General features: G+C 47.7%; 3 protein-coding genes and 1 long non-coding RNA gene across 5 annotated transcripts; 2 read left to right on the top strand and 2 right to left on the bottom strand.

The window, feature by feature from the left end:
* Positions 1 to 9182: 9182 nt before the first annotated feature.
* Positions 9183 to 22079, bottom strand: PLA2G2F (phospholipase A2 group IIF). Its single transcript, XM_086325946.1, has 5 exons — positions 21834 to 22079; positions 21124 to 21176; positions 17704 to 17848; positions 16229 to 16338; positions 9183 to 13137 (listed from the first exon to the last, which is right to left on the bottom strand). The coding sequence occupies exons 1-5, from the start codon at positions 21941 to 21943 to the stop codon at positions 12965 to 12967; spliced, it is 591 nt and encodes a 196-aa protein (XP_086182072.1). The 5' UTR covers positions 21944 to 22079; the 3' UTR covers positions 9183 to 12964.
* Positions 22080 to 22316: 237 nt separating this feature from the next.
* On the bottom strand, positions 22317 to 23607 carry LOC147377298 (uncharacterized). The gene is made up of 2 exons (XR_015136564.1): positions 23530 to 23607; positions 22317 to 22647 (listed from the first exon to the last, which is right to left on the bottom strand). It is a non-coding gene; the product is annotated as an uncharacterized LOC147377298 (long non-coding RNA).
* Positions 22643 to 73934, top strand: LOC147377297 (group IID secretory phospholipase A2-like). Of its 2 annotated transcripts, XM_086325959.1 has the most exons (4): positions 47256 to 47376; positions 50727 to 50871; positions 52627 to 52733; positions 54478 to 73934. In XM_086325959.1, the coding sequence occupies exons 1-4, from the start codon at positions 47337 to 47339 to the stop codon at positions 54627 to 54629; spliced, it is 444 nt and encodes a 147-aa protein (XP_086182085.1). In that variant the 5' UTR covers positions 47256 to 47336; the 3' UTR covers positions 54630 to 73934. The 2 variants fall into 2 exon arrangements, with proteins under 2 accessions (XP_086182093.1, XP_086182085.1); XM_086325967.1 differs by lacking the exons at positions 47256 to 47376; positions 50727 to 50871 and adding an exon at positions 22643 to 24885.
* A 1971-nt stretch (positions 73935 to 75905) lies between these two features.
* Positions 75906 to 86200, top strand: PLA2G2D (phospholipase A2 group IID). The gene is made up of 4 exons (XM_086372325.1): positions 75906 to 76013; positions 77570 to 77751; positions 79506 to 79612; positions 85859 to 86200. Exons 1-4 carry the CDS (start codon positions 75906 to 75908, stop codon positions 86008 to 86010), a joined length of 549 nt encoding a protein of 182 aa, XP_086228451.1. The 3' UTR covers positions 86011 to 86200.
* Positions 86201 to 101960: the final 15760 nt, after the last annotated feature.

Raw genomic sequence — 101960 nt, 5'->3', positions numbered from 1 at the left:
TCCGCCCAGCTGTCTGGGCTGAGACCTCAGACCTGTGAGAGTGCTCATCAAGGATCTGCAAAGCCAGCTCACAGATGACCACAGACAGAGAACCTCAGTGAGGCCAAAACAACCACCCAGCTGAGCCCTGGCGAAGCCACCACCTTGTGGAAGTGCAAGCTAAATAAGGCCCTGTTTACATTAAGTTTTGGTGTGGTTTGTCGTGCGGTCTAACTCACTGATGCACTTGGTCCTCACTCCCCGAGGCTCAGCACTGTGACACGCCTGGAGGCACCAGGAACAGCGTGGCGTGCCCTTGCCTTACCTTAGGGCTTGGGAGGAGAAGGGCAGGTGCTGACTGATGGGGAAACAGTGACAGACTTTATCTTCAGGGGCTCCAAAGTCACTGCAGATGGTGACTGCAGCCATGAAATTAAAAGACACTTGCTCCTTGGAAGAAAAGTTATGACCAACCTAGATAGCATATTAGAAAGCGGAGACATTACTTTGCCAACAAAGGTCCGTCTCGTCAAGGCTATGGTTGTTCCTGTGGTCATGTATGGATGTGAGAGTTGGACTGTGAAGAAAGCTGTGCACCGAAGAATTGATGCTTTTGAACTGTGGTGTTGGAGAAGACTCTTGAGAGTCCCTTGGACTGCAAGGAGATCCAACCAGTCCATTCTGAAGATCAGCCCTAGGATTTCTTTGGAAGGACTGATGCTAAAGCTGAAGCTCCAATACTTTGGCCACCTAATGCGAAGAGTTGTCTCATTGGAAAAGACTCTGATGCTGGGAGGGATTGGGGGCAGGAGGAGAAGGGGACGACAGAGGATAAGATGGCTGGATGGCATCACTGACTCGATGGACCTGAGTTTGAATGAACTCCGGGAGTTGGTGATGGGCAGGGAGGCCTGGCGTGCTGTGATTCATGGGGTCACAGAAAGTCGGACAGAACTGAGCGACTGAACTGATGAACTGACCCTTTCTGAAGCCCCTTTTCACCTGTCCTCATGTTGTTGGTCAGCAGCAGGATCTCAGGACATATTCATTCCCATTTCACAGATGGAGGCAGAGGGTCTGAGCCAGCACGTGGGGCTGAAATGGGAACCCGTGTCTTCTTTCTTGTTTCCCATCCCCTTTCTCACAATGAGGGGGTTGTCAATGGGTTACTCTCTGAGGCTAAGGTTCTGGAGTTGGAATTCAAACCCTGCTTCTGTTGCATGACCTTGAGTAACTAACTTGGCTTCTCTGGGCCTGTTTCCTCCTAGAAACAGCTACAAATGGCCCCCACCTCATAGGGTTGCGAGGAGGGTTAGCTGAGTTGGCACACACAGAGCTCTGAGCCCAGTGCCGGCTGCAGTAAGTGCTTAATACACTTTGCTCTGCTCCCTGGGCCCCAACATCCTGAGACCCCAAACTGCCAGCAGGGTTCCAGGCTCGTGCACACACCCCTGCCTCCCCATGCGCAGCTTTGCTGGTTGTCACAGCTGGCGGCATCAGCTGCTCTTTAGAAGCCGTAGCCAGGGAAGCTGACAGCAGTGTTGCTGTGCCAGCCTCCGGGGAGGACAGGGCCACCTCCCTGCGTTCACGGCCGGCCCTGAGTGTGGAGAGCTGGGCAGACTGGGTCAGGTCAGAGACGGGCAGGCGTCGGGCGCCTGGCCATGGATCTAGGGCACCAAGCTGCCTCCTTCTTTTTCCTGCTGCCTCTCCCTCATCCTTCCCCTGCCTGGTCCCCCAGCCTCTCCCTCATCATTCCCCTCCCTGACCCCCAGCAGCCTTGTGCAGAGAGCCAGATTTTCTGGCTAAACCACAGCTTTGCTCTGCCAGGTTTCCATTTGCCAGAGAAGGTCACAGGCCATCCATCCCCATCAGCATCTTCCTTCCTTCCACCTGCCGCCCTTTGCTGAGCTGGCCATCAGGACCTCTGTCCCAACACGCAGCCCAGGGCCCCAGTCTCCAGCACTGACTTTCCCGTCTCGACACCAGGCCTTGTGCTGGGAGCATTCACCTCCATGGCCTCGTGTGGTTCTCAGACCCCACGATGCTCGTCATTATTGCCCGCATTTTACAGGAAGGGGAGATGGAGACTGGGAGGGGTGGGGTGACTAGCCCACGGCCAAGTGGCCCTTGAACCGCAGAGCCCGTGTTGAGCCCTGTCTGCTCCTTGTGAGATGTGGTGTTGATGGTGGTGATAAGGTGCAGGGACAGTAACGATTTCCTAGTGCTCTCTTGGGAATTGCCAGCCTGGGCAGCGTGTCTCACTTTGGGTTCAGACCCAGAGGGGCAACAGGTGTGGAGCAAAGCCTAGGAGGTAACTGATCGTGATCCGTTGTCTTCCCTGGTGGCTCAGACGGTAAAGAATTCAGCTGCAAGGCAGGAAACCCAGGTTCAGAGCCTGGGTATCAGGAAGATCCCCTGGAGAAGGGAATGGCTACCTACGCCAGTATTCTTGCCTGGAGAATTCCGTGGACAGAGGAACCTGGCGGGTAATATGGGGTTGTAGTCTGACCCAACTGAGCTACTAACAGCATCATCATCTATCATGACCACTAGGTGTCACCCAAGTTCTAGAAAAGGCTTGACAGCCACTCCCGGGAAGGGTCTGAAGAACAGGAGTGAAAATGGAAGCTGACCAAGCTCTGGGCAGAGACGATGTAGAAAATCGGACAAAAGTTAAGGTGGTGAGAGTAGATTTTGTTAACTACTGCAACAGGGGGAAACGGACAGTATAGAACTGGACTCAGGGCTTCTTCTTCTTTTTCCATTTATTTGGCTGCACCAGGCCTTAGGTGTTGCATGCAGGAGCTTTGGTCCCAGTTGTGCACATGGGCGTCTTCAGCTGTGGCGTGTGGGATCTAGTTCTCCATCCAGGGGTCGGACCCTGGCCCCCTGCGTTGGGACTGTGAAGTCTTAGCCCCTGGGCCACCAGTGAAGGTCCCTGGGCTCAGTTATTAACAGAACAGAGAAAAGTGGGGATTTCTAACTAAGGAGAAGGGTGGGGGGAATCAGTGGATAGAAACTTGCTAAGAGAGTAGGGGGTTTTTACTAAACTGACGTAACAGGATTCTTCCTAAAGAGAGGTCATGGTGATCAGATATCACCTGTGAGCTGGGTAGGGGGGCAGGGGAGGTGGGGTGAGAAATTTGATCAGATATTGAGGAAAGGTGGGAATCTTCACTAAACTGATATACCACGATTCTTGCCTGGAGAATCCCTTAGACAGAGGAGCCTGGTGGGCTATGGTCCATAGGGTCGCACAGAGTCGGACACGACTGAAGAGACTTACCTTGCATGCATTGCTAAGACCCAGGAATGATGCAGAGATGAATGCAGAAGCCCACAGGTGGCGGGTGAGTTGATAAAAGGTCTCAGAGGAGCCTGACTGAAGTTTGGTCGAAGAGAGAGTCTTTGCCATTCCCTCCTCTCGTTCAGGGAAGGAGGAGATCGTGTTTCTCCTGAACCCTATGAGTTCTGAGAAATGGAATATTTCCTGCCAGATCAGTAGACAAAGGATGTCACAGTCCTCAGTGATTGCAGCCCCTAAGGATGGTGAGCCGCTGAGCCCTACGGGAACTCCGAAGGAAAGAATGCCTGCCACCTAGCAGCCATCAGACTGCAGCCATCAGACCGCAGCCACTCCCTGCGGTGAGCCCTGGGGAGACTCAGGGTGTGAAAACACAAGATGCTAGACCCAGATAGGTGAGGTGCCCATCGAAGGAATGATTTCAGTGTGCCAGACTCTTGCATCTCTCCATACATAGAAAAGCGCTAAATTCCTTAACTTGGGATACCTGGTTTTAGTTCATTTACAATAAAATTTTGATGTTTCTCACTACCTGCCCTTTGTTGCAAAACTCCGATACAGACCTAGCTCTCTCCTTGCCTTCTCAAAGCAGATTCTCAAAGCTAGATGAAACACTAAGGCTCAGACTGCAGTTCTCATTTTGCCCCAAATAAAACTTAACTTGCAACTCTCACATTGTGCAAACTTTTTTCAGTTCAGTTCAGTTCAGTCGCTCAGTCATGTCCAACACTTTGTGACCCCATGAACCACAGCACGCTAGGCCTCCCTGTCCATCACCAACTCCCAGAGACTACTCAAACTCATGTCCGTTCTCTTGGTGATGCCATCCAACCATCTCATCCTCTGTCGTCCCCTTCTCCTCCTGCCCTCAATCTGTCCCAGCATCACGGTCTTTCCAAATGAGTCAGCTCTTTGCATCCGGTGGCCAAAGTATTGCAGTTTCAGCTTCAACATCAGTCCCTCCAATGAACACCCAGGACTGATCTCCTTTAGGATGGACTGCTTGTATCTCCTTGCAGTCCAAGGGACTCTCAAGAGTCTTCTCCAACAACACAGTTCAAAAGCATCAATCTTTGGTGCTCAGCTTTCTTTATAGTCCAACTCTCACATCCATACATGACCACTGGAAAAATCATAGCCTTGACTAGATAGACCTTTGTTGACAAAGTAATGTCTCTGCTTTTTAATATGCTGTCTAGGTTGGTCATAACTTTCCTTCCAAGGAGTAAGCATCTTTTAATTTCATGGTTGCAATCACCATCCGCAGTGATTTGGAGCCCAGAAAAATAAAGTCAGCCACTGTTTCCACTGTTTTCCCATCTATTTCCCATGAAGTGATGGGACCAGATGCCATGATCTTCATTTTCTGAATGTTGAGCTTTAAGCCAACTTTTTCACTCTCCTCTTTAACTTTCATTAAGAGGCTCTTTAGTTCTTCTTCACTTTCTGCCATAAGGGTGGTGTCATCTACATATCTGAGGTTATTGATATTTCTCCCAGCAATCTTGATTCCAGCTTGTGCTTCTTCCAGCCCAGTGTTTCTCATGATGTACTCTGCATAGACGTTAAATAAGCAGGGTGACAATATACAGCCTTGACGAACTCCTTTTCCTATTTGGAACCAGTCTGTTGTTCCATGTCCAGTTCTAACTGTTGCTTCCTGACCTGCATACAAATTTCTCAAGAGGCAGATCAAGTGGTCTGGTATTCCCATCTCTTTCGGAATTTTCCACAGTTTATTGTGATCTACACAGTCAAAGGCTTTGGCATAGTCAATAAAGCAGAAATAGATGTTTTTCTGGAACTCTTTTGCTTTTTCGATGATCCATTGGATGTTGGCAATTTGATCTCTGGTTCCTCTGCCTTTCTAAAACCAGCTTGAACATCTGGAAGATCAGGGTTCACGTATTGCTGAAGCCTGGCTGGGAGAATTTTGAGCATTACTTTACTAGAGTGTGAGATGAATGCAATTGTGCAGTAGTTTGAGCATTCTTTAGCATTGCTTTTCTTTGGGATTGGAATGAAAACTGACCTTTTCCATTCCTGTGGCCACTGCTGAGTTTTCCAAATTTGCTGGCATATTGAGTGCAACACTTTCACAGCATCATGTTTCAGGATTTGAAATAGCTCAACTGGAATTCCATCACCTCCACTAGCTTTCTTTGTAGTGATGCTTCCTAAGGCCCACTTGACTTCACATTCCAGGATGTGTGGCTCTAGGTGAGTGATCACACCATTGTGATTATCTGGGTCATGAAGATCTTTTTTATACAGTTCTTCTGTGTATTCTTGCCACCTCTTCTTAATATCTTCTGCTTCTGTTAGGTCCCTACCACTTTTGTCATTTATTGAGCCCATCTTTGCATGAAGTGTTCCCTTGGTATCTCTAATTTTCTTGAAGAGATCTCTAGTCTTTCCCATTCTATTGTTTTCCTCTATTTCTTTGCATTTATCACTGAGGAAGACTTTCTCATCTCTCCTTGTTGTTCTTTGGAACCCTGCATTCAAATGGGTATATCTTTCCTTTTCTCCTTTGCTTTGTGCTTCCCTTCTTTTCACAGGTATTTGTAAGGCCTCCTCGGACAGCCATTTTGCTTTTTTACATTTCTTTTTTTGGGGATGGTCTTGATTCCTGTCTTCTGTACAATGTCATGAACCTCTGTCCATAGTTCACCAGGCACTCTGTGTAACAGATCTAGTCCCTTAAATCTATTTGTCACTTCCACTGTATAGTCATAAGGGATTTGATTTAGTGGTTTTCCCCACTTTCTTCAATTTAGGTCTGAATTTGGCAATAAGGAGTTCATGATCTGAGCCACAGTCAGCTCCTGGTCTTGTTTTTGCTGACTGTATAGAGCTTCTCCATCTTTGGCTGCAAAGAATGGAACCAATGTGATTTTGGTGTCGACCATCTAGTGATGTCCATGTGTAGAGTCTTCTCTTGTGTTGTTATTGAAGAGGGTGTTTGCTATGACCAGTGCATTCTCTTGGCACTGCGCAGTGGCTGCAACAGTGCAGAAGTGTGGCCGAGAAGAGCTACCCCATGTCCAAGGTCAGGGGTGGCGACTGCTTTGCTGGAACAGCCGTGAAGAGATACCCCACGTCCAAGTTAAGAGAAACCCAAGTGAGACAGTAGGCGCTGAGAGAGGGCATCAGAGGGCAAACAGACTGAAGCCACAATCACAGACAACAGGCCAATCTGACCACACGGACCACAGCCTTGTCTAACTCATTGAAACTAAGCCAGGCCATGTGGGGCCACCCAAGATGGGTGGGTCATGGTGGAGAGGTCTGACAGAATGTGGTCCACTGGAGAAGGGAATGGCAAACCACTTCAATATTCTTGCTTTGAGAACCCCATGAACAGTATGAAAATGCAAAAAGATAGGACACTGAAAGATGAACTCCCCAGGTCGGTGGAGATTAGTGAAGAAGTAACTCCAGAAAGAATGAAGGGATGGAGGCAAAGCAAAAATAACACCCAGTTGTGGATGGGACTGGTGATAGAATCAAGGTCTGATGCTGTAAAGAGCAATATTGCACAGGAACCTGGAATGTTAGGTCCATGAATCAAGGCAAGTTGGAAGTGGTCAAACAGGTGATGACAAGAGTGAACATTGACATTTTAGGAATCAGTGAACTAAGATGGACTGGAATGGGTGAATTTAACTCAGATGACCATTATATCTACTACTGTGGGCAGGAATCGCTTAGAAGAAATGGAGTAGCCATCATAGTCAACAAAAGAGTCTGAAATGCAGCACTTGGATGCAATCTCAAAAATGACAGAATGATCTCTGTTCGTTTCCAAGGCAAACCATGCAATATCACGGTAATCCAAGTCTATGCCCCGACCAGTAGTGCTGAAGAACCTGAAGTTGAACAGTTCTATGAAGACCTACAAGACCTTCTAGAACTAATACCCACCCAAAATGTCCTTTTCATTATAGGGGACTGGAATGCAAAAGTAGGAAGTCAAGAAAAACCTGGAGTAACAGGCAAATTTGGCCTTGTGGTACAGAATGAAGCAGGGCAAAGGCTCATAAAGTTCTGCCAAGAGAACACATTAGTCATAGCAAACTTTTTTCAGCAGTTCACTTATCAATTGATCATTTTTTGTTCATTAGTGACCAGTGGAACCATCTGTTGAGACTTGGCAGTAAAGGGTATTTTCTGGATGGTGTAAACGAACCATCAAACTTTTAAACAAGGGGGATTTCTAGGAAAAAAAAAAAAGAGAAGAAAAACAGAGATTAATGAGTAGAGCAATTAAACTTAGTTTCTAAGTCCAGAGGGCAGCCAACTGAGATGTTGAACTTGAAGCATCTGTAGATGGTGAAGTGAGGAGAGCAGTGGCAACCTGTTGGTCTTCCTGGTTTGCAGTTTGAAGCATCTTTGTTGATGGCACAGACATCAGGGTCACGGTCACGTTTGTGTCTTGGAGAAGAGCGTGGATGCATCCAGCTTCAGGTCCCAGGGTTTCTTTAGAAAGTTCCGATGAGTTTCTGGACAGTTGGCTTTAGTTCCCAGTGACTGCAAGTCAAGATGAAGAAGGAATTCACAGGGCCTGGACTCCATCTTAGGCCTGTTCATGCTGATCGTGCTTGGCCACCTTTCCAATGGACTCTGAACTCTGTGTTTAGTGCCCATGAAAACAACAACAGAAGGATAAGACCCCCTCCAGACAGGGGAACCTTGAAGATCGTATCTAGGTTACTCATCGCCTAAGAGAAAACATACACTAATCACCCCTTCCTCCAGACAGGCCATAAATTTTTCTGTATCTATCAGAGTGTAACCTCGGGTTTATTGATTATTGGCTAATTGTTTAACTGTTGACCACATGAGCACATAGCACGTGAATGATGGGGTTATTGGGATTGTATTTTCCTTGGTTTATGTAAGTCTCAAGGAATTTGGAGTGGTGGGTTCAGACACGTGCACATGGGGTATAAAAGGTTTTCACAGATGCTGGTTGGGGTCCTTGGCTAAGAGGAGACTCTGCCTTGGGCCCGCCGGTGTAATAGACTGCACTCCACCATCTGCACTGTCCTTCTGAGTGAGTTTGTTTCCTGGAACGTGTGGCTACAACAAAGAGGGAAGGGACAAAAATTGGAAACATTAATTTAAAGAGTTGTAGCCATATTTTTGGAGAAAACTAGAAGAATTAATAAAATGTGCAGGATGGCAGAATCTGTTCGGGTTTAAAGGCAGATAACAAAGCATAAAGGCAAATGGAGTCTAACCAAGAAGTGAAAAATGGCTCAAAGACCATGAATAGGACTATGATGTAATAACCTGGGAGGATGTACCATGCTTTCCCACTGAAAGTGAGAGGTGTCGAATTTTTTAAAAGGCACAGTGTGAGAGATGTGAGTTAAGTTTTATTGGGGGCAAAATGAGAACTATAGTGTCTGAAATAGTGCTGAGGAAATGCTCCAAAGAGTTAAAGAGGGAAGGTGTCAGAATATATGTGACTTTGGTGAAGGGAGTTATGCACCACCAAGCACACATTTTACGAAAGATTCCCGTGAGTCAAGAAGGTTGCTGTTTAGTTATGAGGAGCAGATGTCTCCATAAGTGACTTTCGCGCTTTTCTATATGTGAGAAGATGCTAGAAATTCGGCTCATAAAATCTTCTCCTGAAAATATCTAGCTATCTGAAGACCTGTTCTGCCACTTTTTCCCAGAGCACAGAGAGCCTCATTCCTGAGGCTCATTTCCACCCCGAACTCCTTTTAGGGAGTGTCAAAAGTCAGCGGCTGCAGTGTCTGGTGGCTTCCTTCTTATGGAAGCATGTGGCAAGTGACAGTTTTTAGTTGGCAGAGATCCCAGGGTCCAGTGGTGAGTCTGACTCCTCCATCTGAGTCACAGCTCCTAGAAAACCAGAGATGGATAGTAAAGTTGCCAAAACAGATTTTTATTCAAAAACTCTCACAACAGGGGCCAGTATAGATTTGGGCTCAATTCCAAATACGACTTCAAAGCTTCAGTTTTATATTTTTCCTGGAGTATAGTTGCTTGACAATGTTGTGTTAACCTCTGCTGTACAGCACTGTGAGATCCTGAGTTTTCTTAAGTGGGGATTTACAGCAGGAGTTGGAGGTGGGGATGGAAAATTCCTGAGAGGGTAGGGAATTTCTGCTGAACTGACCAAACAGGATTCTTGGAGAAAGAGCATGGGGGTGATCTGATGTCACTGGTGGGGGGAGGAGTGGAGGATGAGAGATTTGATCAGATACCGTGGGTGGGTGTGGTGCTCAGTGAACCGACGTAGCAAGATTCTTGCTAAAACATGTGGAGCCCTGGTTGAGAAAAGATCTCGCAAGAGCCTGCCCAAGTTGTGGTCAAGGAGAGCGTCTTTGTCGGTGGCCGCCCTCAGACCAGTGGAAGGAAGTCCCTAATCCTCCTCAAGCCTTAGCATCAAAGGCCTCACTAACCTGAGGAGAGAAAGACCACCCAGACTGGGTTAAGCAGAGTCCTTCCTCAAAATCCATGGTCCCATTCTCCCTCGCCACCTCAGAGGCATCTAATACACCGTTCCAGCTCCACCCCACCCACTCCGGGGCCACTTCCGGGACTGGCAGAGACATGCTTGGGCTCCAACCTGACACCACCTGGCCCCATATGTCAAGGATGTCGGTCCACATGTCTGCCTCCCCCCTCCCAGACTGTGGGCTTCCTGTGGGCAGGAGCTGTGTCTGATCAGCAGTGTCTACTGTAAAGCCCGGCCTGGTCCATAGGAGACCACCAGGACAGGTTCACTGAATGAATGAACCAATCAACGGATGACCATGTCCAGGGCTTTTCAACCTTTTGACCAAAGAGTCCCTCTTCTCCTTGCAGTAGCTCTTGTGAAGCGGCAGTAGGTACCGCAGGAAAAGCAGGGTTGCTCATGGAAGGATGAGTAGGAGGCCTCCGACTCCTGTCTGCTCAGCCTCCCCTTCCCCAGAGGTCACCCCTGGGTGTCGCGGGAAAATCCACAGCTTTGGGGAGCCTCTGAAACAGCTGCTCTGGTCTCCGCACTTGGGGAAACCGACACCCCTCACAGGCAAGGGGTCAAGCCAGGACCCAGGACCTGGCACCCTGCTGGGCTCTCAGTCACTTGTCCCACTGGCCCCAGCGGCCCGAGTCCTCGTTAAGAAGGTGCAAAGAGGTGACATGAAAAGTCAGAGGCTGAGGATTCAGAGCCTAGCACCATCACTAATGGCCTGGCTGACTTTGGGCAAGTTACCTGCCCTCCCTGGGCCTCAGTTCTCCAACAGAAAAAAAAAAGATGGGATGGATGGAGAGTGTCGTGGACTGGACGCCGGGCAAGCTCTCAGCCCACTGGTTGCTCGTGTTGTCCGATTGCTGGACCACAGCCCTACTTTCCAACCCTCCCAACACTTGCACTTCTGCTGGAGGGCGGCTGCTTCTGTCAGGCCAGAGGCAGGGAGGGAGCAGGCCATGCCCACCGCTAGGCACCAAGGAACCTGTTTTCCCCAGAGCCGGAGACCCAGGAGGGAACGGCTGTGCTTTCCCCTGACGCCTGGCCAGTGGGTGCCGTGCCAGGGAGGATCCAGCGACGAGGAGTTGAGGAAGGAGGGTTTTAATAGTTTGAGGAGGGGACGTCGAGTCCTGGGAACGGTCTCTTGGGGTCGCAGCACTTGGGAGAGTCTGGGGTGAGGGAGGGGGCAGGCAGAACCCCTTAGCAGCAGAATGCCTCCCAACACCCAGACTTTCAGGAAGGTGAGGGTGTGTTTGTGTGTGGAGGGGTCCAGCTAGGGCTTCCATGGGCAAGGGGCCCAGGCCTCTGTGGTCCCCTCCTCTGGGGGACTCCCCATCCTGACTCCATCCCTGCCTGGGTTGTGGGGGCAGCGGGGGTGGAGATTCAGCTCAGAGAAGTCAGGGGTCAGCCCGGGACGGTGAGGAAAAGGTGGGCTCCCAGGAGGATCTTGGCTACTGGGCAGGTGGGGTCAGGGCATGCGGGGGGCCACAGCCGTCACCCACTGTGGCCAGCAGGACAGCAGGGGGTGAGCGGTGGTCCCACAGTCGGTGAGTGCTGACCCCAGCCCCCAGGGCAGGCATCCTAGAAGCTGCAGCTCTGCGGGGCTCCATCCAGTCCTGTCGTGGTTTTTTGTAGACCTTCTCGCCACTCCCACAGCCCTCCCCTGGGGACTGTAAGTCCTCGGGGCCCCCGGGAGGGCTGAGGTTCCTGGTGGATGTTCTGAGCATCCCTGGGGTCATAGTGCTGCACCACTGGGCCTTAGGGGTTGATGCCAGACAAAGACAGAAGGCAGGACGCGGCGGGGTGCCCTGGGCACCCGGAGGCCGCTGACGCCTGAGGTCAGCAGGGGAGGCGAGGAAGGCGCGCCTGGGAAGACATCAATGCTGGCGCCGTCAGGAGGCGACCTGCCAGGCCTGGCCCTCCGCCCTCCCCAGCCGGCGGCCCCCCAGCCCGCGGGGCCCTGTCCCCAAGGCTACTCTGCCCCCTTCTCCTGCCAAGACCGCTCTGGTCTGGAGTCTGGTCCCCCCGCCGTGTCTCCCTGCTTCCCCCTCCTTTCCCTGTCCTCATCCTGTTCCCCGTCTACCCCTTCTTGAATCTTCCCCACGGCCTCCTGCCTGGCCCTGGTCCCTCCTGCCTCTGTCTCCTCCTCCTCAAGCTGGGTTCCAGCTCTCGGCGCCCTCCGCATGCAGCGGGATTCTGAGTTGACGCTGCAGCCTTGTCCCTCCTCGTCCAGGGAGAGAGGCTTCTGGCCCATTCCACTCCCTGGCCTGGCTGCTGCGTAGGGGGAGGCGCGGGGGAGGGCCTGGCCGTCTAGACCGTGACCCTTTGGCCTGTGTGTTTGTCAGAGACTGGGGACGCTGGGGTTGGGGCTTCCTCAGAGTGCTCAGGGCTGCAGAGTCGTGGCCAGGCTCTTCCTCTGAGCTGAGTGGGTCAGCGGGAGAGGCAGGAAGGCCTGCCTGGGGGTGCACGTTTGTGTGTGCCCCCATCTGGGTCCCTGTGGACCTGGGGCAGGGTGGGGGTGGTGCATGTGGGTTCTCTCAGGGCCCAGGAGCCTGCTTAGAGGCTCTTTGGGTCACTGAGGCTGGACTTCAGGGCTGGGACCCAAGCCCTGTGACTATCCAATCTGGGCCGGGACTCATGTGCCAACGATGAAGGCCAGGATGGGGCCACCTGCTCTTTAACAAAGCCCCTTTAACAATCCTGCTCCCCCTAAAGCATGGATCACCCCGACTCATCCTGCAGGAGCAGCAAGGGGCCCCAAGAACCCAGACCTGTGACCAGCACTCCGTCTGCCTGGGAGCTGCCCCTAGGACGCACCGAGCTCTGGGCCCGTGCGGCTGCTGCAGGTCTTGAAAACCCTGGGATCCACCCTTTCGTGCCTGGCTCAGTCAGCGAGAGGCCCCTCTCAGAGGCCCCCCATCCCTTCCACACTTGGGGGAGACCCCAACAAGGCACGCGCCACCCCCTTGCTGCATCCAGGATGAAGCCACACCCAGGGCTGGGCTTGAGGAGCCTGGTGGCCAGGGCCAGGGCCCAGACCTTTCTGAGTCCTCTGGACCACCGGAAGGCTCCCGGGGGGAGGCGGCCAGATGCACCGGGGGCTCCCGATCCACCCCCACCTCCACCTGCTCCATCCGCCTGGCCCCCAGGGCCAGAGCCTCCTCCCAGCTCCTCCGCCAGCCCCAGGGGACCTAGGGCGGCACGGGGGGCGGCTCGTAGATGCTGCAGTTGGGCGTGGGGCCCTGGCAGTAGATGTTGAGATAGTTGCGGTACTCCTCCCTGTATGTCTGCTTCTGGAGGCACAGAACCACGCTCCTGTCGCACTCGCACGTCTGCTTGTCACACTCGGTCTGGTTGAGCTCGCCTGTGGAGAGTGGAGCGCGTGGACCCTGAGATCACAGGGGCCTCCGAAAGTGGTCCTGGCCAGCCGCACCATCGTCCGGGGGCCCACCCTGGGCCTGCAGGCGCAGGAGGTCAGGGCCGGGGCCCAGCCTCTTGCATTCCCAGCCCTCCAGGTGCCCCTGACGTGTGGGAAACACACAACCATGGGAGCCCAACAGGACAGTGTTGAGTTGGGGAAACTGAGGCTCAGGATGGGGTGTGGCTTGCCTAAGTCACCCAGCAAACCTGGGGCTGAGCTGGGGTAGAAACTCAGGTGTCGGGAACTAACCCCCATCTCCACCCCGCCCCCTCCCCACTTTCTACCATCACAGGTTTCCTCTCTTCAAGCCCAGAATCCCAGCACCCCCACTCTGGAGGGCGCTGTGGTAAGGATGGAGGGAGCAAAACACTCATGAAGAGCTTAGCTCAGTGCCTCCCACGGAGCAGACGTTGTTGTTGTTACTATTGGTCTTCAGAAATCATCTTCCCCTGAGTTCTCGGCCTCGGGTGAGCTTTAGGATCACCTGCTTGTCATTGTTTGTTCTGCCGCTAAGTCGTGTCTGACTCTGTGACCCCACGGACGGCAGCACGCCAGGCTTCCTTGCCTTTCACTGTCTCCAGGAGTTTCCTCAAATTCATGTCTGTTGAGTCGGTGATGCCAGTCAGCCATCTCATCCTCTGTCACCCTCTTCTCCTCTTGCCCTTAATCTTTCCCAGCATCGGGGTTTTTCTAATGAGTCAGCTCTTCACATCAGGTGGCCAAAGTATTGGAACTTCGGTCACAGCATCAGTCCTTCCAGTGAATATTCAGGGTTGATTTCCTCTGGGATTGACTGGTTTGATCCCCTTGCAGTCCAAGGGACTCTCAAGAGCCTTCTCCAGCACCCCAGTTCGAGAGCATCAATTCTTTGGTGCTTGGCCTTCTTTGTGGTCCAACTTTCACATCCATACTGGATGCGACTACTGGAAAAATCAGAGCTTTGACTATATGGACCTTCTGTCAACAAAGTGATGTCTCTGCTTTTTAATATGCTGTCTAGATTTATCATAGCTTTCCTTCCAAAGAACAAGCGTCTTTTACTTTCATGGCTGCAGTCACCATCCGCAGTGATTTTGGAGCCCAAGAAAATGAAATCTGTTTGGAGGGCTCCTAAAACAAAGGCTATCCCACCCCACCCCTAGAGATTCAGATTCAGTGAGTCTGGGGTGGGGGCCTGATATCTGCATTTCTAACAAGTGATGCTGATGCTGAGGTTCAGGGAACCCCTTTCGAGAACCACCCACTAGCCCAGTGGTTTGCAAACTTGCAAACTTTCTATCAGCAGAATCTTTTCTCTGACGTGAAACTCTTTACCAAAGACGAATATCTCAAGCACCTGAAAGAGAAGCCACTTGAGCTACAAAATACATCAAAGAGCCAGCTGGACCACTCAGGGATACCTCCCCATCACTGCTCACAGCAGCTGACCTGCTGGTCCCAGAACTCCCCAGAACCCAGTGTGAGAGCCACAGCTCAGGATGGTCCACAGTCTTAGGGGTTGAGGAGGGAGATTTGATCTGCTTAATGGACTCCTGCTCAAACAGTGCCTCCACTCTACATCTGAACTGCAGCATCTGAGTACCACTCAGCCCTGGGCTGCCAAGGGGCACCAGCAGTGCTTGGGTCCCCACCAGACTCTTTACCAGAGAACAGGAGTCTTGAGTTGTTTTCTTTTTTGCAAAACTGACGTTGCTCGTGAGCTCTTAGTGAGGCATGACGCACAGCCTGGTTAATGTAAGGGGACAAAGGGAGCCTGGGGCTACCCAGGGGACACCTGCTGGCCCAGGCAGGAGGCGCCACAGGCGGGACTTCTGGGCTGACAGCTCGGATGCGGCACCCCTCGGGTGGGGAATGACCGTGGAGAGTCTATGGCAAAGTGAGGGAACCTGCCAGGCCTGGCTCCAGCATCTCAAATCCCTAGAAACACTGGGTGTTGTACCATGGGGCCACCTCATCTACTGGGGTCCCCGAGAGAGAACTAGAAGGGAAGGGGTCTGCTCAGATCCAAACCCCTCAATGTACCCATGGGGAGACTGAAGCGAGGTGGGGAAGGACCCTGCCCAGGGCCACATGGGGAGGAGATGCTGGCCAAACCTGGGTGTCAACACAGGACTCCCGACTCCCTGGCCAGCCTGCTACAAAGTCTCAGAATCACCCAAGGATCTGGTTAAAAACACAGAGAAGTGGGACCCTCCAAACTTGACCCACTGAATCAAGATTGCTCTCTAAGTTCTCCAAAGCTGAAGTGGGGACTGAAGAATCAGGGTGCCCATTCAGGTGGGGGCCTCAGAGCGCTTCAGGGGGATGTGCCAGAGCCTATTAGATTCAGCAAGCAAGCAAACAAAAGTAAGGTGTCCAGTGAAATCTGAATTTCAGACAATAAACGTTTCAGTATAAGTATATTCCAAACATTGCGTGGGATATACTTATGCTACTTCTTTATTTTATACTAATACTAAATAATTTTCTGCTAAGGTTTAGTGTAAGTATGTTCCATGCACTATTTGGGCTTCCCAGGCGAACCCGCCTGCCAATGCAGCAGGCATAAGAGATGCAGGTTCGATCCCTGGCTCGAGAAGACCCCCTGGAGGAGGGCATGGTAACCCACTCCGGTATTCTTGCCTGGAGAGTCCCATGGACAGAGGACTCTGGCAGGCTACAGTCCATCAAGTCAAATAGAGTTGGACACTAAGGAAGCAGCTTAGCACGCACACACACACACACACACACACACACACACACGCAGTATTTAGGATATTTGTTGTTGCTGTTCAGTTGCTCAGTCATGTCTGACTCTTTGCGACCCCATGGACTGCAGCACGCCAGGCGTCCTTCAGTATCTCCTGGAGTTCACTCGAACTCATGTCCACTGAGTCAGTGTAAACTTCCATGAAAACACTTTTCATTGTTTATCTGAAATTCAGAGTTACTGGGACCTCCTGCATTTCATTGGCAGCCCTGCCCCCGGCACAGGCTAGGGGGATGGCTGGCAGTTCGGGCTTTTCCTGGGGAAGGGGTGACGGGGGGCACTCACTGCAGACGATGTCAGTGTCGTTCTCGATGGTGTAGTCGTAGTGGTCCACATAGGTGCGGCAGCCCAGGTCAAAGAGCTTCTGGTAGCAGCAGTCGTGGGCATGGCAGCACCTAGGGGCAGGGAGGGGAGAGCAGGCAGACGTGGCCAGGCTTGGCCCCTCTCCCACTGGCAGTGAGCCCTGCCATGATCAGCTGTTCCCATCCCTCTCATAAGACCTTCAGACGGTGGCCCAGAGAGGGCAGTTACTTGCCGGAAGTCACACAGCCAGAAGGAGTCAGGCCAGTGCCCCGGGATCAAGTCCGTGACCCCCTCTCTCTGTCCTCTCCCCAGAGCTCCGGCTCTCCCCACCCTTGAGCCCTGGCTGCAGCTGTAGGAGGGGCAGGGTGGGAGGGAGGGGCCTGGGTGAAGTCCACAGCGGAGGAGACCGGCCAGATGCAGGGGCTACTCCTGGCTGTGCAGGATGACCAGGGAGGGACCAAAGTCTGGAGGGGTAAGTGGGGCTTGGGGGTGGGGGACATGGAGCCACTGCTGATGTGGCTGTCCCATCCCCTCTGGTGAGAGGCAGGCAATTAGTCAACATGCATTTATGAAGCCCCCAGGGATGCCAGACTCATGCTGGCTGCTTTGGGTTGGGGAAAGGAGGAGAGGACAAGCCACGGCTTCCAGGAACTCCCAGCTGATGGAGGAGGCACAGTCCTGCTCTCCAGGGCCTCCTGTCTGAGCAGGCAGGGGTCTCAGCCCTTGCTTTGTCCAACACAACAGTGTGACTGTAGCTCTCATGTGTGTTTGAAAGAAAGTGAAAGGAAAAGTGAAAGTGGAGTCACTCAGTTGTATCTGACTCTTTGCGACCCCACGGACTGTAGCCCGCCAGGCTCCTCTGTCCATGGAACTTTCCAGGCAAGAGTACTGGAGTGGGTTGCCATTTCCTTCTCCAGGGGATCTTCCCGACCCAGGGATTGAACCCAGGTCTCCCGCATTGCAGGCAGACGCTTTACCATCTGAGCCACCAGGGAAGCCCATGCGTGTCTGGGGACAGGTCAAAGGTTCCGCTGAGAATGGGAATTCTAGACCTTGGTGCTGGGAAAGATTGAGGGCAGGAAGAGAAGGGGGCGACAGAGGATGAGATGGTTGGATGGCATCACCCACTCAATGGACATTGGTTTGGGTGAACTCGGGGAGTTGGTGATGGACAGGGAGGCCTGGCGTGCTGCGGTTCAAGGGGTTGCAAAGAGTCAGACACGACTGAGCAACTGAACTGAATGCCTCCAAGCCCAAGACCTTGGAAACAGACAATAGGAAGTGTCCCAGACGGTTGAGGAGAACGTAGGTCAAATGTCAGGCTTCTGGTTACAAACTCAGCACACAAGCCTCCTCCTTGGGGTAAGGGCCTTCCCCCACCACTGGGAGACTGGGGACGGTCTGACCTGGGCTGTCCCCGCCCAGTTCTGAGCGTGGCCCAGCCTCTCGGGACCTACCAGTCCACCTCGTCCATGGGCAGGCCGCGGCCCCCCAGCCCGCAGTAGCAGCCGTAGCCCACGAAGGACAAGATGGCGTTCCTCCCAGTGACCGTCTCCACCATGGACTTGAGGTTGAGCAGGCTGCTGCGGGCCGCAGGCAGGACTGCGAGAGAGAGCCGAGGGGTGTGGTGAGCTCCCAGCCCCATTCGTGGCCGCTCCTGCCCACCTGGCTGGGGCCAGGGGACGGGAGACAGGGGCAGGGGAGGAGGGCAGAGCAGAAGGAGGCAGCACTCCACAGGGCGCCCCGTGCGGTGCTCTGCCCACGTCCTCACACCGAGCCCCACAGCCCCCAGAAGAAAGTGGGCCCTGCCCGCCACCCTTCCATGCTCGAGTCCATCAAGTGCTCACTGCAACCCTGTAAAAAAAAAAACCCATTTTACAGATGAGGCGATCGAGGCCCAGAGCATTTAGCAACTGGCCCAAGGAGACATTGTTGAAAATCAGTGGAGGCAGAATTTGGACCCAGACAGGGAGAGCTGAGTGCCTGATACACCCTAAGGGGCTTGCTTCCCAGATGCCACGTGCTCTTCTGAACAGGGTTCTGGGCCCTGCTGCTTTGGCCTGGCTCCTGGGCTCCCAGCAGGGCCTGGGGCGGGAGCATCTCAGGGTTAATCCAGAGACAATTGGGTGTTCTGGACACACACGCACGCGCGCGCACACACACACACATGCACACACACACACACGTGCACACACATACACACGAACGCACGCGCACACATACACACACGCACGCGCGCACACACACACACGAGCACGCCCAAGTATACATTTCTTCCCCTTTGTCCTTGTCTCACAGGTGGTGCCACAACCCTTCAGATACCAGCAGACTCCCGGGGTCAGCTTCCTGGCGCCCTTCAGGCTGCTCACCCCGGGGCCATCTGCTGCCCTCCTCTGTCTCCCTGCCTCCCGGGCTCCCAGGCATGCTGGCTCCCAGCTGAGTCAACATTGAGCCTGGTGTTTGGGTTCTTACCTGGGTGAGGCTGCGCACCCGCCCCCCTGCCCCCCATTACCACACAGGCAGGAGGGCCGCTCTTACCCCATTTTATGGATGAGCAGCTGAGGCTCAGAGAGGTGGTTTGCCCCATGCAGCCTGGAAGTGGCAGAGCCCAGACCTGGACCCGGGTCTGTGACCCCCCAGGAGCTGAGATGCCAGCTCACCATCCCTCACCCCTGCTGCCTCCCCCGGGAGGCTCCTCCAGCTGTGCCTGGGGCGAGGCGCCCAGTTCCACACCTTTGCCCCTGCTCTCAAGTCATGCTTCCCACCCCACTCTGTGGCCGGATAGAGGAAATGTAGTGGGAGAGGGAGGAAGCCGAGAATTTCAGAAACAGAGCCCAGATGGAATCCCGAAGGCTGAAACGACTTGCTTCTGGAGACTTGGCTGTCCAACATCCCTAGTGATGATGGGGGAACTCACCACCTCAACCTGCCTTGGTGGGAAAGGCACAGACTTTGGAGTCAGACAGATGCGGGCCCAGAACTAAGGCTCCCTAGGCCTCGGTTTTCCCATCCGTAAAATGGGAATGACAACCCCAGCCTCCAGGGAAGTGCAAGCACCCAGCTCACACCAGACCCTTGCTCTTCCCGTGGCGTCCCCTCTCAGGGCTTACTGGGACCCTGGGCCAGGCCTGCCCTCCTGTCAGAGAACTAATTTAGGGCATCCCTCTCCACCTGCCTCTTCCAGTCTATCTTCGGGACTTTTGTCGTTACAGAGAATAAGTAGCAAATGAAAGAGGAAACAAAGGCGTGGAGAGAAATGGCCAACAACCTTAAGAGGGTGGTTTAGAGCCTGTAAATGGTTGTCTGGGTCTGGGGCAGGGAGGAAGGGGTCCCTGCGACCTGGGGGCCTGTCTCTGATTTGGCCACGATGGAAGAGAGAGGGGGGCTGAGAGGGCTTCCCAGTAACATCAGCTGTCCCCAAGCCCTTTCTGTTCTGCAGGATTCTTGTCACTGTAATCAAACGTGTGCCCAGAAGCCTGGGGGTCAGACGGACCCCCATCTGCAAACAGGCTTCTCCGTTAGTGCTGCGGGGCCAGGGGCAGGGTTCATAAGCAAGACAGACCCTCCCCTCCAGGGCCTGGGACCGACTGCCTGCTGTGAGGTCCTGGCCTCCTGCCCCTAGTCCTGTAGGTGTTACCCCTGATGGGGGGCAGCTTCCATCCCCCGGACCCCTCAACCATCAGTTCTCACCTAAAACTCACCCATCCACATGCAGGACAGACACACGTCATACTCTTACACGCAGGCAGATGTAAACACACACTCACCCGCTGCACACTCTCCTCCATATATAACACAGTTACACACACACTCACCCACAAATGCCTCTCACACGCACATGGTCTCACAAACAGACCCACACTCACCTCCCACACCTTTATACACGCATACACACTCCCACTGTCACACATGTGCAACACCCAGAGTGGCCACGTCCACACTCCGCTTGGAGCAGAAGAAACAAAACCTGTGTTCACTCAGTCTGCAGCCTCTGTGCCCGGCCCCTGGGCTGGGCTGGACACAAGGGGTTATTTTCTAAATAATAGGTCACTTTGCCTGAATTCAACCAACCATTTCTCATGTCTGGCTGCATTCAACTTCATTTTGTCTCTGGTATTTTCTTTCTTTGTCTCAAACCTGGTTGGGTTCAGGGGCTGCTGAACAGGTGGACAGAAGGCCAGTGGAATACCCAGCCTCTCTCCTGCCTACACAGGGCACCTGCCACCAGGATGCCTGCCCATGTGTCAGGAGCCTCGGTGGTCCCGGGGGTGGTCCTTCCAGAAAGAAGAAGGAATGAGGCTCCCGGACCACCTCCATCATCTTCCACTACCTCTCACACCCAGACACTGCTCCACACACGCGTGTGCAGTTGTGTGCTCCCTATATTCACCTACACACTCCAGAGACACACACTGCTGTGAACACGTGCTCACCCATCTTCCAGACGTGTGTTACACACACAGACATCACCATGTGCTCAGACACACCCCCTACACATAGACGTGTGGATACCTGCATGCAAGCTCACGAGTTCCGTCTGCATGTACACATGTATGTACACAAACACGTCTTCCTATGTACACAAGCGCCCCAGTGTCGCCAAGCGCCCTGACGCCCAGCCACCAGCACCACTTTATGATGCTTGCTCAACTGTGCGCCCCGCACCCTGGAGGCTTGTAAACAGTTAATGCTGACCTCCTCGGGCGTGTTTACAGGTGGCTGGAGGAGTAAACAGCTGCAGAGAGGGAAGGAAGCCCGGCAGAGCCGGGGAGCAGAGACCCAGCGGTCGGTCTGAGAGCCTGTGGCCAATGGCTGAGTCACGGGAGAAAGGCTGGAGTCGGGGTCAGAAGGAGGGGTTTCCCAGCACCTTCACTCACCGCTGCTGGCTAGGATGGTGATGGTGATGAAACTCTTCATCCCCAGGTGAGATCTGAGAGGGGAAGAGAGCCCAGTCCTTAGTCTGTCCCTCCCCACCGCGTGCGGTTCCTGGCCTATGGCTCCCTCCTGAGCCTCCTTACATCCGCAGTCAACACCACCCCTCGGTGCCCGGGTTCCTGTTGCCCTTGCCCTGTGATTAGCTCCTGCAGAGAGATCTGAGCACCTCCTGCCTGCCTGCACCTCTGGGAGCAACAGCCCCCAGCAGTGCAGAGCCGGGAGGCACAGGGAGCCTCCTTCCCTTCCACCCCGAGCCAGGCTTCCAAGAGACAGAGGGCTCCCTGTCTCGCAGGATTGGACCTGGTCGCACATCAGAACCAGCCCCTTCCATTTGCACTCCAGTCACATGACCCCACCTGGTGGCTGGCTTTTGTATCTGGAGCCAGGAGACCTGAGTCCCTGGGTTCAAGCTGCAACTCTACTTCCAAAATGCTGTGTGACCATCAATAGATCCCTTACCTTACCCTCTCTGGGCCTCAAGTGCCTATGAGGACTGATGGATCCCAAGGCCCCGGTAGTGCAGAAAAGGCAATATCTCAGCCGTAAGCAGAGGCTCAGACTTTCTGAAGAAACAGGTTCTAGGAGCCAGCTCTTCGCCCACCTCCCTGCTCATCTCCACCGAGGGCTCCATCCCGGGGAGGCAGGCACGTACCTGGAGGTTCTTGAAGAGGTCCTGAGGCTTGGGCCTCTCCTCCCAGGGGGTTGTCTAACCAGCCCCTTCTTCCTGCACCCTTTGGGGTTGGCCGGAGCCCCATCTGGCATCTCCTGGGTTCTGGGGGGCCAGCGACATAGGTCTCGCAAGGTCCGCAATCCGCTCCGATGGCTGCGGGGAACAGGCCCCAGCGTCTCGCTGCCGCTCACTGGCAGGGGAGTGCCGGGGCAATGCCCCTGGGCAGGAAGCGGGTGGCACATGGCCTAGAAAAAGGAGGCCCCGCCTCCTCCCTCCGCCCCCGCCCCGCCCACAGTCGCCGGGTCACATCCCACCCCAGGGTGCTCAGGCCTGCAGGGGCAGGGGCTTGATGTATCAGAAGAGGGCTTGGCCTTTCTCGAAGCATCTGAAGGGAAATGAGCCCACGTTCTCTCCTTTCCCACCCGAAAGGGATGAGGATAAGTTAAAGAAAAACATTCAGTAATATTTGTTAAAGCACAGCCAGGCAGACCATTTATTCAATGGGGTTATTGGACCAGGTCTGGAGGGACCGCTGACTCCCAAGAGCCCTTGTAGAGAGAAGTTGAAGGTTGTGAGCCTGGCTGGGAAGCAGTTGCCATCAAACTTCTTTCCAACAAAGGAACTTATGAGAGTCTTGCATCCTGGGGACTGATAAGCAGGCTTCTGGGTCAATGTGCTGAGGCCTCCCCGGCAATGCCCTGAGTCCACGATAACCAAGAGACAGAAGGCTGGAAACTGCTCTGATGAAGTCTTGCCATGGAGGAGACAGATTGGATTCAACTCCAAATAGAAGAACCTAGAAAGTGGGAATTTGTAGCCAAGGTGCAAGGTGGAGGTCAGTGGATGGGCAATTACTAAGAAGAAACATCAGGAGTAGCGGAGATTCTAGCTTAACCCACCACCAGAAGGATCTGGCTGAAGGCAGGCAGGTTGGCGTCACCTAGCAACGGGAGTGAGGAGCCCCATCAGACATCAAGATGAGGAATCCTGGCTGAACTGACTCAGCAGTACATGCGTGCTCAGTCTCTTCAGTCATGTCCGACTCTGCAACCCCATGGACTGTAGCCCGCCAGGCTCCTCTGTCCATGGGATTCTCCAGACAAGAATACTGCAGTGGGTTGCCATGCCCTTCTCCAGGGCATCTTCCCAACTCAGGGATCGAACCTGCATCTTTTGCGACTCCTGCATCAGATCGAACCTGCATCTCTTGTGACTCCTGCATCGGCAGGCCGATTCTTTACCACTAGAGCCGCCTGGGCTTTCCTGACTGAACAATGCCAAAATGAATACAGAAGCCCAGAAGTTGAGGCCTAAGAGAAGAAAAAGAGTTCAAGGAGCCAGAGCAGAGTTGGGTCAAGGAGCAGCTCTGTCAGGAAGGCCCTCCATGTGGATACGCGTGTGCCTGCAGGGCATCCCTTCACATCTGGAAGTGCTTTAGTCTAGAATCTGCTGAGAACTCTCCACCTGCATCTGCAAGCTGCGGGTGCCCACCTCTGGCTGAGACTGGAGTGGGCCACAGGTGCAGGCAGACAACAGGAAGCCGCCAGCGCAGACGTGGGAGGGCGAGCCTGCGCGTCTGGGACGGGGCTACTCTGCACCCCTCGCCACTGTCGTGTGACCCAACACTCCTCTGCGGGGCCATCCTAGGCATCCTGTGGGCTTGGGCAGCGCCCCTTACCTCCATCACTAGACCCAGTAGCTGCTGCCTTCCTGTGCTCCAGCCTAGCTTCCCAGGTGGCACTATGGTCCATAGGGCTGCAAAGAGTCAGATAAAATGGAAGGGACTTAGCACGCACGCACGCTCCTCCCTGCTCCCCCCACCACACCCCGCCGACTTTTGAGAAGCAGAAATGGCTCCACACATTCCCAAATGTGCCCTTGGGAACCCAGTCACCTCTGACTGAGATCCTGGTGGCCTGGGAGTTGGTGCTGTTCGCCTCTGGTGGGGGATAGCAGCACAAGTTGGGGAAAGACGGAGTAGGGGAAAGATGGAGTGGGGGAAAGATGGAGTGGGGAGGAGCAGAGGGGGCCGGAGCCCTGAGAGACCCCCATTGTGGACGGTTACATGGATAAGGGGCTCTGACCCCAGCGCCCTGACTTCTTGACTCTGCAGTCCTGACAAGCTAGCTCCGGTCCTTGGGCCTCTGTGTCCTCAGCTGCAGGGCGGGTATAACCAGGCGTCACTGAGTAAGGATCCTGCTCCCAGATAATAACAGACAACAGGTGTTGTGCGCTGTGAGGCTTAAGGCAGGTGCTCAAGCTTGTAACCTGTGTGTTACTGAGCTGAGATCTGTTCTTCAGCCTTGAGATGGATTAAGGTGGTGGGAGTGGGAACAGGGAGGGAGGGGAGGAGTTTGACCGGAAATGAAACCTCCAAATCGCGGCCCACGTTCACATCATCTGTCCCTTCTGACGTCCCCAGACTTGCTAGCGAGGAACAGGAGTGAGCCCCTCCCCACTCAGGACTTCCCTCCCCACCCCCGGCTTTTCCGGCTTGTACTTCTGGCTCTACCAAACCAGCAGGCTGGCTGGTCCCATTTCCCGCTTCCCAAGCCCCTCCTCTTCCCCTGCCCAACTTCCTGTCTGTGGGTCCAGACCCTTCTCTTTCCCAGGAAGTTATCCTAGAAAAGTCCCACTGCATCTAATCACCCATCCCTTCATGGATGCCAGTGACTGGTACCTGCTGATACAGTCTTTTGTGGGCACCTGTACATGTTTTGGTCTGTGGGTCTTTGCACTGCACTCAGGCCAGAGATCCTGGGGAACAGAGGGCTGTCATTTCTCCAATAAAGACCAGGGGTTCCCCCAAAGACAGGGGTTGCATCCGCCCTGTCAGACGGGAGCTCCCTGAGATCAGAGTGTAACGATGGGAGGGTGAGGCTGGTCTCTGCCTTCACTTGCCTATGCAGAGCTTGGCTTCAGTTCTCTATTCGAGTTTTGCAGATGCCTCTTAATGATATCACTCAACTCTAAAGGAGGAACAGCCAAGAAGTAAGGCCCAATCCATACTGATGATACAGCTGCCAACATACAGGTAACTGGGAGTCACTTAGATCCATGCCAAGGAGGTCATGGCTGGGGCGGAGGGCAGGCGGGGGTGCCCTGGGAGTCTTTGCATAGTCCTGGGCCATTTTCTCATCCACACTCCCACAGGCTGCCACCCGTTGGGCTGGTCCCCTGAGGGGAGGATGGGCACTTCCCCCCTCTCTCCTCTCCCAGCCATGGGCGCTTAATCAGAAAAGTCAAGAATAAACTTGTCGACCCAGTAATTCCACTTCTGGGACTATAAACCGAGATACAAACCCGAGTAGTTCCTAGAGGCAGATGAAAAAGAATATTGACTGTGGTATTCTTTACAATGTTGCTGCTGCTGCTGCTAAGTCACTTCAGTCATGTCCGACTCTGTGCGACCCCATAGACGGCAGCCCACCAGGCTCCCCCGTCCCTGGGATTCTCCAGGCAAGAACACTGGAGTGGGTTGCCATTTCCTTCTCCAATGCATGAAAGTGAAAACTGAAAGTGAAGTCGCTCAGTTGTGTCCGACTCTTTGTGACCCCATGAATCACAGCACGCCAGGCCTCCCTGTCCATCACCAACTTCCAGAGTTCACTCAGACTCACGTCCATTGAGTCAGTGATGCCATCCAGCCATCTCATCCTCTGTCGTCCCCTTCTCCTCCTGCCCCCAATCCCTCCCAGCATCAGAGTCTTTTCCAATGAGACAACTCTTCGCATGAGGTGGCCAAAGTACTGGAGTTTCAGCTTTAGCATCATTCCTTCCAAAGAAATCCCAGGGCTGATCTCCTTCAGAATGGACTGGTTGGATCTCCTTGCAGTCCAAGGGACTCTCAAGAGTCTTCTCCAACGCCACAGTTCAAAAGCATCAATTCTTCAGCACTCAGCCTTCTTCACAGTCCAACTCTCACATCCATACATGACCACAGGAAAAACCTTAGCCTTGACTAGCCGGACTTTTGTTGGCAAAGTAATCTCTCTGCTTTTTGAATATGCTATCTAGGTTGGACATAACTTTCCTTCCAAGGAGTAAGCATCTTTTAATTTCATGCAGTCACCATCTGCGGTGATTTTGGAACCCCCAAAAATAAAGTCTGACACTGTTTCCACTGTTTCCCCATCTATTTCCCATGAAGTGATGGGACCGGATGCCATGATCTTCGTTTTCTGAATGTTGAGCTTTAAGCCAACTTTTTCACTCTCCTCTTTCACTTTCATCAAGAGGCTTTTTAGTTCCTCTTCACTTTCTGCCATAAGGACGGTGTCATCTGCATATCTGAGGTTATTGATATTTCTCCCGGCAATCTTGATTCCAGTGTGTGCTTCTTCCAGCCCAGCGTTTCTCATGATGTACTCTGCATAGAAGTCAAATAAGCAGGGTGACAATATACAGCCTTGACGTACTCCTTTTCCTATTTGAAACCAGTCTGTTGTTCCATGTCCAGTTCTAACTGTTGCTTCTTGACCTGCATATACGTTTCTCAAGAGGCAGGTCAGGTGGTCTGGTATTCCCATCTCTTTCAGAATTGTCCACAGTTTATTGTGATCCACACAGTCAAAGGCTTTGGCATAGTCAATAAAGCAGAAATAGATGTTTTTGTGGAACTCTCTTGCTTTTTCCATGATCCAGCGGATGTTGGCAATTTGATCTCTGGTTCCTCTGCCTTTTCTAAAACCAGCTTGAACATCAGGAAGTTTACGGTTCACATATTGCTGAAGCCATGCTTGGAGAATTTTGAGCATTACTTTACTAGTGTGTGAGATGAGTCTAATTGTGCGGTAGTTTGAACTTTCTTTGGCATTGCCTTTTTGGGATCAGAATGAAAACTGACCTTTTCCAGTCCTGTGTCCACTGCTGAGTTTTCCAAATTTGCTGGCATGTTGAGTGCAGCACTTTCACAGCATCATCTCATAAACTCAGTTAAAAACCCTTTATCCAAATACAGTCATCTTCTGAGATACTGGGCTTCCCTTGTGGGTCAGCTGGTTAAGAATCCACTTGCAATGTGGGAGACCTCGGTTCAGTCCCTGGGTAGCTTTGACTAGACGGAACTTTGTTTGCAAAATAATGTGCTTTTTAATATGCTGTCCAGATTGATCATAGCTTTTCTTCCAAGGAACAAGAGCCTTTTAATTTCATGCCTGCAATTTCATGTTTTTTTAATTTCTTTTAAGTTCATATTTACTAGCAATAAAAAACCAGAAAATGAATTGAAAAATATGCTTTAACAGTAACATTTAAAAATATGAAATATTTAGGGATAGTGGAAAAGATGAAGGAAGAAAGTGAAAGTCACTCAGTTGTGTCCAACTCTTAGCAATCCTACGAACAGTAGCCAACCAGACTCCTCTGTCCATGGGATTCTCCAGGCAAAAATACTGGTATGGGTAGCCATTCTCTTCTCCAGGGGATCTTCCCAACCCAAGGATTGAACCAAGGTGCCCTGCATTGCAGGCAGATTCTTTACCATCTGAGCCACCAGGGAAGCTCATGGAAGCCTTGTACATAGATAACTACGAAACAATGCCCAGAGAAATCAAGAAAGACCATGTTTATGAATCAGAAGACTGCATTTTATTAAGATGTCATTTGCTCTATAGAGTCAATGTCCTCTCAATCAAAATCCTGGTTCACTTTTCTTGTAGAAACTGACAAACTGATCCTAAAATGCATATGGAAGTGAAAAGGACCTAGAATATCAAATTGACTTCGAAACAGCAGAGTTGACAGATTTATACTACCTAATTTTAAGGCTTATTAAGTTACTTTAATCAACACAGTATAGACTAGTGTAAAGACAGTCAATGGAATAGAATAGATGATCCAGAATTAGACCCATACATTTATGGAGAATTTGATTTTGACAAAAGTGTAAAAGCAATTCCGTGGAGGAAGAATAGATTTTCAAAAATGGTGTGGAACAATTGAAAATAGATCTGAAAAAGAAGAGGGAAAGAAGGAAAGGAGGGAGGAGAAAAAAAGGACAAAAATTTTTATCCATACTTGTCACCATGTTCAAAAATTAATTAGAATGGATCATAGTTCAACAAGGGTACCAAGACAATTCAAGAAGGAAAGAGGCCTTAGAAAAATGATGCTGAAACAACTAGGTATCCACATGTAAAAAAACGAAGCTGGTTTCCTTTCCCATGCCATACACAAAAATTAACTCAAAATGGATAATAGATTTAACTGTAAGGGTTAAAACTATAAAGCTCTTGGAAGAAAACATAGGAGTAGATCTTTGTGACCTTAGTTTAGGCAGTGCTTTCTTAGATACTACAGCAAAAGTGTAAGTGACCGGAAAAAGGGACAAATTGAACTTCATCAAAATTAAAGACTTCTGTGTTGGAAACCATACCCCTAAGAAAGTGAAAAGACAGCCCATAGGATAGAACAGTATATGGGTAAATTATACATCTGATAAGGGACTTGGGTCCAGAATATGTAAAGAATTCCTGTATGTCAGCAAAAAAATAACAGCCCAATTTACAAATAGGTAAAGGGCTGTTCACCTTAAATTACCAGCCCATTGTTAATTGGCTATACCCCAACACAAAATAAAGTTTAAAGTTTGGGGAAAAAAAACAGGTGAAGGATTTGAATAAACATTTCACTAAAGAAGATTAACAATGACAAGTAAGCCCAAGGAAATTCGCTCAACATCATGAGTCATTAGAGAAACACAATCAAAACCATAATGAGAGACGACTTCACACCCACTAGGATGACAATACTGGCCATATACATATACATACATATATGACAAATGATAACAAGTGTTGGCGAGGTCGTGGACAAGTTGGGAAGTTTATATTTTGCTGATGGAAATGTAAAATGGTGCAGCCGCTTTGGAAAACATTTGACAGTTCTCAAAGCGTTAAACACGGAGTTACCATACATGACTCAGCAACTCCACTCCTAGGTACGTACCTCAGAGAAATGAGAACATACATCCACACAAAAATTTGCACACAGATGTTCATAGCAGCATCATTCATAATAACCAAAAGTAGAAAAAGGAAAACAAAAAACAAATGTTCCTCAGTTGATGAATGGATACATGAAAGGTGGAATATCTATTCAATGGAACATTATTCGTGTTTTATTCAACTATTGTTTGAATTCATGTCTTATTTGACAAATGTTTTATTCAACAATTAAAAAGAATAAAATATTGATACATAAGACGAATGAGCCTCAAGAACATTGTTAAATGAAAGAAGCCAGTCACAAAAGGCTAAATATTATATGATTTCATTTACATGAAATTGCAGATGAGGCAACTCTATAGAGACAGAAAGTAGATTAGCGGTTGCCTATGGCTTAGAGATGGCTTCCCTGGTGGCTCAGCGGTAAAGAATCCTCCTGCGATGCAGGAGACTGCCTGCAATGCAAGAACTATGCTTTGATCCCTGGATCGGGAAGATCCCCTGGAGAAGGAAATGGCAACCCACTCCAGTATTCCTGCTGGAAAAATCCCATGGACATAGGAGCCTGGGATATTACTTAATGTTGGACTTGACTTAGTGACTAAACCACCACCACTAGGGCTTAGGGAAGGGAGTGTGCGGTAGAGGAGGTTGGGGAGTAACTGTTGGGGTGGTTTCTTTGGAGCATGTTGAAAATGTCCTAAAATTAGATTGTGGTGATGGCTGTACAACTGTGAATATACAAAATAATTATATTCTTGAAATGAATGAATGGTATGGTATCCAAATTATACTTTGGTAAAGTTATTTTTAATGGATTATATTATTCAGCTTTAAAAAGAAAGGAATTTTTGACATATGCCATATGAACAAAGTTCTCAGGAATGGAGAACTTCCAGATGTTAAAGCTGGATTTAGAAAAGGCAGAGGAACCAGAGATTAAATTGCCAACATCTGTGGAGAAGGCAATGGCACCCCACTCCAGTACTCTTGCCTGGAAAATCCCATGGACGGAGGAGCCTGGTAGGCTGCAGTCCATGAGGTCGCTAAGAGTCGGGAATGACTGAAGTGACTTCACTTTGACCTTTCACTTTCATGCATTGGAGAAGGAAACGGCAACCCACTTCAGTATTCTTGCCTGGAGAGTTCCAGGGACAGAGGAGCCTAGTGGGCTGCCGTCTATGGGGTTGCACAGAGTCGGACATGACTGAAGCGACTTAGCAGCAGCAGCAGTTGGATCATTGAGAAAGCAAGAGAGTTCCAGATGGAAAATCCCACGGACGGAGGAGCCTGGTAGGCTGCAGTCCATGGGGTCACGAAGAGTCAGATATGACTGAGCGACTTCACCTTCACCTCTGTTTTATTGATTACACCAAAGCCTTTGACTATGTGGATCACAACAAACTGTGGAAAATTCTGAAAGAGATGGGAATACCAGAGCATCTGACCTGCCTCCTAAGAAATCTGTATGCAGGTCAAGAAGCAACAGTTAGAACTGGACATGGAACAACAGACTAGTTCCAAATCGGGAAAGGAGTACATCAAGACTGTATATTGTCACTCTGCTTATTTAACTTCTATGCCAAGTACATCATGCGAAATGCTGGGTTTGATGAAACGCAAGCTGGAATCAAGATTACCAGGAGAAATATCAGTAACCTCAGATATGCAGATGACACCACCCTTATGGCAGAAAATGAAGAGGAACTAAAGAGCCTCTTGATGAAAGTGAAATAAGAGAGTGAAAAAGCTGGCTAAAGACTCAACATTCAGAAAACTAAGATCATGGCATCTGGTCCCATCACTTCATGGCAAATAGATGGGGAAACAGTGGAAGCTGTGATAGACTTTACTTTCTTGGACTCCAAACTCACTGCAGCCATGAAATTAAAAGACGCTTGCTCCTTGGGAAAAAAAAGTTATGGCCAACCTAGACGGCATATTGAAAAACAGAGACATTACTTTGCCAACAAAGGTCTGTGTAGTCAAAGCTATAGTTTTTCCAGTAGTCATGTATGGATGTGAATGTTGGCCCATAAAGAAAGCTGAGCACCAAAGAACTGATGCTTTTGAACTGTGGTGTTGGAGAAGACTCTTGAGAGCCCCTTGGACTGCTAGGAGAACCAACCAGGCCATCTAAAGAAAATTAGTCCTGAATATTCATCGGAATGACTGATACTGAAGCTGAAACTCCAATACTTTGGCCTCCTGATGCGAAGAACTGACTCATTGGAAAAGACCCTGATGCTGGGAAAGATTGAGGGCAGGAGGAGAAGGGGACGACAGAGGGTGAGATGGTTGGATGGCATCACCGACTCCATGGATATGAGTTTGAGTGAACTCCGGGAGTTGCTGATGGACAGGGAGGCCGGGCGTGCTGCAGTCCATGTTGCAAAGAGTCGGACACGACTGAGCCACTAAACTGAACTGAACTTATATGGATAAAACTTGAGGGCAATGTGTTAAGTAAACGGGTAATAGATTAAACGGCAAGGATTAAAACTATGAAACTCTTGGAAGAAAACATAGAAGTAGATCTTTGTGACCTTAGGTTAGGCAGTGGTTTCTTAGATACAACAAAAGCACAAGTGGCCAAAAAAGAGAGAGAGAGACACAAATGGAAGTTCATCAAAATTAGAAACTTGTCTCCCTAGAACAGGACGTACGCTATACGATTTCACTCATGTGACGTGTCTAGTGTACTCAGATTCACAGAGACAGAAGAGCAGTGGTTGCCAGGTCCTGGGGGAAGGTGGGAGCTGGGAGTTTTTGTTTAGCGGGTACAGTTTCAGTTTTGCAGAGGAAAGGAATTCTGCAGCTAGATGACGGTAATGGTTGCACAACACTGTGAATGTACTTAATGCCGGTAAACCGTATATTCAAAAATAATTAAGATGGCAAGTGTTGAGATGGCTAGACAGCATGGCCAACTCAATGGACATGAATCTGAGCAAACTCCAGGAGATGGTGTAGGACAGGGCAACATGGGGTGCTGCAGTCCGTGGGGTCACAAAGAGTCAGACACAGCTTATCCCGTTGAACTGAACAACAACAACAAATGTTACCTTCTGTATGTTTTACCAAAAATTTAAAAAAATATTTTTTTAAAAAAAGCAGATCATAGGCCTAGATGTAAAGCCTAAGCTTGTAACATTTTTATAAGGAATCACAGCAGAAAGTCTTTGTGATATCGGACTAGGCAGATTTCTCGGTATGACACTAAAAGCAAAATATAGAAGAGAAAAAAATATAACAAATTGGACTTCATGAAAATTAAACTTCTGCTTTTAAAGACTATACTAAGATAATAGAAAGATATATCATAGAGCAAAAGAAAATATTTGCATATCACACATCTGATAACAGACTTTTATCCAGAATTTGTTAAGAATTCTCAAAACTTAATAAGAAACCAAACCACTCAAGTTTTAAAAATAAGCAAAGCGTTTGAACAGACTCTTCACCAAAGAAGATGAAGACTGATAAACTAGCATAGAGAAAAAGATGCTCTGCATCATTATACATTAGGGATGTAAAAATTGACATTACATGAAATTCTGTTACAAACCTGTTAGAGTGCCCCAAATTAAAAAGACTGACCATACCAAATTTTGTGTAAATTGTACTTTAGAGAGTTGGCTTTGGGGCTTTCCCAGTGGCTCCACAGTAAAGAATGCACCTGCAATGCAGGAGGCGTGGGTTCAATATCTGGGTTGGGAAGATCCCCTGGAGAAGGCATGGAAACCCACTCCAGTATTCTAGCCAGGAAAATCCCATGGACAGGAGACTGGTGGGCTACAGTCCACAGGGTTGCAAAGAGTCAGACACAACTAAAGCAAAGACCATGAGCAAACTTGCCTTTAAAAGAAACAAACAAAATAAATAAAAGAAACAAAAAATTAAGAAACACATGTTCCCTCTCTATTTGAAACAAAAATGTTTTATTAATATATAGATACACACATATATAATGACTATTTCAATTCAGTTCAGTTCAGTTGCTCAGTCATGTCCGACTCTGTGACACCACGGACTGCAGCATGCCAGGCTTCCCTGTCCATCACCGACTCCCAGAGCTTGCTCAAACGCATGTCCATCAAGCTGGTGATGCCATCCAACCATCTCATCCTCTGTCGTTCTCCTTCTCCTCCTGACTTCAGTCTTTCCCAGCATCAGGGTCTTTTCAAATGAGTCACTTCCTTGCATCAGATGACCAAAGTATTGGAGTTTCAGCTTTAGCATCAGTCATTCCAGTGAATATTCAGGACTGATTTCCTTTAGGATTGATTGGTTGGATCTCCTTGCTGTCCAAGGGACTCTCAAGAGTCTTCTCCAACACTGCAGTTCAAAGGTATCAATTTTTCGGTGCTCAGCTTTCTTTATAGTCCAACACTCACATCCCATACATGACTACTGGAAAAACTATAGCTTTGACTAGCTAGTCAAAAAACATAGCTTTGCCAACCATACTTTGTTGGCAAAGTAACATTTCTGCTTTTTAATATGTTGTCTAGGTTGGTCATAACTTTTCTTCCAAGGAGTAAGTGTCTTTTACTTTCATAGCTGCAGTCACCATCTGCAGTGATTTTGGAACTCTCAAAAATAGTCTGTCATGGTTTCCATTGTTTCTGCATCTATTTGCCATGATGTATGGGACCAGATACCATGATCTTAGTTTTCTGAATGTTGAGATTTAAACCAACTTTTTCACTCTCCTCTTTCACTTTCACCAAGAGGCTCTTTAGTTCTTCTTCGCTTTCTGCCATAAGAGTGCTGTGATCTGCGTATCTGAGGTTATTGATATTTCTCCCGGCAATCTTGATTCCAGCTTGTGCTTCATCCAGCCTGGTATTTCTCATGATGTACTCTGCATAGAAGTTAAATAAGCAGAGTGACAATATACAGCCTTGACATACTGCTTTCCTGATATGGAACCAGTCTGTTGTTCCATGTCCAGTTCTAACTGTTGCTTCTTGACCTGGATACAGATTTCAGGAGGCAGGTAAGGCAGTCTGGTATTCCCATCTCTTGAAGAATTTCCACAGTTTGTTGTGATTCACACAGCCAAAGGATTTGGTGTAGTCAGTAAAGCAGAAGTAGATGTTTTTTCTGGAACTCGCTTGCTTTTCCAATGATCCAATGAATGTTAGCAATTTGATCTCTTGTTCCTCAGCCTTTTCTAAATCCAGCTTGAACATCTGAAAGCTCATGGTTCACAGACTGTTGAAGCCTGGCTTGCAGAATTTTGAGCATTACTTTGCTAGCATTGTAATGAGAGAAATTGTGCGGTAGTTCAAACATTCTTTGGCATTGCCTTTCTTTGAGATTGGAATGAAAACAGACCTTTTCCATTCCTGTGGCCACTGCTGAGTTTTCCAAATTTGCTGGCGTATTGAGTGCAACACTTTCATAGCATCATCTTTTCGTATTTGAAATAGCTCAACTGAAATTTCATCACCTCCACTAGCTTTGTTCATAGTGATGCTTCCTAAGGCCCACTTGACATCACATTCCAGGATGTCTGGCTCTATGTGAGTGATCACACCATCATGATTATCTGGGTCGCAAAGATCTTTTTTGTGTAGTTCTTCTGTGTATTGTTGCCACCTTCTCTTAATATCTTCTGCCTCTGTTAGGTCTATACAATTTCTGTCCTTTATTGTGTCCATCTTTACATGAAAAGCTCCCTTGGAATCTTTAATTTTCTTGAAGAGATCTCTAATCTTTCCCATTCTAGTGTTTTCCTCTATTTCTTTGAATTGATTGCTGAGGAATGCTTTCTTATCTCTCCTTGCTATTCTTTGCACAATGTCAAAAACCTCTGTCCATAGTTCTTCAGGCACTCTGTCTATCAGTTATAATCCCTTGAATCTATTTCTCACTTCCACTTTTAATTGTAAGGCATTTGATTTAGTTCATACCCGAATGGTCTAGTGGTTTTCCCTACTTTCTTCAATTTAAGTCTGAATCTAGCAATACTGAGTTCATGATGTGAGCCACAGTCAACTCCCGGTCTTTTTTTTGCTGACTGTATAAAACTTCTCCTATAGAACTTCTCCTTCTTCTTCTTCTCTTTGGCTGCAAAGAATATAATCAATCTGATTTCGGTATTGACTATCTGGTGATGTCCACGTGTAGAGTCTTCTCTTGTGTTGTTGGAAGAGGGCGTTTGCTATGAACAGTGCATTCTCTTGGCAAAATACTCTTAGCTTTTGACCTGCTTCATTTTATACTCCAAGGCCAAATTTGCATGTACTCTAGGTATTTCTTGACTCCTACTTTTGCATTCCAGTCTCCTATAATAAAAAGGACATCTTTTGGGGGCATTAGTTCTAGAACGTTCTGTAGGTCTTCATAGAACCATTCAATTTCAGCTTCTTCAGCATTACTGGTTGGATCGTAGACTTGGATTACTGTGATATTGAATGGTTTGCCTTGGAAAAGAACAGAGATCATTCTGTCATTTTTGAGATTGCACCCAAGTACTGCGTTTCTATTGACTATGATGGCTACTCCATATCTTCTAAGGGATTCTTGCCCACAGTAGTCGATATAATGGTCATCTGAGTTAAATTCACCCATTCCAGTGCATTTTAGTTCACTGATTCCTAAAATGTTGATGTTCACTCTTGCCATCTCCTGTTTGACTACTTCTGATTTACTTTGATTCATGGAATTAACATTCCAGGTTCCTATGTAATATTGCTCTTTACAGCATCAGGCTTTACTTCCACCACCAGTCACATCCACAGCTGGGTGTTGCTTTTGCTCTGGCTCTGGCTCTTCTCGATCAAGATGGCGGAGCAGAAGGATGTGAGCTCATCATCTCTTGTGAGAACTCCAAAATTACAACTTGCTGTGGAACAATCATCAACAAGAGAAGGTTGGATCCCACCAAAAAAAGACACCCCACGCCCAAGGGAAAGGAGAAGCCCAGCAAGACAGTAGGAGGGATGAAATCACATTTAAGATCAAACCCCATACCTGCCAGAGACAGAGGGCTCAAGCAATGCCTTGCACACACCAGGAGACCCCACAGAGACTGAACCAGACCTGATTTTGAGAGTTTGAGTGTCTCCAGTAGAGGTATGGGTCAGCATTGGCCTGCCACAGGAGTAGGGGCTCTCAGTGCAGCAGACCTGGGTATGACATAAACCCTCTTGGAGGAGGTCACCATTAACCCCATCATAGAGCTGCCAGAACTTACACAGGGCTGGGAAACAGACTCCTGGAGGACACAAACAAAACCTTATGCCCGCTGAATTGTTTGCTGGGTTCCTCTGGGATTTCTTGGACATGTGGTCTTTGCCTCCCACAAGATAGTACTAATACCAGCAACATCAACTACCATTGCTGAACACTTACTGTGTTCAGTTCAGTTCAGCTCAGTCATGTTCAGCTCTTTGTGACCCCATGAACCGAGCACACCAGGCCTCCCTGTCCATCACCAACTCCCGGAGTTCACTGAAACCCATGTCCATTGAGTTGGTGATGCCATCCAGCCATCTCATCCTCTGTCGTCCCCTTCTCCTCCTGCCCTCAATCTTTACCAGCATCAGGGTATTTTCAAATGAGTCAGTTCTTCATATCAGGTGGCCAAAATATCGGAGTTTCAGCTTCAACATCAGTCCTTCCAGTGAACACCCAGGATTGATCTCCTCTGGGATGGACTGGTTGGATGTCCTTGCAGTCCAAGGTACTCTCAAGAGTCTTCTCCTTCACCACAGTTCAAAAGCATCAATTCTTCGGTGCTCAGCTTTCTTTATAGTCCAACTCTCACATCCATAAATGACTATTAGGAAAACCATAGCCTTGACTAGATGGACCTCTTTTGACAAAGTAATGTTTCTGCCTTTTAATATGCTGTCTAGGTACAAGCCCCATATCTCAGAATTCTCACAAGAACTCCAATAGCTGGCCTGTCTCATGTTCCTTCAGCCCATTTAACAGATGAGAAAACACAAGTAGGGGTCAGGATCCACATCTGGGCTATCTAACCCCCAAACCTCCTTCTGAACACGCAGGCTCTGCTGCTTCCCAGGGTAATGTGACCTTGAGGAAGGTCACAGGGACTCAGGCCAAGTCTGAAAACAAGAAGAACCTTTAAGCAATGGCAGTGTTGAAGTTGCTGGGAAGGCGGGTTTTGAGTGATTCTGAAATCACACTCTGTGGCTACTTGTCTGAGAGGTCAAAGTGGAAATTCCCTGGTCTATGACCAACTGTATCATTTAGAAGCAAGAGTCTCTGGGCCTGAGGTGTAAGGGGAGCTCAGAACTTTAAACTCTTTTCTCCTGGGGAGTTTTGAGTGATTCTGAAATCACATTCTGTGGCCACTTGTCTGAGAGGCCAAAGTGGAAATTCCCTGGTCTATGACCAACTGGTATCATTTAGAAGCAAGAGTCTCTGGGCCTGAGGTGTGAGGGGAGCTCAGAACTTTAAACTCCTTTCTCCTGGGGGGAGGGGTCACCAGGTGCCATGCATGTACCATCAACTGTGTGCCAACCATTCTACTTGTAATCATGACAACAAGCCTCAAAGAGTGCGTGTCGATCTCAGTTTCAGGTGGGACACTTGAGGTTCAGAGAGACGAAGTAATGTAATTAATGCCATAAACAAGCTAGAATTTGAAGCCAGATTTGCCTGATATCAAAAGCAAATTTGTTTTCACTGCACAGCTTCAGTTGTTGTTCATAATTTAGTAGGATATCTTACCATCTACAAACATACTGGATGACGTAGGGGACACAGGAGACACGGGTTTGATCCAACCTTGGTTCAGGGTTGGATCCCCTGTTGAAAGACATGGCAACCCAGTCTGGTGGTTTTGTCTGGAAAATCCCACGAACAGAGGAGCCTGGCAGGCTATAGTCCATGGGGTCACAAAGACTCAGACATGACTGAAGTGACCTAGAACGTGCATGTGTGCACGCGCACACACACACACACACACACACACATACACACACACGCACGCACACATACACACACGCGCACACAAACACACACACATACGCACACACACACACGCACACACACACATACACACACATACACACACGCACACACACACACACGCACACGCACACACACACATACACACACACGCACACATACACACACGCACGCATGCACACACACACACATACACACACACGCATGCACACATACAAACACACACACATACACACACACGCACACACACATACACACACGCGCACACACACATACACACACACGCACACACACACACACGCACACACACACACACGCACACATACACACACACAAGGACCACTTAGAAGGATACTGGATCACCTGGAAGGATACTGGGTCACCTAGAAACATATCTGATCACCCAGAAAGATACTGGATTATCCAGAAGGATATCTGATCATCCAGAAGGCTATCGCAGGTACTTCTACCAAAGTTTGAGTCCACTTGCTTTTACTCTCACGATCTTCATTATCATTGTTATTACTCACATTCATGGATTTATAAACGATGCACAAGAATATACAAATCAAAACAGCTGGAAGAATTTTCAGAATATGAACACACCAACATCACCAATACCAGAAGAGAAGGACCATTGGTAGCATCCCTGAAGCCCTCTTAGTAACCCCACCAGTCACCACGCCCTTCAATGGGTAGCCACTGTCCTGACTTCTAAAAGTACAGATTAGCTTGACTGCCTGGAAGTTCATATAAATCTCTCTTACAACCTGTACTCTTTTGTGTTCAGCATAATGTGTGTGAGGTTTTTCCGTGTTGCTGTGTATAGCTGTGGTTTGTTGGTGTGTTATAATCACACAATTTACCATTCTGCAGCAGACAGACATTTGAGTGGTTTCTGGTCATTTAATTCACTTGCTTTAGTTCTGCCTTGGTGCAGCTGGAGAAAAGTGGGTCACTCTCCGACAAAGGAATTTCAAATCTCTCCTTCCTCCTCGCTTAGCAGAGTGTATCAGAGATGAAGTGCAGAAGACCCCAAGAAAGCCCAGCTTCTTTCTTTATTTTTTTAATTTGTATTTTTATTGAAGGACATTTGCTTACAGAATTTGTTTTCTCAGCCATAGGTATACATATTTTTAAACTTATTTTTCTCTTTATATTTTTTATTTAATTTTTATTTTGTATTGGAGGGTAGTTAGTTGACTTACCATGTTGTGTTAGTTTCAGAGGTACAGCAAAGAGATTCAGTTCTGCATATACAGATATCTGTTCTCTTTCAGAGTCTTTTCTCATATAGGATATTACACAATATTGAGTAGAATTCCCTGTGTTGTACAGTAAGTCCTTGTTCATTATTTTATATATAGTAGTGTGTTTGTTAATCCTGAACTCCTAATTTATCCCTCCCCTAACTTTCCCCTTAGTCTGTGAGTCTGTTTTTATTTTGTAAATAAATTCATTCGTATCATTTTTTTGAAAGATTCCACATATAAGTGATGTCATATAGTATTGACTTTCTCTGCTTTTCTCCCTTAGTGTGAGCATCTCTTGGTAAGCCCAGCTTCTTTCAATTTCCTCTTCCCATGCAGACATTATGCACCAATAATAATAATTCTGAGCTGCATCTAGTAGCCTCTGGCAGGTTTCATCACAGATGGAATCCAGGCAGTGGGGCCATTTCAGTAAAGGAGACTTTATGGGAAGGGGTGACAGAGGAGCCTGGCAGGTTACAGTCCATAGGGTTGCAAGGAGCAGGACACAACTGAAGCAACTTAGCACATGAGTCAAGCAAAGGACTCTGGTCATTGGCTGAAAAGGGGTGTCTCTTAGGAGATGGGGGTTCACCTTCTCTGCAGTGAGCTTGGGGGCAGCAGACTCCAAGCTCTGCCAGCTCTTCTCATTTCCACCTCCATCTATGTTGGCTCAGAAAGTAGCCCCTGGGTACAATGACTCATCTGTATCATGGGGATCCTGGCAGTTCCTCTCTGCACTTACTCTGTGTGAACCACTTAGAACAGTGCCCAGCATGTAGTAGGGGCAGCTCTGGCTGACCTGTGTTCTGACCCAAATTCTGCCACTCACCTGCTGCTGTATGACTCTGGGCAGGTTCCTAACCTCGCTGGGCCCCAGCTGATGGTAACTGTTCTTAATAGAATTTGCACGTCAGGGTCTAAGCCCTCTCCTGCTTCCTTCCATCCTCCACCTGGAGATCTCGATGGATCATGGGCGAACAGTATCACCAAGTGTGTCTCCTCTGTTTCCAAGGAAGTGAAAACTCAGGTTTGCTGGAAAGGCTCAGGAGATGATTGGTTCCATCTACTATATGCTGCTGATGGAGCCAAAAGCTAGAGAGTTTCTAAATTTCAACCAATTTCAGAAAAAGGAAGAACTCTAAGAACATTTCTATCTTCTGATTCAGCAATTTCACTTCTGGGAATCTACTTTAAAGACACTTCCCTTTTAAAATAGACAAAGATTTATTATTATCATAGTCTTTTCTCTTCTTTTCTTTGGCCACATAGCATGGGGGAGCTTAGTTCCCCAAACAGGGATCAAACCAGCGCCCCGTGTAGTGGAAGCTCAGAGTCCTAATCACTGGACCCTCAGGGAAGTCCCTAAAGTTTTTCCTAGAACCATGAGCAATGGAGACTAAAAGTTATAATGAAAAAAAAATCTATAGAAACAGACCTGGGAACAGAATGATAGGATTAGTAGATAAACATATAAGACAGCCTTACACCTATATTCTCTATGTTTAAGAAAATAGAGAAAGCTTGAGCCTGTTAATTAGAAACATAGAAAAAGAAAGGGAAGTAGCTCAGTCGTGTCTGACTTTTTGCGATCCAATGGACTGTAGCCCGCCAGGCTCCTCTGTCCATGGGATTTTCCAGGTAAGAATACTGAAGCAGGTTGCCATTTCCTTCTTCACAGGATCTTCCTGACCCAGGGATCGAACCTGGGTCTCCTGCACTGCAGGCAGACTCTTTACTGTCTGAGTCACCAGGGAAGCCAATTAGAAACATCAGTTCAGTTCAGTTCAGTTCAGTCACTCAGTCCTGTCCGACTCTTTGTGACCCCATGAATCGCAGCACGCCAGGCCTCCCTGTCCATCACCAGCTCCCGAGTTCACTCAAAGTCATGTCCATCGAGTTGGTGATGCCATCCAGCCATCTCATCCTCTGTTGTCCCCTTTTCCTCCTGCCCCCAATCCCTCCCAGCATCAGAGTCTTGTCCAATGAGTCAACTCTTCGCATGAGGTGGCCAAACTACTGGAGTTTCAGCTTTAGCATCATTCCTTCCAAAGTACACCCAGGACTGATCTTCTTTAGAATGGACTGGTTGGATCACCTTGCAGTTCTCCTTGCAGTTCATGGGACTCTCAAGAGACTTCTCCAACACCACAGTTCAAAAGCATCAATTCTTTGGTGCTCAGCTTTCTCCACAGTCAAACTCTCACATCCATACATGACCACTGGAAAAACCATAGCCTTGACTAGATGGACCTTTGTTGGCAAATTAATGTCTCTGCTTTTCTTATGCTATTTAGGTTGGTCATAACTTTCCTTCCAAGGAGTAAGCGTCTTTTAATTTCATGGCTGCAGACACCATCTGCAGTGATTTTGGAGCCCCCCAAAATAAAGTCTGACACTGATTCCACTGTTTCCCCATCTATTTGCCATGATGTGATGGGATCAGATGCCATGATCTTTGTTTTCTAAATGTTGAGCTTTAAGACCACTTTTCCACTCTTGTCTTTCACTTTCATCAAGAGGCTTTTTAGTTCCTCTTCACTTTCTGCCATAAGAGTGCTGTGATCTGAATACCTGAAGTTATTGATATTTCTCCCGGCAATCTTGATTCCAGCTTGTGCTTCTTCCAGCCCAGCGTTTCTCATGATGTACTCTGCATAGAAGTTAAATAAGCAGGTGACAATATACAGCCTTGATGTACTCCTTTTCCTATTTGGAACCAGTCTGTCGTTCTATGTCCAGTTCTAACTGTTGCTTCCTGACCTGCATATACGTTTCTCAAGAGGCAGGTCAGGTGGTCTGGTATTCCCATCTCTTTCAGAATTTTCCACAGTTGATTGTGATCCATACAGTCAAAGGCTTTGGCATAGTCAATAAAGCAGAAATAGATGTTTTTCTGGAACTCTCTTGCTTTTTCCATGATCCAGCAGATGTTGGCAATTTGATCTCTGGTTCCTCTGCCTTTTCTCAATCCAGCTTGAACATCTGAAAGTTCAGGGTTCATGTATTGCTGAAGCCATGCTTGGAGAATTTTGAGCATTACTTTACTAGCGTGTGAGATGAGTGCAATTGTGCAGTAGTTTGAGCATTCTTTAACATTGCCTTTCTTTGGTATTGGAATGAAAACTGACCTTTTCCAGTCCTGTGTCCACTGCTGAGTTTTCCAAGTTTGCTGGCATATTGAGTGCAGCACTTTCACAGCATCATCTTTCAGGATTTGAAATAGCTCAACTGGAATTCCATCACCTCCACTAGCTTTGTTCGTAGTGATGCTTTCTAAGGCCCACTTGACTTCACATTCCAGGATGTCTGGCTCTAGGTGAGTGATCACACCATCATGATCATCTTGGTTGTGAAGATCTTTTTTGTACAGTTCTTCTGTGTATTCTTGCCACCTCTTCTTAATATCTTCTGCTCCTGTTAGGTCCATATTATTTCTGTCCTTTTTAAGCCCGTCTTTGCATGAAATGTTCCCTTGTTATCTCTAATTTCTTGAAGATTCTCTACTCTTTCCCATTTTGTTGTTTTCCTCTATTTCTTTGAATTGATCACTGAAGAAGGCTTTCTTATCTCTTCTTGCTATTCTTTGGAACACTGCATTCAGATGCTTATATCTTTCCTTTTCTCCTTTGCTTTTTGATTCTCTTCTTTTCACAGCTATTTGTATGGCCTCCCCAGACAGCCATTTTGCTTTTTTGCATTTCTTTTCCATGGGGATGGTCTTGATCCCTGTCTCCTGTTCAATGTCACAAACCTCAGTCAATAGTTCATCAGGCACTCTATCTATCAGATCTAGGCCCTTAAATCTATTTCTCACTTCCACTGTATAATCATAAAGGATTTGATTTAGGTCATACCTGAATGGTCTAGTGGTTTTCTCCACTTTCTTCAATTTCAGTCTGAATTTGGCAATAAGGATTTCATGATCTGAGCCACAGTCAGTTCTCGGTCTTGTTTTTGCTGACTGGATAGAGCTTCTCCATCTTTGGCTGCGAAGAATATAATCAATCTGATTTCAGTGTTGACCATCTGGTGATGTCCATGTATAGAGTCTTCTCTTGTCTTGTTGGAAGAGGGTGTTTGCTATGACCAGTGTGTTCTCTTGGCAAAACTCTATTAGCCTTTGGCCTGCTCCATTCCATGCCCCAAGGCCAAATTTGCCTGTTACTCCAGGTGTTTCCTGACTTCCTACTTTTGCATTCCAGTCCCCTATAATGAAAAGAACACCTTTTTTGGGTGTTAGTTCTAAAAGGTCTTGTAGGTCTTCATAGAACCGTTCAACTTCAGCTTCTTCAGCATTACTGGTTGGGGCATAGGCCTGGATCACCGTAATGCTGAATGGTTTGCCTTGGAAACGAACAGAGATCATTCTGTCATTTTTGAGATTGCATCCAAGTACTGTATTTCAGACTCTTTTGTTGACCATGATGGCTACTCCATTTCTTCTAAGGGATTCCTGCCCACAGTAGTAGATATAATGGTCATCTGAGTTAAATTCACCCATTCCAGTCTATTTTAGTTCGCTGATTCCTAGAATGTTGGCATTCACTCTTGCCATCTCCTATTTCACCACTTCCAATTTGCCTTGATTCATGTACCTAACATTTCAGGTTCCTGTACAATATTGCTCTTTACAGCATCGGACCTTGCTTCTATCACCAGTCCCATCCACAACTGGATATTGTTTTTGCTTTGGCTCCATCCCTTCATTCTTTCTGGAGTTATTTCTCCACTGATCTCCAGCAGCATATTGGGCACCTACTGACATGGGGATTTCCTCTTTCAGTGTCCTACCTTTTTACCTTTTCATACTGTTAATGGGGTTCTCAAGGCAAGAATACTGAAGTGGTTTGCCATTCCCTTCTCCAGTGGACCACATTCTATCAGACCTCTCCACCATGAGCCGCCAGTCTTGGGTGGCCCCAGAGGCATGGCTTAGTATCATTGAGTTAGACAAGGCTGTGGTCCTAGTGTGATTAGATTGACTAGTTTTCTTTGATTATGGTTTCAGTGTGTCTGCCCTCTGATGCCCTCTTGCAACACCTACCGTCTGACTTGGGTTTCTCTTACCTTGAATGTGGGGTATCTCATCAAGGTTGTTCCAGCAAAGCGCAGCCACTGCTCCTTACCTTGGACGAGGGGTATCTCCTCACCCCTGCCCCTCCTGACCTTGAATGTGGAGTAGCTCCTCTCGGCCCTCCTGTGCCCGTGCAGCCACCACTCCTTGGATGTGGAGATATTAAAAAAAAAAAAACTGGATCAAATTTCTGGAGAGAAACAAATACACTGAGAAGACAGACTGGAGAGGATTAATGCAGATTAGACAATGTAAAAGCAAAGGTTATCTATTTATTCTGTTCATTTTAAGCAGCGAAGGTGCAGATGAAGATGATGGTGGGGGGAGTCACTGTAGCTCACATTTGTTGGTTTCTGGCTACTGACTGAGCTCTGTCCCCATATCACCACATTTAATTCCCACAAGTCTATGAAGCAGGTGCTATGGTAACTAAGCTGGACCCTATGGTGCTTTCTCAGGACAGACCTGCCCCCACTTGAATCTTCCACCTGCCTCTCACCTATGAAAAAAACTTTAACCTCCTAGGTCTTCCCCCAGTTCCAATGAATGCATTTAATCAGAAAAGTAAGAAAAATGCAAAGCCAAAAGAAAACAGTCAAGCAGGACAAAAATAATAATAGTTTAGCCATTAAGCAAACTTGAGGACCTTTAGTTCCTCCTTAAGGGCTGTTCTGAGCCAATCGTATGAACTGTTTCACAGACTTCACCACGTGGAAGAAGTCAACTGTATGTAAGCTGTCACAAGCACATAGACCCCAGGCGACTGGAACCAGAAGGTTGACAATATTGACCCCTTAGTTCTCTTATCACCAACCAATCATAAGAATGCCCACAGGCTGACCACACACCCCCAAACCCCTTCCCCTCAGCCTGTCTTTAAAGCCTTCCCTGAAAGCCACCATGGGAATTCAGGCCTTTTAAGAAAGAGTTGGACACGACTGAGCGACTGAACTGAACTGAACTCAGCATTAGCTGTCTGGACTGCTTGCTTGGTGCCCTGCAGTAAACAATGCTCTTTACTTCACCATGACTTGAAGTCAATAGACTGGCTTTTCTGGGCAAGTGGACTCAAGTTTGGTTCCGTAACACTCTCACCACCCTGTTTCACGCGTGAGAAAATGGAAGACACGGAGCTGAGCAGCTTTCTCCCGGGAAGCATCTGGAACGCCGGCCTCTTTGTCTCCATGTGATGCTACATAATCTGTGTGCGGTCACCATACGGCATTCTCTCTGAGGGTGTGTTGCACGCAACCTGTTGTGTGCATGTGGTCTCTAAAGCCCACGGCCATCAGAGGAGAGAGGGACGGTTGCCTCCACATTGTCCACGTTCTGCACATGAGGAAAGCAAGGCTCTTGAGGTCAAATGACTTTCCCAGGGTCCCAAGATGGTAGGAGAAGAAGCTAGAGTTTGAATGTGTTCCCTTTGAACTGTGCCCTGGGACCTATGGGAATGTCTGGGACAGCAGATTTTGAAGACTTTCTGCAGCATCTATCAAGTCTTCTCTCCCACTATGGCAAAGACCTCTGGAATCAGCAGAAGTCCTGGCCACTTTTGCTTCTGCCTGATTGAGACCAACTCAGGGGAAAGCTGGGGCTCAGAAGGGTAACCACAGGCCTAGAAGAGTGCACAGGAAGGTCCCACAGTGGTCAGAGCATAAAGGGAAAGAGCATATGGCTACAGAGCACACACGGGGGAGGCATGCCTAAGACTATGCCAGAGAGACTTCATGTATTTGCTGCTTAGTATTTTGCATGCAGATTGCTTTTTCATGTATGAGATGATCAGTTAATGACTGAGTCTAGGAATAAAGGAAAATTAGATTTTAAACAGACAGGGAAGAGGGAGAGGGAGATCACCCAGCCGTGACCTGACTTTTTTTGGGTAGACCAGTTAGCTGGCAGCAAAGAGGTCAGCCTGTGCTCTATGCTCTTGAACAGCCATCTGACAGGCACCAAAGAAGCTCAGTTTCTGCTCTCGTGGACTCTCTGGCAAACCTTAGGGGTTACTGGTAGAGCGTTTGCAGCAGACTATCCATTTGTAATGCCAAGCATGTCTTGCCATCAGCACCTCCACCCTAGTTGGGCTGGGTCCAGGTCATTTGCCTCATTAGGAGTCCCATTTTAAACTGGGGCAGACCTTCTGCAGGGTAAGTTGTCAACACATGTCAATTGCCTTCAAATTGTAGGTGTGCTTTGACTCAGCAAGCCCACTTCAGGAGTACACCCTATAGAAACGATTCTGGGCAGGGACGAGATTTCATCTCAAAGAGTTCTTTCACTGTCCTGCTGTGTGGTCTAGAATAGTATGATATTGGAAATAACCCATATGCCCAACAATAGGGGATTCTTTAAATGAATGGCATACAAGGCTACCTTTCAAAATCTGCAGGAGATGATTTAACAACATAGAAATATATTCAAGTTATTTTAGTAAATGAAAAGACAGACTACAATGTACTACCTGTAATGTTTACCTAATTTGGTCAGGGAACAGTGTGGAAAGATATATACAGAGAGTAATAGAGCCAGGATAACATTGACACCAAGATGTTAATGATGGAAACAACTTAAGCACCCATCAATGGATGAGTGCGTAAAGAAGATGCCGTTTGTGCGTATGTGTGTGTGTGTACAAACATGTTAAAATAGAGAGTAAAATGGTGGTTACAGAAAGTGGGGTGGGGGGAGCTAGGACAAATATTGTATAAGTGTACGAACTTGCAACAAGTAGTAAATAAGTCCTAGACAGTGAATATAGACAATAATGTTGTGTCATAATCACCAAACTTGCCTAGAGACTAGATCTTAATTATTCCAGCCACAAAGAAAAATTGTAATTATGTGATGTGATAGAAATTCTAGTTATTGCTGCACTAACACAAGATCATGATATATAAATGTATCACATCAATATATTGTATACTTAAATTTACACAATGTTATATGTCAATTTCATTGAAAAAATTAATGGTGATGAATGGATTCACAAATGATTTTAAATTGCTTCTAGTTGTTCAAGTTCTCCAAATCTTCTATGCCAAACATGCAATCAAAAACATTTTTTAAAGATATTGAAAACAGAAATAATAAAACTCCGCATTGCCAGAAAAGAGGAAACACAAAGAGCATGGGTGACCTCTGGCAGAGCTGAAGCTGGGAGGGTGGGGGCGAGCTCGGCAGGCAGGGGCCATCTGATATAAGGGGCTGCTGGCTCACAAGGGACTTCCAGTCGCTGCCTCCACTGCTCTGTGCTGGGGTCATGGGCCTCTCCCTGCTCTGCGCACTGCTGGTCTTTGCTGGTAAGTGGGGACACCACCCACAGCCGGGAAGGTGGGGAGGGAAGCTGGGATGCCCTGTATCTCTTTCCTAAACTGAGCTGCTGCCCCGGTCTCCAGTCCCCCACTATTCGGCCCCCTGCAAGGAGTCGTCAGTGGCTCAATCCCCTGGAACAGTGGCTTCAGTCAGAGAGCTGTGGGTGGCCAAGCTGTGTGGCAGGCAAAGGAGGGAAACTAGAAGTTCAGAAACTGGGCTCCAGCTGAACTGACGTCTGTGGTACTTCCGACACAAACCACAGAAATGGATCTGCTCTCCTGTGTCCCTCTGACTAGATAATAGTAATCTCTTACATATGCACACCTCTCCACACTTTTAGGGGGCTTTCCTAGTGGCTCAGTCAGTAAAGAATCAGCCTGCAATGCAAGAGACCGAAGTTCAATCCCTGGGTTGGCAAGATCCCCTGGAGAAGAAAATGGCAATCCACTCCAGTATCCTTGCCTGGGAAATCCCATGGACAGCAGAGCCTAGCAGGCTAGAGTCCATGGGGTCGAAAGAGTTGAACATGACTTAGTGATAAACCACTACATTTTTAGAACCCTTTCAGCTCCCTTGACCCTGGGGGTTCTGTGGTCCATTGGGAAATGGTGAAGTTTCCACCTGATCTTTAACAGATCAAATGCTGCAAATCTGGTTGCTAGCAAACTGGAGTTTTTACTTGTTGATCCATCTCAGAATATGTGATATGAGAAAGGATTTGCACTTCATTTTTTAATGTGCTTTATGTTGTTTTGGGGACTCCCAAATTCCCGAGAGGAACACATCAGCAGGGTTACAGTGAAAACCATTAGGAAAACTGCAATCAAGCTGCACAAATTCGTCTCTCAGATACAAAGAGGCAATATGGTATAGAGATGAAATACACAGATGAACCTGCATTCAGATGCTGGCCCATCAGCTTCCGGTGGTATGACCTTGGCCAAGTCCCCCTACCCCTCTATATCCTCATCTGTAAAGTGGGCACAATAACATGCTTTTCATTGGGTTGTTAGAAGGACTCTAATGAGAAAATATATACAAAACCTTAGCAAGTGTAAGTAACAGTTAGCGAGAAGTAACTTCACACAAAGTGCATGCATGAGTTAGTAGTGACATGGCCCCTGCCACTGTCTCTAACCCTTGGGAGAAGGGGCTCCATCCTCCTAAGCGACAGCTGAGGATGGAAAAAGCAACCAAGGCAGGAATCACTGTTAAGCTAAGTCAGTGTCCTGAAGCCCTCTTGACCACAATTTGAGCTCCTCGATCCCAAGGACTGGGTTGACCTCACTGTAAAACTGTGAGAAATAAGACCACTGAAAGCACCCCGAATCAAAGCTGAATTTGTTTGCTTGGCGAGGAACAGCTGCAGAATTCAGGCGTGAATTTGCATGGCTACTTCTAAGCTGGAATAGAAAGGTCTAAACTTGGGGTGCACAAGGGGATGGAGGTTCAGCAAAAAGGTGAGATTCCGAATTCAGATCCCTGGCTGGCTTATTGGGTGCACGTTAACTCTCTTGGCCGTGGGCTGTTTCTGGGGCCTTATCACCAAATCTGGGGTTCCAAGGGGCCTGGGGCCGTTCCTCAGCACAGTCAAAATTAGTAAGTTTCTCTTAACATCTGTACAGCTAGAGCCAACATGGCAGACGAGAGTGGCAATGTGGACTTCCACACACTGGGACACGACCCACCTGCGAGTCCAGACTCTACCAGTCACCGTCTAGCTGCAGCCCTGGTGGCTCAGACAGTAAAGCATCTGCCTGAAATGGACCCAGATCCGATCCCGGGGTCGGGAAGATCCCCTGGAGAACAGAATGCTATCCACTCCAGTATTCTTTCCTGGAGCATCCCATGGACAGAGGAGCCTAGCAGGCTACAGTCCATGGGTTGCAAAGAGTCGGGCACCACTGAGTAACTATCACTTTCTTCACAAGGCAAGCACCCTGCTTCTGATGGCACCCCCGGCCCACTGCATGAGTTCATCCCAGCCCCAGCTTTCCCTAGTTTAGGGCTCTCCCCTGCTTATTACTCACTTTATTTGAGAGCTTCAGTATAACACCATTTACTTGAGGGTGGGGGGTGAGCTTCCAAAACTAGGGTCACCCGAAGGGGCCTCCCTAGCCCAGTCTGTCTGAGACTCTGGGCTCCATCTGTGTTCTTGGTCATCTCCTGAGGTTGCACACAGGTACATTCCAGTCCCTTTCACATCTCATCTGTTTCTCCCAAATTCTTCCCTGAACTCACTGGCTTAATATATTTTATTTATCCTAACTCAATATAATGCATTCCTCTCTCCCAACAAAATGAATTTCCTTTATGATCAATTCTCACCAGCAGATATTATGACTGAAGTGTAAAATATTCATGAAAAACATTGATTTCTAAATCACGCTGCTTCCCAGAAGAGCCATGCATAGTTTTTTAAAGAGGCTTTTTTAAAAAATGATTTTATTTATTTTATTTTATTTCTGGGAGTGATGGGTCTCCGTTGCTGGGTGAGGTTTCTCTCTAGTAGCGGTGTGTGGGCTTCTCAGCACGGGGGGTTCCTTGTTGTGGAAGGAAGGTGCTGGGGGCGTAGGTTTCAGTAACTGCAGCCCGTGGGCTCTGTAGTTGTGGCTCCCAGGCACGACAGCTGTGGCGCACGGGCTTAGCTGCTCCTCGGCACGTGGGCTCTTCCTGGACCAGGGATTGAACTTGTGTCTCCTGCATTGGCAGGAGGATTCTTTACCACTGAGCCACCAGGGAAGCCCCCACACATACTGTTTAATGTGTGGATTCCCTGTGGGCTGTGGTGGGAGTCGGGGGTGGTGGGGGCAGTGTCTTCCTACTACAGAATGTGACCCAGAGACAGAGCAGAACCAGACTGCCCCGGGCTTTAATCCTGCTCCTCTGTTTACCAGCTACCATGACCTGGAACAAGTTACTGAGCCTCAGTGTGTTCATCCCTAAAATGGAGATTAAAAACAGCATTTATGGTTCCAATACTGGCTTCTTAGTTTTCATACATATACCATGATGAGAGGAAACTGAATGGGGAGGTGTATGAGATCTCTTTATATGATCTTGGCAACTTTTCTCTACGTCAAGAATTAACCAAAATAAAAGGATTAAAAAAAAAAAGAGTCTCTCATGGAAAGGAAGAAGTCAATAGGTCTCCACATGAAAAGATCCACGGTAATCAATTACCAAGTGTCATTATATTTCCAATAGGCGTAGTGTTTGTTGTTACTTTATTATCCAAGGTCATTGGTTTGGCCCAGGCAGAGCAGAGATGCCAGGCCTGCAGCCCCTGGACTCCCTGAGATTCACGTCCTCTCCTTGTGGCTGGGCTCCTTGGCAGGTGTGGCTCCAGCCGAGGCCGACATGCTGGACCTGAATGAGATGGTCAGACAAGTGACGGGGAAGATCCCCATCTTCTTCTATTCATCCTATGGCTGTTACTGTGGAATTGGTGGCCAAGGCCTACCCAGAGATGCCACAGACTGGTAATGCCTCCCAATCGTGCTCTGCCTCTCCCCAGGGACCCTCCCCTTTCCCCTCCTGCTTCTTCTCCATCCATTTATTCATTTGGTGCCATGTGCTGTTGAAGCCTAGCCTGAAGGAGTTTAAGCATTACCTTGCTAGCATGTGAAGCGAGCACAATTGTGCAGTAGTTTGAACATTCTTCGGCATTGCCTTTCCTTGGGATCAGAACGAAACCTGACTTTTTCAGTCCTGTGGCTACTGCTGTTTTCCAAATTTCCCTGCCTTGTTGAGTGTAGTACTTTTACAGCATCATCTTTTAGGGTTTGAAAGAGCTCAACTGGAATTCCATCACTTCCAATAGCTTTGTTCCTAGTAATGCTTCCTAAGGCCTGTTTGACGTCACACAACAGGATGTCCGGCTGTAGGTCAGTGATCACACTATGGTGGTTATTCAGGTTATTAAGTCCTTTTCTGTATAGTTCTTCTGTGTATTCTTGCCACGTCTTCTTAATCTCTTTCACTTCTGTTAGGTCCATACCATTTCTGTCCTTTATTGTGCCCATCTTTGCATGAAATATTCCCATGGTGTCTCCAATTTTGTTGATGAGATCTCTAGTCCTTCATATTCTGTTGTTTTCCTCTATTTCTTTGCATTGATCACTGAGGAAGGCTTTCTTATCTCTCTTTGTTCTTTCTGGAACTCTGCATTGATTTGGAAATATCTTTCCCTTTGTCTTTTGCCTTTCGCTTCTCTTCTTTTCTCAGCTATTTGTAAGGTATCCTCAGACAACTATTTTACTTTCTTACATATCTTTTTCTTTGGGATGATTTTGGTTACCACCTCCTGTATAATGTTCCGACCACAGCCCATAGCTGTTCTTCAAGGCACTGTGTCTATCAGATCTAATCCCTTGAATCTATTAATCACCTCCACTGTACAATCACAAGGGATTTGATTTAGGTCTTACCTGAATGTTCTCATATTTTTCCCTGCTAGGAACTCCACTGAGCTCCGAACCAGCCCCAGCCCTTCTGGAGGGTTCCTCAGACTTTCTGAAATCTGTCTTGCACCCTCAACCCCAAACTAGTTAGAAGAGCCACAGACACTTCCCACTGCCGTTGAACATTGTTTTTAAAAAAGTCCCACTTCATTTTGCCACGATCTCACTGGTTTTCACAGCAACCCAGGGATCTGCCAAAGGAGGGATGAGAGCCAGCCAGGCCCGAGGCCAGCACCCTCACCCACCACATACAGGCTGTATGATCCTGGGCATGTGGCCTGACCGCCCAGAGCCTCAGTTTCCTCATTTGTGCAATGGGGATAATGCTAGTACCTCTATCCCAGAGTGGCCAAAAGGATTAAGAGAGAATTCCTAGGTAGAGCAGGTGCCTGGTACACAGGAGGGAATCTTCCTCATAGTTCAGATGGTAAACAATCTTCCTGCAATGCTGGAGACCCGGGTTCGATTCCTGGGTCAGGAAGAGCCCCTGGAGAAGGAAATGGCAACCCACCCCAGTATTCTTGCCTGGAGAATCACATGGACAGAGGATCCTGGTGGGCTACGGTCCATGGGTTCGCAAGAGTCAGACATGCCTTAGAGACTAAACCACCACCTGGTACACAGGAAGCACTCGAGAAGTTTTAGCTAGAAAGAAGATTAGACCCTGGCACGTCTTGACTTCCGAGGCAGATACGCAGTTTCTGCTCTGAGGCAGGGGCAACCTGAGACTCAAGTCAGCCAAGGACTCACCCACCTCCTGTCCTCTCCTGCCAGGTGCTGCCATGAACATGACTGCTGCTACCGTCACCTGAAATCTGACAACTGTGACATCAGCTTCGACCACTATGACTACACCTTTTTCCAGGGGAAAGTCCAGTGTTGTGAGTGCCTGGGCCTCAGGGTTGGAGTAGGAGGCTGAGCAAAGGAGTTATCGCACACATTGCTTTCGTATGCTGTGTGACAAAGCACAAGCTGCTCAGCCTCTCTGTTTTTCTCATATATCCAGTTCAATATCTGGGCTGTGAAGGAGAGGCAGCAATAGGGGTAGAAGTTTGGAGAGGTCCCACAGGGACTTTGACCCCTTTAGGATCTGGAAGGCTGCCAGACCTCAGCTTAGATCCCAGACCCACCACTGACCAGCTGTGTGACCTTGAACACTTTGCTTAACTTCTCTGAACCTCAGGATCCTCCTCTGGAAATTCAGGATGATAACCGCATTCTACTCCATAAAGTTAATTCAAAAACTAAAATAGGAGGAGACATAAGGTGCCCTGCAGATGCATGCTTAATGAATTCTCTGGCTACTGAGGTTAGTGTTCATTTTTTCATCATCATGGGTTCTAGAGCAACCCAGATAGGAGGCAGCACCACCCCGGTGATCACTTTCTTGTTGTTCTTGGTCACTACATCACATCTTACTCTTCGCAACCCCATGACGTGTGACCCGCCCATCTGCTCTGTCCACAGGATTTCCCAGGCAAAAATACTGGAGTGTGTTGCCATTTCCTTGCTCGGGGATCTTCCTGACCCAGGACTTGAGCCCATGTCTCCTGCTTGGCAGGCAAATTCTGAGCCACCTGGGAAGCCCTGATCTCCATTTTACTGACAAGAAAACTGAAACTAGAGTGCACTGTTTGCTCAGGGTCACACAGCTACAAATGAGAAAGCCTGGGCTGTAACCCAGGTCACCAAGCCCCAGGGTCCACGCACGGAGAAAGGCAGGAAGTCCCGGGGCTAGAAGCTGAATGAGCTCACCAGCTGTCCCTGTCAACTGAGAACTTAGTGGCAACAACTGAAATGGCCAACATTTATAGACCACTTACTATGTGCTAAAGGCTTTGCCTTCTTATTTTAATCTGAATATATATATATATGTATATATATATGTATACATAATCTTTTCCCTTATAGATTATTACAAAATACTGAGCAGAGTTCCCCATGATATACAGTAGGTCCGGCTCTCTTATCCCCATTTGACAGATGGTGAATCTGAAGCACCATGGTCTGTCTTTCCTCAGAGTCTTTGCACATGCTGTTCCTTCTGCCAGGAACAGTCCCTCTCCTCCACCCTGGCTTTCCAGAGTAGGAGCAACAGCTCACTCTTCTGATCTCAGCTCAAATGGCTTTTGACAGTCAGTCCTATCAGTTACCAGCTCAGAGGCCCTGTCTTGTTCCTTACTTCTGGGTAAGCACAGTTGCACTCACTTCTGTGACGGGCAAGGAGGCCTGGCACGCTGGCATCCGTGGGGTCACAAAGAGTCAGACAGGACTGAGCCACTGAACAACAACGACCACACGCTTCTCTGACGTTTGCCCACCCCCGCCCCGCCCCAGGGGAGTGTGAACTCAGGTGTCCATTCTGTTCTCCTCTCCCTCCTGGGACTCCCGAAGGACAGGTGCTCAGTTGCTTACTGAACGGATGAATGAACGAAGGACCAATGGCACAAAGGGAGGTCACACCCCATGCCCAAGGTCACAGAGCCAGAGTCCAAGGACCCGGGAAGGGCACCAAAGGGTGGACGAGGGCTGAACTGCCTTCAGCAGCTCCCCTCCAGGGGCGACGACCCACCCTACCACGGGAAGGGGCAGACCGCTTAAGTGCCCTCCTCCACCCCCTCACAGCCACCAAGGGGAGCTGGTGTGAGCAGCAGCTGTGCGCCTGTGACAAGACGTTGGCCTTCTGCCTGCAGCGGAACCTGAACACCTACAAGAATCACCTGCGACGTCTGTCCAGATGCGAGGGCGAGACTCTAGCCTGTCCCCCTGCATCTTGAGCTCTGGGGAAGGCCCCCCAGGACCACTGGCCACAGCCCCGACCCCCACCTGGAGCCTTTAAAGCACTCCTGGAAGAGGAAGGGGCTTGGCCTCACCCCTAGCTACCACTTGCCTCTTGGACCTTCTGAATCTCCCAGGCTGTCTGTTCCGAGGGTGGATTGAGATCTTAGGAAAAACCAAGGCCAGGGAGCCGACAGGGTGTGTGTGTGTTTGGGCCAAAGCAGTGGGCAATGGGGGCAGGGTCTGTGGCCAGGGTGGGGCAGGTTCTCCCTTCATGACCACTCACCAGGCCCCTCGGGGCTCTCCCCACCCCTAAAACACCATCCAAGCAGCTGCCAGAGTGGCCTCTGTAAAGGGCGATATGGATCTTTCTGTCCATGGGACTCTGCTTCTTCAAACCCCAAGGCCCTGAGTCCTGCCTCCCCCTCCATCCCACCCCTCCAGTCATCACAGGACACATGTGTACCTATGGCTGATTCATGCTGACGTGTGGCAGAAACCAACACAATATTACAAAACAGTTATCCTCCAATTAAAAATAAATACATGAAAAAAAAAAAAAGAAAACCCACAACCCCAAGGCTCTGCACATCCAGGACAGGGCGGGGGGCAGCAGGCAGAGTGTCTGGGACCCGTTACTACCTGGCAGTGTGTCCCTGTCCCTTGGAGCCTTGGGGACCCTTGCAGACTTGGCTAATGCTTGTCTTGGACTCATTGCAGCTCTGGTGGCCAAAGCAGTACCCCGAGCCCAGAGGGGTTCAGTAAATACTTTTCGAGGCAAGGACTAGACCAAGCTCCCTGGGCTCCAGGTCTGCAGGCCATGGGACTTCCGGGCACTCTTTCCTCTCTGACTGCCAGGCATTTGCTCAACCTGGACTTCTGCAGCGACGCTCCACTGGCCTGCTGTCCCCCAGGTAGCTAAGCCCACCTGAGGCTCCTCGGGGTCCAAAGGCTATTTCCTACAGTCTTGCCCGGCGAATTCCTCTCCAGTTCCAAGGGCTCAGTCCCACCCGCAAGCTCCCGCAGCACTTTATGTGTCTTCACCTTGCCGAGCTCCCGCTTGAGTGGTGTGTGATTGTCTGGGCCGCTCTGAGCAGACTGGAGCTCCGGGAGGGTGGAGTCCACGTCACTCTCTCTGCTTCCTCTGCTCCCCCAGGTGATAGGTGTGCAGTCAATGCTTTGGAATCAAAGAGCCCCCAGAGAAGAGATGGAGGTGGGGGCAGGTGGTGTTCAGGCCCCACCCAGATCCCCTCTTGGCCCAGGTCCCCAACCCAGGGGTCAGCTGCCAAGTGCGCACTTCGGCCTCCTTCTCTTGAGGATTGCCCCCAGGCTGCTGGGTGCCACCCTGCCCATCACCCACCCCTCCTCACCCACCTCTAACCAGTGAATTGGGAGAATGACACTGTGGAGGGCATAACCGCCCTCTCCCCGCCTGATGCAAGGCCATCTGGGTCGTACACGGCGTGCCCCAGGGCTCTTCCTGGGCTCAGCCTAGACGTCTGGATCTGTGCCCTGGCTGCCCTGTTTTTCTCTTTCTCCTACAGGTTTCTCCCTAAGGCACTTCCTCAATAAATCATTCCCTTGCCCAAGAATTCTCATCCCAGGCTTGGCAGTTAGGGAATCTGCCTTCATTGGATGAATGGATAGATGGTGAATATATTCTTACAAGAAGTCCCACCTGTCATTCATAAAGGATTAGCTACATGGCCGGGGCACCTGGAGCCACCCACACCATCCGGGCTGTGACACACATCTGTGAAAGAGCTGACCGAGTGGTTTTCCATCTGCGTGAAGCTCAGAGGCTCATGCCGGAGAGCACAGTAGAGGCTTAGAACTATGGCTGCCAGGTTCAGATTCCAAGGTCTTTATTGGCAGTCCAGTGGCTAGAACTCTGCACCTTCTCTGCCAAGGGCCCAGGTTCGATCCCTGTTTGGGGAACTAAGATCCCAAAACCTGAGCAGTTCAGTCCAATCACCCAGTAGTTTCCAACTCTTTACGACCCCATGGTGGGGCTCGCCAGCCTCCCTGTCCATCACCAACTCCAAGAGCTTACTCAAACTCATGTCCATTGATGAGTCAGTGATGCCATCCAACCATTTCATCCTCTTTTATCCCCTTCTCTTCCCACCTTCAATCTTTCCCAGCATCAGGGTCTTTTCCAATGTGTCAGTTCTTCACATCAGGTGGTCAAAGTATTGGAGTTTCAGCTTCAGCATCAGTCCTTCCAATGGATATTCAGGACTGATTTTCTTTAGGATGGACTGGTTGGATTTCCTTGCAGTCCAAGGCACTCTCAAGAGTCTTCTCTAACATCACAGTTCAAAAGCATCAGTTCTTCGGCGCTCAGCTTTGTGTATAGTTCAACTCTCACATCCGTACATGACCACTGGAAAAACCATAACTTTGACTAGCTAGTCACTAGACATAGCTCTGCCAACCATACTTTGTTGGCAAAGTAACATCTCTGCTTTTTAATATACTGTCTTGGTTGGTCATAACTTTTCTTCCAAGGAGTAAGTGTCTTTTAATTTCATGGCTGCAGTCACCATCTGCAGTGATTTTGGCCCAAAAAAATAGTCTGTCGTGGTTTCCGTTGTTTCCCTATATTTGCCATGAAGTGCTGGGACCTGATGGCGTGATCTTAGTTTTCTGAATGTTGAGCTTTAAGCCAACTTTTTCACTCACCTCTTTCACTTTCATCATGAGGTTCTTAAGTTCTTCGCTTTCTGCCATAAGGGTGGTGTCATCCGCATATCTAATGTTATTAATATTTCTCCCGGCAATCTTGATTCCAGCTTGTGCTTCATCCAGCCCAGTGTTTCGCATGATGTACTCTGCATAGAAGTTAAAATAGCAGGGTGACAATATACAGCCTTGATGTACTCCTTTTTCTATTTGGAACCAGTCTGTTGTTCCATGTCCAGTTCTAACTGTTGCTTTCTCACCTACACACAGGTTTCTCAAGAGACATGTCAGATGGTCTGGTATTCCCATCTCTTTAAGAATTTTCCACAGTTTCTTGTGATCCACACAGTCAAAGGCTTTGGCATAGTCAATGAAGCAGAAATAGATGTTTTTCTGGAACTCTCTTGCTTTTTCGATGATCCATCGATGTTTGCAATTTGATCGCTTGTTCCTCTGCCTTTTCAAAAACCAGCTTGAACATCTGGAACATCATCGTCCACGTATTGCTGAAGCCTGGCTTGGAGAATTTTGAGCATTACTTTACTAGCATGTGAGATGAGTGCAATTGTGTGGTAGTTTGAGCATTCTTTGGCATTGCCTTTCTTTGGGATTGGAATGAAAACTGACCTTTTCCAGTCCTGTGGCCACTGCTGAGTTTCCAAATTTGCTGGCATATTGAATGAAGAACTTTCACAGCATCATCTTTCAGGATTTGAAATAGCTCAACTGGAATTCCATCACCTCCACTAGCTTTGTCATAGGAAGTGATGTTTCCTAAGGCCCATTTGACTTCACATTCCAGGATGTCTGGCTCTAGGTGAGTGATCACACCATCGTGACTATCTGGGTCATGAAGATCTTTTTTGTACAGTTCTTCTGTGTATTATTGCCACCTCTTCTTAATATCTTCTGCTTCTGTTAGGTCCATACCATTTCTGTCCTTTATTGAGCCCATCTTTGCATGAAATATTCCCTTGGTATCTGTAATTTTCTTGAAGAGATCTCTAGTCTTTCCCATTCTGTTGTTTTCCTCTATTTCTTTGTATTGATTGCTGAGGAAAGCTTTCTTATCTCTCCTTGTTATTCTTTGGAACCCTGCATTCAAATGGAAATATCTTTCCTTTTCTCCTTTGCTTTTCACTTCTCTTCTTTTCCCAGCTATTTGTAAGGCCTCCTCAGAGAACCATTTTGCTTTTTTGCATTTCTTTTCCTTGGGGATGGTTTTGATCCCTGTCTCCTGTACAACTTCACGAACCTCCATCCATAGTTCATCAGGCACTCTATCTATCAGATTTAGTCCCTTAAATCTATTTCTCACTTCCACTGTATGATCGTTAGGGATTTGATTTAGGTCATATCTGAATGGTCTAGTGGGAGAGGAGCTACTCCATGTTCTAGGTCAGGAGGGGTGGCCGTGAGGAGATACCCCTCATCCAAGGTAAGGAGCCGCGGCTGCCCTTTGCTGGAGCAGCCATGAAGAGATACCCCACGTCCAAGGTAAGAGAAACATAATTAAGATGGTAGGTGTTACAAGAGGACATCAGAGGGCAGACACACTGAAACCATAATCATGAAAACTAGCCCATCTGATCACACGGACCACAGCCTTGTTTAACTCAATGAAACAAAGCCATGCCGTGTGGGGCCACCCAAGACGGATGGGTCATGGTGGAGAGGTCTGAAAGAATGTGGTCCACTGGAGAAGGGAATGGCAAACCACTTCAGTATTCTTGCCTTGAGAACCCCATGAACAGTATGAAAAGGCAAAAAGTTAGGACACTGAAAGATGAACTCCCCTGGTCATTAGGTACCCAATATGCTACTGGGGATAAGTGGAGGAATAACTGCAGAAGAATGAAGGGATGGAGCCAAAGCAAAAACAATACACAGTTGTGGATGTAACTGGTGATGGACGCAAGGTCCAATGCTGTAAAGAGCCATATTGCATAGGAATCTGGAATGTTAGGTCCATGAACAGGCAAATTGGAAGTGGTCAAACAGGAGATGGCAAGAGTGAATGTCAACATTCTAGGAATCAGTGAACTAATATGGACTGGAATGGGTGAATTTAACTCAGATGACCATTATATCTACTACTGTGGGCAAGAATCCCTTAGAAGAAATGGAGTAGCCATCATAGTCAATAGAAGAGTCTGAAATGCAGTACTTGGATGTAATCTTTAAAACGACAGAATGATCTCCGTTCATTTCCAAGGCAAACCATTCAATATCACGGTAATCCAAGCCTATACCCCGACCAGTAACGCTGAAGAAGCTGAAGTTGAATGGTTCTATGAATACATACAAGACCTTTTAGAACTAACACCCCAAAAAGATGTCCTTTTCATTATAGGGGACTAGAATGCAAAAGCAGGAAGTCAGGAAACACCTGGAATAACAGGCAAATTTGGCCTTGGAGCATGGAATGGAGCAGGACAAAGGCTAATAGAGTTTTGCCAAGAGAACACACTGGTCATAGCAAATGCCCTCTTCCAAAAACACAAGAGAAGACTCTATACATGGACATCACCAGATGGTCAACACCGAAATCAGACTGATTATATTCTTTGCAGCCAAAGATGGAGAAGCTCTATCCAGTCAGCAAGAACAAGACCGGGAACTGACTGTGGCTCAGATCATGAACTCCTTATTGCCCTTGGAGAGGAGACAGAATGAAAACCACAATCACAGAAAACTAATCAAATTGATCACATGGACCACAACTGTGTCTAACTCAATGAAACTATGAGCCATGCTGTGTAGGGCCACCCAAGATGGATCGGTCATGGTGGAGAGTTCTGACAAGTTGTGCTCCACTGGAGAAGGAAATGGCAAACCACTTCAGCATTCTTGCTTTGACAACCCCATGAACAGTGTATAATGACTATTTAGCCAAATAATTCCTAATTGTAAGCAGTTGACTCTGGAGGAGGGAGGCATCAAAGGATTCCCATTTTATGGAGGTGGAAACTGAGACAGCAAGATGGGAAGCCATGTGGCTCAGGGAGTCAGGGAAGGTCTGGCTACAGGCAGCACCCTGAGGACCAGTACAGCCCCTTAGAACAGTCTCTCCTGCTGACTTGGCACGTGTTGACATTGTGGGGAGAGGAAGGGGGCCAAGAAGAAGAAAGAAGTTCATGACTAGAGGCCGCTCACCTCCAGGAAGCCTGCCTGTGCATCCATTATCATGTCTGGGCTCTCCTAACACCTGTGTTAGTTTGCTCGGGCTGCCATAACAAAGCACCACAGGGTGGGTGGCTTAAACAAGAGAATTTTGTTTTCTCACAGTTCTAGAAGCTGGAAGTCAGATATCAAGGTACTGTAAATAACCAGATGTGGGGTCCAGCTGCTCGCTGCTCCAAAAAAGCCAATAAATAGGCAAGGCTGGTGGAAAGGAAAATTTATTTTGGATACCAGCAACTAGGAGGGGTTTTAGGGAAAGCAGATGCCTGTCTAAAGGCATACCCTGCCCCTGACAATCAGGGGCAAGAGCTTTTACAGACAGAGGAGGGGGCTACATAACAGAAACAGCACAGTCAGCCCTCACAGTCATTTTGAAATTGACCATCGGTGGTCTGACCATCATCTTGATTGTTTCAAGTATAGTTGGTCTTCAGTTCCAGGGTCAGTTTGTTCCCACTTCCCTGAGGCCAATTCTTGGAACTGTGGAAGCTTTTGTCAGGCTACAGTCTGGTCATAAGGCAGTTAACTTCTCCACCAGGTAGAAGGAAATTGCATAGAGAAGGTAATGGCAACCAGTGTTCTTGCCTGGACAATCCCATGGACCGAGGAGCCTGGCAGGCTACAGCCCATGGGGTCACAACAGTCGGACATGACTTAGTGACTAAACCACCACTTTATAACCACCACCTGGTTGGGGTTTCAGTATCTAGGAGACAGCTCACAGGATATGGCTCAGGATACTCTCTATAGTCCTGGAGGAGGAACTAAAGGTCCTTGACTGTGCTTAATGGCTCCATGATTATTCTTTGGTCTTCTTGGACAGTTTTCCTTTGTTTCTCCATGTTCTCACTTCTCTGATTAAATTTGTTCTTTGGCTAAGGTTTATCCACAGACAAAAGTCAGGCAGAGGACATGGGGGGACAAAGACCAGAGGGTCCTGATCCATTTTAGGCAGGATTGGGTCCTTCTGATGCCTTTGTCATTGGCTTGCAGATAACAGTCTCCTACCTACCTGCCTGTGTCCCAATCTCCTCTTCTTAAAGGACAAAAGTCATGTTAGAATAGGACCCCCACTAATGATCTCATTTTAACTTAAGTACTTCTTTAAAGACCCTATCTCCAAACATGGTACTGGGGTATATACATTTGTGGGAGTGGGGGGACACAGTTCAACCCATAACACCACCCATTGTCCAGATGGCCCATGTCGAAGGCCCACTGGGAAAGAATCAGCCTTGAGACAGGAGACCGGGTCTAGTCAGTGCCCTGCCTGGGAGGTGACTTGACCCCATGGAGCTCCACTAACCCCTTCTGCAAATGGAACAAATAATACCCATGGTACAAATGGTGCTATCAAAGACCTTGTGTGAATGGTATGTGTACTACCGGTACTATTCTGGTATTTCATTGGTAAAGAATTGTCTGCCAATGCAGGAGATGTGGGTTGGGTTCAATCCCCGGGATGGGAAGATCCCCTGGAGAAGGAAATGGCAACCCACTCCAATATTCTTGCCTGGGAAATGCCGTGGACAGAGGAGCCCGGTGGGCTACAGTCTGTGAGGTCACAACAAGTCAGACATGACTTAGCAACTGAGCAACAATGTCGTAAACTAGATAACTAACGAGAACATGGTGTATAGTGCAGTGAACTCCAGTTAAGGCTCTGGGGTAACCTGAGTGGGAAGGAAGTCCACAAGGGTAGGGACCTACATGGTGTGTGGCTCCTTTACTTTGCTGTGCTGTAGAAGCTAACACAACATTGTAAAGCAACTATACTGCAATAAATTAAAATTAAAAACGAAAAAGGCAAAGCACTGCTAATGGTGTATCTCTTGGGAGTACCCTTCCACCCAGTCTCAAGAGGTTGTGGGCCCCTGGGAGAATCATACTAACAGCCAGAAATGCCTCTGGTCTCTTGTCTGGTCCACATAAGTCAGCTCCATTCTGAATCCTCACAACATGAAATCTTGCTGTTCTTTCTGGGGGTCTCCAGAGCAGACTTAGGGGTTCCAGGCCTCTCACAGTCTTCTGCTCTGCTCCCCTACCCCACCTCTGCTGCTGTTCCTGGAGGTCTCAGCACCCCAAAGCTGTAGGCCTGCGGATGCCCAGTGGGGTCTCCCTACCTTCCAGTGTCAGAGCCACTCCGTGCTCTGCACAGAGGCAGGGCATGCCCCCAGCCCTGTCCTGTACGGAATTGGCACCGTTTTGTTCCCTGTGCCCTGCAGGGCCCCCTCAGTGACCAGAGCCTGGGCCTGGAGCTTCCTGGAGCCTGTGCCTGAGGACTCTGTCCACAGTGCTCAGGCCAAAGCCATGAGACAAATATCTTGGGGTCTGTGGTCATCCCCCCAACTCGACTCTTCAGGCAGATCAGCCCACTTCTACACAAATCAGCCTGTGCAAATTAATGCAAGGATCCAACCCACACCCACCAGACAGGCCACTGCGGGGTGACACAGCTCAGGATCCAACCAGCTCAAAAGTGTCTGGTCATTCCAGGGACACTATCTCCTAGCAGGTGGGGATGTATCTTACTGCTTCCTGTCTGCACCCCACACAGTGTGGTGGGTCTGACTCGGGGATGGGGCATATAGTAGGTGCTTACAAAATGCCTGCTGAATCAATCATTTGCTAGCTTCCTCTGAGATTTCTTGGACAGGTGGTCTTTGCCTCCCACAAGATAGTACTAATAACAGCAACATCAACTACCATTACTGAACACTTACTGTGTTCAGTTCAGTTCAGTTCAGTCGCTCAGTCATGTCCGACTCTTTGTGACTCCATGAACCCCAGCACACCAGGCCTCCCTGCCCATCACCAATTCCAGGGGTCTACCCAAACCCGTGTCCATTGAGTCAGTGATGCCATCCAACCATCTCATCCTCTGTTGTCCTCTTCTCCTCCTGCCCTCAATCTTTCCCAGCATCAGGGTCTTTTCAGATGAGTCAGCTCTCTGCATCAGGTGGCCAAAATATTGGAGTTTCAGCTTAAACATCAGTCCTTCCAATGAACACCCAGGATTGATCACCTTTAGGATGGACTCACTGGATCTCCTTGCAGTCCAAGGGACTCTCAAGAGTCTTCTCCTTCACCACAGTTTAAAAGCATCAATTCTTTGGCACTCAGCTTTCTTTATAGTCCAACTCTCACATCCATACATGACTACTAGAAAAACCATAGCCTTGACTAGACAGACCTCTGTTGACAAAGTAATGTCTCTGCTTTTTAATATGCTGTCTAGGCAGAAGCCCCATATTTCAGAATTCTCACAAGAACTCCAATAGCTGGGCAGTCTCATGTTCCTTCACCCCATTTAACAGATGAGGAAACACAAGTGGGGGTCAGGATCCACATCTGGGCCATCTAACCCCCAAGCCTCCTTCTGAACACCCAGGCTCTGCTGCTTCCCAGGGTAATGTGACCTTGTGGAAGGTCACAGGGACTCAGGCCAAGTCTGAAAACAAGAAGAACCTTCAAGCAATGACAATATTGAAGTTGCTGGGAAGGCAGGTTTTGAGTGCTTCTGAAATCACATTCTGTGGCCACTTGTCTGAGAGGTCAAAGTGGAAATTCCCTGGTCTATGACCAACTGTATCATTTAGAAGCAAGAGTCTCTGGGCCTGAGGTGTAAGGGGAGCTCAGAACTTTAAACTCTTTTCTCCTGGGGGGGAGGGGTCACCAGGTGCCATGCGTTTACTATCAACTGTATGCCAGCCATTCTACTTGTAATCATGACAACAAGCCTTAAAGAGTGCATGTCGGTCCCAGTTTCAGATGGGAAACTTGAGGTTCAGAGAGACGAAGTAATGTAATTAATGTCATAAACAAGCTAGAATTTGAAGCCAGATTTGCTTGATATTAAAGTAGAAATTTGTTTTCACTGCACAGCTTCAGTTGTTGTTCATAACTTAGTAGAAGATCTTACCATCTACAAACATATTGGATGATGTAGGGGACACAGGAGACGTGGGTTCGATCCTTGGTTCAGGGTTGGATCCCCTGTTGAAGGACATGGCAACCCACTCTGCTATTTTTGTCTGGAAAATCCCATGAACAGAGGAGCCTGGCAGGCTACAGTCCATGGGGTTGCAAAGACTCAAACATGACTGAAGTGACCTCGCATGTGTGCACGCGCATGCACACGCACACACACACACACACACACACACACACAGAAGGACCACTTAGAAGGATATTGGATGACCTGGAAGGATACTGGGTCACCCAGAAACATATCTGATCATCTAGAAGGATATCTGATCATCCAGAAGGATATCTGATCATCCAGAAGGCTATCTCAAGTACTAGAAGGATATCTGATCATCCAGAAGGATACCTGATCATCCAGAAGGATATCTGATCATCCAGAAGGATATCTTAAGTACCAGAAGGCTCTCTGATCATCCAGAAGGCTATCTCAAGTCTTTCCTACCAAAGTTTGAGTCCACTTGCTTTTACTCTCACGATCTTCATTATCGTTGTTATTACTCACATCATTGGATATATAAAAGATACACAAGAATATACAAATCAAAACTGAACAGCTGGAAGAATTTTCAGAATATGAACACACCAACGTCACCAATACCAGAAGAGAAGGACCATCGGTAGCATCCCTGAAGCCCTCTTAGTAACCCCACCAGTCACCACGGCCTTCAATGGGTAGCCACTGTCCTGACTTCTAAAAGTACAGATTAGCTTGACTGTCTGGAAGTTCATATAAATCTCTCTTACAACATGTACTCTTTTGTGTTCAGCATAATGTTTGTGAGGCTTTCCCTGTTGTTATGTGCAGCTGTGGTTTGTTGGTGTGGTATAATCACACAATTTACCATTCTGTAGCAGACAGACATTTGAGTGGTTTCTGGTCGTTTAACTCACTTGCTTTAGTTCTGCCTTGGTGTAGCTGGAGAAAAGTGGGTCACTCTCCCACAAAGGAATTTTAAATCTCTCCCTCCTCCTCGCTTGGCAGAGCATATCGGAGACGAAGTGCAGAAGACCCTAAGAAAGCCCAGCTTCTTTCTTTATTTTTTTAATTTGTATTTTTATTGAAGGATATTTGCTTACAGAATTTGTTTTCTGCTAAACCTCAACAGGAATCAGCCATAGATATTTACGGATCCAACATAGGGATCCAACCCTGAAACAAGGATCCAACCCACATCTCCTGTGTCCCCTACGTCATCCAATATGTTTGTAGATGGTAAGATATCCTACGAAATTATGAACAACAATTGAAGCTGTGCAGTGAAAACAAATACATATTTTTAACCTATTTTTCTCTTTATATTTTTAATTTAATTTTTATTTTGTATTGGAAGGTAGTTAGTTGACTTACTATGTTGTATTAGTTTCAGAGGTACAGCAAAGAGATTCAGTTCTGCATATACATATATCTGTTCTCTTTCAGATTCTTTTCTCATATAGGATATTACACAATATTGAGTAGAATTCCCTGTGTTGTACAGTAAGTCCTTGTTCATTATTTTATATATAGTAGTGTGTTTGTTAATCCTGAACTCCTAATTTATCCCTCCCCTATCTTTCCCCTTAGTCTGTGAGTCTGTTTTTATTTTGTAAATAAATTCATTCGTATCATTTTTTGAAAGATTCCACATATAAGTGATGTCTTATAGTATTGACTTTCTCTGCTTTTCTCCCTTAGTGTGAGCATCTCTTGGTAAGCCCAGCTTCCTTCAGTTTCCTCTTCCCATGCAGACATTATGCACCAATAATAATAATTCTGAGCTGCATCTAGCGGCCTCTGGCAGGTTTCATCACAGATGGAATCCAGGCAGTGGGGCCATTTCAGTAAACGAGACTTTATGGGAAGGGGTGACAGAGGAGCCCGGCAGGCTACATTCCATAGGGTTGCAAGGAGCTGGACACAACTGAAGCGACTTAGCACATGAGTCAAGCAAAGGACTCTGGTCACTGGCTGAAAGGGGGTGTCTCTTAGGAGATGGGGGTTCACCTTCTCTGCAGTGAGCTTGGGGGCAGCAGACTCCAAGCTCTGCCAGCTCTTCTCATTTCCACCTCCATCTATGTTGGCTCAGAAAGTAGCCCCTGGGTACAATGACTCATCTGTATCATGGGGATCCTGGCAGTGCCTCTCTGCACTTACTCTGTGTGAACCACTTAGAACAGTGCCCAGCATGTAGTAGGGGCAGCTCCGGCTGACCTGTATTCTGACTCAAATTCTGCCACTCACCTGCTGCTGTATGACTCTGGGCAGGTTCCTAACCTCGCTGGGCCCCAGCTGATGGTAACTATTCTTAATAGAATTTGCACGTCAGGGTCTAAGCCCTCTCCTGCTTCCTTCCATCCTCCACCTGGAGATCTCAATGGATCATGGGCGAACAGTATCACCAAGTGTGTCTCCTCTGTTTCCAAGGAAGTGAAAACTCAGGTTTGCTGGAAAGGCTCAGGAGATGATTGGTTCCATCTACTATATGCTGCTGATGGAGCCAAAAGCTAGAGAGTTTCTAAATTTCAACCAATTTCAGAAGAAGGAAGAACTCTAAGAACATTTCTATCTTCTGATTCAGCTATTTCACTTCTGGGAATCTACTTTAAAGACACTTCCCTTTTAAAATAGACAAAGATTTATTATTATCATAGTCTTTTCTCTTCTTTTCTTTGGCCACATAGCATGGGGGACCTTAGTTCCCCAAACAGGGATCAAACCAGCACCCCATGCAGTGGAAGCTCAGAGTCCTAACCACTCTGACCCTCAGGGAAGTCCTCAGAGTGTTTCCTATAATGATGAGCAATGGTGACCTAAAAGTCATAATGAAAAAAAAATCAATAGAAACAGACAGGAACAAAAATGATAGGATTAGTAGATAAACATACTAAGACAGTCTTACACTATACTCTATATGTTTAAGAAAATAGAGGAAAGCTTGAGCCTGTTAATTAGAAACATAGAAAAAGAAAGGGAAGTAGCTCAGTCGTGTCTGACTCTTTGCGACCCATGGACTGTAGCCCATCAGGCTCCTCTGTCCATGGGATTTTCCAGGTAAGAATACTGAAGCAGGTTGCCATTTCCTTCTCCACGGGATCTTCCTGACCCAGGGATTGAACCTGGGTCTCCTGCACTGCAGGCAGACTCGTTACTGTCTGAGTCACCAAGGAAGCCAGTTAGAAACATCAGTTCAGTTCAGTTCAGTTCAGTCACTCAGTCCTGTCCGACTCTTTGTGACCCCATGAATCGCAGCACGCCAGGCCTCCCTGTCCATCACCATCTCCTGAGTTCACTCAAACTCACATCCATCGAGTCGGTGATGCCATCCAGCCATCTCATCCTCTGTCGACCCCTTCTCCTCCTGCCCCCAATCCCTCCCAGCATTAGAGTCTTTTCCAATGAGTCAACTCTTCGCATGAGGTGGCCAAAGTACTGGAGTTTCAGCTTTAGCATCATTCCTTCCAAAGAAATCCCAGGGCTGATCTCCTTTAGAATGGACTGGATGGATCTCCTTGCAGTCCAAGGGACTCTCAAGAGTCTTATCCAACACCACAGTTCAAAAGCATCAATTCTTCGGCACTCAGCTTTGTTCACAGTCCAACTCTCACATCCATACATGACCACTGGAAAAACCATAGCCTTGACTAGACGGACCTTTGTTGGCAAAGTAATGTCTCTGCTTTTCAATATGCTATCTAGGTTGGTCATAACTTTCCTTCCAAGGAGTAAGCATCTTTTAATTTCATGGCTGCAATCACCATCTGCAGTGATTTTGGAGCCCAGAAAATAAAGTCTGACACTGTTTCCACTGTTTCCCCATCTATTTGCCATGAAGTGATGGGACCAGATGCCATGATCTTGCTTTTCTGAATGTTGAGCTTTAAGCCAACTTTTTCACTCTCCTCTTTCACTTTCATCAAGAGGCTTTTTAGTTCCTCTTCACTTTCTGCCATAAGGGTGGTGTCATCTGCATATCTGAGATTATTGATATTTCCCCCAGCAATCTTGATTCCAGCTTGTGCTTCTTCCCGTCTGTTTCTCATGATGTACTCCGCATATAGGTTAAATAAGCAGGGTGACAGTATACAGCCTTGATGTAATCCTTTTCCTATTTGGAACCAGTCTGTTGTTCCATGTCCAGTTCTAACTGTTGCTTCCTGACCTGCATATACGTTTCTCACGAGGCAGGTCAGGTGCTCTGGTATTCCCATCTCATTCAGAATTTTCCACAGTTTCTTGTGATCCACACAGTCAAAGGCTTTGGCATAGTCAATAAAGCAGAAATAGATGTTTTACTGGAACTCTCTTGCTTTTTTCATGATCCAGCAGATGTTGGCAATTTGATCGCTGGTTCCTCTGTCTTTTCTAAAACCAGCTTGAACATCTGGAAGTTCACAGTTAACGTATTGCTGAAGCCTGGCTTGGAGAATTTTGAGCATTACTTTACTACCATGTGAGATGAGTGCAATTGTGCGGTAGTTTGAGCATTCTTTGGCATTGCCTTTCTTTGGGATTGGAATGAAAACTGACCTTTTCCAGTCCTGTGGCCACTGCTGAGTTTTCCAAATTTGCTGGCATATTGAGTGCAGCACTTTCACAGCATCATCTTTCAGGATTTGAAATAGCTCAACTGGAATTCCATCACCTCCACTAGCTTTGTTAGTGATACTGTCTAAGGCCCACTTGACTTCACATTCCAGGATGTGTGGCTCTAGGTGAATGATCACACCGTGGTGATTATCTGAGTCGTGAAGATCTTTTTTGTACAGTTCTTCTGTGTATTCTTGCCACCTCTTCTTAATATCTTCTGCTTCTGTTAGGTCCATACTATTTCTGCCCTTTATGGAGCCCATCTTTGCATGAAATGTCCCCTTGTTATCTCTAATTTTCTTGAAGAGATCTCTAGTCTTGCCCATTCTGTTGTTTTCTTCTATTTCTTTGCATTGATTGCTGAAGGCTTTCTTATCTCTTCCTGCTATTCTTTGGAACTCTGCATTTAGATGTTTATATCTTTCCTTTCCTCCTGTGCTTTTCGCTTATTTTCTTTTCACAGCTATTTATATGGCCTCCCAGACAGCCATTTTGCTTTTTTGCATTTCTTTTCCATGGAAATGGTCGTGATCCCTGTCTCCTGTAAAAGTCACGAACCTCAGTCCATAGTTCATCAGGCACTCTATCTATCAGATCTAGGCCCTTAAATCTGTTTCTCACTTCCACTATAGCCATAAGGGATTTGATTAAGATCATACCTGAATGGTCTAGTGGTTTTCTCCACTTTCTTCAATTTACATCTGAATTTGGCAATAAGGAGTTCATGATCCAAGCCACAAGATCCCAGTCTTGTTTTTGCTGACTGTATAGAGTTTCTCCATCTTTGGCTGCAAAGAATATAATCAGTCTGATTTCGGTGTTGACCATCTGGTGATGTCCATGTGTAGAGTCTTCTCTTGTGTTGTTGGAAGAGGGTGACCAGTGTGTTGTTTTGGCAAAACTCTATTAGCCTTTGCCCTGCTTCATTCCGTATTCCAAGGCCAAATTTGCCTGTTACTCCAGGTGTTTCTTGACTTCCTACTTTTGCATTCCAGTCCCCTATAATGAAAAGGACATCTTTTTTGGGTGTGAGTTCTAAAAGGTCTTGTAGGTCTTCATAGAACTGTTCAGCTTCTTCAGCATTACTGGTTGGGGCATAGACTTGGATTATTGTGATACTGAATCGTTTGCCTTGGAAATGAACAGAGATAATTCTCTCGTTTTTGAGATTGCATCCAAGTACTGCATTTTGGACTCTTTGGTTGACCGTGATGGTTACTCCATTTCTTCTAAGGGATTCCTGCCCGAAGTAGCACATATAACGATCATCCGAGTTAAATTCACCCATTCCAGTCCATTTTAGTTTGCTGATTCCTAGAATATCAACTTTCAGTCTTGCCATCTCCTGTTGGACCACTTCCAATTTGCCTTGTTCATGGACCTAACATTCCAGGTTCCTATGCAATATTGCTCTTTACAGCATTGGACCTTGGGTCTACACAGTCACATCCACAACTGTGTATTGTTTTTGCTTTGGCTCCATCCCTTCATTCTTTCTGGTGTTATTTCTCCACTGATCTCCAGTAGCTTATGGGGTACCTATTGACCTGGGGAGTTCCTCTTTCAGTGTCCTATCATTTTGCCTTTTCATACTGTTCATGGGGTTCTCAAGTCAAGAATACTGAAGTGGTTTGCCATTCCCTTCTCCAGTGGACCACATTCTGTCAAACCTCTCCACCATGACCCACCAGTCTTGGATGGCCCCACGAGCATGGCTTAGTTTCATTGAGTTAGACAAGGCTGTGGTCTAGTGTGATTAGATTGACTAGTTTTCTGTGAGTATGGTTTCAGTGTGTCTGCCCTCTGATGCCCTCTTGCAACACCTACTGTCTGACTTGGGTTTCTCTTACCTTGGACATGGGGTGTCTCGTCACGGCTGGCCCAGCAAAGTGCAGCTGCTGCTCCTTACCTTGGATGAGGGGTTTCTCCTCACCGCTGCCCCTCCTGACCTTGAACATGGAGTAGCTCCTCTCGGCCCTCCTGCACCCGTGTAACCACTGCTCCTTGGATGTGGAGATATTAAAAAAAAAAAAAAAAAAAACTAGATCAAATTTCTAGAGAGAAACAAAAACACTGAGAAGACAGACTGGAGAGGATTAATGCAGATTAGACAATGTAAAAGCAAAGGTTATCTATTTATTCTGTTCATTTTAAGCAGCGAAGGTGCAGATGAAGATGATGGTGGGGGGAGTCACCGTAGCCCACATTTGTTAGTTTCTGGCTACTGACGGAGCTCTGTCCCCATATCACCTCATTTAATTCCCACAAGTCTATGAAGCAGGTGCTATGGTAACCAAGCTGGACCCTATGGTGCTTTCTCAGGACAGACCTGCCCCCACTTGAGTCTTCCACCTGCCTCTCACTTATGAAAAAAAACTTTAACCTCCTAGGTCTTCCCCAAGTTCCAAAGAATACATTTAATCAGAAAAGTAAGAAAAATGCAAAGCCAAAAGAAAACAGGACAAAAGTAATAAAAGTTTAGCCATTAAACAAACTCGAGGACCTTTAGTTCCTCCTTAAGGGCTGTTCTGAGCCAATCGTATGAACTGTTTCACAGACTGCACCATGTGGAAGAAGTCAACTGTATGTAAGCTGTCACAAGCACATAGACCCCAGACGGCTGGAACCAGATTGTTGACGATATTGATCCCTTAATTCTTTTATAACCAACAAATCATAAGAATGCCCACAGGCTGACCACACACCCCCAAACCGCTTTCCCTCAGCCTGTCTTTAAAGCCTTCCCTGAAAGCCACCATGGGAATTCAGGCCTTTTGAGAAAGAGTTGGACACGACTGAGTGACTGAACTGAACTGAACTCAGCATTAGCTGTCTGGACTGCTTGTTTGGTGCCCTGCAATAAATGATGCTCTTTACTTCACCATGACCTGAAGTCAGTAGACTGGCTTTTCTGGGCAAGTGGACTCAAGTTTGGTTCCGTAACACTCTCACCACCCTGTTTCATGCGTGAGAAAATGGAAGACACGGAGCTGAGCAGCTTTCTCCCGGGAAGCATCTGGAACGCCAGGGAGGCAGCCTGGATTTGGGTTCCAGTTCCCGGCCTCTTTGTTCCATGTGATGCTACATAACCTGTGTTGTGGTCACCATAACATCATCTCTCTGCGGGTGTGTTGCACGCAGCGTGTTGTGTGCATGTGGTCTCTAAACCCCACAGCCATCAGAGGAGAGAGGGACGGTTGCCTCCACATTGTCCATGTTCTGCACATGAGGAAAGCAAGGCTCTTGAGGTCAAATGACTTGCCCAGGGTCCCAAGATGGTAGGAGAAGAAGCTAGAGTTTGAATGTGTTCCCTTTGAACTGTGCCCTGGGACCTCTGGGAACGTCTGGGACAGCAGAGTTTGAAGACTTTTTGCAGCATCTATCAAGTCTTCTCTCCCACTATGGCAAAGACCTCTGGAATCAGCAGAAGTCCTGGCCACTTTTGCTTCTGCCTGATTGAGACCAACTCAGGGGAAAGCTGGGGCTCAGAAGGGTAACCACAGGCCTAGAAGAGTGCACAGGAAGGTCCCACAGTGGTCAGAGCATAAAGGGAAAGAGCATATGGCTACAGAGCACACACGGGGGAGGCATGCCTAAGACTATGCCAGAGAGACTTCATGTATTTGCTGCTTAGTATTTTGCATGCAGATTGCTTTTTCATGTATGAGATGATCAGTTAATGACTGAGTCTAGGAATAAAGGAAAATTAGATTTTAAACAGACAGGGAAGAGGGAGAGGGAGATCACCCAGCCTTGACCTGACTTTTTTTGGGTAGACCAGTTAGCTGGCAGCAAAGAGGTCAGCCTGTGCTCTATGCTCTTGAACAGCCATCTGACAGGCACCAAAGAAGCTCAGTTTCTGCTCTTGTGGACTCTCTGGCAAACCTTAGGGGTTACTGGTAGAGCGTTTGCAGCAGACTACCCATTTGTAATGCCAAGCATGTCTTGCCATCAGCACCTCCACCCTAGTTGGGCTGGGTCCAGGTCATTTGCCTCATTAGGAGTCCCATTTTAAACTGGGGCAGACCTTCTGCAGGGTAAGTTGTCAACACATGTCAATTGCCTTCAAATTGTAGGTGTGCTTTGACTCAGCAAGCCCACTTCAGGAGTACACCCTATAGAAACGATTCTGGGCAGGGATGAGATTTCATCTCAAAGAGTTTTTTCACTGTCCTGCTGTGTGGTCTAGAATAGTATGATATTGGAAATAACCCATATTCTCAACAATAGGGGATTCTTTAAATGAATGGCATACAAGGCTACCTTTCAAAATGTTTCTGCAGGAGATGACTTAACAACATAGAAATATGTTTAAGTTATTTTAGTAAATGAAAAGACAGACTGCAATGTACTACCTGTAATCTTTACCTAATTTGATCAGGAAAAAGGATATATATACAGAGAGTAATAGAATCAGGATAACATTGACACGAAAATGTTAATGATGGAAACAACTTAAGCACCCATCAATGGATGAGTGTGTAAAGAAGATTCCATTTGTGTGTGTGTGTGTGTACAGACATGTTAAAATAGAGAGTAAAATGGTGGTTACAGAAAGTGGGGTCGGGGGGGTGGCTAGGATAAGTATTGTATAAGTGTACGAACTTGCAACAAGTAGTAAATAAGTCCTAGACAGTACAGTGAATATAGACAACAATGTTGTGTCATAATCACCAAGCTTGCTTAGAGACTAGATCTTAATTATTCCAGCCACAAAGAAAAATTGTAATTATGTGATGTGATAGAAATTCTAGTTATTGCTGCACTAACACAAGATCATGATATATAAATGTATCACATCAAGATATTGTACACTTAAATTTACACAATGTTATATGTCAATTTCATTGAAAAAATTAATGGTGATGAATGGATTCACAAATGATTTTAAATTGCTTCTAGTTGTTCAAGTTCTCCAAATCTTCTATGCCAAACATGCAATCAAAAACATTTTTTAAAGATATTGAAAACAGAAATAATAAAACTCCGCATTGCCAGAAAAGAGGAAACACAAAGAGCATGGGTGACCTCTGGCAGAGCTGAAGCTGGGAGGGTGGGGGCGAGCTCGGCAGGCAGGGGCCATCTGATATAAGGGGCTGCTGGCTCACAAGGGACTTCCAGTCGCTGCCTCCACTGCTCTGTGCTGGGGTCATGGGCCTCTCCCTGCTCTGTGCACTGCTGGTCTTTGCTGGTAAGTGGGGACACCACCCACGGCCAGGAAGGCGGGGAGGGAAGCTGGGATGCCCTGTATCTCTTTCCTAAACTGAGCTGCTGTGCTGATCATCACTGCCCCGGTCTCCAGTCCCACACTATTCGGCCCCCTGCAAGGAGTCGTCAGTGGCTCAATCCCCTGGAACAGTGGCTTCAGTCAGAGAGCTGTGGGTGGCCAAGCTATGTGGCAGGCAAAGGAGGGAAACTAGAAGTTCAGAAACTGGGCTCCAGCTGAACTGACGTCTGTGGTACTTCCGACACAAACTACAGAAATGGATCTGCTCTCCTGTGTCCCTCTGACTAGATAATAGTAATTTCTTACATATGCACACCTCTCCACACTTTTAGGGGACTTTCCTGGTGGCTGAGTCAGTAAAGAATCTGCCTGCAATGCAAGAGACTGAAGTTTGATCCCTGGGTTGGCAAGATCCCCTGGAGAAGAAAATGGCAATCCACTCCAGTATCCTTGCCTGGGAAATCCCATGGACAGCAGAGCCTAGCAGGCTAGAGTCCATGGGGTCGAAAGAGTTGAACATGACTTAGTGATAAACCACTACATTTTTAGAACCCTTTCAGCTCCCTTGACCCTGGGGGTTCTGTGGTCCATTGGGAAATGGTGAAGTTTCCATCTGATCTTTAACAGATCAAATGCTGCAAATCTGGTTGCTAGCAAACTGGAGTTTTTACTTGTTGATCCATCTCAGAATATGTGATATGAGAAAGGATTTGCACTTCATTTTTTAATGTGCTTTATGTTGTTTTGGGGACTCCCAAATTCCCGAGAGGAACACATCAGCAGGGTTACAGTGAAAACCATTAGGAAAACTGCAATCAAGCTGCACAAATTCATCTCTCAGATGCAAAGAGGCAATATGGTGTAGAGATGAAATACACAGATGAACCTGCATTCAGATGCTGGCCCATCAGCTTCCGGTGGTATGACCTTGGCCAAGTCCCCCTACCCCTCTATATCCTCATCTGTAAAGTGGGCACAATAACATCCTCTTCATTGGGTTGTTAGAAAGAGTCTAATGAAATATACACAAAACCTTAGCAAGTGTAAGTAACAGTTAGCGAGAAGTAACTTCACACAAAGTGCATGCATGAGTTAGTAGTGACATGGCCCCTGCCACTGTCACTAACCCTTGGGAGAAGGGGCTCCATCCTCCTAAGCGACAGCTGAGGATGGAAAAAGCAACCAAGGCAGGAATCACTGTTAAGCCAAGTCAGTGTCCTGAAGCCCTCTTGACCACAATTTGAGCTCCTCGATTCCCAAGGACTGGGTTGACCTCACTGTAAAACTGTAAGAAATAAGACCACTGAAAGCACCCTGAATCAAAGCTGAATTTGTTTGCTAGGCGAGGAACAGCTGCAGAATTCAGGTGTGAATTTGTGTGGCTACTTCTAAACTGGAATAGAAAGGTCTAAACTTGGGGTGCACAAGGGGATGGAGGCTCAGCAAAAAGGTGAGATTCTGAATTCAGATCCCTGGCTGGCCTACTGGGTGCACATTAACTCTCTTGGCCGTGGGCTGTTTCTGGGGCCTTATCACCAAATCTGGGGTTCCAAGGGGCCTGGGGCCGTTCCTCAGCACAGTCAAAATTAGTAAGTTTCTCTTAACATCTGCACAGCTAGAGCCAACATGGCAGACGAGAGTGGCAATGTGGACTTCCACACACTGGGACACGACCCACCTGCGAGTCCAGACTCTACCAGTCACCGTTTAGCTGCAGCCCTGGTGGCTCAGACAGTAAAGCATCTGCCTGAAATGGACCCAGATCCGATCCCGGGGTCGGGAAGATCCCCTGGAGAACAGAATGCTATCCACTCCAGTATTCTTTCCTGGAGCATCCCATGGACAGAGGAGCCTAGCAGGCTACAGTCCATGGGTTGCAAAGAGTCGGGCACCACTGAGTAACTATCACTTTCTTCACAAGGCAAGCACCCTGCTTCTGATGGCACCCCCGGCCCACTGCATGAGTTCATCCCAGCCCCAGCTTTCCCTAGTTTAGGGCTCTCCCCTGCTTATTACTCACTTTATTTGAGAGCTTCATTATAACACCATTTACTTGAGGGTGGGGGGTGAGCTTCCAAAACTAGGGTCACCCGAAGGGGCCTCCCTAGCCCAGTCTGTCTGAGACTCTGGGCTCCATCTGTGTTCTTGGTCATCTCCTGAGGTTGCACACAGGTACATCCCAGTCCCTTTCGCATCTCATCTGTTTCTCCCAAATTCTTCCCTGAACTCACTGGATTAACATATTTTATTTCTCCTAACTCAATATAATGCATTCCTCTCTCCCAATAAAATGAATTTCCTTTATGATCAATTCTCACCAGCAGATATTATGACTGAAGTGAAAAATATTCATGAAAAACTGATTTCTAAATCACGCTGCTTCCCAGAAGAGCCATGCATAGTTTTTTCAAGAGGCTTTTTTAAAAAAATGATTTTATTTAATTTAATTTATTTCTGGGAGTGATGGGTCTCCGTTGCTGGGTGAGGTTTCTCTCTAGTAGCGGTGTGTGGGCTTCTCAGCACGGGGGGTTCTCTTGTTGTGGAAGGAAGGTTCTAGGGGGCGTAGGTTTCAGTAACTGCAGCACGTGGGCTCTGTAGTTGTGGCTCCCAGGCACGACAGCTGTGGCGCACGGGCTTAGCTGCTCCTTGGCACGTGGGCTCTTCCTGGACCAGGGACTGAACCCGTGTCTCCTGCACTGGCAGGAGGATTCTTTACCACTGAGCCACCAGGGAAGCCCCCACACATACTGTTTAATGTGTGGATTCTCTATGGGCTGTGGTGGGAGTCGGGGGTGGTGGGGGGAGTGTCTTCCTACTACAGAATGTGACCCAGAGACAGAGCAGAACCAGACTGCCCCGGGCTTTAATCCTGCTCCTCTGTTTACCAGCTACCATGACCTGGAACAAGTTACTGAGCCTCAGTGTGTTCATCCCTAAAATGGAGATTAAAAACAGCATTTATGGTTCCAATACTGGCTTCTTAGTTTTCATACATATACCATGATGAGAGGAAACTGAATGGGGAGGTGTATGAGATCTCTTTATATGATCTTGGCAACTTTTCTCTACGTCAAGAATTAACCAAAATAAAAGGATTAAAAAAAAAAGAGTCTCTCATGGAAAGGAAGAAGTCAGTAGGTCTCCACATGAAAAGATCCCTGGTAATCAGTTACCAACTGTCATTATATTTCCAATAGGCGTAGTGTTTGTTGTTACTTTATTATCCAAGGTCATTGGTTTGGCCCAGGCAGAGCAGAGGTGCCAGGCCTGCAGCCCCTGGACTCCCTGAGACTCACGTCCTCTCCTTGCGGCTGGGCTCCTTGGCAGGTGTGGCTCCAGCCAAGGCCGACATACTGGACCTGAATGAGATGGTCAGACAAGTGATGGGGAAGATCCCCATCTTCTTCTATTCATCCTATGGCTGTTACTGCAGAATTGGTGGCCAAGGCCTACCCAGAGATGCCACAGACTGGTAATGCCTCCCAATCGTGCTCTGCCTCTCCCCAGGGACCCTCCCTTTTCCCCTCCTGCTTCTTCTCCATCCATTTATTCATTTGGTGCCATGTGCTGTTGAAGCCTAGCCTGAAGGAGTTTGAGCATTACCTTGCTAGCATGTGAAGCAAGCACAATTGTGCAGTAGTTTGAACATTCTTTGGCATTGCCTTTCCTTGGGATCAGAACGAAACCTGACTTTTTCAGTCCTGTGGCTACTGCTGTTTTCCAAATTTCCCTGCCTTATTGAGTGTAGTACTTTTACAGCATCATCTTTTAGGGTTTGAAAGAGCTCAACTGGAATTCCATCACTTCCAAAAGCTTTGTTTCTAGTAAAGCTTCCTAAGGCCTGCTTGACGTCACACAACAGGATGTCTGGCTGTAGGTCAGTGATCACACTATGGTGGTTATCCAGGTTATTAAGTCCTTTTTTGTATAGTTCTTCTGTGTATTCTTGCCACGTCTTCTTAATCTCTTTCACTTCTGTTAGGTCCATACCATTTCTGTCCTTTATTGTGCCCATCTTTGCATGAAATATTCCCATGGTGTCTCCAATTTTGTTGGCAAGATCTCTAGTCCTTCCCAATGTACTGTTTTCCTCTATTTCTTTGCACTGATCACTGAGGAAGGCTTTCTTATCTCTCCGTGCTCTTCTCTGGAACTCTGCATTGATTTGGAAATATCTTTCCCTTTGTCTTTTGCCTTTCGCTTCTCTTCTTTTCTCAGCTATTTGTAAGGTATCCTCAGACAACTATTTTACTTTCTTACATATTTTTTTCTTTGGGATGATTTTGGTTACCACCTCCTGTATAATGTTCCAAACCTCAGTCCATAGCTGTTCTTCAAGACACTCTGTCTATCAGATCTAATCCCTTGAATCTATTAATCACCTCCACTGTACAATCACAAGGGATTTGATTTAGGTCTTACCTGAATGGTCTCATGTTTTTCCCTGCTAGGAACTCTGCTGAGCTCCGATCCAGCCCCAGCCCTTCTGGAGGGTTCCCCAGACTTTCTGAAGTCTGCCTTGCACCCTCAACCCCAAACTAGTTAGAAGAGCCACAAACACTTCCCATTGCCGTTGAACATTGTTTTTGAAAAAGTCCCACTTCATTTTGCCATGATCTCATTGGTTTTCACAGCAACCCAGGGATCTGCCAGAGGAGGGATGAGAGCCAGCCAGGCCCGAGGCCAGCACCTTCACCTGCCACATACAGGCTGTATGATCCTGGGCATGTGGCCTGACCTCCCAGAGCCTCAGTTTCCTCATTTGTGCAATGGGGATAATGCTAGTACCTCTATCCCAGAGCGGCCAAAAGGATTGAGAGAATTCCTAGGTAGAGCAGGTGCCTGGTACACAGGAGGGAATCTTCCTCATAGTTCAGATGATGAACAATCTTCCTGCAATGCTGGAGACCCGGGTTCGATTCCTGGGTCAGGAAGAGCCCCTGGAGAAGGAAATGGCAACCCACTCCAGTATTCTTGCCTAGAGAATCATATGGACAGAGGAGCCTGGCGGGCTACAGTCCATGGGGTCACAAGAGTCAGACACTCCTTAGAGACTAAACCACCACCTGGTACACAGGAAGCACTCGAGAAGTTTTAGCTAGAAAGAAGACTAGACCCTGCAGGCCTTGACTTCCGAGGTGGACACGCAGTTTCTGCTCTGGGGCAGGGGCAACATGAGACTCAAGTCAGCCAAGGACTCACCTACCTCCTGTCCTCTCCTGCCAGGTGCTGCTATGACCACAACTGCTGCTACGGTTACCTGACACCCCACAACTGTGACTACCTCTATGACCACTATGACTACACCTTTTTCCAGGGGAATGTCCAGTGTTGTGAGTGCCTGGACCTCAGGGTTGGAGTAGGAGGCTGAGCAAAGGAGTTACCACACACATTGCTTTCGTATGCTGTGTGACAAAGCACAAGCTGCTCAGCCTCTCTGTTTTTCTCATATATCCAGTTCAATATCTGGGCTGTGAAGGAGAGGCAGCAACAGGGGTAGAAGTACGGAGAGGTCCCATAGGGACTTTGACCCCTTTAGGATCTGGAAGGCTGCCAGACCTCAGCTTAGATCCCAGACCCACCACCGACCAGCTGTGTGACCTTGAACACTTTGCTTAACTTCTCTGAACCTCAGGATCCTCCTCTGGAAACTCAGGATAACAGCATTCTGCTCCATAAAGTTAATTTAAAAACTAAAATAGGAGGAGACATAAGGTGCCCTGCAGATGCATGCTTGAATAATCACTCAGGCTACCAAGGTTCAGTTCAGTTCAGTCACTCAGTCATGTCTGACTCTTTGTGACCCCATGAACCGCAGCACACCTGGCCTCGCTGTCCATCACCAACTTCTGGAGTTTACTCAAACTCAAGTCCATTGAGTAGGTGATGCCATCCAACCATCTCATCCTCTGTCATCCCCTTCTCCTCCTGCCTTCAATCTTTCCCAGCATCAGGGTCTTTTCAATGAGTCAGTTCTACATATCAGGTGGCCACGGTTTGGAGTTTCAGCTTCAGCATCAGTCCTTCCAATGAATATTCAGGACTGATTTCGTTTAGGATGGACTGGTTGGATCTCCTTGCAGTCCAAGTGACTCTCAAGAGTCTTCTCCAACACCACAGTTCAAAAGCATCAAGTCTTCTGTGCTCAGCTTTCTTTATAGTCCAACTCTCACATCCATACATGACCACTGGAAAAACCGTAGCCTTGACTAGATGGACCTTTGTTGGCAAAGTAATGTCTCTGGTTTTCAATATGTTGTCTAGGTTGGTCATAACTTTTATTCCAAGGAGTAAGCATCTTTTAATTTCATGGCTGCAATCACCATCTGCAGTGATTTGGGAGCCCAGAAAAATTAAGTCAGCCACTGTTTCCACTGTTTCCCCATCTATTTCCCATGAAGTGATGGCACTGGATGCCATGATTTTAGTTTTCTGATAGCTGAGCTTTAAGCCAACTTTTTCACTCTCCTCTTTCACCTTCATCAAGAGGCTCTTTAGTTCTCCTTCACTTTCTGCCATAAGGGTGGTACCATCTGCATATCTGAGGTTATTGATAATTCTCCCGGCAATCTTGATTCCAGCTTGTGCTTCCTCCCACCCAGCGTTTCTCATGATGTACTCTGCATAGAAGTTAAATAAGCAGGGTGACAATATACAGCCTTGACATACTCCTTTTCCTATCTGGAACCAGTCTATTGTTCATGTCCAGTTCTAACTCTTGCTTCCTGACCTGCATATAGGTTTCTCAAGAGGCAGGTCAGGTGGCGTGGCATTCCCATCTCTTTCAGAATTTCCACAGTTTATTATGATCCATGCAATCAAAGTCTTTGTCATAGTCAATAAAGCAGAAATAGATGTTTTTTTGGCATTCTCTTGTTTTTTTGATGATCCAGCAGATGTTGGCAATTTGATCGCTGGTTCCTCTGCCTTTTCGAAAACCAGCTTGAACATCTAGAAGTTCACAGTTCATGTATTGCTGAAGCCTGGCTTGGAGAATTTAGAACATTACTTTACTAGCATGTGAGATGAGTGCAATTGTGTGGTAGTTTGAGCATTCTTTGGCATTGCCTTTGTTTGAGATTGGAATGAAAAGTGACCTTTTCCAGTCCTGGGGCCACTGCTGTGTTTCCCAAATTTGCTGGTATATTGAGGGAAGCACTTTCACAGCATCATCTTTCAGGATTTGAAATAGCTCAACTCTATTTCCATCACCTCCACTAGCTTTGTTCATAGTGATGCTTCCTAAGGCCCATTTGACTTCACATTCCCGGATGTGTGGCTCTGGGTGAGTGATCACACCATCGTGATTATCTGGGTCGTGAACATTTTTTTGTACAGTTCTTCTGTGTATTCTTGCCACCTCTTCTTAATATCTTCTGCTTCTGTTAGGTCCCTACCATTTCTGTCCTTTATTGAGCCCATCTTTGCATGAACGGTTCCCTTGGTATCTCTAATTTTCTTGAAGAGGTCTCTAGTCTTTCTCATTCTATTGTTTTCCTCTATTTCTTTGTGTTGATTGCTGAGGAAGGCTTTCTTATCTCTTCTTGCTGTTCTTTGGAACTCTGCATTCAAATGGGTATATCTTTCCTTTTCTTGCCGGGGTCCAGCCCAGGCTGGATCCAGGGATTCCCTCGGGAGGACGGCGTTGGCGAAAAGGATAGAAGTAGAGAAAGAGATAAGGAAAGAATTTTGCAGTTAAGAAAATAGAGGAGAGAAAAGAGGCTGATATTCCTTGGTTTACACAGAAAACCAATAAAGCCCCAGCACAGGACTTGCTCTGTTCACGTAGGCTGCAGGCACCCTCTCGAATCGCAGAGGGTGCCCCACCTTAGGCACCTTCTCAAGTGGGTCTTAGAAGCCCAGTCAGGAAAATAAATGCAGAGGGCCCCTGCGCTCCAAGGAATATCAGCCTGAAAAGGAAAAGGAAAGAGAATGAATGACACGGGGAGACCAAGCTTCGGTGAGCAAGGCCCACACTTTATTTTCCAAAGTAGTTTTTATACCTTAAGTTGTGCATAGAGGATAATGGCGGGGGAGGGAGGGGGGATGGTGGGTAGAGTCTTGCAAGGTCAGCAGTCCTTGATCCTTATTGAAGCCAGGCTTTCTTTCTGAAAACTTATTATATGCAAAAGCTTTAGGTGATTTACATCATCTTCTGGCCAGGAGGCCTGTTAACATTTTATGACCCTTTCTTCAGAAAACTTATTTTTCTCTAAAGATGATTATTCTAAAGTCAGGTGCCACCCTCTGAAAGCATTAGATAAAGTTGCATTCCTATAGGGCAAAAGTGTGGTGGGCTATAACAAGAAAAGAATTAACTCAAGGGTCCAAGGTTACAAACATTAAAACTACTACTTACATTTCTATACACCAACTATATTAATCAATACACTCCCAGGGACACAGTAGGTAAGGGATAGGGAAACTTGGCAGCAAGCATTAGCTCAACAAAGAAATCCTCTACTAGTTTTATTCTAACAATCTTAACTCTCTGAGAAGCTCTGCATTCTTAGACTATCTTAAGCTTCCCGTGCCTCTCATGGTTGGGAGGCTGTGAATAATCACATGTGTAGCTGCAGGAGTCCGAACAAACCTGTCAGGCAAGCTAGAAAGTCATCAGAGGGGTCTGAATTGAAACACTCTTATTATGCCCAGGAGAATTATTAACTAGAGTTCTAAGTTAATTTTCCTCAGAGAAAGGTGGTTGGGGATAGCCCCCCATTAATGTCAGAAGAATTGGTGAAGGTCGTGAAATAGTAAAACAAACAGATTCTGGTTTGGGGATAGACGCTCAGGCAGATGGTAGGGGGGGTCGGGGTTGGCCTTGAGCTCTGACTTGCTTTGCCCATCAAAGCTCTCCCGCATGACTTTATCATGGGTGGGGACTCCCGTGCTGGCTCCTGGCATTTTCTCCTTTGCTTTTTGCTTCCCTTCTTTTCATAGCTATTTGTAAGGCCTCCTCAGACAGCCATTTTGCTTTTTTTTGCATTTCTTTTTCTTGGGAATGGGTCTTGATTCCTGCCTCCTGTACAGTGTCACGAATCTCCATCCATAGTTCATCAGGCACTTTGTCTATCAGATCTAGTCCCTTAAATCTATTTCTCAGTTCCACTGTACAGCCATAAGGGATTTTATTAAGGTAATACCTGAATGGTCTAGTGGTTTTCTCCACTTTCTTCAATTTCAGTCTGAATTTGTCAATAAGGAGTTCATGATCTGAGCCACGGTCAGCTCCCAGTCTTGTTTTTGCTGACTGTATAGAGCTTCTCCATCTTTGGCTGCAAAGAATATAATCAATCTGATTTCGGTGTTGACCATCTGGTGATGTCCATGTGTAAAGTCTTCTCTTGTGTTGTTGGAAGAGGGTTTTGCTGTGACCAGTGTGTTCTCTTGGCAGAACTCTATTAGCCTTTGCCCTGCTTCATTCTGTACTCCAAGGCCAAATTTGCCTGTTACTCCAGGTGTTTCTTGACTTCCTACTTTTGTGTTCCAATCCCTTTAATGAAAAGGACACCTTTTTTCAGTGTTAGTTCTAGAAGGTCTTATAGGTCTTCATAGAACCGTTCAACTTCAGCTTCTTCATTTTTACTGGTTGGGGCATAGACTTGGATTACCGTGATATTGAATGGTTTCCCTTAGAAACGAAGAGAGATCATTCTGTCATTTTTGAGATTGCATCCAAGTACTGCATTTCGGACTCTTTTGTTGACCATGATGGCTACTCCATTTCTTCTAAGGATTCCTGCCCACAGTAGTAGACATAATTGTCATCTGAGTTAAATTCACCCATTCCAGTCCATTTTAGTTCGCTAATTCCTAGAATGTCGACATTCACTCTTGCCATCTCCTGTTTGACCACTTCCAATTTGCCTTGATTCATGGACCTAACATTCCAGGTTCCTATGCAATATTGCTCTTTACAGCATCAAATCTTGCTTCTATCACCAGTCCCATCCATAAATGGGTGTTGTTTTTGCTTTGACTCCATCCCTTCATTCTTTCTGGAGTTATTTCTCCATTGATCTCCAGTAGCATATTGGGCACCTACTGACCTGGGGAGTTCATCTTTCAGTGTCCTATCTTTTTGCCTTTTCATACTGTTCATGGGGTTCTCAAGGCAAGAATACTGAAGTGGTTTTCCATTTCCTTCTCCAGGGACCACATTCTGTCAGACGTCTCCACTGTGACCTGTCCATCTTTGGTGGCCCCACACGGCATGGCTTAGTTTCATTGAGTTACTGAGGTTACTGCTCATTTTTTCATCTTCCCGGGCTCTTAGAGTAGCCCAGAGAGAAGGCAGCACCACTCTGGTGATCATTTTCTTGTTGTTGTTGGTCACTAAGTCACATCTTACTCTTCGCAACCCCATGAAGTGTGACCAGCCCATCTCCTCTGTCCATGGGAATTGCCAGGCAAAAATACTGGAGTGTGTTGCCATTTCCTTCCTCAGAGGATTTTCCTGACCCAGTACTTGAACCCATGTGTCCTGCTTGGCAGGCAAATTCTGAGCCACGTGGGAAGCCCTGATCTCCATTTTACTGACAAGAAAACTGAAACTAGAGTGCACTGTTTGCTCAGGGTCACACAGCTACAAATGAGAAAGCCTGAGCTGTAACCCAGGTCACCAAGCCGCAGGGTCCACGCACGGAGAAAGGCAGCAAGTCCCGGGGCTGGAAGCTGAATGGGATCACCAGCTGTCCCTGTCAACTGAGAACTTAGTGGCAACAACTGAAATGGCCAACATTTATTGACCACTTACTATGTGCTAAAGGCTTTGCCTTCTTATTTTAATCTGAATATATGTGTGTGTGTGTGTGTGTGTGTGTGTACATATTCTTTTTCAGATTCTTATCCCTTATAGATTATTACAAAATACTGAGCAGAGGTCCCCACGCTAAGCAGTAGGTCCGGCTCTCTTATCCCCATTTGACAGATGGTGAAACTGAAGCACCATGGTCCGTCTTTCCTCAAGGTCTTGGCACATGATGTTCCTTCTGCCAGGAACAATCCGTCTCCTCCACCCTGGCTTTCCAGAGTAGGAGCAACAGCTCACTCTTCTGATCTCAGCTCAAATGGCTTTTGACACTCAGTCAGTCCCATCAGTCACCAGCTCAGAGCCCCTGCCTTGTTCCTTACTTCTGGGTAAGCACAGTTGCACTCACTTCTGTGAAGGGCAGGGAGGCCTGGCATGCTGCCATCCGTGGGGTCACAAAGAGTCAGACAGGACTGAGCCACTGAACAACAACGACCACACGCTTCTCTGACATTTGCCCACCCCCGCCCCGCCCCAGGGGAGTGTGAACTCGGGTGTCCATTCTGTTCTCCTCTCCCTCCTGGGACTCCCGAAGGACAGGTGCTCAGTTGCTTACTGAACGGATGAATGAACGAAGGACCAATGGCACAAAGGGAGGTCACACCCCATGCCCAAGGTCACAGAGCCAGAGTCCAAGGACCCGGGAAGGGCACCAAAGGGTGGATGAGGGCTGAGCTGCCTTCAGCAGCTCCCCTCCAGGGGCAACGACCCACCCTACCACGGGAAGGGGCAGACCGCTTAAGTGCCCTCCTTCACTCCCTCGCAGCCACCAAGGGGAGCTGGTGTGAGCAGCAGCTGTGCGCCTGTGACAAGACGTTGGCCTTCTGCCTGCAGCGGAACCTGAACACCTACAAGAATCACCTGCGTCATCTGTCCAGATGCGAGGGCGAGACTCTAGCCTGTCCCCCTTCATCTTGAGCTCTGGGGAAGGCCCCCCAGGACCACTGGCCACAGCCCCAACTCCCGCCTGGAGCCTTTAAAGCACTCCTGGAAGAGGAAGGGGCTTGGCCTCACCCCTAGCTACCACTTGCCTCTTGGACCTTCTGAATCTCCCCAACTGTCTCCTCTGAGGGTGGAATGAGATCTTAGGAAAAACCAAGGCCAGGGAGCCGACAGGGGGTGTGTGTGTTTGGGGCAAAGCGGTGGGTACTGGGGGAAGGGTCTAGGGGCGGGGCAAGCAGGTTCTCCCTTCATGACCACTCACCAGGCCCCTCCAGGTTCCCCCTGCCCCTAAAACACCATCCAAGCAGCTGCCAGAGTGGCCTCTGTAAAGGGTGATATGGATCTTTCTGTCCATGGGACTCTGCTTCTTCAAACCCCAAGGCCCCGAGTCCTGCTTCCCACTCCATCCCACCCCTCCAGTCATCACAGGACACATGTGTACTTATGGCTGATTCATGCTGATGTGTGGCAGAAACCAACACAATATTATAAAACAATTATCCTCCAATTATAAAGAAATAAAAAAAAAAAAAACCCACAACCCCAAGGCTCTGCACATCCAGGACGGGGCAGGGGGCTGCAGGCAGGGTGTCTGGGACCCGTTACTACCTGGCACTGTGTCCCTCTCCCTTGGAGCCTTGGGGACCCTTGCAGACTTGGCTAATGCTTGTCTTGGACTCTGGTGCCCAAAGCAGTACCCCGAACCCAGAGGGATTCAGTAAATACTTTTTGAGGCAAGGACTAGACCAAGCTCCCTGGACTCCAGGTCTGCAGGCCATGGGACTTCCGGGCACTCTTTCCTCTCTGACTGCCAGGCATTTGCTCAACCTGGACTTCTGCATCGATGCTCCTCTGGCCTGCTGTCCCCCAGGTAGCTAAGCCCACCCGAGGCTCCTCAGGGTCCAAGGACCCCTTCCTACAGAAGTCTTCTCCGGCCGATTCCTCTCCAGTTCCAAGGGCTCAGTCCCACCCTCAAGTTCCCGCAGCACTTTACGGGTCTTCACCTTGCCGAGCTCCCACTTGAGTGGTGTGTGATTGTCTGGGCCGCTCTGAGCAGACTGGAGCTCCGGGAGGGTGGAGTTCGCTTCACTCTCATCTCTGCTTCCTCTGCTCCCCCAGGTGATAGGTGTGCAGTCAATGCTTTGGAATCAAAGAGCCCCCAGAGAAGAGATGGAGATGGGGGCAGGTGGTGTTCAGGCCCCACCCAGATCCCCTCTTGGCCCAGGTCCCCAACCCAGGGGTCAGCTGCCAAGTGCGCACTTCGGCCTCCTTCTCTTGAGGATTGCCCCCAGGCTGCTGGGTGCCACCCTACCCATCATCCACCTCTCCTCGCCCACCTCTAACCAGTGAATTGGGAGAATGACACTGTGGAGGGCATAACTGCCCTCTCCCCGCCTGATGCAAGGCCATCTGGGTCGTACACGGCGTGCCCCAGGGCTCCTCCTGGGCTCAGCCTAGATGTCTGGATCTGTGCCCTGGCCTGCCCTGTTTTCCTCTTTCTCCTACAGGTTTCTCCTTAAGGCATTTCCTCAATAAATCATTCCCTTGCCCAAGAATTCTCGTCCCAGGCTTGGCAGTTAGGGAATCTGCCTTCATTGGATGAATGGATAGATGGTGAATATATTCTTACAAGAAGTCCCACCTGTCATTCATAAAGGATCAGCTACATGGCCGGGGCACCTGGACCACCCACACCATCTGGGCTGTGACACACTTCGGTGAAAGAGCTGACCGAGTGGTTTTCCTTCTGCGTGAACCTCAGAGGCTCATGCCAGAGAGCATAGTAGAGGCTAAGAACTATGGGTGCCAGGTTCAGATTCCAAGGTCTTTATTGGCAGTCCAGTGGCTAGAACTCTGCACCTTTACTGCCAAGGGCCCAGGTTCAATCCCTGTTTGGGGAACTAAGATCCCAAAAGCTGTGCAGTTCAGTCCAGTTGATTTGCTCAGTTGTGTCCGACTCTTTGCGACCCCATGGATGGCAGCATGCCAGGCTTCCCTGTCCATCACCAACTTCCAGAGCTTACTCAAACTCATGTCCATTGAGTCAGTGATGCCATCCAACCATCTCATCTTCTGTCATCCCCTTTTTCCCCAACCTTCAATCTTTCCCAGCATCAGGGTCTTTTCCAACGAGTCAGCTCTTCACATGAGATGGCCAAATTATTGGAGTTTCAGCTTGAACATCAGTCATTCTAAGAATATTCAGCATTGATTTCCTTTAGGATGGACTGGTTGGATCTCCTTGCAGTTCAAGGGACTCTTAAGAGTCTACTCCAACACCACAGTTCAAAAGCATCAGTTCTTCGGCACTCAGCTTTCTTTACAGTCCAACTCTCATATCCATACATGAGTACTGGAAAAACCATAGCCTTGATGAAATGGACCTTTTTTGGCAAAGAAATGTCTCTGCTTTTTAATATGCTGTCTAGGTTAGTCATAACGGAAGTGCAGCCAAAAGAAAAAAATGTCATTATACTACTGATCAGCCTTATGAGCTTATATGAAAAAGCTAGATTTCCTTGTGTGTGAAGTTATATGGAAATAAGAAAATAAGTTGAGGCCACTGTACTAAATAAGGTTAATGCATGTTAAGCTCTTAGCACAATGCCTGACACATAGTAATTTCTCTTTTGAAATTAACTGGTACTTGTTGAGTCACTAAGTCCTGTCTGACTGTTTGTGACCCCTTGGACTGCAGCCCACCAGGCTCCTCTGTCCATGGAGTTTCCCAGGCAAGCATACTGGAGTCAGTTACCATTTCTTTTCTCCAGGGGAATGTCCCAACCCAGGGATGGAACCCGGGTCTCCTGCACTGGCAGGCAGATTCTTTACCGCTAAGGCACCTGGGTGGTGGTCTTATACAGAGACCAAACCTGAAACCTGAAACCCCCTCTTTCCACCCACTTCTTCTCTCCTTTCTGCATGGAACCTGTATATGTTAGATTGTGACACATGAGGTCTATTCAAGACACATTGTCAAGAGCTGGTACCTTCACTGACTCATCAGAGCTCGCAAACTCTGTGGCCTTGTGACAGTACCAGTGTTGGCAGATAAGGACGTTATTATCCCCATTTTACAATGGAGCCCCCTGAGGCTGAGAATGGGAACAGGAACCTCCAGAGAGCCCTCAACCAACAGAACCCAGAGTCAGGATGCTACTTCCACTGCAATTCTTCCTGCTCTGCTCCCTGGCACCCCCTCCCATTCACGCCAGTCAGGAAGCTTTCCAGCCCCAAACTGTGACTCAGTGAGTTTCAGCAACGAGTGACAAGATGTCTAGGAGGAAGGTGGCCCTTTAGTGACTTGATGATGTCATCAGCTCTGGTTTCTTTCCTGGCCATCCTCCCTGGGCTGTCTTTGCCCTCTGGGCGGCTTGCCTCCTACCTCTAAGATAGCAGCTGTTGTCCAGACCTTAAGCCAGACCTCCAGCAGAGAAGACGCTGTCTGTTCCTTGTCTCTTTAATATGCCCTACCACAACCACCATCCAGCAGACCTCCTGCTCAAGACCTAAACCATGGTGGCCCCAGACGATGGGATTACCCTGATTGCTTTAGATTCCTCAGGATTTATTTACCCCTGAGAAGGGACATACTACTGGAGATTAGTGGAGAAATAACTCCAGAAAGAATGAAGGGATGGAGTCAAAGCAAAAAGAATACCCAGCTGTGGATGTGACTGGTGATAGAAGCAAGGTCCGATGCTATAAAGAGCAATATTGCATAGGAACCTAGAATGTCAGATCCATGAATCAAGGCAAACTGGAAGTGGTCAAAAAAGAGATAGCAAGAGTGAATGTCGACATTCTAGGAATTAGCGAACTAAAATGGACTGGAATGGGTGAATTTAACTTAGATGACCATTATATCTACTACTGCGGGCAGGAATCCCTCAGAAGAAATGGAGTAGCCATAATGGTCAACAAAAGAGTCTGAAATGCAGTACTTGGATGCAATCTCAAAAATGACAGAATGATCTCTGTTCGTTTCCAAGGCAAACCATTCAATATCACAGTAATCCAAGTCTATGCCCCAACCAGTAACGCATAAGAAGCTGAAGTTGAACGGTTCTATGAAGACATACAAGACCTTTTAGAATTAACCCAAAAAAGATGTCCTTTTCATTATAGGGGACTGGAATGCAAAAGTAGGAAGTCAAGAAACACCTGGAGTAACAGGCAAATTTGGCCTTGGAATACGGAATGAAGCAGGGCAAAGACTAATAGAGTTTTGCCAAGAAAATGCACTGGTCATAACAAACACCCTCTTACAACAACACAAGAGAAGACTCTATACATGGACATCACCAGATGGTCAACACTGGAAATCAGATTGATTATATTCTTTGCAGCCAAAGATGGAGAAGCTCTATACAGTCAGCAAAACAAGACCAGGAGCTGACTGTGGCTCAGATCATGAACTCCTTATTGCCAAATTCATACTGAAATTGAAGAAAGTGGAGAAAACCACTAGACCATTCAGGTATGACCTAAATCAAATCCCTTATGATTATACAGTGGAAGTGAGAAATAGATTTAAGGGCCTAGATCTGATAGATAGAGTCCTGATGAACTATGGAATGAGGTTCGTGACATTGTATAGGAGACAGGGATCAAGACCATCCCCATGGAAAAGAAATGCAAAAAAGCAAAATGGCTGTCTGGGGAGGCCTTACAAATAGCTGTGAAAAGAAGAGAAGCGAAAAGCAAAGGAGAAAAGGAAAGATATAAGCATCTGAATGCAGAGTTCCAAAGAATAGCAAGAAGAGATAAGAAAGCCTTCTTCAGCAATCAATGCAAAGAAATAGAGGAAAACAACAGAATAGGAAAGACTAGAGATTTCTTCAAATAAATTAGAGATACCAAGGGAAAATTTTATGCAAAGATGGGCTTGATAGAGGACAGAAATGGTATGGACCTAACAGAAGCAGAAGATATTAAGAAGAGGTGGCAAGAATACACAGAAGAACTGTACAAAAAAGATCTTCACGACCCAGATAATCACGATGGTGTGATCACTCACCTAGAGCCAGACATCCTGGAATGTGAAGTCAAGTGGGTCTTAGAAAGCATCACTATGAACAAAGCTAGTGGAGGTGATGGAATTCCAGTTGAGCTATTTCAAATCCTGAAAGATGATGCTGTGAAAGTGCTGCAGTCAATATGCCAGCAAATTTGGAAAACTCAGCAGTGGCCACAGGACTGGAAAAAGTCAGTTTTCATTCCAATCCCAAAGAAAGGCAATGCCAAAGAATGCTCAAACTACCACACAATTGCACTCATCTCACATGCTAGTAAAGTAATGCTCAAAATTCTCCAAGCCAGGCTTCAGCAATATGTGAACCGTGAACTTCCAGATGTTCAAGCTGGTTTTAGAAAAGGCAGAGGAACCAGAGATCAAATTGCCAACATCCGCTGGATCATCAAAAAAGCAAGAGAATGCCACAAAAAACATCTATTTCTGCTTTATTGACTATGTCAAAGCCTTTGACTGTGTGGATCACAAGAAACCGTGGAAAATTCTGAAAGAAATGGGAATACCAGACCACCTGACCTGCTTCTTGAGAAACCTATATGCTGTTGGGGGCCAGAATGAGGTACTCCGCCCATGACAAAGGTCATGAGGAAGGAGGCTCGACATACGCAAAGGCGGGATCGAGCCTCAGGAGTCCCCCTGGAACTCCTCGAGCTTCTACCCCCATAACCAGAGCCTGCCTACTTTATTACTTTGTGCTCTCACCTACATCTCTGACTTTACGGGGGGCTGTCCCCCACCACCTCTTTCGGAGAAGGAGTTAACCTAGAGCTCCAGTTAATAATAATTCCTGGGCGTGATAAGAGTGTTTTAACCTACAAACTCCTCTGAAGGTTCTCTAGCCTGCCTGACAGGCTCGTCCGGCCACATGTGATTGCTCACAGCCTCCCAACTGTGAGAGGCACGAGATGCTTTAAACCCTCTAAAAACAGGTTCTTTAGAGAAGTTAGAAAACTATAAGTATAAGTATAGTGGGCTGATTAGAAATTGTGTTGGTGAAGGGTTTTTCATTTGTTGAGCCAATGTTTGTTGCTACGTCTCCACATCCCCTGCCCTTACACACATTAATGAATATGTAGAAGAAATAAGTATTAACCTTTGATATTAATCACGTTAGACCTTAGGCTAAGTAAATTCTTTCCTTAACTAAAACCCACTACACCGTCACCCTATAGGAATGTAACTTTATTTGGGTGGTGTCTGTTTTAAGAATAATCGCCCCTGGAGAAATAAGTGTCCTGGTTGACTGACTGTTGTCACAAGGAGAGGGTCATAAATTGTCAGCAGGACCCCCTGGCCAGAAGATGATGTGACACCCCTAAGACCTCTGTATACATTTGTATGAAGCACCTGACTTTGATAAAAGTCAGGACTGCTGACCCCGCGTGACTTTTGCATAACATCTCAGTGTATAAAAGTAGACCATGGAAAATAAAGAATTGGGATCAGTTTCTCGAAATACTGGTCTCCCCATGTCGCTCTCTCTCTCACTCTGGTTGAGTCTCCATCTGGAGCGCGGAACCCGCCATGCTTACTAATTATGCCTGGGCTTCTAAGATCCGACCGGGGAGGCCTCAGTGTCTCCTCTCCCTCAGGAGAACAGAAGGATGCCTGCAGCCTACATAAGTGGTGCAAACTTCTTGTCTTGAAGTTTTATTGGTCTCCCGTGTAAACCAAGCTACTCAGCCTCTTTTCTCCACTGAATTTTCCTACTGAGCTATCCTCATCCTATTACTCTGTATATCTTTGATAAAATATTTAAATAAATAGGTCGCTGACACCGTCCCTGCTTCGAATACCCTGGATCAGCCGGGGCAGGACCCCGGCAATATGCAGGTCAGGAAGCAACAGTTAGAACTGAACATGGGACAACAGACTGGTTCCAAATAGGCAAAGGAGTACGTCAAGGCTGTATATTGTCACCCTGCTTATTTAACTTCTATGCAGAATACATCATGAGAAATGCTGGACTGGAAGAAGCACAAGCTGGAATCAAGATTGCTGGGAGAAATATCAATAGTCTCAAATATGCAGATGACACCATCCTTATGGCAGAAAGTGAAGAGGAACTAAAAAGCCTCTTGATGAAAGTGAAAGTGGAGAGTGAAAAAGTTGGCTTAAAGCTCAACATTCAGAAAACCAAGATCATGACATCTGGTCCCATCACTTCATGGGAAATAGATGGGGAAACAGTGGAAACAGTGTCAGACTTTATTTTTCTGGGCTCCAAAATCACTGCAGATGGTGACTGCAGCCATGAAATTAAAAGACGCTTACTCCTTGGAAGGAAAGTTATGACCAACCTAGATAGCATATTGAAAAGCAGAGACATTACTTTGCCAACAAAGGTTCATCTAGTCAAGGCTATAATTTTTCCAGTGGTCATGTGTGGATGTGAGAGTTAGACTGTGAAGAAAGCTGAGTGCCAAAGAATTGATGCTTTTGAACTGTGGTGTTGGAGAAGACTCTTGAGAGTCCCTTGGACTGCAAGGAGACCCAACCAGTCCATTCTGAAGTAGAACAGCCCTGGGTTTTTTTTGGAAGGACTGATGCTAAAGCTGAAACTCCAGTACTTTGGCCACCTCATGCAAAGAGTTGTCTCATTGGAAAAGACTCTGATGCTGGGAGGGATTGGGGGCAGGAGGAGAAGGGGACGACAGAGGATGAGATGGCTGGATGGCATCACTGACTCGATGGACGTGAGTCTGAGTGAACTCGGGAGCTGGTGATGGACAGGGAGGCCTGGCGTGCTGTGATTCATGGGGTGGCAAAGAGTCGGACACGACTGAGCGACTGAACTGAACTGAGAAGGGATAGGGTCAATGTCCCTGTGGGAGTTGCCAGAACCAAGGCTGTTGGGGTTGTTCATAGGATGGTGTTGGGTGGGCTAGTTTAGGGCTGGGTCGGAAGGAGGACTCTACCTGGAGCACCCTCTGTGAGCCAAGCACCTAGTCTTGGTGCCTGGTGATCACAGAGTAGGTTATCAATAGATTGTTGAATGAATGAACACATGGATGAATGAATGAATCCCAGGTTGGTAATGACATAGGACTTTGGAACAAGTCTTGGGATGCGTAGGTGGGATCTCAGGAAAGCCAGGACTGAGTACCCAAAGTAAGAGGAGAACTTCCTGCTCGATGAGTTCTCATTCTTGGTCCGTTTCCAGCCACTGGAGTTGGATAAAAGGCTCAAAGAAAGGAGAGATTCGTGGGCAGCTTCTGTCCTCCACCCCCAGGATGAAGGAGGTGGATGGAAGGACACTTCCAGTGCTTCCTCTTTCCTCCAGGCTCAGGCTTGGAAACAGCAGAGGTGGAGCGGGGTGGACAATGAACACCTGGGGTGCCCACCGCCCACTGCTCTTACCTCCCCCAGAACACTGGAGTTATCACCTGCGTTTTCCAGCTGCAGAAACTGAAACTTGACACTGAGTCACTTGCTGATAAGTGGCAGCGCTGGGACTCGAACCCAGGCTCCAGGGCCATGTCTCACCCTACTTCCCACACTTTTTACTGAAACAGTTGTTGACTCAGCCCTGGTACCTCGGGGTGGGGTGTGGGGGGGTGGACAGCTACACCCAGAGATGAGGAAGGAAGGGTGGGGTACAGCAAGACAGGATCCTGGGGGAAGGTATAGTGAGTAATAATCACACTGACAATAAGAGTTGTGCTCAGCTTGAGCCCCCACATTGGGAGCACAAATCTCCTTCCCACCGTTGGCTGATCCAGTCCTCACCTGGATCAATTCGCATCTGGATGTAGCACTCTACTTCCGTGGGGTGGGCGCCTGGCCCAGGGCAGTGATGGGCGGGTGACTTCCCCATGTCTCTGCCTGTTTTTCTAGCTGGGTCTTGCTCCTTTTTCATTGGGATGTGCAGGTGGGGCTGGGGCCCCTGTCCCCGCCCCTCCCCCTTGAGAGGGGAGGTGTAGTGTTCACACTTGGGGTCCTTGACTTCCTTGCTGAAGTCAGCCTGAGAGCTGACCAGACCCCAGGCCAGCTGGACCATCCAGAGTCAGGAAGTCCTTGGGGCTTCTCCTGGCGGGCCCTTCCTTGAGCTCTTTGCAAAAGTGGCCCCTTCTCTCATCTGGAGCTCAGCTGACAGTCACTGCCTCAGAGAAAACACCCCTGCTCTCCCAACCTAAAGCCTCCACCTCCCTACCCTGGCTTACTCCCTGTCTCCTGCCTTATTTTCATTCTCTGCTTCACACTCTCTGACAGTTTTCCTCGTCACTTACTCATTCATCCACTAGTCTGCATTACCCCAGAGCTTCACGAGCATATAAACACTACAAACTCAGGGAGGGACCACAACTTCCCCAGCAACCAGAACCATGCCAGGGGATGGGAAATATCTGTTGAATGAATGAGGAGTGAGAGGGAAGCTCACCTTCTTTCTCTAAACTGGGCTACTTCCCAGCTGTGTGATCTCGGACCAGGGGTTTTACTTCTCTGATCCTCAATTTGTGATCAGTCAGATCGGGGTGACAACACCTACCTCTTAAGACTGTTCATGATTTCTATGAAAAGGAATTTTTTTAAAACCAAACTTTCATCTCTTTCCTGATGAATAGCATGTCTGGTTGGTGAGAAGGCTGAGACAGAGTGAAAGGGGTGGGGTGTCCAGATTTCTAGGGACCCCAGAAAATGGGGCAGGCCTCCTTGGTAGCTCAGATGGTAAAGAATCTGCCTGCAGTGCAGGAAACCAGGGTTCAATCCCTGCTTTGGGAAGATCCCCTGGCGAAGGGAATGGTTACCCACTCCAGTATTCTTGCCTGGAGAATCCCATGGACAGAGGAGCCTGGCGGGCTACAGCGCATGGGGTCACAAAGAGTCAGACGTGACTGAGTGATTAACGCTTTCAGAGAGGAGGCATGTTTATCACCTCCCTGCTCCCTCCCTCAGACTATCAGAAATCAGCTGTCCATCCTCTGCCAAGAACACTCCATTATTCCCAAGAGGCCATGGACGTGCAGTCAAAGGTCATTCTCCAGGTGGGTGGCTTTGCAGCCCTCCCAGAGGCTGGGCTGGGCTGGGGCCAGCAGAAGCTGAGGCTGTCCCTGCCCCTCGAGATGCAGCCACCGCTGCTCCTGGCTCTGCTGATGGCAGAGTGCCCCTCCCAGCCCCCAAACATCCCAGGTCTGGGAACCACAGAGCAGAAGAAAATATCAGTTGTAGTATCCTCTGGCTTCCCAAAAGGGAGATGAGAAAAAGCTGTTTTCTGGATTTCCTTGTGCTAAGAACTGTATGTACATTTTCTCCTTTATACCTGATTACACATGGCCCTGCCAGGTGGTTCTTTTGACCTTATTGTATAGAGGAGGAAACAGACTCGGATAAGTTAAATAATTCGCCTGAGGCAAGTCACTCAGCAGGAAGTGGCAGAGGCTGGGTGTGGGAAGTAAAGCCACTCTGACGCCACCTTCTGCAGCCCAGATGGCACATTCCTTAAGGCAGTATGGTTCTAAGGCATTATGATGAACAAGAATCCCTGGGGGGGGGGCAGAAGTGAGGTTTGCTTAAAATGCTGGTTCCTCGGCCCCATGCTCAGAGGGTCTGATTTTGTAGGTGTGGGGCGGGGCCCAGGAACCTGCATTTTTTAAAACAAGTGCTTCTGGAGATTCTGATCATGTGCCAAGAACCCCCTCCACCTCTCCTCTGTCAGTGGTCCCCTGTCCCTCTTATATTCCCTGTGCCTCACACCCCGAGCAGGCAGCGTCTATCCCAAGGCCAACACCAGGGCTGACCAGCTCACTGGTACCAAGGGTGTTCCTCCTGTGCTCGCACAGCTGGCTGGTCTATAAAATGGGAGACTCGCATTCCAGCTCCAACTCCATCTAAGCCCTGTTCTATGGGCCTCCACTGCCCCAGCCGTCAGACAGGAGTGGGTGGGATTACACTTCCCAAACCCCAGCCTTCCACACATCCCCTTCCCAATGTTTGGTTTAATATTCCACTTTTACTCTATTTTTTTCAGGTTTTGGGCCACACCATGTGGCTTGTGGGATCTTAGTCCCCTGACCAGGGATTGAAGCCAGGCCCTCAGCAGTCAAAGTGTGGAGTCCTAACCACTGGGGCAGCAGGGAACTCCCTACTGTACTTTTTGTTGTAAAAAAAAAAAAAAAAAAAAAGCTTTAAAAAAACATCTAAATAAATTTATTCAAGAAGGAAACTGACATCACTTGGGCAAATGGAAAGGAGCATCTTGTGCCATAAACAGAAGGTGACCATAAAAATAAAGGCAGTGGGGCTTCCCTAGTTGTCTAGTAGTTATGGATCTGCCTTGAGATGCAAAGGACACAGGCTCAGTCCCTGGTCGGGGAAGACCTCACATGCCACAGAGCAGCAACAAAGCCCAAGTGCCTCAACCACTGAGCCTGTGCTCTGGACCCCAAGGGCAGCAACTACTGAAGCCCACATGCCTGGAGCCTGCACACCGCAACAAGAGAAGCCACCCCAGTGAGAAGCTCTCACACCACAGCTGGAGAGCAGCCCCTGCTTGCCACAACTAGAGAAGCCTGTGTGCAGCAAAAAAGAGCCGGTGCAGCCAAAAATAAATACATGAGTATATATATATTTAAAAAAATACGCTGGAAACTCTTGTTAGAGAAGAGGCATAATCAATAGCTGTTGAGCAAAACAGCAAGACTTTAAAGGAGGCTGAAAACACCCGGGCTCTAAGCTGACACGGCCTCGGCTTTGATGTTATCTGAAGGATTGGGAAGGAACCGAAAGGGAATGACTCAGGCACCCTGTGAGCCAGTGCTATTCACCCTCTTCTCCAGGAAGCCCCATGCCTGAGGAAATGCCAGGCCAGGTGATGCTGTAGAAGGTCCTGGAAACGAAGGGTGAGGAACATGGGTCTGCTCCTGAAAAACCCAAACACTGCAAGAAAAGAAAGCAGTGAAGAGGTACTGGGCTAGGGGCCAGGAGACTCCAACGTGAAGGCTGCTTCTGTCACTTCCCTGCTCCGTGGCCTTGAAAGGGATCAGAATACTCCATCCCAAAATATGCCACTTTGGCATGAGTTATTTTGAGCTAAAGGCAATTGAGACTTGACAGATGCATGAAGAGTTCTTTGCCCTCCCTTGATCTGCCTAAAAGTAGGACATAAATTTCCCTTTGAGGAATGTGTCCTTCACCCATCGTCCTTGTACTACGGAGAGAAAAGCAACTCTTACCATTAAAGAGGGGCGTCAGCACTGGGATGAATCTGCGTAAGCACACTTCGCTAAAATAGCTCTCATCTTCCCTTAGTTCCCTCATATATTTCCTAGTCATTCCGCCACAATTTACTGTCCCTCGAAATCTAAACCTTCTTTTCGTTGCAAAAAAGATAGATGTACCCTTGAGTCTAACCACTTCTCTTGAGCCTCACATCTTTTCTGCGAACTTCCGTGCATGTTAATACTAGTAAATAGCTTGTGCCTTTTCTCCTATTAATCTATCTTTCTTGGTTTTAATTTGTAGTCTCCCATAGCACACCTGCACCCACACCAACCGTAGGGCTTCCCAGGTGGCCCTAGTGGTAAAGAACATACCTGCCAAAGCAGGAGACATTGGGAAATCATTTTAGTGAGCTCTGACTCTTGCACTCTTAGGTAGTTAGAATAGGGTAAAGGAGTCCAGGATGGCAGCGGATAAAAGACAAAGAAGGGGAAAGCCCTTGAAAATAGAACAAAGGAAGGTCCGAGGATCGGAGTGAAGACCTCAGGTGGAGCACACAGCCCTCCTGGCTAGCCCAGTTTACATAGGGCAGGCTCGGGGGGAGGAGAAAAAACACAGAAAAAGAGGAGCCAACATTGAGCCTGGGGCTTCTCTTCGTGTCTTTTGGGTCGGTCCGCTCTCACGCTGAAAGGGTGTATTTTCCTTTGCTTGCCAAATAAAACTGAGCTGTAACACTGGTCCGTCCATTGCTTCAAATTTTTGTTGTGACCAAGGAAATTACAGGAGGCTGTAACACTGGCCCGTCCGTCGCTTCAAATTTTTGCTGCAGTGAGACAGAACCAAGGAAATTACACCCTCCCCTGACATATATGGTGCCGTGACTCGGATTTAACCTGGCTGAAACAATCTCGGCTCGGCCCCCACAAGGCAAAAGCCAAACACAGCAGAAGCCCAGCTTGGCGAAAGCGCCCGTGGGGGAAGCTGAACGTGGAGAAAAACCAGTACAGGGGAAGTGACAAGAAGCCCAGCCTGCTGGGAACTGGGCAGCAAAAACAAGCTCAGCAGAAAGCTCACGTGGCTCAGTTTCAGATTCCAAAAGACCTCCAACTGGGGTACGAGCTCCTTGCCCCTATGACATATGGCTAACAAAATCTTAATTCCTTGGCAACCTCTTGTTCCTTGTTTCCTTGAACACCCCGTGAACAGGCGAGCAGCAGTGGGTGCCCCAGGATGTCTTGAAGGCTCTACTATCTCCTGTGCCCTAGTAGCTGTTGCCCAAGTGGATGGGGGTTCTTCTGTCCTTAATCTTCTTTGTGCCAAGGATCAGGCCAATGAAAACTGTGAGCACAGGTCAGGTACTTAGCAGATTTTCTGGTAAGTTATGAAGGGGATTCCTTGGTAGCTATATTTTTCCCATTGCTTTCTCCTCCCGTCCTTCAGCTCCTCTCACCATCTGTACCACTGTTTGATTAGGCAGATCATCATCTTTCCATTTCTGAAAGTTGTGTTTGAAACCATTTACCTAAGATTGGGACTCAAATCTTACCTAAGATTTACCTTAGATCTTACCTAAGATTTGAGTCCCAGGTGGCAGGGACTCTGTGCTATGCTTAGTCACTCAGTCATGCCTGACTGGGACTTGAGCCAAGTCAAAACCCATGGTGCCTGGTTTTAGGACCTAATGAAGCTCAGGCTCTTGCTGTCTTATTGCAAAAAATTCAGTGAGAGACACAGCAATAGTAAGAGATAGATGTGTTTGGATTCAGAGAGACACACACTCCATAGGGTGTAGGCCATTGCAGAAGGTGAGTGCAGGGGCCATGGAATGTGGTGTGGTTAGTTTTCCTGAGCTGGGTGATTTTATTTACTAATGAGTGGGAGGATCATTAAGGTTCCCCTGGTGGGAGGATCATTCCAACGATTGGGGAACCACCCACTGCTCCGTCTTTTGACAGCCCCTTGGGACTGTCCTGGCACCTCTGGGTGTGTCATTTAGCTTGAAGATTGAGGATCACGGTTTAGATGAATTTGACTTGTCATCTTGGACCCACTTCATTTTAATCGGTTTATGTTATCCCCACGGGCTATGTAATTTTTTCAAAAGTTGTGCTTGCCCCCTTCCCTCCTGTTTCATGTTCTTTTCCTGAGCCCCGTCCAGGCCCACAATGTTGCCTCTACAATCTTCTGGAGGGACAACCACAAAATAGCTGGCCTTCGGGATAGAAATTCTGTACAATATCCAATCCCTCTAGATATTCAGGCCTTCATCTTCCATGTTTCCCACAACACGTGCAACAACAGCACCTCTCAGTGAACCCACTAGGGTGACAGGCACGCAGTGCCTGCTGGAAGTCCATCTGTTGGTGGCATCCCTTCAAGGGCAATTTGGGCTTCCAGGGATAATGTTGGCCACTTTGGGAGTTAGCCCTGCAGGCTGTTTGGGCCCAAACCCTTGCCACCCTTCTCCTAAAGTTATAAACATACCCCTGGATCAAATCTCCACTCCACTTTTATGGAACATCTGGTCTGTTGCCTCTTATCAATTTGCTCTTAAGCCACTTATTAACTCCTGCAACCAGGACCCTGCCCCCATGTAGGCAACATCTCTCCATCCCACTTATTATTATATTAATATTATAATATTATATTAATAAAATAATAATAATAATATTATTAAAATACTCCTAATGCCCCTAACAGGACCAGATAACCTGCTCTTTTGTCCTTACTTCTGTTATTGCCTAAAGTGGGTCTATGACAATGAGATGTTTACCATTGGAAACACCCTAAACTGCTCTTATGGAGGACTAGGGGAGGAAATCAGTGGCTTACATTCCCTCAGAGCAATAAGAGGATAAGGCTTATGGCTATTTCCCCAGGTTCCCAGCCTCAGAGCACAGACTTGGATTGCTTTACATCATGACATCTATTCCCATCCACGGTGGACAAACCAGCAATGAATTAAGATTACAACCCTTTAATCCTACCCAGCACTGGTAAAGCTGGAGACCTTGGGGACGACCAAATCTAGCCTGTGGGTCCCAGGAGGTTGACCTGCTTCGACCTGCCTAAGGATCTGGTCCTTACAAGGTTGTCATGCCTCAACCTGCTTGGGGATCTGCCAGTCCAGGGGTCCCAAGAGGTCAACATGCCTCAACCTGCCCAGGGACTCAGTTCTTGGGAGGCAGACCTGCCCAGGGATTTGATCTCCAAGAGGCTGTCATGCCTCAGCCTGCCTGGGGATCTGCACCCTGACCCAGGGATGCCTGGCTCTCAGGTTGCAACTGTACTGGGTAGGATAGCCTTCAGAAAAACTCACCCCTAAGGAAGTCCTCCCATGGAAAGAGAAGGAAGTGTATTATTTGTGGGACTGTGCCTGGTCTCAGCAATAACTCAGGAGTCCAGTGAAAATACCATTGCCTTTATGGAAATACTAAAAGAGGCCCTCCAAAAGTTTACCAATCTGGACTTAGACTCTAACAAGGGACAGGTGATTTTAAAGGACAAATTCCTGCCCCAATGTGCACCAGACATCAAGATAAAGTTACAACAGCTACAGCAGCAGGACCCTGCTGCCTCTTTAGATGAGATGGTCCAGACATCCACCAATACCTTTTATAATAGAGAACAGAAGAGGGAGGCCAAGGCCCAGGAAAGTGAGAGAAGGAAAGAGACAAGTCATGCCCAGATGCTGGCCACTCTCCAGGGAAGCCCTATGGCAAACCACGAGTCC

The sequence above is a fragment of the Bos grunniens genome, chromosome 2, assembly GCF_055505025.1.
Source record: "Bos grunniens cultivar Pamir isolate PY7600 chromosome 2, Bosgru_T2T1.0, whole genome shotgun sequence".
Lineage (NCBI taxonomy): Eukaryota > Metazoa > Chordata > Mammalia > Artiodactyla > Bovidae > Bos > Bos grunniens.
Note: the sequence above shows the minus strand (reverse complement) of the source record. Positions and strands in the feature narration are given on the sequence as shown.

Bases quoted from the DNA above. Each gene is read 5' to 3' on its own strand.
- PLA2G2D (XM_086372325.1), top strand. From the start codon at position 75,906: ATGGCAGACGAGAGTGGCAATGTGGACTTCCACACACTGGGACACGAC. The intron at 77,752-79,505 runs GTAATGCCTCCC...CTCTCCTGCCAG, and splicing joins CCCAGAGATGCCACAGACTG to GTGCTGCTATGACCACAACT. The intron at 79,613-85,858 runs GTGAGTGCCTGG...ACTCCCTCGCAG, and splicing joins CCAGGGGAATGTCCAGTGTT to CCACCAAGGGGAGCTGGTGT.
- LOC147377297 (XM_086325959.1), top strand. From the start codon at position 47,337: ATGGGCCTCTCCCTGCTCTGCGCACTGCTGGTCTTTGCTG. The intron at 47,377-50,726 runs GTAAGTGGGGAC...GCTCCTTGGCAG, and splicing joins CGCACTGCTGGTCTTTGCTG to GTGTGGCTCCAGCCGAGGCC. The intron at 50,872-52,626 runs GTAATGCCTCCC...CTCTCCTGCCAG, and splicing joins CCCAGAGATGCCACAGACTG to GTGCTGCCATGAACATGACT.
- PLA2G2F (XM_086325946.1), bottom strand. From the start codon at position 21,943: ATGCCAGATGGGGCTCCGGCCAACCCCAAAGGGTGCAGGAAGAAGGGG. The intron at 17,849-21,123 runs GTGAGTGAAGGT...TCTCTCTCGCAG, and splicing joins CACCATCCTAGCCAGCAGCG to TCCTGCCTGCGGCCCGCAGC. The intron at 16,339-17,703 runs GTAGGTCCCGAG...CCCTGCCCCTAG, and splicing joins CCCATGGACGAGGTGGACTG to GTGCTGCCATGCCCACGACT.